Source organism: Ostrea edulis, chromosome 6, assembly GCF_947568905.1.
Source record: "Ostrea edulis chromosome 6, xbOstEdul1.1, whole genome shotgun sequence".
In the NCBI taxonomy this organism is placed as follows: Eukaryota; Metazoa; Mollusca; class Bivalvia; order Ostreida; family Ostreidae; genus Ostrea; species Ostrea edulis.
The window spans coordinates 14,874,520-15,013,627 of record NC_079169.1 but is presented as its reverse complement, the minus strand read 5'-3'; the positions used below and the strand labels follow the sequence as shown (position 1 = coordinate 15,013,627).

At 36.1% G+C, this 139,108-nt stretch overlaps 6 protein-coding genes across 12 annotated transcripts; 2 read left to right on the top strand and 4 right to left on the bottom strand.

Moving 5' to 3' along the window:
• Positions 1-22,836: 22,836 nt before the first annotated feature.
• On the bottom strand, positions 22,837-43,899 carry LOC125648301 (uncharacterized). 2 transcript variants are annotated; one of them, XM_048875279.2, is made up of 6 exons: positions 43,698-43,899; positions 37,388-37,458; positions 36,976-37,068; positions 32,411-32,461; positions 30,700-30,756; positions 22,837-23,307 (listed from the first exon to the last, which is right to left on the bottom strand). In XM_048875279.2, exons 1-6 carry the CDS (start codon positions 43,834-43,836, stop codon positions 23,224-23,226), a joined length of 495 nt encoding a protein of 164 aa, XP_048731236.1. In that variant the 5' UTR covers positions 43,837-43,899; the 3' UTR covers positions 22,837-23,223. The 2 variants fall into 2 exon arrangements, with proteins under 2 accessions (XP_048731236.1, XP_048731237.1); XM_048875280.2 differs by lacking the exon at positions 36,976-37,068 and having other exon boundaries at positions 43,698-43,884.
• Positions 43,900-51,621: 7,722 nt separating this feature from the next.
• On the bottom strand, positions 51,622-58,822 carry LOC125645619 (uncharacterized). Its single transcript, XM_056141658.1, has 2 exons — positions 58,680-58,822; positions 51,622-54,207 (listed from the first exon to the last, which is right to left on the bottom strand). Exon 2 carries the CDS (start codon positions 52,894-52,896, stop codon positions 52,402-52,404), a length of 495 nt encoding a protein of 164 aa, XP_055997633.1. The 5' UTR covers positions 52,897-54,207; positions 58,680-58,822; the 3' UTR covers positions 51,622-52,401.
• Positions 58,823-68,388: 9,566 nt separating this feature from the next.
• LOC125645440 (uncharacterized) lies at positions 68,389-77,653 on the bottom strand. 2 transcript variants are annotated; one of them, XM_048870947.2, is made up of 3 exons: positions 77,510-77,653; positions 75,001-75,748; positions 68,389-72,223 (listed from the first exon to the last, which is right to left on the bottom strand). In XM_048870947.2, exon 3 carries the CDS (start codon positions 72,161-72,163, stop codon positions 69,140-69,142), a length of 3,024 nt encoding a protein of 1,007 aa, XP_048726904.1. In that variant the 5' UTR covers positions 72,164-72,223; positions 75,001-75,748; positions 77,510-77,653; the 3' UTR covers positions 68,389-69,139. The 2 variants fall into 2 exon arrangements, with proteins under 2 accessions (XP_048726904.1, XP_048726903.1); XM_048870946.2 differs by lacking the exons at positions 75,001-75,748; positions 77,510-77,653 and adding an exon at positions 73,705-74,837.
• A 61-nt stretch (positions 77,654-77,714) lies between these two features.
• LOC125645441 (uncharacterized) lies at positions 77,715-80,928 on the top strand. 3 transcript variants are annotated; one of them, XM_048870949.2, is made up of 4 exons: positions 77,715-77,948; positions 78,785-78,855; positions 79,443-79,646; positions 80,364-80,928. In XM_048870949.2, the coding sequence occupies exons 2-4, from the start codon at positions 78,827-78,829 to the stop codon at positions 80,635-80,637; spliced, it is 507 nt and encodes a 168-aa protein (XP_048726906.1). In that variant the 5' UTR covers positions 77,715-77,948; positions 78,785-78,826; the 3' UTR covers positions 80,638-80,928. The 3 variants fall into 3 exon arrangements, with proteins under 3 accessions (XP_048726906.1, XP_055997631.1, XP_048726907.1); XM_056141656.1 differs by lacking the exon at positions 77,715-77,948 and adding an exon at positions 77,969-78,081; XM_048870950.2 differs by lacking the exon at positions 77,715-77,948 and adding an exon at positions 78,359-78,442.
• A 2,676-nt stretch (positions 80,929-83,604) lies between these two features.
• Positions 83,605-87,907, top strand: LOC125648017 (uncharacterized). Of its 2 annotated transcripts, none has more exons than XM_048874905.2 (3): positions 83,605-83,973; positions 85,889-86,092; positions 87,109-87,907. In XM_048874905.2, exons 1-3 carry the CDS (start codon positions 83,954-83,956, stop codon positions 87,335-87,337), a joined length of 453 nt encoding a protein of 150 aa, XP_048730862.1. In that variant the 5' UTR covers positions 83,605-83,953; the 3' UTR covers positions 87,338-87,907. The 2 variants fall into 2 exon arrangements, with proteins under 2 accessions (XP_048730862.1, XP_048730863.1); XM_048874906.2 differs by lacking the exon at positions 83,605-83,973 and adding an exon at positions 84,059-84,154.
• Positions 87,908-93,463: 5,556 nt separating this feature from the next.
• On the bottom strand, positions 93,464-137,402 carry LOC125645854 (YEATS domain-containing protein 2-like). 2 transcript variants are annotated; one of them, XM_048871720.2, is made up of 18 exons: positions 137,298-137,397; positions 135,174-135,283; positions 134,894-134,991; positions 133,946-134,038; positions 130,188-130,340; positions 128,902-129,008; positions 128,625-128,786; positions 125,666-125,777; positions 124,364-124,408; positions 121,830-124,201; positions 118,627-118,703; positions 111,248-111,327; positions 110,206-110,341; positions 104,668-104,838; positions 104,280-104,395; positions 98,334-98,408; positions 98,097-98,161; positions 93,464-95,142 (listed from the first exon to the last, which is right to left on the bottom strand). In XM_048871720.2, exons 2-18 carry the CDS (start codon positions 135,265-135,267, stop codon positions 95,034-95,036), a joined length of 4,065 nt encoding a protein of 1,354 aa, XP_048727677.1. In that variant the 5' UTR covers positions 135,268-135,283; positions 137,298-137,397; the 3' UTR covers positions 93,464-95,033. The 2 variants fall into 2 exon arrangements, with proteins under 2 accessions (XP_048727677.1, XP_055997628.1); XM_056141653.1 differs by lacking the exon at positions 93,464-95,142 and adding an exon at positions 95,149-95,482 and having other exon boundaries at positions 137,298-137,402.
• Positions 137,403-139,108: the final 1,706 nt, after the last annotated feature.

Here is a 139,108-nt window from a genome sequence, read left to right as displayed (position 1 = left end):
TTGAAGCGCGGCCATATTTGGCCAATAACGTCCCTTGTCCTTTATCGTGAGGAATGGTCGTGTATAGTGTTGAAAAGTCATAGGTTTTAATGCTATTGATTTGGGAAAAATTCTGTGATTTCAAGTTTACTAAAAGTTCTTTAGAATCCACATTTGATTAACACCACTTCTGGCATATGTAGTCGCACAGTAAGTTTGAAGTTTCTCCTTCACAGCTGTTAACATTTTCGTGAGGAGCAAAGATAGGGGCTTGGTAGAGCACTTACTGGATCCAGCGATGTATCTTTGTTTGTAAGGGTTTTTCTGTAGTTTAGGAATCCAGTATAGGTACGGTAACTCATATTCATTCGACCCATTGACTGGAATATTAAATGTGTTTAAAATACAGTTGTAATAATGAGCCTTACAAACAAAGACAATGTTATTACTATCTGTTAGATGTAGTTCTGGAAATACCCTTCAGTTTTGCTGATATTCTTCTTTTGGAAAGATTTGCCATTGACCCGCTTAAAAGTTGGTAAACCTTTTTCCAGAATCGATAGACTACTTCAACTTATTGCTCTGATGTTTTTACCTCTGTGTCAAATGATATTTTGAGCAAATAATGCGCCGATGTTTTTTTTATTTTTTTTTTTTATCTTTCTTTCTCAACAAATCTATTTCATATCAATACTCTAATATTCAAATAATATTTTCGTATATGACATTTTTATTGCTTATAGGGGGGTTATGGGATTGATCGCTGTTCGTTATTTTCACCTTTCATAGATACTTAACCTCTTATAGCCCATTCATACGACGAAGATTTACTTCTGTATGTACATTTGCACATGAATAAGTATACTCACATAAGTAAAAGTATATTTGCTACCCGTTCAGACGATTAATTGATTAAATATTGTTTAACGTCCCTCTCGAGAATATTTCACTCATATGGAGACGTCACCATTGCCGGTGAAGGGCTGAAGTTTAAATACCGTAAGTAAATCCTGATAAAATTCATTTGTAAAATAGAGATGAATCGATTCAGACTTTTCATAGAAAACGTACATTTCCATACTATCTAAGCGCAGGATATAATATGTATACGGTGTGACCGTTGGACCGAGCGAAGCATGTAATGGTCGTTGGAGTGTCCCAAGTGGTAATCATAATTCTGTTAAGTACGGTAGATAAAATATATATATTTTAATGAAATTTTCCTTGCGCTAAAAACCCAGTAAGATCTTAATATTAAAGGGGTTTATATGGGGAGAACAGTTTTACAGGATCCGCCTATTCATTGAACGCGGGAAATAAAACGCAAGGCGACGTAAACTGCATTGTGACGTCACATTTAGCCTCGACTTTTTTCTCTTTTTTAAAGCAAACAATTAGGCTATAAAGCACAATAATACATTCCGTATGCAATGAAAAAGGCCGTTATAAAACTAAATAAAATTAACCAATAAATTCAAAATGGTAAAAAGTAATTCGTATATTCAAAGAAAATCATGAACTCGTTCATCTATTTAGTCGTATTATGGTTTTATATACATGTATAATTATTTGCTAAAACCTGTTATGATGATAATTATAATATTCATTTTGAACAAACTGAGTGTTTAAATTACGAATTGTACGCCAGAGTCTTATATTATTGGCATTCAAAATAAAACACGAATAACTGTTGAAGCAGGTAATGAAAAAATAAATGACGGCGCCCATATGGATCACGAAAATTTCAGTGAACGTATATAGAGATTATCTCTTTTTCTTTTGCTGAATTTGACTTTTTTCTTTTACATACGTGTTACCTTTAGAGCCTTGCTTCGCTCGGTATAACAAGCTGTTTCAGAACAAGAGATGTTCGTTGAAAAAATCGTCCTACCGAATGTTACGACAGCACCGCCTTTGATGACAATGACTAGTACGAGAAATATCGTATGAGAGAGGGCACTTTCTTTAAGCTAGCGGACTGTAGAGATCCCGTTGGATGCAAAGAAAATAGTAGCTATTGCCATTTACTGGTTAGCGACCACTGCTGAATATCGAACAATTGGACATTTATTTGGTGTTGCTAAACCTACTGTTCATGATTGTGTACATCAAATGCATACGCAAGGAAATTTACTGTGCGTTCACACGACAAAAAATACACACAGGAGCAGAAAATTTGCTACAACATATGAGCAAACCCTGACTAGGTGCAAATTTAATTAGGTATGCAGGATTTGCATATAAGTAAATGAGTTTATACGACAAGAATTGCACACCTAAGTAAATTTACACATGCAAAAATCAAACAGTTAACATTTTGTTTATTTCGTCCATGGTTTTTTTTGTTTTTTGTTTAAAGCTATATCCCTTGTCATTATTGAACATAAACGCATTCCTAGTTACTATTACCGAGCACGTCAATATATAGTATATATACAAGTCCATACTCAGTAATTGTCACGTTCAAGTCCCTGGCGACCGTCAGGACAGGACAGGAATTCATCGTCACAGCCAGCGTCACTGAGGTGCCCAATGTCCAAGCAATATCCGTCGTTTTAGGTTTCAACACCATACTTGATCTATTAACGGCAATAGCCATGATTAATTTTTCATCCATTTACCTAAACAATTGTTGTCTCTTAATTATATCAGACGATTCTACAGAGAAGGGGGGTCTGGGGGCCCCTAGATCAGAGGACTGAAACCACCCGTCCCAAAATGGATATTTTGACTACAAGAACCTTTTTAGAAAAAGAATTCTGTGAACCAATTTTGAATCATGACTGTGAAGAGACTTACTTTTACAATCGACGGCCGACTTTTACAATTTAAAGGGATCAACTCGAACTACAGTCTGTATATTCATTTCGGTCCAATTTCTGTAGTTCGAGTTGATCCCTTTAAATTGTAAAAGTCGGCCGTCGATTGTAAAAGTAAGTCTCTTCGTAAAACTCTATTACTCGCAGATTTATAAAGCTTAAACCCTCAAAATTGGTTCACATTAGGGGCCCATACCCCCAGCCGTTTTGTATTACTCCTCAAAATCAGTTCAAGGAGTGGTATATCTGCACTCCTGCTGTGATACAGGTCATCGGGTCATGGAGACGTCACCACTGCCGTGAAGGGCTGCAAAATTTAGGTCTATGCTCGGCGCTTACGGCCTTTGAGCAGGGAGGGATCTTGATCGTGCCACACCTGCTGTGACACGGAACCTCGGTGTTTGCGGTCTCATCCGAAAGACGGACCCATTTAGTCGCCTCGTACGACATGCAAGGATGACCTATTCTAACCCGATCCCCACGGGTCCAGCTTCCCGGGGTGCGTGCCACCAAGTAAATGTAGTGTTAGTAAGGGCTACATAAAAAGTATATGCGTAGAACCTTCGCCTAAGACTAGGTTAGGGAACTAATACTTACTATTGGAGTTTTACGAAGTGGCTCAATTTTACACTCGACGGCCGACTTTTACAATTTAAAGGGGCCAACTCCAAAAATTCGTCTAAGGATAAGAGCTATGCGTGAGAGAGATAATCCTTATTTTTGGAATGAATTTCTAATTTTGTAACAGCAATTAAATATACATCCGTATTTTCAAGCTAGTAACGAATTACTTAGCTACTGGGCAGTAGAGACCCTCGGGGACTAACAGTCCACCAGCAGAGGCCATCATACGTTTATATCACTTTACTGTAGAAGGTTGTTCCTAAAGACGGCGGGCTTTGTCAAAAAGTTATTCTTGTCATATACATGTATAATCTTTCGTTTCTTTTTTGATGGCGTCTCCGCCATTGTGCCTGAAGCGCTTGACTGATCCTGATTGGGTCAATATAAATCATAGAAATACTTCATTCACGGAGTGGGGATTTTCGAAATAAGATCGATTTTTTTTTTCACGGTAAAAAAAACTCGGAGAAATTATATTTCTTTATTAAATTATATATATCAATGTTATGTAAGTTCAAATCGGAGAACGGATTTTAAAGTAAAATGCGGAGAAACTCCACCAAAATCGGGGTACATGTAGTTGTCATCACCGTGTGGCACGATCGAGATCCCTCCATACGAGTGAAACATTCTGAAGTGGGACGTTAAACAATATAAAATCAACCAATATTCCAGACGGTACTGAGGAATATTTTAAAAATTGGTTTTACCGATAAGCGTTAGATTTACAGTGCAAGTCAGGTTATTGAAAAATTAGTTATATCAATAATTTACAAAATAAGTAATATACACTTAAAGCAGAATAAATATTATACGCAATTTCCGAGATATCAGCTCCTCTGTGATGGAGGTGCGTTCAAAATTCCATTGAACTCTGGTATGCCCTGGAGTCCGTGTTTGCCCAACTCTCTAAGTATTGCTTATAGCAGTTATGAGATTAATCACTGTTCGTTACCTTCGTCTTTCATGCAGAGTTAATGTTATAAAACTTTTTTGCGGAAAAGTAAAAATGAATCGTTGCTTAGTTATTTTTTTTTTGGCGGAAAAGTAAAAATGAGAGGATTTTTTGATAATGCGGAAATGTAATAGTTATTGAAAGGAAGCTCATGTGCTGTTTTTGTTTAGACCGGCTAATACTGAAGCAAGACACAGAGCTTCCCAAGGCGTTACTCCATGACACCCTATCAGATCACTAAATCCTGAACACAATTTGAATATTCACAAAGTGAATTTGGCAAAATTCATATTCAAGCAGAGAAACACGACGCAGTACAAGTTTATCCTGGAACTGCCGCCCAGCAAGCACAATGGAGTGAATTATTGTATATTGTTTAACGTCCTTCTCGAGAATATTTTCACTCAAGTGAAGACGTCATCATTGCCGGCGAAGGACTGTAAAAATTGGGCCAGTGCTTAGCGCTATGGCCTTTGAGCAGGAAGGGATCTTTATCGTGACACATCTGCTGTGACACGGGGCCTCGGTTTTTGCGGTCTCAACCGAAGGACCGCCCCATTTAGTAGCCTTTTACGACAAGAAAGGGGTTCCGAGGCCCTATTCTAACTCGGATCCCCAGGGACCACACAGGGTTGAAATATATGGAATCATGGTTGAAACATTGAAGAAGCATAAAGGAATGTTGATCCAACGTTCAACAAATACTAGTATCCAACATTGAAAGGTATTTGCTACGTCGACCTATCGCAATTTTTCAATGTTCTAGATTCAACATTTGTCCATCGTTGACCTTTTATTATTGAAAATAGTTTAAGAAGCAATTAAAGTATTTTTCAAATTGTTCTAGCAGCCACGTCCGATGCTGTTTCAATGAATGGTGATATTACTGAATTTTACAACGTTCATTTAAGACGTATCCATGACTATTTCCCGATTCCCATCGTAGTTTTGCATAATTTTTTAAAAATCCATTGATAATTATTTTGTCTCTGTATAGAAGAAAATACTTCACATTTTATTGTAAAGTTGCTGTTTTGTAGTTTTCGATGAAAAAAAAGGACTATATGAAAAACAGAAGGAAATAATACATATATCCAGCACGAATAATGTCACAATATATTTTATGCGCACTAAGACGTGACACTTATAAGATGTACTTGAGGGTAATTAAAGGAGCTAAGATGTGAGACACAGTGATTAAAGGAGTGATTGCATTTTGAATATTGATACGATTTCAATCAACACTTCCAACAAAAATTCCACGTACAACGTTGATTGAACGTTCAATCATTATCAACATTGATTCCACATAAAAATTTCTAGGTAATTTCATTTTTCAGAATCAACCCCCTTTCCACCATTGTTTCAGCACTGTAAGTCTATACCGAATCTACGTAGATTTGTCTGCTAGGCGGATATTTTGCCCCTCCCTCGGTGGACACGCAGACTTTGTAACCCGAACAGAGAAAAATCGTAATCCATATTATTCCCACCAGGTCACTCAGTTTTCAACGTTTTCTGAATCTCCGAAAAATGAGTACAATATTCCTTAATCAGGCACATGGTTACCCGGATATGGTAAAAACCCGCGAGTTCCCGGCGCGAGGCTTCGCGCCCTCCATCAGTTTCCAATATTACTGAAAAATCGTACAAACCTCCCATGAAACATTTGCTAGATCCAGATTCTGAAGTTCCTGAGACCAGTCCCCGGGGCCTCCACTAGGTCACTCAGTATTGAACGTAATTTAATCGCTATTAATGACTGAATGTATCTTTGGCGGGCAAGAAAACATGCAATATACAAGCATGCTAAAACGAATGTGTTCTGGGGCTTCTTCCTTTCGTCCTTCACAAGATCATGCAGTTTTCGTAATCTAGATTGCTAATTAGTAGGTAAGTGAGGGGGAAAATTGAGTTTGCTCAAAGTTTTAATCAGATGGACTTTAAGAATATATTGAAATAAATCCTCCATTTTATCGTGTTGCATGATGGAAACTATTTAATTTGTTGATATATTAAGAGCTATTATACAATAGAAACAGAACCAATCTGCTTTTGAGAGGTTCACTCCCACCACTGGGCCTTCTTGACGGCGGGAGCTTCAGGGAGGTGGGGGCGTTAACCCCCAGCCCTATTCTTATTTTTAATTTGCCTCAATACCTGTACCTTACTTACACATTTGCGTATATTTATCACATCCGGTTATCAAATTAACGTCATCAAATTCTTTAGATAACGAAGTGTCGTGGCTACCTTGCCGTCTGTTTGTGTTTTTGTTTGTCTACAGGATTAAATGCCGAATATATCAAAAATATCGTGTTGTAACTCTATCTTTAGGAAGGCAGACTTTATTTCACGGTCCACTTTTGTGATTTGTAAACATTTTTTTCTATGTTTAACCAGGATACACCCTTTCTGTAAATGATTGTAATTGAGCCATCAAGGTACAGGGAATGCTTGTAATTAGAAAAGTTGAAATATGGAACTCGGTTAGATATTATTCGGAATGTTACATAGACATGTGGAAAAAAAAACCCTACGTGTCATCCTATAGACTGCTGTACACCAGAGAGCAAAATAAACACCGAGTATCGGATAGTGGCCCTCGTGATTAGGAGGGAAGTAATTGCATTCGGAAATTAATTTATTGGTAAGAGATGCGTAACACTTTTGTGAAGACTAAATCATCAATAATTTAGCGGAGGGAATCTGGCGCTCTGATCCTCATTGTGTTACCCGAGACATAGCGCTAAATAGATAGACTATGTCATTCATCCGTAAACCGTATTAATGATACAACCCAGAGAGTAGAGGAATTATTTTTGCTATCAGTTTCTTTTTTTATTTTTGTACGTGTAATTTTGATATCCCTAATATAACATCTCAAAAAACGTAAATGTTTTTTCTTCTTCATTGGCACCTCTGAAAAAAATGCACTCCGCTTATTTTTTTCCCTCTGAAGATTGTTATTTTATTTCAACTTGTGTGTTTATTTTGGTTTAGTTTGTAGACCCATGTCTTGCCCTGGATTATTGTCGACGAGAGCTTTTTTTGTTGTCCTATACAATAGATAATATGAATTTTTAGAAATATTTTTTCCCAGCATTACAGTTTTAGTGACCCCCAAATGCATTTTCTTAATGCTAAAATAGTGAAGTAGTAGATTTGCCTTTTGACTTCTTCTGTGTTATTACAGTAATTATTAATTACAATAATTATTAATTAATGAACCTGCTGAGAACAAGGATTAACGTGATCACTCATTGTGGAAATATAATTATGTCAGATGCCTCCCAGAATCATGAATGGCAGTGAGCACCTTAAAATTATTAACTGCATCTCTCTCTCTCTCTCTCTCTCTCTCTCTCTCTCTCTCTCTCTCTCTCTCTCTTTGTCTATCTATATATCAAAGTTTAATCAAGTGTCGTGGCTTTTATACTCTTTTTAATTAGCCTTGTATCTTTTAAGATCCGGCATTTTAAAGCAGGATGTTGTTGGATTTCATTGATAGATAGTTAGATAAGTTTTCAGGTCGTTTTCCCCCGGGGAAATGAACAGACACATTTTGCAGACAATTAATATACAGCCTTTAGAGTCTTCTCGTTCAAAGTCAATCTACAGATATAGTAAAACATTAAGAACCGGATGCGTACAACGGGGAGACTGTAGAATTGTTCGATTACTTATGCCGTTTTGAGCAAGTTTCCGCATGGAGCGCGTGGGGATGAGTCTAAGAGGCTGCGCTCAAAGAGTTCTCGGTGAACTCACGTCTTAAATACGCGCTTACGCAGCGATTTTCCCCTCCCGAGACAGCTTACAAGTGTGAAAAAGACACAGACAACCATGAGAACTGGAATCTGCCTCGGATTATGGTATGTATTAAAATGACTTGCTGGTCGTGAAATCCCTTCATTTTCCGCAGATATGCGCGAAACCCGGGCTGTTTACAAAGCACAATCCTCAGAATTTATATTACACAATGTATACGTCACATCTAGTCGCAACAAAACAAATCAATTATAAATACCCGTATTTAATGAGTTTTGAATAATCGAAATTCGGTACCCTGTGGTATAATTTAGAAGCCTTTTTCCATTACACATAGGGTACCCAGACGGGTAGATCTAAATTATACCACAGGGTACCGAATTTCGATTATTTAAAACTCAATAAATACGGGTATTTATAATTTATTTGTTTTGTTGCGATTTGCATATGATTCGTCTAGATTGGCACCAACTTCTCAGTATTTCCTGATCAATATTTTCGATGATATTGAAAATTTTATTCGATATTAGCATGTGCCCGCTGAGCATTCCGATACTTCAAATCACTCCTTCAGAGACTGCCAATGAGCTTTCTTTTTAAAAATTATGCCTGTTATAAATATGTGTAAACACAGTCCACATCAGTTTCTGAGAATCTGGACTCTTTCAATAAATTTTCACTGGTTTTTAAAAACAATATTTCCTTTTCCCCCTTTCAATGTAATCATAACGCCTTGCAGAATTTTAACAACCAAAACAACGTGTATAAATGTACCAGAGAGGGAAATAGCAGCGGTACATACAAAGTGTCACACCGGTAAATATTTTCACTGTATATTCTGCGTATGACCAGTTTTTAAATCGAGGCAAGCTGCTAACAAACAAGTTGATGGTACAGGGGTTTCAACATTCAGCATTTCGCAAATTCTATGGTCGTTATAACGATATAGTTCGTCAATACAACCTATCATTGGGGTAAATGCTGTCTGACGTGTTTCATACCGATTGTTAGTCCGTTCTTGGTACACTGATTTTGACTACGGATAACTCCGTTTACCTGATCAGGATATAGGGCTCACGGCGGGTGTGACCGGTCAACAGGGGATGTTTACTCCTCCTAGGCACCTGATCCCACCTCTGGTCCGTGTTTGCCCAACTCTCTATTTTGTGGTGCTTATAGGAGTTATGAGATTGATCACTATTTGTTATCTTCACCTTTCATAGTTATTAAGGGTCATACCAGACTAAAGAACTTGCCATATTGCATTTAAAAGTGATACTGAATATTAAATCAACTGTCTTGGAAATACATGTCGATAGATAATTGCCCATACCATTCACTGGGCGACTCATGGCAGCCAACAGGTAAAATTGGTACATGTAATACTACCGTCATTTTGACTGCGGATTATCATTTACCTGATCAAGATATAAGGCCCACGGCGGGTGTGGCCGGTCGACAATAGATGCTTACTCCTCTTGGGCACCTGATCCCCCCTCTGGTATATCCAGGGGTCCGTGCTTGCCCAACGCTCTATTTTGTATTGCTTATAAGAGTTATGAGATTGATCACTGTTCGTTATCTTCACCTTTATAGGAGTTATGAGATTGATCACTGTTCATTATCTTCGCCGTTCATTTTAACAAGGCAGGTGTGTAATTCGCTTATTTTATTGTAATTATTTAAGTAAAGCGCATCATCGATCAAGGAAAATATACCAACAGAGCAAGTAGAGTTCACAGGAACTTTTTTTTTTATAGTTTTGTATTCCCGTCGATGCCCAATCTATTTGCGGCCTTGACATCAAATATTCAGTATCTCGCAAATTTGATTATAAAACACATCAATGCAGTATGTTTTTGTAGTAACAGTACTTACACTATAATGCCAAGAGCATTCCATATTTACGTTTAGTAGAAGTAGTAGACCTATAGACGATCAAAGCAACAAGTACCCGGATGCGACTTGGGAGTAACATCTGGTATTCTTTTGATTTATTATATGTCGAAAGGCACAATATATTTTAGCCATATTTCATGTACATGCCAAAATTCATGCGGTCACCTGCTGTATAGTACTTTCCATCCATGCGAAAAACAGTTGGAAGAAATATATATATTCTAGGTAAATTCCTTTCAAGTTTTCTAAATAAATATCTTTAAAGACTTGTATACATAGCGATTAAAACTGTCTATATTGGTATCAGTGCTGGTAGCTGTTGATGCCTTCGTTTTGTGATTTGTAGGTTGTGAGTGAAGAGCCTCGCTCGTGCCACGATCGAGTCAAACCGCAAGACGTAAATGTTCGAAAGTGACTTTCGGACACGACCTTAAAAACCATGGCCATGTGTAGTGACAGAAGCCACAGTGAAGCGACATGTACAAGATTTTGAAATCAAAAACTTTAAGATTTACCCTATTCAATGAAAATATGCAGTTCTTGTAGTTAGTGATTTGATTTTTTTAAAACCTGGCCCTGCTAGCTTTGAGATGAAGTATAACCATTATGTCAGTGTGTTACATGTACTGTGTTCACTACATGTTCATTTGTTACAGGGCCCACGGCGGGTGTGACCGGTCGACAGGAGATGTTTACTCCTCCTCGGCACCTGATCCCACCTCTGGTATATCCAGGGCTCCGTGTTTGCCCGACTCTCTATTTTGTATTGCTTATATGAGATTGATCATGGTTTGTAATCTTCACCTTTCATCTATAAAAGGATGTTTAAAAATAATAGCGTGCTTTTTTTGGCTTCATTTAAAGGGACTGGTTCACGATTTTTGAACAAAATATTTTTCATTTTTGATATTAGACATTAAAAACGTAACTCATTTAATTTGGACAGCCAAAATTTGACCTTCTGAATGCAAGAATAAAATCAATAATTTAGCCTTAAAATAATATGTGTTGTGTAAACAAAGACTCGAGTCATTTTATGTATACAAACAAGTGAAGTATTAATTTTGTAATATAAAGTATCTTAATTTTACATAGTCACAAATTTTAACTTTTAGATGACACATTTTACCTCAAAAATGCTTGAAATGTAAAAGATATAATAAACTTAGATCGATATCCATTTCTTTTGAAATATCGTAAACAATAACAAACCACAATCTTTGTTTACAAAACAAATAATGAACTCTCTAAAATGAGCTTCAGTGGTAATGTATAACCTTAATTTTTATGTAAAATCTTTTAAACACATTAGACAGTAGATTTTTATCATAAAAAGTGAAAAACAAAATTTTTGGGAAAATCGTGAATCAGCCCCTTTAATTTCTGTTTCAAAAATCCAATAATGTATGATAACGGTGCTGGCTCCCTTTGGCTAGCATATATTTTTTCTATTTTGTAAATCTCATAAATCACTGTTTGTTATCTTCGTCTTTCATGTACCGTATATACTCGCCTATAAGTCGGTCCGCCTATAAGTCGGTTGTATTTTTTAAGGTTATTTTGTAGGAATTTGTCATTGACCCGCTTATAAGTCGGTACAAATTTTTGTCAGAATAGGTTGACAATTTCAAGTCAATGCTGTAGTGTTTTTACCTATGTTTCAAAAAATATTTTGAGAAATTAATAATTACGAGGTGCTAAATATCCAAGCCATATCCATTTGGGGTTTAAATGCATCCCTTGATCTATTATGGACCATGATCCCTTGATTACCTAAGCAATTATGGTCTCCTAATGACCAGTACCTGACACCGTGTTTACTTAGTGGCACGCGCCTCGCGAAAACTGTTATTGTGGGATTCCGGTATAATTCATTGTATCAACAATAGAGTTTTTAAGAGTCAAGAATGATGATCTAAATTATCTGTTAACAATATTCAATCTTTTAAGAAATATATTTCAGCCAGTATACATATGAATATTTCAATATTAAATTGGGTTCGTAATTCAATTTTATCGATAAACGAATTGAAATTGAATTGAAAGTTTTAGTTACGGGTATGTAAATAATTTTAAACTAGATAAAAATATGTAAATACTTGTACTTTATACATCATTTTAAAATACATAAACAATACGTCTAGATATTTAAAAAAACACTACATTACGCCGCCCTGAAAAATACCAATCTTCTTAGGACGCGCCTATAAGTCGGACATAGAGTTTTGGACCAAAAATTGACTCCCAAAAAACCGACTTATAGGCGAGTATATACGGTATTTCTGGTCTTAAAAGCTTGTACATGTATGGCTGAACAAGCAGTGTTCAACACAGAACTATGTCGAAATGTTTAACATTCAAACATCTATAATTGCAATTAAATGATGGAATTAAGTAAATGATAAGTAGGCCTGCTCAGGGAGTAATCAAATACCTGTACAAGGAGTTCTAATTACATCACGTAATGTCGTTTCTCGTACTTGCCATATCTAGGATATTACTTGCAGATATATACTTGTTTTAGTAGTGTTGCGTATTTCCTACTTTATATTTACATATCTAAACAGAAGTCTCTTGTAATACATTTTATTGTCTTCCTCACTGACTGTGGGTCCACTTTGTTCTAGTTCCACTAAATGCATCTCCCACACAGAAGAACTTTTATCTCGAAACAGGCGTATTCCCTTACACGCATTCAATGATAAATAAGAGAATTAAAAGAAGCAACGAAAACAGTTCAGGTCAGCAAGAGATTCAGTGTACTCAGAAAACTACGGGAAATAGTGTGATTCATGTACAGTTCAATTGATAAAATGTAAAGGTTAAGGTCACTACATACAGCTAATCTTGTTTCAGCGTCATGCGAAGAGATCGTCAGGCTGCTAGGCTATATCAGAATGGATGACGTCACAAGTCGAAAGTCCCCCTCATTTACGTCACCGAGTGGATATATCTAGGTCTGTTGAACGTACTGTATGATTTAACGCTTGTTATCCCTACAGACTTGACTTTAAAATTACCGTTTCCCAAAATAAGGCGCCAAAGTATATGAATAGTGATGTTTATACTCTATTATACGACGTCGATAGCCTTCCTATAAGTGAAAAACAAGGGTTTTGGGGGATATTGTTTTGGTCTAGATTCGTAATCTACAAAGAAATTAATAGTTTAAAACTTTAATGTTGTTTTAAACAGTTTACTTAAAAACAGTAAATTATTTTAAAACGTCAAGTTTACAAAAAAATCTTATCTGCTGTTTTTCAAAATATCGTTGTTACAATCAGACATTAGAGAAAATTCTATATGTAACATATTTTATCTTTGGGTTTACAAGTGTAACCAGGAATTCGTAATTCACGAACTGGTAATTAGTGAGCAAACGATAGCGGACTGGTACAATTACGACAGAGAGGTCTGCGACACTATCTTACCAAAACAATATCATTAGAGGTCCCAGAATACACGTATCAACACTTCGCCGCGAGTTACGTCCCTTTGTGGGGTCAGCCAAAGGTCAATCGGTGAAAAACCAAGTTTTCCTTCTTTACCTTACCAAATGTAAGATGTTATTACTTTGAATTTTAGCCAATTACCAAGTTTTCATACAAATTAATGGGTTGCCCCAATCTGGGGCATTATTGTAGTTGATTGCAATTAATGGAAAAAGAACAGTTGCCAAAGCTACAGGTAGGAAAATTACAAAGGCCAACGTAGGGAAATACGATTTTTATCCGCAAGATGGCGGACAAGGGACGTAACTTTAGCGAAGTGTAGATATGTGTATTGTTGTTGAAATTAACGGAAGCAAGTTCGGAAAATAAAGTTTCATAAAGGTAGGCGTGCTGACGGAGTCTTGGTTTGCGGTGGAATCGAACGCGATTCTAAGTAGTGTTTTTTCACCACTGTTCAGAACAGTAAAGCTGATATCTTGGTTACCATCATAAAACAGCACATCCAACCCAGCACAAGAATAATCAGTGACTGTTGGAACCTCACTGTAAATCACTCTGTAAAATTCGTGATCCAGATTCAGGGGCCCATACCAATACAACAGAATCCACCTGGGGGGTGGGGGTGGGCTGAAGAAATCATTACCCAAACACGGAACTCAGAAACCCTCTATGACAGCTACTTTTCCCAATACTGCATCCGTAAGTTGTACTTGAACGATTCCACCGACCCTTTTATTTGATTTCTGAAGTGCACCACCCAAGCAGAGCTGATTTCGTTTCTGATCCTGCCATTCCACCTTTAAACAAGAGGCCCACAGACCTTATCGGTCACCTGAATACTAGTGAAAAAGTATCCCTACTTCCATGGGCTATGAAATCTAGAAAAAAAAATCCTGTTCTGAATATCTAAGCTAAATTCTAATGTTCAGCAACAGTATAAAACAAGATGTGTTCTTAAAACTTCACTGCCTTCAAAAGTGCATACACTGATGAAAGGCTTTAGATAATAGGTGTATTAACATTAAAACGTCAAAACATATGACTAATTTGGACTCATCCTTAAGTCATAGCCGTGGGTTTTGATTGAAATTCACCATTTTTTGTACATCCTTTTCTGCTATTCCTAAGTATGCATTTAAATTTTATAAATTATCAGAAAACTTACACATAAATACTATATACAAAGTGTTGCACCACCCTGGGGTCAAAACCCTTACTCCGGGGATCATCAAATTTACAATTTTGGTAAAAGATTACCTGCTCTATCCATTTACTTTCAATTTAGTATCAACAGCACTAAAGAAGATGTTATTTAAGTGTTATACACATAAACACTATAGACCAAGTTTGGCCCCACCCTTGGGTCAGAACCCTTACCCCGGGGATCATGAAATTTACTATTTTGGTAGAGGCCTTCCTGCTCTCCATCACCATGCATTTAGTTTTTCTTACACGTGTACGGTTCTTGAGAAGATTTTTGAAAATTGGTCAATTTTGGACAGTTTTTGCCCCGCCCCTAAGGCCCCAGAGGTGCAAGAATGCTGAAATTTACAATTTATGTCCTCCTTGTTCCAAAGATGCTTCGTACCAAATATGAAAAGAATTGGAATGATAGTTATCAAGAAGACGTTAAAAATGTCTATTGTTCACATATTTAATAACTGGCCATTTTGGCCCCACCCAGATACCAAAACCTCTACCCCTGGGATCATCAAATTTACAATTTTGGTAAAAGACTACCTGCTCTTTTTAAATATCTATATAGTTTCAATATAGTATCAACAGCACTAAAGAAGATGTTATTTAAGTGTTTTACACATAAACACTATATAACAAGTTTGGCCCCGCCCTGGGGTCAGAACCCCTACCCCGGGGATCATGAAATTTACAATTTCGGTAGAGGCCTTCCTGCTCTCCATCACCATGCATTTAGTTTTTCTTACATATGTGCGGTTCTTAAGAAGAACATTTTTGAAAAGTGGTCAATTTTGGGCAGTTTTTGCCCCGCCCCTAAGGCCCAAGGGGTGCTGGAGACCTGAAATTTACAATTTATGTTCCCCTTGTCCCAAAAATACTTCATACCAAATTTGAAAAGAATTGGATTGGTAGTTATCAAGAAGTTAAAAATGTTCAATTGTTAACGCACGACGACGGACTACAACCGATTGCAATAGGCCACCTGAGTTTACTCTGGTGACCTAAAAGCACGAACACCCCTATCAGACCTAACGCCGAGCCTCAACAGCAAGCAGTCTTAATGATTTTCAGATCTAAGGTAAAAAAAAATTATCATTCTGTTAATCATTTTGCATACTAAAGCAACGGGAAGATTTAGATAGTTTTACAATGAAAAATAAAAATAAAAAAAGGAATATTGGTTGTGCAGAATTATATATGTATCATACCAATGTGGTGGAGATACAAAGGTTAGAGTAATTTTTATTTCATTTTGATACCTATACTATAGAAGATATGTATATCATGTTTATATCAACTCAATGAAAATCATCTGTAGAAAAATTATGAAGAAATGAATAGCTAAACAGAAGACATTAACTAGAAGATCTACAGAAATCTTCAGTGATGGTAAAGACATTATTACCTCCCGTGACGGAAGAGTATCATTAAAGCTGTATGGTCCGAATTACAATATTTTTCTTCCATCTCGTAAAAACGCTATCAAATCATCGCACGTATGTAGTTATGAGACTGTGCAACATATCATAAATTATTTCACCTGTTTTAACCCAAATAATTTGATTTTTAAATCGATGTTTACAAATAACCACGTCACTCTGCCATTTCAAGTGACGGTCACGTGACCAGTTCAAACTTCCAGATCATCGGTGGTCTTATCTATGTAAAGTTGTGTATTTTGTTATAACAGTACCGTACCATAAGTTTAATAGAAATGAAAATATCAAATATCTCTTACTAATTCGTTGTTTTACGCTCTTTCAGCCTTAAAACTAGACAGTTGCGTATGAGTTAATATATCATGTTGGGATTCCCCTGACGCGCGTGGGTCTATTTATAGACGTCTATTATGGGATGATTTATATATGTAGCCACTATATTTACTTTCTAAATAATATTCGCACTGTTTTCTTTTACATGCAGATGTTTTCAAGCATGTAATTAAGGGAAAGTTAATAACTTTATAAAGTAATTAATCTGCTTTAAAGTAATTATGTACAAAAATAATACATGAACATCGGGTCATACAGCTTTAAATGATGTTACATTTCAATGTTCTCGAAATTTATTAACGTCCCGTTAAACATTATACAACCAATCAACCAACATTGTTTATTCAACTCATCTAAATCCAACTTAACTAAAAAAATATAGAATACATGAACACATATTCAGTTAATGCATTGTTCAACTTTAACGAGAATATAGAACACAAACATCTACTCATTTAAACTTCAGTGCAAAGTTCATAAAGTACAATGTCACCGTTCACACTAACGAACGCTGTGTCTTGATACAACAATGTTATATTCTTGATTTCACACAATCATGATGACTTCAAAGTTCATAATTTTAGCTCACCTGAGCCAAAGGCTCAAGTGTGCTTTTCTGATCAAAATTTGTCCGTTGTCTGTCGTCGTAAACTTTTCACATTTTCATTTTCTTCTCAAGAACCACTAGGCCAATTATAACCAAACTTGGCCAAAAGCATTCTTGGGTAAAGGGCTTTCAGGTTTGTTCAAATAAAGGGCGCCATGCCTCCTTCAAAGGGGAGATAATCACAAAAATGCAAAAATAAAGTGGGGTCATTTAAAAACCTTCTCAAGAACCACTGGGTCAGAGGAGCTGAAATTTTCATGAAAGCTTCCTGGCATAGTGCAGATTCAAGTTTGTTCAAATCACGGCCCCCGGGGTAGGTTGGGGCCACAATAGGGGATCAAAGTTTTACATGAGAATAAGTAGAGAAAATCTTTGAAAATGATCTTCTCAAGAACCAATGAGCCAGAAGAGCTGAGATTAATATGAAAACTTCCTGACATTGTGCAGATTCAAGTTTGAAAAAAAAAATCATGGCCTCCAAGGGTAGGTTGGGGCCACAATACGGACTAAGGTTTTACATGCAAATATATATGGAAAGTCTTCAGATATGTGCCAAGGTAACTCAGGTGAGCGATGTGGCCCATGGGCCTCTTGTTAGAAAGATTCTCCCATAGAATTGGATCGATTTGTTTGTGTCTTGCCATTGCGTTTGTAGGCTCTTCAATGACACAAACAATGTCACTCCGCTTGTACTAGATGCAGTCCATAATTCTTGGCCAGAAGTAACGATTCTTCCCAACACTATGCATGAAAGGCGAATATAACGAACAATGATCAATGTCATAACTCATATAAGCAATACAAAATAGAAAATATGACAAACATGTACCAGAGGTGGGATCAGGTGCCTAGAAGGAGTAAGCATCCCCTGTCGACCGGTCACACCCGCCGTGAGCCCTATATCTTGATCAGGTAAACGGAGTTATCCGTAGTTAAAATCAGTCTACATACAATTTACTTATGAATCACTGTCTAGATCTCGTATTTGTCATCATACTTGACCATACACCACTTTCCGATGAGTTCTGGATCAGGACACACTGGTTTCAGATTATATCCTGCAGGATTTTGTCTGTGCTTATGTGTGACGGGATGGTCACGTGACTGTCCCTCTCACAACGTCCCCAGAGGTGTGTACCGCATTTTCTTGCAATGACGGTAAAAATGATTTCCCTGTTGCTAACAGTTGCAGTCTTGCAGCCACTTACAGAAAAAGCTTAAAGCCTTTGATTTAAAGGTGCCCACTGAATCAAGTCTGCTTATCATCTGATGCAACATTATAGCTTCTTTCGATATGTAAAAAAAGTTTACATTGTTTATACAAGGAGAGACTTCGAGGAAGAAAACTTCTGCGTCAATATCTTGATCATTTGAAACAAGGCGGTCAGCTGGTCTCTTCATGACACCTTCTACGCCGTCTCCTGCACTTTTTGTCATGTAAAATTAAACTTGGAAACAATGAATCCATACGTTTGATGTATCGGAGAACTAAAGAGGAAGAAACACTTCTTCGACCTGTATTGAACCATTGGTCCGTCGTTTACGACGTGGACATGAATTTGACATCTTAGATTATACGTCGTTCAGAATCGGATCCAAGTTTCCCCAAATCGCAGTAGGTCCATTTCATCAGAAATTGTACAATATGACTTTTTAAGAGTCAATTTTACCTTTTACCATAACCTACATAATGAACTTTGAATATTGTTGTGGTACAGTGATTTTTGCGACCGGTAGGGGACTAATTATTACCATGCAATACTCTCAGAATGCGTGTTATTGGTGGAAGAGGAAACCCAGATACAATGTACCTGGGAAGAGACCACCGACCTCCCGAAAGTAAACTGGGGAACTTTCCCACTTACCGGCGCGAGCGGAATAAATAATATACATCACATATGTAGGCCACATGTAGTAGACAGATTGGGATGTTCTTTGTTATCAGTAACATGCAAGGTGAAGATAATGAACAGTGATCAATCTCATAACTCCTATAAGCAATACAAAATAGATGTTAGGCAAACACACCAAATATAAAAATTCGTAAAATGACTGTAGAGTCAGTCGGGTGTGACCGGTCGACAGGGGATGCTTACTCCTCCTAGGCACCTGATCCCACCTCTGGTGTGTCCAGGAGTCCGTGTTTGTCTTGGGGCATGCAACCCCAACCCCACCTTTTTTCTGATCTGTGACCAACACATTTATTTTCTTTTTATTATATTTTGTACATATATATTAAAGAGTTTCGTTTCTGTTACGTATTAGTTAGGGTCTCGTTATCAGTGAATGCTATTTTGTTTTCTACAAATCGCTGAAAACTTGATTTTAAGGCGGGGTTGGGGTTGCATGCCCCAAGACCTGTGATTTAACATGGGTTTATTATAAACATATGACTTTTCAACACCAAAAAATTACTTTGTTAAATACCACTCTGGTACCACACACAAGTACTCTGAAGTTGAAATAAAAAATATACCAGAGTTCCTCATTTACAATATCTTTGTCGTCTTTGGTGATCAGGTCTTCCAACAGTCTATTGGAGTTTTTGAATGCCTGATCACTAAATAATGAATATTTCCGTTTTCCATTTTTGTTGAAGAAACAACTGTCTATGATATCAAAAAGTCTAGTCTTTAAATTATCGTGAGGAATGGTCGTGGATAGTGTTGAAAAGTCATAGGTTTAAATGTTATTGATTTGGGGAAAATTCTGCGATTTCAAATTTACTAAAAGGTCTTTAGAATTTTTTAGAATCCACATTTGATTAACACCACTTCTGACATAGGTAGTCGCACAGTAAGTTTGAAGTTTCTCCTTCACAGCTGTTAATATTTTCGTGAGGAGCAAAGACAGGGGCTTGATAGAGTACTTACTGGATCCAGCAATGTATCTTTGTAAGGGTTTTATGTAGTTTAGGAATCCAGTATAGGTATGGTAACTCATATTCATTCGACCCATTGACTGGGATATTAAATGTGTCTAAAACTGAAGCATGCTTTTGAAGAATTTCATCTTTTGAAAGGGCAGTTGGAGTATAAGTACGATTCCCCAAAGTAGAATTAATGCCAAGTTCGTTTAAAATACAGTTGTAATAATGAACCATACAAAGACAATGTTGTTACAAGCTTTGTCAGCCGGAACCAAAACATATTCCTCATGTAACCTATCTAATTCTTTTATCACTTCTGGTTTACTAAACACAGAAGGATAGATGGTACGTACTTTTGTTTTCATATGTCGAATGTGGGATTTTAATATTCCTCTTATGCTTTTAACCCATTCTGACAATGTATCAAGTTCTTCTTTTTCATATTTAGCCCATCATCTGGAATAATCTTCGACAGACGTCATAATAGAGATGAAGATATATCCCAGTGAACTCGAAATAAAATTGTACTTCGAACTTAAATGAACATAGATGCTAACGACAAACACCTCAACTTTATGACAAACACCGACTTCAGATACTCCACCATCAACTTCCCATAATTATGTAGCAATATTCCATTATGACCTGCATATGGTGTTTATGTCTCTCAGCTTATTCGATACGCAAGAGATTATTTTGCGTATGATCAGGTTCTAAATATAGACAGGCTACTGACAAACAAGTTGAAATCATATGGCTTTCATCGGTCTCGTTTAAAACCAGCATGTTGCAAATTCTATGGTTGATATAACTATCTAGTTTGTCAATACAACCTATCATTGGGTCAAATGCTATCTAATGTGTATCATACCTATTGTCAGGTCGTTCTTTACACATTAAGTTTTACTACAGATTACTCCAGTTACCCAATTAAAAAAAAGGGCTCACGGCGGGTGTGACCGGTCAATATGCGATACTTACTCCTTCTAGGCACCTGATCCCACCTCTGGTATATCTAGGAGTCCGTGTTGATCCAGTTCTTAATTTTGCATTCCTTATAGGAGTTATGAGATTTATCACAATTAGTTATCTTCACCTTTTCAAAACTGCCTTGGTATCTTTATCGGACATTTCACAAACAAGCCTTACCTCTCTTGACATGGTATATATATATATATATATATATATATATATATATATATATATATAAAGCACTGAAGAACCAACAACATTCAGTATCCAAAACTGTCGGATCTATATTAAATAGATACAATGGTCAGGGAAAATAATTATATAAAGCACTAGAATGACCAACGACATGAACAATTGGAATTGTCAAATTTTCGGGACAACCTGTCCCTTCGTCAGGACGTGAAAGGATTACATTATGGAGAAAACACAAATATAATTAACAATAAGCACTAAAGCTACACTACAAAACTAGCTAAACACTTTTCCAGCGGATTACATGTTGCAGGCTTTGTTATTGACTCAAAAAAGAATAACAATCAGGGTGTCTGGTCACCGTAAAGTGTGAAATTAATTTCACACGCCGAAGTCCGTTGGTTTGTAAACGACACAGTGTTTTGACCGTACCAACCGTGTGTTGTTTCACCAAAATATCAGTGCAAAATCCATGCGCAAAACATAAGGATAAGAACTTATTTCGTTGTGTTGTTATTAAACACAAACTATATCCAACGGGAAATCGTATAAAATGTTTTGCACTATAGCACACCCCAAGGAATTTATTACGTGTACGTCACAAGTAATGGATAATAATAAATTAAAGAATGTTTGGGTGAAGTAGAGAGTTCGACAACAAATGTACTTTGCCGTTCTCACTATCCTCAACAGTGTAAACCTTGTCGTTGCTGTTGTTCACGTCAATCTTAATCACCCGTTTCTTCCTCCAATATATCCCGAAAAAGAACCGCAGCAGAAAGAACCTTCGTTGAGGCAAACTGACGTTACACTTCAGTTTTATTTTGAAAGGTGTTAAGAATAACGTCACAATGACGTGAACCACGCACCATCGCACTTTGGCATCCGTAACGTTAACAAATCATTGCACTTTGGCACAGACCATCCGACAGTAGTTTGGCGTGACCATCACACTTTGGAGTGACCATCACGCTTTAGAATATATCTTATACCGGACACTGTGATTTTAAAAAACCAACAATTTGGATATATATATATATATATATATATATATATATATATATATATATATATATACATGTGTGTGTGTGTGTGTGTGTGTGTGTGTCAAATCCATTTGAATCATGTAAATTTTACAATCTTGGTAAAGTAAAATATTGATTAATTGATTGATGTTTTCCGCCACACTTAACAATTTTTCAGTTATCTGGTGGCGCCCAGTTTTTATTGGTGGAAGAGAGAACCCGGATACCCGGATGCCAGTACCTGGGAAGAGGAGACCACCGACCTTCCGAAAGTAAACTGGGTAACTTTCTCAGTTACCGGCGCTAGCGGGATTCGAACTCGTGCCGACAGAGGTGAGAGGCCGTGTGATTTTGAGCGCGATGCTCTAACCACTCGGCCACGGAAAGTAAAATAAGAAACAAGCAAACAGTTTTTTAAATTGAAAATGGTGTTCTATTATCTTAAGAAGTATGATATACAGTCGGGTGTTTTTATCTTTAGATACAGTGCACTATATTCTCCCCCACTATTTTGGATAAAGTTTTGGGAGTCCAATTAGTGGAACTATCAAAACATAAAAAGGAAAAAAAGTTATGCCTCGACAAATCTAACGAGTGCAGTCAATTTTGAATTTCTTGATATTCATGTTGGCTAAGAGCCTAATTTACTTATTATAAGCTGCTGGTTAAAGGCATATTTCTTCGTCAGTTGTATAAAACAAACTTAAGCTTTTAAATCATATTTACCCTATACAATATAATATAAAAACTAATTCTACTGCAAATGTCAATTATACTTTTTTTAAAAGTATAATTAGCAAGAAATTCACAGGCAGGAACAAGAACTTGAAAAAACATATCATTGGTAAGATTCAATGTGATTAAGAACATAGCTCAGTAACGACACTGTCGCAGCCATTTTGTTACTCATAGGAACACACGAAAAACATTTAAAACCCAAAGGTGTCGTGCTCACAATCATGCAATGCACGTCCTGTAAATCAAATGATACACCAATTTATTTTCTGGTGTTCAATGAGATGATCGAGGTAATGTAGGAGAATTGCATTTGAAAGTCCATACTGGTCGTAGTCACACGTAGGCTGATTTCTAATCATACTGTTGTACGCCCTTTCTGTTTTCCTTTTCTGCAGTTCTTTATCCTTTTGCACTTTTTGTTAATACGTCTCACTTTTGCCTACAAATATAGTTTGACAAATTTACAATCGTCACCCTTTGATACAATAGAGAATTTATATTACTATCATTTTTGCAATCTTTAGGACTCCCATTCATAATTTATTAATATTCATTGTATACCAAACCACACATGAAATAGCAATGATACTCGGTTTAAGCCTTGCTTTGTAATAAAAGGGTAACAATCACATGCATTTGACATTTTAGACAAACATAATTCCCAGTATCTGGTCACCAAAACTGAATTCGGAAACCGTTTAAAGCAAAAGGATGTTGCATGCCAATCGTGTACCGCATGGAATTAAAGTGAATATAAATAGCAATAATCATAATTATCAAAGAGATCTGCGCATAGAAAATCTCCATCAAAGCTGTATGCTCTAGCATGTGATTCAATGCCACTAACAGTGACTAATTGCTCGATTTCTTTGGTAGTCATTGTTATTAAGTCTAGTTGAAAGTGTCCCGAAGGGCAAGCCATGCATGTACCACACCTTCCGCTTTCCTAAATGAAGTCGCAATTGCAAACATATCATACAAATGCATCTTAGTTTTCATATTGTAATATATTATTGTTTACATTTCCAATCTTTTTGCTTTTGATATTTTTGACATCTTTACAAATTGTAATGATAACCATTTCTTTATGAACACGCTGCTGATGTCAACCACGCGCGTATGAATCTACATTAATATCATAAGTCTATTTAACTGTTCGAAAATCTCACATTAATATCATTTGTTTGTTTTACGTCTTGTCGAGACTGTTTCATTCATACTGAGACGTCATCAGATGTAGGTGTAGTAGCACTTTAGATCTCTGTTTTGTGCTCAGGGCCGTCTAAATACCGAGTGTTTGGCGATGACGCAAAGACTACCTATGTTTACATCTTAGGCACAAGCGTGGCTCGAACTCGCTATTACGGAAGCAAATGGTGTATCACTGAACTACAGCGACAGGATGTACGAGGGCTGTTCGATATGTAAAGGTATTGAATAGAGCTATTGAAGAGTATCATCATCCACAGAATCGTGCAAAGCATTATCGCGCTGTGGTACAATACACATTACATATCGAACAACCCTCGTATATGAAAGGCGAAGATAACGAACAGTGATCAATCTCATTACTCCTATAAGCAATACAAAATAGATAGTTAGGCAAACACGGACCCCTGGTGTGTCAGGGGTGGGATCAGGTGCCTAGGAGGAGTAAGCATCCCCTGTCGACCGGTCACACCCGCCGTGAGCCCTATATCCTGATCAGGTAAATGGAGTTATCCGTAGTCAAAATCAGTGTGTATATGGACATTAAAAAATGTCTATATACACTTTGTTGTCAACGGTATATTAGCGGTATTCATGATATAGGTATCGGTCGCGGTAGCTTATTTGTTAAAGCCATCGCTTTGTGACTTGAAGGTCGTGAAGTAGAGCCCCGACCGCGTCAAATCGGACGACGTAAATATTGATAGTGACTGCTCTTTCGCCAAATGTTCGAAAGTGACTTTTGGATACGACCACAAACTGGGTATTTTGTCATGCATGCAATACTTGGTCGAATAGTATAAGAAACCATAGGTCATGGATGATGTAAATAAAGACTAGAGGAAATTCATACTACGATCGTGACAATGGACGGTTAACCATTGAAAACTAAAATGAAACAAGACTTGTAACTTCCTAGTCCCTTCAGCACCCACGATAAGTTGAAACAACATTATGACCTTTTTACATAAGCGTCCATTTCTTGGTCATTGTCCATTTCACAACTCCTTGACAGTTCCTGCACATTTCATGTCCTCTGGCATTGCGATAGATCAATCCGGAACGACCGATATCGTTTCAGACGAGTAAAATTGAATAGCCGAGTAAAAAGTTGAAAAACCAATAGAAATGTGGCGCATTTCAGTAGTGGGACCAGTGGTTATGAATGCTTTTATGTTTTTTTTTTATTGAACACGTCTTACTTTTCAACGGACAAACGGCATCGGTTTCATAGGGATATACTTATGGTGGGGAACGGAAGGGGACTAGGTAGTTGCAAGTCTTGTTTCTTTTAGTATCTAGTGGCTACGGGCCCATTTTTTAATAAACGTTAATTAAATTAATTTTTATTGCATACTGGTATATATTAAACAAAATTCATTACAGAAAACTAATATTCCATATCATACAGGGAAAAAATGTCACAATCAATGTTCGAAATTTCTCTACAGTTTTTATTTACATTACACATGTGCCTATGTACGAAGTAGGTCATTCAACATTCGGAACAACATGATACGGTTCAATGGAATTGAAAACAAAATCTGAATTTTGTTTAGATATATCGAGAACAAGTGGCCCAAGGGCCACAACGCTCATTTTGGGTCACCTTGACCCTACTATTCTTCAGAAAATTTCGAAAAGACATTCACCCTCCTTACCCTTTGACAAATTTTGACCCCATATCTTTATCATTATCCCAACGATAGGGTTGGGACTTAACTGAACGTGTATCCATACTTAATGGAGATGTATCAATATCAACATCACTAACATGGCCTTGTTGGTCTGCTGAAGATTTTTTTGTGTGTTTTAAAGTTTATTTATTTCAAGTTTCATATATCGGATTTCAAACATTTCGGTTGAGCATCACTGAGGATACATTATTTGTCGAAATGCGCATCTGGTGCATCAAAATTGGTACCGTATAAGTTTTACATTATGACCCCTGGGTCGAGGCCTCTGCTGGTGGACTGTTAGTCCCCGAGGGTCTCTACAGCCCAGTAGCTAAGTACTTCGTTACTAGCTTGAAAATACGGATGTACTGTATATTTAATTGCTGTTATAAAATTTAGAAATTCATTTCAAAAATTAAGGATTATCTCCCTCACGCATAGCTCTTATCCTTCGACGAATTTGACTCCACTTTCTTAGCACACTGTTTTTCCCTATATGTTTCGGTCCCAGCTGACAAAGCTTGTAACAACATTGTCTGTATTTGTAAGGCTCATTATTACAGCTGTATGTTAAACGAACTTTATATTACTTCCATTTCTGGTAATCATACCTATGCTCAAACTGCCCTTTCAAAAGACGAAATTCTTTAAAATCATGCCTCAGTTTTAGACACATTTAATATCCCAGTCAATGGGTCGGATGAATATAAGTTATCGTACCTATACTGGATTCCTAAACTTCATAAAAACCCTTACAAACAAAGATATATTGCTGGATCCAGTAAATATTCTACCAAGCCCCTATCCTATCTTTGCTCCTCACGAAATTGTTAACAGCTGTGACGGAGAAACTTCAAACGTACTGTGCAACTATGCCAGAAGTGGTGTAAATCAAATTTGGATTCTAAAAACTTCTAAAGAACTTTTAATAAACCTGAAATCACAAAACTTTTCTCAAAACATTATCAAAACGTATGACTTTTCAACTCTTTTGACGACAATTCCTCACGAAAAATTAAAAACCAGACTGCTTCTTCAACAAAAATGGAAAACGGAAATATTCCTATTAGTGATCAGTCATCCAAAAATTACTTTGTTAAACGCCACTCTGATTCCACGCACAAGTACTCTGAAGTTGAAATAAAAGTATATGCTGAAGTTCCTCATCGACAATATATTTGTGATCTTTGGTGATCAGGTCTTCCAACAGTCTGCTGGATTCCCCATGGGCACGAATTGTGAAGCAGAATGTATTCAAACACTTCTACGTGAGACGAAAATTAGATCTCGCCTTGGCCTTCAGGTCGACATTTAGATATTATATCTCGCCTTGGCCTTCAGGTCGACATTTAGATATTATATCTCGCCTTGGCCTTCAGGTCGACATTTAGATATTATATCTCGCCTTGGCCTTCAGGTCGACATTTAGATATAATCGACGATCTATTATCAATGATAATTTTCATTCATATGTCGATTCAGTGAACTTGAAATAAAAGACCCCAAAGAGTCGTTCACTTCTGCTTCATACTTCGATATGTTATTGAAAATAGATATCAACGGCAAACTAACAACTCAACTTTATGACAAACGGAATTATTTCAACTTATTCATCGTCAACTTCCCATATTTATGTAGCAATATTCCATTATCACCTGCATATGGTGTTAACATCCCTCAACTGATTCGATACGCAAGAGCTTGTTCTGCGTATGGTCAGTTTTTAAATCGAGGCAAGCTACTGACAAACTAATTGATGGTACAGGAGTTTAAACAGTCTCGATTGAAGTCAGCATTTCGCAAATTATATGGTCGTTATAACGATCTAGTTCGTCAATCCAACCTATCATTGGGTCAAATGCTGTCTGACGTGTTTCATATCGATTGTTAGGCCGTTCATGGCACACTGATTTTGACTACGGATAACTCCGTTTACCTGATCAGGATATAGGGCTCACGGTCGACAGGGGATGCTTACTCCTCCTATGCACCTGATCCCACCTCTGGTATATCCAGGGGTTCGTATTTACCCAACTCTCTGTTTTGTATTGTTGTAGTAGTTTTGAGATTGATCTCTGTTCGTTATCTTCGCCTTTCATTAGATAATGCATCGTCGATATATCTAAATGTCGCATTGACGGCGACTGCAAGAGATTTTTTATTCTCACACAAAAGTGTTTGATTAAATAATATAAAAACAGGTCAACTAACAAAGGAACACAATTAGTTCCCATTGGGTTTCCAACAGAGTGTTGGAAGACCTGATCACCAAAGACTATGAAAATATTGTCAATGAGGAACTCCAGCATATTTTCAATTCCACCTTCAGAGTATTTGTCCGTGGAATCAGAGTGGTATGTAATTCTTTTATTCTTCTCACAGAGATGCTTAAAGAAATTAAAAAAATAAAATTTACATTCCACTTTCTCGTAATTACAAAAAAAATTCTCAGAATTACGGGAAAAGATCTCGTAATTATAATTTTCTCGAAACGAAAAAGTTTTCGTAATTACAAAAGAGATAATTATCTCGAAATTACAAGAAAATTATTTGGAATTATGAGAAAAATATATAATTATTGGTCACGTGATATCTTTCTTTATAAAAGGTATTCTCGTTTATTTTCATCGTTATTTTTTAAATGTTGCTTTAACTATCAGACATCACTTTCTGATCAAAGCACGCCAAGTAAACCATTAAATAGTTAGAAGAAGTGAAGATAACGAACAGTGATCAATCTCATAACTCATAAGAATTTGACCCCACTTTTTTTGGCACGCTGGGTTTGGCTATACATACTGTAATAGCTGTAAAACTTCATTGTTATTTCGGACTTCAAACATTTCGGTTGAACATCACTGAGGAGACATTATTTGTCGAAATGCACATCTGGTGCATCAAAATTGGTACCGTATAAGTTTTACACTTAAAGGACACATCTCATGTTTTCGAAATATACAACATTACATGCATTTCATCTTCTTTATGCTTATAGTAATTAATTCTAATAGTTCGTTCGCCGAAATTTTGCGATAATTAACCACAATACAGACTTAAATCTAAGCCCCGATTTCAAAAAAGTCTAGTTGATTAGATAGGTAGTCACGTGGTACAGTGACGTCACATGCGCCCTTCGGATTGTGAAAGTACTGCGAGATATTATTAAAAACTCAACTTTTAGGGGCCTAATTTATTTACCATGGGAAACATTTAAATCGATGTTGACAAATTGTCCGAGTTTTATATGTGTTCGCCACCAGTGCACACATATAACGATGTAAATACCCAAATATAGCGAGTAAAGTGTGTATGAAATCGGCAATATTGTGAGTAAATAATGTTTATATGGGTCGCTGTCTACAAACTGTTTGGTGATGTTATTCCTTTATACATCTGAAATTGGCGCTGTTTTTCTAAAATAAACAGTGCAATCATTATTTAATTTTGCATTAGACAAATTATGATACGTTAAATTTTTGACAATTAGGCCCAATGCCAAGCTATTGTCACGAGTGCATTTCGGAAAGAAAGAAAAAGACAACACACACACACATAAACCAATAAAAATATTCAAATTTAAAGTGGTAATCACATTATTTTATTTTGATAAAACAATCTTATTACTATTTTTGAATTGTGACCTGCACGTCTTTAGGAAGTACGAAGTGGAACCACGACGTTGTACTGACGCACTCAAGATGCTACGAGTCCAATAAGGAAATAATTTTATAATTCAATTTAAAGTTAGGAAATACAATATTCTATTTTTCGTAAAATTAAAAGTTCAATTATTTTGTATCTTTAATTATTTTTGTTGTTGTAAATCTACCAGTTGGTAGAAGTTACATTGTATCGTCGATATATGTTGTTACAAGGTGAAGGTTAGTTGATCCGAGTGTGTATTGAATTTGAAGAGTAGAATGTACGCTATAGGCCTACCAGTGCTTACAGCTTCGATATATCCATTTTCTCGCAGTTTATCAGGGTATCTGTCAAAGCGATTTTTGATAAGGTGACTGGGTGTGTTTTTTAACGTAAAGTTCTTGCTCCAACAAAAAATTATTCACGTCTTTTTTCTCGTACCCTCTTTCGAAAAATTGAAAAATCCTTTCTACCGACAACTAGTACACCTGAGCACGGTACAAAACATCTTAATGCGTTATTATTTACAAGCCGTTAACGTGATAATTGGTTTTTTTGTCGATCAAATCTAATCTGTTTATGAAATGGCTAATATATGTTTTCAAACCCGAGGGCGCATATGACGTAACACATAATGGCGCGTAAACTAGCGAAAGAAAATATGCATATCGCAAGATTTGAATTCCATCGCTTTCAAACTCGAAAACTACGCAAAATATTTCATTTAAAACACATTCAAAGTAGTTTTAGGCATAAAAAGAGTTAATTTTGCTGCAAAACGAAAAAGTCTAGAAACATGCGTTGTGTCACTGAGTGAAAGTTTATTCATGCATTTAAAGTGCAAAAGAAAGAAAACAATTTATCATTCGATTATAAGATTCTGCTCCATAAATTAACTTTTACACATTCCACTAAAAACAGGTAATAAATTTAAACTATCATCATGTTTATAATGTGACTGTGTATGAAAGTTCATCACTATTTTATTCCGTCGTTGAATGCACACTAATAAGATCATTTCATTTTGTTGACAAAGCAACACAGAAAAAAATGATAACCTTTTGCGTATATTTTTATCTTAAATAATTGAACATTATCCCAAAATAATGTTTCGATATTCACATTGCACATTTTCCCATGTACCAAATCAAATACTTCCAAGACTATTCATGAGTTGTGCAACTCGGCTTTATATGCATATATTTTTTCTCGTTTTTACGAGAAAATTTTCTTCTTTTCTCTCGTATATTCGAGATAATTATTATATATAGTTTTCTCACAAATTCTAGATGGTAAATTCTTACTTCTAATCTATGTATCCTTTTCTTCACTAATTCCAATAATATATTTGTGTCATTCAGCTGAAATGATAATAAATATAATGATACCAATGATATACTACATTTGAAGCTGTAGAAAATATTCAGACTTTTAAATCACAATTAGATTCCCCAAATAAATGAGTCCTTTAGGTTCTTGGTTCCGTGGATTGTTTCGACTGAATCAACATGAAAGGTGAAGATAACGAACAGTGATCAGTCTCATAACTCATAAAGGTGAAGATAACGAACATTAATTAGTCTCATAACTCCTATAAAGAATACAAAATAGAAAGAAGGGCAAATACGGACCCTTTGATATACCAGAGATGAGGACAGGTGCCTAGGAGGAGTAAGCATCCCCTGTCAACTGGTTACATCCGCTGATATATATATATAAATAGAACGGTCTAACAATCGGTATGAAACACATCAGATAGCATTTGGCCCAATGATAGGTTGTAGATCGTTATAACGACCATAGAATTTCCGAAATGCGGACTATAAACGAGACTGTTGAAACCCCTGTGCCATCCACTTGTTTTTTCAGTTGACTCAATTCAAAAGCTAATCATACACAGAACAAGCTCCTGCGTATCGAATTAGTTGAAAGATATAAACACCATATGCAAGTGATAATGGAATATTGCTATATAAATATGGGAAGTTGACGATTGAGAAGCTGCAATCATCCCGTTTGTCATAAAGTTGAGTTGTTAGTTAGCCGTTAATATCTAATTTCAATAAAATATCTAAGTAGGAAGCAGAAGTGGACAATCCGTGGTGTGTTTTATTTCTAGTTCACAGGGATATATCGAATCGATATATGAATGATAGTCATTATTGTTAATAAATAAAACGTCGTTGATATATCTAAATGTCGAATTGAAAGCCACACGAAGAGAATTTTTCTTCTAACGTAGAATTTTTTTAATAACTTATGCTTCATAGGAATATAAAAACTGGTCAGCTAACAAAGGAGCACAATTGGTGTCCATGGGAATTCCAACAGACTGTTGGAAGACTTGACCACCAAAGACCACGAATATATTGTCAATGAGGAACTCTAGCATATTTGTTTTTATTTCAACTTCAGGGTACTTGTGCGTGGAATGAGAGTTGTGTTTAACAAAATAATTTTTTGGATGACTGATCACTAGATATTAATATTTCCGTTTTTCATTTTGCTGAAGTAACTGTCTATGATGTCAATAGTCTATTCTTTAGTTTATCGTGCGGAATGGCCGTGTAAAGTGTTGAAAAGTCATACGTTTTAATGTTGGTGATTTGAGACAAGTTTTGCGATTTCCAGTTTACTAAAAGGTCTTTAGATTCCACATTTCATTTACACCACCTCTGTCATATGCAGTCGCACAGTAAGTGGATACGTGTCTAAAAATTCTGATAGGCTTTCCCAAGTACCAATGTTCAGCAAATTCAACTGAGATGTTTGATTCGCTCCCATACTCGCTAAACAACTGTCACGATTGTGTTAAACGCTAGAAGGCGATATTGTCGACCACCTATATTTATAACGCGCAATATGTCAAGGGTTTGTGAGAATTGTGGTGGGTTACAAACCCTTGAGTTGAATAGAATGTTGTATTTTCCCCTTCTTATTGGATCTCGTGCCAATCGGAAAGTTTGGAATTATTTAATCATATTATAAAATGTTTTGAAAATATACAGTACTTACTTTAAAGTTTGTCGTCTTATTGTTGTTTTCTAGATGGCTCACAAAACAGCTCTGAAATAGAACATGTGTACTTCCCGTTATGAATTCCCCGTAAAGTGAGGTGAGAATTTCGATGACTTACATGTATGCAAGGTGAAGATAACGATCAGTGATCAATCTCATAACTCCTACAAGCAATACAAAATAGATAGTTGGGCAAACACGGACCCCTGGACACACCAGAGGTGGGATCAGGTGCCTAGGAGGAGTAAGCATCTCCTGTTGACCGGTCACACCCGCCGTGAGCCCATATCCTGATCAGGTAAACGGAGTTATCCGCAGTCAAATCAGTGTGCCAAGAACGGCTTAACAATCGGTATGAAACACGTCAGACAGCATTTGACCCAATGCGAGGTTGACCCAATGCGATGTATGCATTGTCTTTAGGCTAACAAGTAAACCACCTTACCTGGCAGCCAAGAAATTTACCTTTAGACATTTACTTTTGACGTTTACATATACCTTTAAACGTCTGCCTTTAGATATTCATCTTTAGACATTTACCTCTAGATGTCTACCTTTAGACCATTACTTTTAGACGTTCACCTGTAGACATTTACCTGTAGACATTTTTAGACGTTTACCGTTCATCACTTTATTAAGAGAAGTACAATATTCACCAACCGTCTAAAGGGTTGCGTAAATTATAGTTGTTCCGTATTTCACTAAAGTTTATACATGTACGAGAATTTCTTTCGATCGACTGAAGTTTATTTCACGGGTTTTATAGGATCTGTTTACTCCCCAACGATATTTTTTCACTCATACTGAGACGTAATCAGCTGTAGGTGAAAAAATCAGGACGGTAGCAGTGAGGGTTTTTAACGTGGTAACTTCTGTCTGTTACGTAATCACAACGCACAACGGAGGGACTTCTCCATTTATTTTTTTTTAATTTACAGCAGATAGTTCACGTTATCTATCTGAGGAAACGAATACATGTTTAAAGTAATTTTAGAATGAAAGTAAATTTAGTTCGTTATTCTCAAATTACTTCTTGAAGTTGATTACTATTACAAACAGGACTATTCCTGATTTATTTCAAATAAAACTCCGATTTTAGAAATTCTCGGTAAAAGTTTGACGTTAATAGAACTGGATCATTCCCAAATCTCTGTTAAACAGACATTAAGGTTATATACGAAAAACAGTTTTGGGTAATTCCTAACTCTCAGCTTGATAGGTATAGAATATAGATTTATCATTTTGTTCTATAAAAAAACTTGACAATAGAGAAAAGGCTGATTTGTGTAATTTCAAAATTTGTTCATCTTTTCCTTGGTGATTCCAGGGAAATGTGCCCATTATTTTGGTGTTTATAGTAGGCCAGTGTTAGACATTATCGTACTCTCTAGCTTAGTCATTGATAATCAAAGTGATTTAAGTACTGTTAACCCGGCCATTCCAGGTTATAAGTCACGAAGTAAGTCCCTATAATAGGTTGTGTTATATTTTTATGTACTGGGATGAATTCTTGATATATTGTTATAAAATATTGCATGTACTCACCAATAAATCTTAAATATTCCCGTGGTGATCCGGGTTAGAATAGTTCCTCAGTACCCCCCTTGCTTGTCGTAAGAGGCGACTAAATGGGGCGGTCCTTCCGATGAGACCGCAAAAACCGAGGTCCCGTGTCACAGCAGGTGTGGCACGATAAAGATCCCTCCTTGCTCAATGGCCATAAGCGCTGAGCATAGGCCTAAATCTTGCAGCCCTTCACGGGCAGTGGTGACGTCTCCATATGAGTGAAATATTCTCGAGAGGGACGTTAAATAATATTCAATTAATCAATCAATTAAATAACTTTACTGAGAAATTTATTTTATTTACATAATGCAGTAGAATTTGCATGTGTTAAGTATGCATTGTCGATTTATTCCAGTTTCTGCATAATTAAAGTTATTTTCAATCGAATTTTGTACTTTTCAGGTAGCTAAATGAAAGGTGAAGATAACTAACAGTGATCAATCTCATAACTCCTATAAATCATGCTCTTGACGTGGAATATATCAGTAATTGTTTTCATTATAATTCAACACTTACTACTATAGCTTACGAAACGATACCTGGTCGGCCATTTTTGTTTTCAGATAGAGTGCAAGACCTAGTGAAAAGTGACTAGAGAAGCGAGTTTTCATCAGACAATAAAAAAAGTCCACCAATAATATATACTTGGTAATTCCTAATCTATTTTGGCCGATGTTGGAAATATCAAGTTTTATATTCATATTTAAGGTAAGTGGAAACGAATATGACGTGCTGTTTTGTATTGCTTATAGGAGTTATGAGATTGATCACTGTTCGTTATCTTCACCTTTCATTTAGCTATCAATAGTGTTTTGGATCTCAGTAGTAAGAAAGCTCGCAATTATAATTAGTATAGACATTTAACTTTAGATATTAAAATTGTCCGGGATCTAATAATTTCAACCCATAAAAACTTCCGGTAGGATTTGAGCATAATTGTGGAGGAACTTAAAAAATCCAACACCATTCATGTGTTTAGAAAAAAAACCTTTCTATTACAATTTATATGATTATAAAGAATTTAAAAAGGGTCTGTAGGAAATATTTCAAACACTGTGGTTTTATTAAAATTTTACAATAGTTCTATTTCTGATTGATTGATTGATTAATTGAATATTGTTTTACGTCCCACTCCAGAATATTTCACTCAAATGGAGACGTCACCACTGCCCGGCTGTAAAATTTAGGCCTATGCTCGGCGCTTATGGCCATCGAGCAGGAAGGGATCTTTATCGTGCCACACCTGCTTTGACACGGGACCTCGATTTTCGCCCCATTTAATCGCCTCTTACGACAAGCAAAGCGTGTACTGAGGACCTATTCTAACCCGGATATCTGATGATATATCAAATTTGATATCAGGAACTAATAAATGATCAGATGAAGATAACAAACAGTGATCAATCTCATAACTCCTATAAGCAATACAAAATAGATAGTTGGGCAAACACGGACCTCTGGACGCACCAGAGGTGGGATCAGGTGCCTAGGAGGAGTAAGCATCCCCTGTCGACCGGTCACACCCGCCGTGAGCCGTATATCCTGATCAGGCAAATGGAGTTATTCGTAGTCAAAATCAGTGTGCCAAAACCAGCCTAGCAATCGATATGAAACACCTCAGACAGCATTCAACCCAATGATAGGTTGTATTGACGAACTGGATCGTTATAATGACCATAGAATTTACGAAATGCTGACTTCAATCGAGACTGTACTATCAACTTTTTTGTCAGTAGCTTGCCTCGATTTAAAAACTGACCATACGCAGAACAAGCTCTTGCGTATCGAATGAGTTGAGAGATATAAACACCATATGCAGGTGATAATGGATTATTGCTACATAAATATGGGAAGTTGACGATGGAGAAACTGAAATCATCCCGTTTGTCATACAGTTGAGTTGTCAGTTTGCTGTTAATGTCTACTTTCAATAAAATATCTAAACTGAACACACACAAAGAGAGAGAGAGAGAGAGAGCCTCAGAGGGGGGGGGGGGAGAGAAAGATATGTGTAGATAGTGAGAGAGACAAGATAGATATATAGATATCAGACTGGATTCCCCAAGGCAAACGTTTGATTAAAAACAGTTAACGTTGATTATCTTGAATGTGAACGAAAACTGAATCAATATTAAATTTTTATATGTTTCAAATATTCATAAAAAACTATATTAAAATACTATTTTTGTTTTGTTTTAGTATGTCGGGGAGGGGGCAGAGAGTGTAAAATATTGGAACTAGAACATGCTTATAAGAGAATTATTGATAAGTATTATAACAGCATACATTTTAGAGTGATTTTAGAGAATAATTGTAAACTTTCAGAGATACTCTGAATTTTAGATGACTATATGAAATTCTAATAAATTCCAACTTTTATGATGAAAAGTTGAAGATAATGAACAGTGATCAATCTCGTAACTCCTCTAAGGAATACAAAATTAAGAGTTGGGCAAAATACGAACCCCTAGACATACCAGAGGTTGCATCAGGTGCCAAGAAGGAATAAGTATCCCCTGCCGATTGATCACAACCGCCTTGAGTCCTATATTTTGATCAGGTAAATGGAGTAATGCTTAGTCCAATTCAGTGTGTAATGAACGGCCTACGAAATGGTATGAAACACGTCAGACAGGATTTGACCCAATGACAGGTATTCGCAAACTAAAACGTTATAACGACCGTAGAATTTGTGAACTTCTGTCTTTAAATGAGACTGTTGAAACCCCTGTAACATCAACTTGTTTGTAAGTAGGTTGTCTCGATTTTAAAAAAAAATGATCATAGTCATAGCAAGATCTTGCGTATCCAATCAGTGAGCGACATAAACATCATATGCAGGTGATAATGGAATATTGCTACATAAATATGGGAATTCGACGATGGAGAAGTTGAAATCATTACTTTTTTCATAATAATGATTTAATATATCCTTTAAATACCAACATAGCAACACCCCCTAGTCAGTTTTAGATAATAGTTTAATACTATCGTACTTTGCTTGTTCCGGGTCGCATCGTTTTGTTCTTATTACCATCGTGTCTTTCCAGCTCTTTTATTTTATCAGCATTGATCGCGATACGCTCATACTGTAAGAAGAAAAAAATGTTCCACAGAAAAATTTAACACTCCAATACACCCCACAGAGAAGAAGTCCTAAGTACACCATTGGCGTCCATTTCCTTTTCTTATCAATGTAAAGAGTGAATTCATTATTGAATCTCTCTCTTTCTCTCTATTACATAGCTAAACTCCATCTTCGCTACTTCACCTGTAAAATTGAAAGCATGTCTCAATGACATAATGTTATATTTTTGTATTAAGGTGGACGGCAATGATATAGGTTCATACTTCTTCTCGTGGTGCAATGAGTCGATGCTAATTAGGATTTTATATGCAATTACTTACCAGTAGTAGAAAATGCAATGGAATATCATTTAGTGTCGCTATCTTCAGATTGCAGGTCAAATACTGGAGTTCTTTGTTAACAAAAGAAAAATTTATAGTGGTAACGGAAAGCATTGTAAATAAAAAGTAGTTAGAGAAGTTGACAGACATAGCCTACATCCACTTCTCTTTGCAAACCTTCATGTTTTTATCCTGAAAAAGGTTCCTGCATCTGTCATAGTTTAAAAGAGTATACCAAAAGAAAAACGTGTTTGAATAAAAATGAAATGAAAATAGATCCAAAATGCATGCTTTCTAAATTTTTGACTTCGAATGTTAATTATTGTCTACCGCCTTCACGAGAGTTGAAGATGACGAACTGTAATCAATCTCATACTCCTATAAGCAATACAAAATAAAGAGTTGGGCAAACACAGACCCCTGGATATATCAAAGGTGTGATTAGGTGCCAGGGAGGAGTAAGCATCCCCTGTCGACCGGTAACACCCGCCGTGAGCCCTATATCTTGATCAGGTAAACAGAATAATCTTTAGTGTAAATTAGTGTGCAAAGAATGGCCTAACAATCAGTATGAAACAAGTCAGACAGCATTTGACCCAATGATCGGGTGTATTGGCAAACTAACGCATTACAACGACCATAGATTTTACGAAATGCGGACTGTTAAAAGCCCTGTAGCATCAATATGTTTGTCAGTAGCCTGCCTTGATTTAAAAACTGATCATACGCAGAACAAGCCCTTGTCTCTTCCGCATCAAATCAGTTAAAAAATATAAACACCATACACAGGTGATAATGGAATATTGCTGTATGAATATGGGAAGTTGACGATGGAGAAGCTGAAATCATTCCGTTTGTCATAAAGCTGAGTTGTTAGTTTGCCGTTAATATTCATTAAGTACGAAGCAGATGTGGAGGACTCGGTGGTGTCTTTTGATGTAGAGTTCAAATGGATATAACAAATTGACATATGATTGAAAATGATTATTGTTAATAGATAAAACATCATCAATATATCTAAATGTCGAATTGAAGGCCATAACAAAAGATGTTTTTCTTGTCATGTAGAAGGTTTTGAATAAACTCTGCTTTATAAGAATAAAAAATAGGTCAGCTAACAAAGGAGAACAATTCGTGGCCATAGGAGTCCCAATTGTTGGAAGACCTGAACACCAAAGGCTACGAAGATATTGTCAATGAGGAACTCCAGAATATTTTTTATTTCAACTTCAGAGTACTTGTGCGTGGAATTAGAATGGTGTTTAACGAAGTAGTGTTTGGATGACTGATCATTTGACACGAAAAGTGAAGATAACGAACAGTGATCAATCTCATAACTCTTATAAGCAATACAAAATAAAGAGTTGGCAAACACTGATCCTGAATATTTCCTTTTTCCATTTTTGTTGAAGAATCAACTGTCTATGATGTCATAAAGGTCTAGTCTTAAATTTATCGTGAGGAATAGTAGTGTAAAGTGTTGAAAAGTCATACGCTTTGATGTTGATTGAGAAAAGCTTGGCGATTTCAAGTTTACAAAAAGTTCTTTAGAATGTTTTAGAATTGACATTTAATTGAACTTCCGGCAGAAGTAGTTGCACAGTACGTTTGAAGTTTCTCCTTCACAGCTGTTAATATGTTCGTGAGGAGGTAAGATAAGGGCTTGGTAGAACACTTGCTTGATCCAGCAAAGTATCTTTGTAAGGGTTTTTATGAAGTTGAGGAATCCAGTATAGGAACAGTAACTCATATTCATCCGACCCATTGATTTGGATATTAAATGTATCTAAAACTGAAGCATGATTTTGAAGAATTTCATTTTTTGAAAGGGCAGTTGGAGTATAAGTACGATTACCAAATATGGAATTTATACCAAGTTCGTTTAAAATACAGTTGTAATAATGAACCTTACAAAGACAATGTTGTTACTAGCTTTGTCAGCTGGAACCAAAACATATTCATCATGTAACCTATCTAATTCCTTGATCACTTCTGGTTTACTAACCACAGAATAATATATGGTACGGACTTTTGTTTTGATATGTCTAATGCAGGATTTTAATATCCCTCTCATACAGGTACTTTAATCCATTCTGCCAAGGTATCAAGTTCTTTTTTATATTGAGCCCATCGTCTGGCATAATCTTTAACTTGTTTGATGTGTCCAATGCGGGATTCTAATATTCCTCTTATACTTTTAATCATTCTGACAAGGTATCAAGTTCTTTTTCATGTTTAGTCTATCGCCTGGCATAATCGTTGACAGAATTCATAATGGAGATGAAGTTATTTGGCTAGTTAACAGACCAAGGCTCTCTGAATTTAGGACCTTTAAAATAAGGATTCCAGGGTCTTATTTTCAACTATATCAACATCACTAGTAATGACATGCCCAGCTGGAGTATAGTTGAAAGAAGACGAAGAACACGTAGGTGGAATAAATGTAAGTTGGTATATACATGTATCTAGGCACTGTGAAGTTTGCAATTTAAAAAGTTTGGATCCAAGTAGTAGAAGTATATTTGTAGGAAATACAGGGTGTAGACTTGAACTTGATATATGTTCGAATACAAGACTGAACTTTTTATGACGAAGAATGTTGCTTATGTTGACGGCATCTATTCCTTTGTTTGTGAATTTGAGTTTAAGGAACCGGCTTAATGATTCGGAAGGATTATCATCCATAACCCGCGATAGTTTAAAGAGCATTTTATGGACAACACCCATAATCATAAAATTCAATCTATATTCTGGTGTTGAAAAATCTGAGTATGAAATATCTTTGGCTTCTTCAAATAACGTATTCAAAACTCTCAATGGAACAGAATAAAGTTTTGTGCGAATATGATATGGACCCAATCGTCTGTATCTTGGCCTCTCGTATGGAAGATGTCCATGAGTGCGTTTAGGTCTTATATATCTGTGTATTTGGTTGGTTGATTTTATATTGTTTAACGTCCCGCTCGAGCATTTTTCACTAAAAGTCCCATCAACATTCACGTTATTTCCTTGTGGGCTAGTCGACTTCCTACATTGTATACATTATCATTATGTTGACATAAGGAAATACACCTCGTAGTCTACGAAAATGGTTATATAAAGTTGGATTCTTTGTATGATGTTAATGTTTTCTAGAATCCTGACCCTCATGGACAAGATGGAGTTGTCAGAAGAAAGGTGAAGATAACGAACAGGGGAATTAAAATGTTGATAGAGAAGTTGGTTGCCACCATTATTTATATGAAATATGTTTCTCGGTATTCTTTTATCAAGTGAACCCTTAGTTTCCACGACATAGATTAAGCCACAGAGGTTACACTCAATAGCGTAGACAACGTTATAAGATTTACAGGTCAAATTTGCAAAGGTTTTGGTACAGAAACTACGCGAGATTACTAGTAAATGAATTTTTGATGATCAATATATCACAAGTTTGACAATTCTTACTGAACATTTTGAGATTGAGCACATGAGAGTTGCTCGTATAGGCTTTGTGCTTTGGCAGATCACATATATGTACATGTCGGCCCTTTACAGCTAAGCGAGTCCAGGTCCGTATGTCAGCTCTCTTTCAAATATTACTGTCATACTTTAAGGTCCTCATTAGATATACAAACTAATTATTACGAAGATCATCAATCGTTAAGGAAGCACGTGCGTGATGCTTTAAACAAACTGGTACCGAAGTTGGTTGTATATTGTTTAATGTCCAAAACAATTCTCGACCGAATATGGAATAAGGGGCGAATGTCCATGGTTTTTTTTTTAATATTTCATGCATGCACCAATTCAATTTTTAGATTAAATTCATGCAACGTTGTTTGTAGGGCACTATGCTTTTCGCAACAACGTTAAATGTTTCATTCACGAAAAAGTTCATGACTCATGACGAGAAGGAAAACATGAACGCAAATAAAGTTTACCGCTCATCCAAACAAAGTTTACCGCTCATCCAAACAAAGTTTACCGCTCATCCAAACAAAGTTTACCGCTCATCCAAACAAAGTTTACATCTTGTGCAAATCAAATTTACCTCTCGTGCAAATATAGTTTACCTCTCATGCAAATAAAGTTTACCGCTCATCCAAACAAAGTTTACCTCTCGTGGAAATCAAATTTACCTCTCGTGCAAATATAGTTTACCTCTCATGCAAATAAAGTTTACCGCTCATGCAAATAAATTTACCGTTCAAGCAAATAAAGTTTATCTCTCATGCAAATGAAGTTTACCGCTCATGCAAATAAATTTACCGCTCATGCAAATAAAGTTTACCGCTCATGCAAATAAATTTACCGCTCATGCAAATAAATTTACCGTTCAAGCAAATAAAGTTTATCTCTCATGCAAATAAAGTTTACCGCTCATGCAAATAAATTTACCGCTCATGCAAATAAAGTTTACCGCTCATGCAAATAAATTTACCGCTCATGCAAATAAATTTACCGTTCAAGCAAATAAAGTTTATCTCTCATGCAAATAAAGTTTACCGCTCATGCAAATAAATTTACCGCTCATGCAAATAAAGTTTACCGCTCATGCAAATAAATTTACCGCTCATGCAAATAAATTTACCGTTCAAGCAAATAAAGTTTATCTCTCATGCAAATAAAGTTTACCGCTCATGCAAATAAATTTACCGCTCATGCAAATAAAGTTTACCGCTCATGCAAATAAATTTACCGCTCATGCAAATAAAGTTTATCTCTCATGCAAAAAAGGTTTACCGCTCATGCAAATAAAGTTTTCCTCTCACGCAAATAAAGTTTAAAGTTAAAGGACTTAAAATATCATCTTAATAACAAAGCATTCATAACATGCGGGTTTCTTACTAGCGGGTTTCACTGTAAACGTATTGCTCTCTTAACTTGAATAACACACATCATGAATATCTCAAATCACGAATGACATCAGTGAATTAATGCATGGGCGCTGTAATTAAATATATAAACGTAATGATATCATAAAATGAATTATTTAATATATATTGATCAACAACTGAATGGGGAGTAGGTCAATCAATGCGCTCAGGGATAAAAGAAAATATTATTTCAATGAGAGAGCAATAACTCAATCGATTATTTTCAAGTTGTAATAATAACTTGAAATTGAGGTTGGGGTTGGGTTTTTAATTAAAGAAAACAATAACCCTAATCATTCACAATAGTTTAATTTTAAAGTATATGCATTCAGGGAAATTGCGAATTCTAGTAATGTTCTGTTAAAAATAAATGGTCAATATTTTCAACAAAACGAATAGTATTCATATAGTTGTTCATAAATAAGCCTCGCTTTGTTCTTCTTACCCGTATGATAAAAAGATGAGTGTTTTTAAAGAAATTGGTTGAGGTAAAACTGAGTTTTTGCTTTCACTGATGTTTTTTTGTTTGTTTGTTTTTTTAAAGATGACTAATATTCCAGAGTAGTATTAGGGAGCGATATTTGCAGATGTTAATTCTGTATATTCAATAATTAGCACTCCTGGTAAATATACGACTGATTCAAGAATCACGAATTGAAGAAACGAACGGGTATATTTTATTTATTGAACAATTATGAGAACTTCCTTCAACTGTACAATGTAAGATTGAAATAAAACATCGACACACTTAACCACGGAGTTACTTCATGTCGCAATTTTCATTGTCATTTTGAAAAATCGCGCCGGTTTAGATCCGTGTCCACCACTTCACTCTATTTTTTGCTATTTCAGGGTTGTTTATTGAAAATGAAAAAGGGTTTTTAAATTGATTTCACGAAGATTAATATGAAAAATATTAGAGGTGCAAATAGTAACTGGAGCAAGCGTGTCAGAATGTATTGGCAATGAACTATTTGTTATTTTTACATGTATCAAGTGGTTCTGAATTCATACGCATTATTTACAATTGCAGTGCGTTCATAAGGAAATGCATATACATCATAGGCAAAAACATTGGAAATGTAAAAATTACTATATAAAAATGGGATACCCCGAAAATAATAATACTCCACCTTGCCGTCGTTGTTTTTAAGGCCAATAATCAATAAACTGTGAATAAATAAGAAGTTAAACCATTTTGTATGATGAAAAAATGCTCCAGATCCGCGATTAGATTTCACAGGACCGAGGGGAAATCTTGACGGGAAGGGGTCAAAATTCAAAGAATTTGGGGTCATTTCTAACGTTGAGAGATGACCCCCGTATTATTTCTCTACAGGGGTCAAAATTATATGCTGCATCAGTTCACAGAAGAGAATATTGATTTGTACTTTTGCATTATTTTCATTTCATAGGTCTATGCTAGCCAAAGAAAAAATATTATTACTTACCTATATCAGACTCAGGTGATTGGAATTTTCCACAGCCAACAAAATTGATTAAAATAAGAAAGCTGTATATTGCTGAAGCTGCCTTCATTTTTTCAACGGACGAGTTTTGTTCCATTTTTACCCGTTGACATGTATACATATGGAATAACTCGTATAAATACTGTTTTTTAAGACAACACCCACTGTGATAACTCCTACCTTTTATGTTGGAAATTTTAGGAAATTTTCTCTTTAAATTCTTTTCTTAGAAGTTAGTGCTTCACATACCTGCCCCTCCCACATTATTCGTGTACAATTCAAGTCCTGCTCGTAACTCATACTACGTATGATAATAGTATGAATGTCAGGGTGAAAGTAGGAAGTGACTTATTCAGGACACGCTATAGATACGGGGATTCCGAGGAAGCCGTTTTTGTTTTTTAAATAACACGGCATGCAGTTCCGTAATCGTGTATTCATTTAAATTCTGGGATCAAATGTTACAAACTGTGATAAGAATATGATTAGATCAGAATGTAAATAGGATATGAGTTATTTTGGGCAAATAGTTTATACATGTATAACATTTAGTGTGTACATCGTTAGACAATACAACTCCTCTGAGACGGCCGCTTACTGCAGAATATTTACAGGCTTTACTGAAGAACGTAATACGATTCATGTTTATAAAATCAGGGTAATTCTAAATAATCATGAAATTTTTAAGTTGAAATAACCAAATAACCTTGCAGAAAGGTAAAAAAAAAATTCGATATGAATGCCTATTGTACAACGAGTGGCTTATCCACTCGACAAAAAAAAAAAAAAACAACCAACAAAAAAAAAAAAAAAAAAAAAAAAAAAAATTGGCAGCACGCATTCAGCTCAATTCAATCCACTTTATTCATTCAAACTATGTACATGCATACTTAAGACAAATTTAAAATTTGAAAGTACATCTGGGTATAAGCTACAACGCTCCACGAAGCGCGTTTGAGGATGCCAAGAAAAATCTCACTAAATTTGGAGTCAAACTAATTCAACATCTTTGCATAAGGAAAATATTTCTTTTTTAATAAATAATGGGGTGTTCCAGACAAAAACTCATTTTTACAAACAGACTGACAGATTGTTGAAAGCGATTCATTTAGTGTTTTTTAAAAACCAAATTACATACAGTGTATATGTACCTACGTATTGTGAAATTGTATATGAAAATATTTGCTATATCAAAAGTTTAAAATTGTCAATTTAAAGTCATAGATGTTATAGAATTGACAAAGTTTAAACTTTTAATGAAACATATATTGTATGTAAAATACCTGTAAAATTAAAAAATTGTTTTGAGCAATTTCACTTTGAGGGCTCATTTTGTCATTTAAATACAAGTAATTAATCTTTGACCTCATATTATTTCTAATTTTGACCATAGAATTTTCTACGATCTAATGCGATTTATTGCTTGACAATGCACGTGAGCTTTCATACGTACATGTAGTAAGTGATTATGAGAAAATTTATACACATACCACTTGAAGATTTATAATCATATTTACTTATATACATATCATTCAACGAAGGACACACTCCCTCTCGAGACCAAAGTTGTGACACATCATTACATTTTTAAATACGATATTCATCTGATATTTTCGATGTTCTTAATTTTTTCCGTGATTTATATAGAAGTCACTGTTACGACTTTTTGTAATAATTTAATAACAGTTACTGATGTGTACAAACACATGGATAAGCATAAAATAAACATGACACAGATCTTCAAAGTAAGAAGACTGTCCAATATGTCAGATATCGAATGGTCCGAGACTGTTCTTGGGAGTTTGCGCCTTATATCTTTAAAGTTAAAACATTTTACCGAAATTAGGTTGTACACTACTTGACAATGTCCAAGAAATCAGGCCACAATATACCAATTTTTATGTTTGTCAATCATATAGTGCATTATGTTTTCGATTATTGCGTTTGACGAGAAGAAACAACGTGTATTTATAATTTTGCCCTTAAATTATCACACTGGACAAAAACTACCATTTCAAATTTTAAAATTATGAACGACTGATCATTTTGCCTTTAGTCAACTATTATAGTATTCAGCATGACGGATTGTAATTGTATTCGTAAAATCAATATCTAATTTTCAACATGGAGAGAGATCATTTATGTTACATATGGAACACTTGATTTGGAGCTCCAAATGACTTCCTAATGATCAAGTTTTTTAGGTCACCTGAATCATTCAGGTGACCTATTGCTATCTGTTTTTGTCCGTCGTCGTTCGTCGTGCGTTAACATTTGAACATTTTCAGCTTCTTCTCTGAAACCCCTGAACCAGTTTCAACCAATTTTGGCATATAGCATCTGTGGGTGGAGGGGAACAAAAATTGTGAAATTCGTGGTCCCTGCCCCCCTGGGGCCTGAGGGGTGGGGCAAAAACCATCAAAATGAGTGTAATTTTAAAAAATCTTCTTCTTTACTCCTGGACATCAAGAAGCCAAACTGTGAGCATAATTATAATGAGCGTTGAGCCCTCTACCAAAATTGTGAAATTCATGGCCCCTGGGGCAGGGGTTCTTGTGTTAGGGTGGGGCTCTATTGGTCATATAGTGAAAATGTAGAAATTCTTTGAAAATCTTCTCTGTCTCTGGGTATTAAGTAGACAAACTAATAGCATGGTAATGATGAGCAAGGATGTCTCTTTACAAATTGTGAAATTCATGGCCCCTGGATCAGGGGTTCTGGTGTGTTAGGGTGGGGCTCTATTGGTCATATAGTGAAAATGTAGAAATTCTTTGAAAATCTTCTCTGTCTCTGGGTATTAAGTAGACAACCTAATAGCATGGTAATGATGAGCAAGGATGTCTCTTTAAAAATTGTGAAATTCATGGCCCCTGGATCAGGGGTTCTGGTGTGTTAGGGTGGGGCACTATTGGTCATATAGTGAAAATGTAGAAATTCTTTGAAAATCTTCTTCTCTGTCTCTGGGTATTAAGTAGACAAACTAATAGCATGGTAATGATGAGCAAGGATGTCTCTTTAAAAATTGTGAAATTCATGGCCCCTGGATCAGGGGTTCTGGTGTGTTAGGGTGGGGCTCTATTGGTCATATAGTGAAAATGTAGAAATTCTTTGAAAATCTTCTTCTCTGTCTCTGGGTATTAAGTAGACAAACTAATAGCATGGTAATGATGAGCAAGGATGTCTCTTTAAAAATTGTGAAATTCATGGCCCCTGGATCAGGGGTTCTGGTATTAGGGTGGGGCCCTATTGATCATATAGTGAAAATGCATTTTATTTCTTTGAAAATCTTCTCCTCTGCTGCTGGGTATTAAGTAGACAAACTAATAGTATGATAATGATGATCAAGGATGCTTCTTTCAAAACTGAAATTTATGGCCCCTGGGTCAGGGGTTCTGGTGCTAAGGCGGGGCTGATTGATTATATAGTGAAAATGCAATATTTCTTTGAAAATCTTCTGTTTTTGTCCGTCGTCGTTCGTCGTGCGTTAACATTTGAACATTTTCAGCTTCTTCTCTGAAACCCCTGAACCAATTTCAACCAATTTTGGCATATAGCATCTGTGGGTGGAGGGGAACAAAAATTGTGAAATTCGTGGTCCCTGCCCCCCTGGGGCCTGAGGGGTGGGGCAAAAACCATCAAAATGAGTGTAATTTTAAAAAATCTTCTTCTTTACTCCTGGACATCAAGAAGCCAAACTGTGAGCATAATCATAATGAGCGTTGAGCCCTCTACCAAAATTGTGAAATTCATGGCCTCTGGGGCAGGGGTTCTTGTGTTAGGGTGGGGCTCTATTGGTCATATAGTGAAAATGTAGAAATTCTTTGAAAATCTTCTCATATTGGTTTTACCTAAGGAGTAAATAACCCTTTTCTTTATGATGTCTCAGACCTAGGTTTTTTAAAAAGGATTATTTATTGAACATAAAAATGACACATGTACTTCATGACCACATAGCTATTCAATGTTTTTTTCATCCAAAAGTAAAATTCTTATATTTAAACACAAACCTAATTCAAACATTGGAAGGTTGTTACATGATGACCTATAAGGCCCCTGGGCCTCTTGTTAACTGTATATGATATCAATAAATAGAACGTAACTAATAACCACAATTATTCAAAAATTGTTCTTAAATGCATCTATATCAAAGATATCGTTCATTCAATTCATGTGTTCAACAATTCAAACACGCATAAAAAAAAAAAAGGTCCTTCCTATGTGAAATATTATTGAATTGTGATCTAGTAAATCATAAGCATCAACAATCTTTCCTAGTTAGAATAAAAACTTCAGCACTTCTGTGAATACTTTTCGTAATAAGGATTTATATTTGCCCTAGCAGAGTTCCTGGTTCATATTTTTACATTGGAGACAATTCACCCGTTTCTTCTAAATTTGCCATCACCACATCGATTCTTCGCTGTCAAGTCTACCAAAGTACTTTCTACGCCTTTTCCCCTTTAGTACTTTTTCATCTTTAAAGGCAAAAATTATCATTTTTATAATTCAATCATGGGGGTTGTAACACCCCTCCCGCCTACTCTAGATCTGCCGCTGTTTGTCCTTGCAGCTTTGCTCCTTCGCAGGTACAAATATAGGTGGGCGAAATTATAGTGGCAAAGGAGTGAAGATTATTTTCGCTCCTTCGTTCTCATTCCTTCGGTTGTCATTCCAATTTTTGCAGCTTCGAATTTGCTTACACTGTATTTGCCCCGGCAACTTCCCACGCTCATTCCATCAACACAAAGAGGTAAATGGGAGAAAGATATCTTCAATTATTTGAAGATATCATCAATTCAATTATTGCTCTCTTTAATTGAATTAATGCGCGCATTAAATCAATTACTGCTCTCATCAATTGAATAATGCGCGCATCAATTGAATTAATGAGAGCAATAATTGATTTAATGCGCGCATTAATTCAATTATTGCTCTCTTCAATTCAATTGATGCGCGCATTAATTCAATTAATGAGAGCAATAATAGATTTGATGCGCGCATTAATTCAATTATTGTTCTCTTCAATTCATTTGATGAGAGCATCAATACATTCACACACATAGTATAAATATCATATCAAGGTTGACCATGTAAAGAGTGGAAAGACATTAATGGAAAATATTTTCCCATACAGTCCAGATTGTATTGAATTTTTAAATTACATATTTAAAAGTATACCATTAAAATATGCACTTAAACATTGAGTCGGTTAGTTTATCCCACGAGCAGCCGTTTTTCCTTTGATCTTTAGGAAGGTGTATATCGTATATCATTAAAGGTGTGGATTATCAATATTTGTCATTTTTTTCTTAGTGTGTACTACCTGTATGTGATAGTAGATTGTGTACCTCTAGATAAAGCCGAGGCTGATATATTTCAAACAACATTTCGAGACAAAAACACTCGAAGTATATCCTCTCATACCTTTCAAAACAGAAAGACACGATTTTTAAAATATAATATTCACAAAATTCTATCAATTTCTACTCATAGATTTATTTTGTTAAAGCATAGTCTGAAATTTTAACCACGGACCAGAATTAAGACGTTTTAACTTTTAAGTACAGATGTCTGTATTTACATTCCACACAATTTCCTTTAATCTGATAACTTTATAAAAAAAAAACAAAAGGTACTGTGAGCAATGCTCACTAAGAATACCCCCCGCTTACCCCAATCTCCCAAAGGGTGTTCCATACGATGAAAAAAGCCGTTAAAGAATTTAAATGGAAACCATATTGCTACTTCGATGTCCAGTGCTCGTGACCTTTGACCTTTTGACCCCAAAATCGATAGGGAACATCTTCATCCCATGGGTAGTCCATATGTATGATATGGTGACTGTAGGTGGAAAGGATAACGTTTTAGAGCCCGGAAACCATATTGCTACTTCGATGTCCAGTGCGCTTGACCTTTGACCTTTTGACCCCAAAATCGATAGGGAACATCTTCATCCCATGGGTAGCCCATATGTATGATATGGTGACTGTAGGTGGAAAGGATAACGCTTTAAAGCCCGGAAACCATACTGCTACTTCGATGTCCAGTGCGCTTGACCTTTGACCCCAAAATCGATAGGGAACATCTTCATCCCATGGGTAGTCCATATAGATGATATGGTGACGGTAGGTGGAAAGGATAATGCTTTAGAGCCTGGAAACCATTGCGTCTACAGACGGACGGACGGACAGACGGACAACCCGATTCCAGTATACCCCCACAACTTGTTGCGGGGGGTATAAAAAAAAAAGAAGATCAAATCGTGATGTGCAGATTTACTAGAAGGAACTATTTGTATAAAGGACACCTGAAACTCGCCGGTTTGTTTGTTTTTACCATGATCAGTGATACAAGTTGAAGTGCTCAAATTAATGGACATGCGGTATATCCGGAAAATGAAGTACATTTAATAGAAGAAGATTTGGGTTTAGTATGTTTTGTGCTTTTATATTGTGTTAAAACACAATACAATGTTAAAACACAATGTGTTACATTTCACATACAACCTCGATGTGAGTGACAAAATCCTTGAAGGAACATAAAAAGAAAAAATGAATAAGTTCTAAGATTACACAGGGGATATGAAGCATAATTGTCATGCGTGCTCCTTTACGTTTGTCATGCGTGCTCCATTACGTTTGTCATGCGTGCTCCTTTACGTTTGAAAAGCGTGCGATAATCATACGAAAAATCACTCATCTAAATATCATGCAAAATTATTTGCATGATATTCATGCGAAAGTAATGAGATTTTCATGCAGTTGTTTTGTTATGATATTCTCTATGTAATGGCTTCTGGCGATTCTCGTGTAGAATTCACATAAAAATACTTCAATATTTATGTTACATTGTACTGTGAAGATATGATAGAACAGCAATTCTGATATTACTTTATATCTTTTCATGTTTTAAACATAATACTAATAAATAAAATAGTTCATAAAATATCAGTTTCTGTTGACTTCATTTACTACCCTAATCTTGCTTATTATTATCATCTTGAATTATCATCTTCAGCCTTTTAAACTATTGGTGCAGTATGCATTACAATATCGATCGTGCCCAAATGACTTTCCAACAGCATATTTGCATGAAAACCATGTGAATATTTTATGCAGATGTCATTCGTCTTTTCTTCTTGTTCTTATGAGAAATACTCGCATGAAATTCATGTGAATTTAAATGAGAATCATGTGAGCCACTTTTCCCTGTGCACCGCGATGAAATACAACTTGTCAGAAACAAATTTCATATGAATTATTTTAAGGATGTGCTTGCAAACTGCAGCTAGAAAAAAATGACTCGTTGATTATACAAGAATCTCTGTGTACTATCTGGGGTTAAAAAGAATTAGAAGCATAAAGTAAATCAAAATTTATCCCATGCCCCGGTAGTTTTGCTGCATATTTAAGCATTTCGCAAATTCTACGATCTAATTGCAAATACAACCTGTCATTAGATCGTTTTAGACTGTTATTTACATAATGATTTTGACTACAGATTACACCGTTTACTTTATCAGGATATAGGATTCATGGCGGGCATGACCTATCAACAGGGATGCTTACTCCTCTAAGACGTCATGCTGGTGTGTTCAGTGGTCCGTGTTTGCCCAACTCTTAACTTTGTATTGCTTATAAGAGTTATGAGACTAATCACTGTTTGTTATCTTCACTTTTGCATCCTCTTGAATACAAACAAACCCGATTTTGTAAGTAACCGATTTCCTACTAGAAGTATACTGTAGTAGTTTTGTATGTCACTTTAGTGTCATCGGAAACTACAATAAAACACCAAAGGTTTAATGCTGGCAAACAGTCAGAAATGTAAGTATAAAGCGTAAAAGAGATCGCAACAAACACAGCTTTTACTGGTTGTTCCTTACACTGAGCTTTTTCTCATGTTTTTTTTTTATGATTACTGGTATATACACATTATCTCCTCGCATCCAAGAAGTTTCGATATGAGCATGTCTAGCTCAGAGGCGGATCTAGAAATGTTCACCTTCATCTACCATAGGTACATGTAGCTGATCGACTCGTGAAGCGATGAGGGGTAGAGCGCGGACGGAGGCTTGCTCTCCTAATAAAAGGTGGCAATTCCTATAATCTGGAGCCAATTCCGGGAAGAAAATAGTCAAAAATTTACCAATTTCATAAAACTTTATCCTGAAATTGAACGAAGAGATTAAACTCCTAGAGTTAGTTTATCTAGCTTATTTACTGTTCAGAGGTTTTCATGTTGCTTTCAGATTCAATGATCCACAGAATTTCAATAGGAATAGAATGCACTGCATCAGCCCTGTGTCACGTGATTGATATATGATTTATTTCAAATCAATGAGACTGGGGACAATCATTTATTGTTTGTAAATTATTAAACTGAGTACCATTAGAAATGACAGTTTATAGACACGTAAATGACAAAAATACAATTATCATTCAGCATTCGTGTAACTTCATAATCAAGTCATTCCACCTTGGACATGTGTGGATTCGGGGGCGGGGGTGTCAGAAGATTTGTGCAAGTGTTTATCAAATATTCCTTTCGCGAAGAAGCTATCGAAGTTTGCTCCTTCACCCTCGCAGTTCATTCCTTCACCTTCACAGTTCGCTCCTTCATCCTCACAGTTCGCTCCTTCACCCTCGCAGTTCATTCCTTCACCCTCACAGTTCACGTCTTCACCCTAACAGTTCACGCCTTCACCCTCGCAGTTCACGCCTTCACCCTCGCAGTCCACGCCTTTACCCTCACAGTTCGCTCCTGCACCCTCACAGTTCACGCCTTCAACCTCGCAGTTCGCTCCTTCACCCTCACAGTTCATTCCTTCACCTTCACAGTTCACGACTTCACCCTCGCAGTCCACGCCTTTACCCTCACAGTTCGCTCCTGCACCCTCACAGTTCACGCCTTCACCCTCGCAGTTCACTCCTTCACCCTCGCAGTTCACGCCTTCACCCTCACAGTTCACGCTTTCATTCTGACAGTCCACGCCTTCACCCTCACAGTTCGCTCCTTCACCCTCACAGTTCATTCCTTTACCCTCACAGTTCACGCCTTCACCCTCACAGTTCACCCCTTCACCCTCGCAGTTCATGCCTTCACCCTCGCAGTTCACGCCTTCACCCTCGCAGTTCGCTCCTTCACCCTCACAGTTCACGCCTTCACTCTCACAGTCCATGCCTTCACCCTCACAGTTCACGCCTTCACTCTAACAGTTCACTCCTTCACCCTCACAGTTCACGCCTTCACCCTCGCAGTCCACGCCTTCACCCTCACAGTTCACTCCTTCACCTTCGCAGTCCACGCCTTCACCCTCGCAGTTCGTTCCTTCACCCTCACAGTTTACGCCTTCACCCTCACAGTTCACCCCTTCACTCTCACAGTTCACTCCTTCACCCTCACAATTCACGCCTTCACCCTCGCAGTCCACACCTTCACCCTCACAGTTCACACCTTCACCCTCACAGTTCACGCCTTCACCCCCGCAGTTTACGCCTTCACCCTCGCAGTCCTCTCCTTCGTATCTTTGTCCTAAATGCGAAAGAGCGAGTGGTCTGAACAGAACACCATATACTTATCTGAAGATTCTATAAGAGTTGACATTGAATTTGGTTAAATTTTGTGCACAGGTAACATTTATATGCAAGTGTTTTAGGTTGTACAAGGATATATAGTAGATCTACATAGGGATTAAACAATAAACAACATAGAATGCATCAGCAGACATGATTTAGTCGATTAAATGAGTGTCATCTTGTCCATATTTATGGCGAGATGGAATATACGCTTACATAGATGAACTTTTCATTTCTCTGTAAATGTATTAAGGTATCCAAATCATTACCATTTTATTGTCTGTCTAGTTACTAATTGGTAACACCATTAACCAATATTTCCTTCACTGAAGTTACCATATCAGAAGATTCTGTTTTCTTTGATACTGACGTTTTAACATATCTTGCATTCTATACTTTGTACAGGGGTTATTGCATTTTGCGTTGTACAAGTCATAACATACACATCACATTAACGTATTTCGTATAGTCTCACATGAAGGATTTGTCGAAACCTTTCAATGATGGTCCATTGAAAACTAATTTCTTGTGCAAGTCACTTGCACGTTCGACTGATTTTTCATTGAATATACAGAACAATACCCTACTAGACAGATGCAGTGAATACGAAAATGACTGACTTTTAGATCTTAGTCACTGATGAGCGCGGGTGTGTTTTGTAGGTCTCTGTATATACTTGTGCAAACACGTTGTCGTGTCACTGTCTCATTTAAACCTTGATTTCTAAAGAATAGAAGTCAGAATACGCACTGTTTTTCTATCTATTTCTACAGACTACTATTTGCAACACAGTTGGCATCACGGAAGGGAGTTCCTCTGGGTCCCCTCGAATGCTCATGTCATGGTCCCCCGAGAAGAAATTGATGTGTATATTTATTAGTTGTCACTGGCTCCTTGTCCTATCCCTGCTGTTACTATAAATAATAGATGATTAATTGGTCGTTGCTTTATTGTCACGGACACTCTCCGCATGCTTCATCTTTCATTGGCTTTATCATAGGGGCCATATTTATTACTCTAATTGATTATTGTTTCATATCTCTGCACGGCAACAAAGATATAATGCATTGTTTGAGGACGAACATTCCAGCATTTTCCAACAATATATATCATCTGTCATCTCTTCGTTAATGTATCACTTTACTTTATGTAACACAGCGACAGAGGTAAATAAGTACGTCAATTTCAGTTTCTGAGTAATGTCGACTGTAACACGTAGTGATGTTAAGTCTAACACGTTGTGATGTTGACTGAAACACGGAGTGATGTCGACTGTAACACGGAGTGATGTCGATTGTGACACGTAATAATGTTAAGTCTAACACGTAGTAATGTTAAGTCTAACACGTATTGAGGTCGATGTAACACGGAGTAATGTTACTTCTAACACGTAGTGATGTTAACTCTAACACGGAGTGATGTCGACTGTGACACATAGTAATGTTAACAGTAACACGGAGTGATGTCGACTGTGACACGTAGTAATATTAAGTCTAACACGTATTGAGGTCGACTGTGACACGTAGTAATGTTAAGTCTAACACGGAGTGATGTCGACTGTGACACATAATAATATTAACAGTAACACGGAGTGATGTCGACTGTAACACGTAGTAATGTTGACTGTAACATGTAGTAATGTTAAGTCTAACACGGAGTGGTGTCGATCGTGACACATAATAATGTTAACAGTAACACGGAGTGATGTCGACTGTAACACGTAGTAATGTTAACTGTAACACATAGTATTGTTGACTGTTACACGGAGTGATGTCGACTGTAGCACGTAGTAATGTTAACTGTAACACATAGTATTGTTGACTGTGACACGGAGTGATGTCGATTGTAACACGTAGTAATGTTAACTGTAACACATAGTATTGTTGACTGTGACACGGAGTGATGTCGACTGTAACACGTAGTAATGTTAACTGTAACACATAGTATTGTTGACTGTGACACGGAGTGATGTCGACTGTAGCACGTAGTAATGTTAACTGTAACACATAGTATTGTTGACTGTGACACGGAGTGATGTCGACTGTAGCACGTAGTAATGTTAACTGTAACACATAGTATTGTTGACTGTGACACAGAGTGATGTCGACTGTAGCACGTAGTAATGTTAACTTTAACACATAGTATTGTTGACTGTGACACGGAGTGATGTCGACTGTAACACGTAGTAATGTTAACTGTAACACATAGTATTGTTGACTGTGACACGGAGTGATGTCGACTGTAACACGTAGTAATGTTAACTGTAACACATAGTATTGTTGACTGTGACACGGAGTGATGTCGACTGTAGCACGTAGTAATGTTAACTGTAACACATAGTATTGTTGACTGTGACACGGAGTGATGTCGACTGTAACACGTAGTAATGTTAACTGTAACACATAGTATTGTTGACTGTGACACGGAGTGATGTCGACTGTAACACGTAGTAATGTTAACTGTAACACATAGTATTGTTGACTGTGACACAGAGTGATGTCGACTGTAGCACGTAGTAATGTTAACTGTAACACATAGTATTGTTGACTGTGACACGGAGTGATGTCGACTGTAACACGTAGTAATGTTAACTGTAACACATAGTATTGTTGACTGTGACACGGAGTGATGTCGACTGTAGCACGTAGTAATGTTAACTGTAACACATAGTATTGTTGACTGTGACACGGAGTGATGTCGACTGTAACACGTAGTAATGTTAACTGTAACACATAGTATTGTTGACTGTGACACGGAGTGATGTCGACTGTAGCGCGTAGTAATGTTAACTGTAACACATAGTATTGTTGACTGTAACACGGAGTGATGTCGACTGTAACACGTAGTAATTTTAACTCTAATACGTAGTAATATCGACTGTAACATGTAGTAATGTGTGTATATATACGCGGTAGAGTGTTCGCTTCGTAACCGCGTCACCGCCAGGGTGGCCGAGAGGTTAGAGCGTTCGCCCCGCATGCGGAAGGCCGGGGTTCGAATCCCGGCCGCGAGAGACCTAAGTCGTTAGAACAGGTAGTGACGGTTCCATCGTCAAACGCTTGGCATTAGGTGTGAATGTCACGGGTCCTCGGAGATGACCTTAAAAACGGATGACCCGTGTCACAGTAGGTGTGGCACGCTAAAGAACCCTCACTGCTCAATGACCGTAAGCGCCGAGCATAGGCCTAAATTTAAAGTCCTTCACCGGTCTTGGTGACGTCTCCATATGAGTGAAAAATTCTCGAGCGAGACGTTAATCAAGATACAATCAATCAATCGTAACCGCGTCAAACCTATTTAGCGTAATAATAGGTAGTAATTGCTCCTTCGCCAAACTCGCGATCGGCATTAAGATATGACCCGTGTCACGACAGGCGTTGGGACGTTAAAGAATCCTCACTGTTACGGCCGTAAACCCTAAACGTGCGTGCGTGCGTATGTGTGTGTGTGTTGCGATATATCACAACCCAAGTTGCTTTATTTCGTATATACACAAATTGTATCTGCACAAAGAACCCTGTACAAGAAAACTATGATTACTTTTATCACAGATAAATACATGTAGTTGTATACTATAAATTACAATAGAAGACATTTTAGTGCATTCGAGTCAGTTATAATGTCGTCCCATCTCATCACCCAGACATAAGGAGCAGGGTACACTTTCACAGTTTTAAGTAATAGGTGTGAAAAAGTCGAGCTATTTTATAGTAGAATATAGACTGTACGTCATTTATCGTGGAATATACATGAGAAGTATAAGACTGTACGTCAGTACCATGTGAAATTCCCCAGCTTTTATTATTTTTTATTTTGTTTTCTATTTATTTTATTTCTTGGTTTGTTTGCAAACTTAACACGAGATTCGCATTTCCAATGACTGATCATTTTGCTCAAGGATAGGAGTCTCGGATATGATATATATTTAACAATCACGTGATCCGTGTGCTGTCTTAACAGGACTTAATCATCATGAACGGCGTCAACGGACAATTCTAAAGTAAAAAAAAACAAAAACAAAACTTAACATAACGACGACACTGACTAACAAGAACTAAAATGTCGCCTGTGACAAAATATGTTCAAAAAGCCAATAAATTGTTTTGTAATTTGTATACGTACAATTTGTATCGTCATCGTAATCCTGTTGTTCATAATCTTATGATATATATTCGAAGTAAATAATTTCTGAAATCGTACAAATTCGTTATTGAAAAAATTAGTAGGATTGTTTAAGTTTGACGATTTTAAATCAAGAAAATGTACATATGTTCTTAATTAATGAATTCAAAATCTAGATTTTCCTGGTCTAATGCACGCCAATTGAAGAATTTGAATTTTCCATTTAAAAGGATGTTTTCTATACGTTTTTTATGAATTAAGTAATATTGTTTCATAGGTACATGTAAGCATGTTTTGTTTGACAAGTATTAGCTTTAGTGTACTGTGACCTACTGCTAGGCACCGGTTTAGTTCAAGCACCACTTCAATACATCCTCGGAATCTAAGTACTTTTACGTTAACATCCGTCTTTCTAACTATCGTGTTTGCGAGAGCACACACCCTCCTTCAGAATAGCCTTATATCTAACCGTCAAAATATTTTACCACATGCATCAAAATATGTGTTACCAAATACATCTGTTTTACAATGGCTATAATTCATCGTTTTGGACAAATTTCCTTTCTATTATTTTTTTTTTAAAACGGCGTTTTGTTAAGATTGATAAATATTATAGTACATTATGATTATAAAGATTATGTTGCAGGCAATAGGAGAGTAAACCTGTATTTACAATATTTCAATGATAAGGACATTTATTGTAGTTTAATTCATTGAGAGTTGTAACAAATACTTTTTAAAATCGACATTAAGAACATATTTAATTGATGAAATCAAAATTCTAACAACTTACAAGTCCCTCTCCTAAAATGTTACTGTACAATATGTCATGCAAGGTAATAATCGCATTGTTGTTTTGATTATAATAGTCACCAGTACTTGGTTAATGACAAATTATGTTTAAACAATTGGAAGTGGTTTAAGGAATCATAATAAATGAGAAATGTCTATTAACCTAAAAAAAATTCTGCTTATTACCCCTCAATAAACCTGCATGTGACGTTGAATTAGCTGTAGAAATGAGAATTTTTACTTTTCCTTTATATTCAAAAGACAGTAATCAATATTGTAAAATTACATGTATTAACACTGAAGAAAGCATGGGTTCGATTGTTAAATGCCGAGACATTTGAACAGTAATCCCATAAAGAATCCCCGTTAATTCTGATGATTGTACGGGAATTACTCCGCTGAGAACACCCACAATTCCAATTGCTTTTATGGGCCAATATCTATGTATTGATCGACGCCAACCTTTGATTACCTGAGACGGATCATAGGCAGATTTATCAACGTAGATCAAATGCACTAGTTTTTGCAGACGATGGAAATGAGGCTACAATCACACTATGCTCTCTGTAAAGCAACATAAGATGTGGGCAACAAAATAACACACCAAGATGGATCACTTTAGTACAGTACTGTTATATTTATAATTTAAAACCCACTTAAAAACGCGTACCATTAGGTATTTATAATGCAGTGAACTTAACAATGCATTCCTGAACTTTCCGTGATTTTTTTTATAGTGTGTCCGTTGTTTTATTACCAATGTCATATGGTGTAGATTACTGTAACAGTTTTCTTTTCGATAAACATGTTGTTTTTCAGTGTCTACCCGTACGATCCTGACATTTATTATTAAAGAGAAAATAAACACCACTATTCCTCTTGTCTCAAACAATTGTCAAAATGTCATGAAATCATATAGTAGTGTCTTAGAATAAGTAGGACCCTAGAAGTAAATTTATTATACACAGTATATGTAGAAAAGGATTACTCGTGATTCATGACCGCGTCAAAACTAGGTTTGTTGATTGATTGAAGATTGTTTAACGTTCCTCTCGAGAATATTTCACTCACATGGAGAGTCACCACTGCCGGTGAAGGGCTACAAAATTAAGGCCTATGTTCGGCGCTTATGGCCTTTGAGCAGGGAAGGATCTTTATCGTGCCACACCTGCTGTGACACGGGACCTCGGTTTTGGCGGTCTCATCCGAAGGACCGCCCCATTTAGTCACCTTCGCCATCTACGACATGCAATCCCGTGGGGATCCGGGTTAGAATAGGTCCTCAGTACCTCCTTGCTTGTCGTAAGAGGCGAATAAATGGGGCGGTCCTTCGGATGAGACCGCAAAAACCGACGTCCCGTGTCGCAGCAGGTGTGGCACAATAAAGATCCCTCCCTGCTCAATGGCCATAAGCGCCGAGCAAAGGCCTAAATTTTGCAGCCCGTCACCGGCAGTGGTGACGTCTCCAAATGAGTGAAATATTCTCGAGAGGGACGTAAAACAATATTCAATCAATCAATCAATCTACGACAAGCAAGGGGTACTGAGGACCTATTCTAACCCAGATCCCCACAGGGCAACTAGGTTTGTAGAAGGATCCTTAAAAATCGAGGAACCGAGTAGCGGCAGCCGTCGACACGATAAAACCCCTCATACCCCCCCCCCCTTTCTCTCCATTGTAGTGTAGTCATTTTATCTTTTATGATTGGTATCTTATCAATATGAAAACTGGGCTCATACAAACCCAGTCTCTTGTGTAAGAGGTGTGACTTTGTGAATACAATTGTGACTTTTGTTTTATTTCTTTGCTGCAATTAAAGTTGTACATTTCAAGATTCGTTCACATTGTTATATAGATATACATGTTTTAAATATACGTTTTCCTTATTTGCAATTCAATTGTATGTCCACTGATTATACCGGTAGGTGTCGCCTTCATTATTCGGGTTGCTTTCAGGGAGTGGTGAATGAACGCTAATCAGTTTAATGATTAAACTGACGATTTGCGTGAAAATAAAGGACTGTTTTCAGTATCGATGAAGTTTCAGCTTTGATATGACACGATAGGATACTAGTAAGGCAGCCGTCCGGACTAGAATTAACCATGCGATAAAACAAATGTGTGATGTACTGCTAACTCAGAAAGGTATGATGAGCATATACTTGTATCATGCAAGGTGAAGATAACGAACAGTGATCAATCTCATAACTCCTACAAGCAATACAAAATAGATAGTTGGGCAAACACGGACCCCTGGACACACCAGAGGTGGGATCAGGTGCCTAGGAGGAGTAAGCATGAAAATAACCATAATGAATTTGTAGTATAAAGATTTATGGAATTAAGACATATCTGTCACTTAACATTATGACCGATATCTAGATATATACATACATCATATTATATGCGTTAATGTTATTGTCCATGAGTATTGCTAAATTGGCATACATTTGTGCCTGTTGATTAATATACTTATTGCAAATCTTAATACTGGTAAGGTATTACAATGTATGTATACATTTGTCATTTATTACATGTTTGATATTTTTGCCTATAGATTCTACAGAGAGTACTCGAGCTTTCGCTGAGCCATAAAGCCCACACTGAATTCAGTGCACCGACCACAGGGGCTAGACCCGTTGTGGGCCCGAACGTTATAATAACATTTAAAAATATATTTATGGTATGACAGAGATCGGGCCCAAAACAGGCTTAACCTCACCGACTTTGCAGTTAATGCTGGTTTTTCTCAACAACAAATGTTTGACAACAGGGAGGCAATGTTGTGTGTATTAAGTGAACATTGGGTATTATAAAGAAAGCACATACTATAAACATTGCATAACCTTGTACAAAGTACCGACGTGGCATATAATAAGAGAGAAATGTCAGAACTGACAGAAAAATATGTTGTTCCATTAAATCAGACACAACCATAACATGTTATTTGTTCTACATGTGCTTTGATTGCAGACGATAATTATTTATTTTCCTGTGTTAACAAGATGTACGTGAGCAATGCTCACTAAGAATACCTCCCGCTTACCTCAATCTCCCAAAGGGTGTTGTTAATAGGTATAAATTACCTCTTTCCTGAGTGTAAAAATATGGTATGCCTTTGTAGAAGAAAATGGAAGATATAGTCCGAACACAAATCCATGGCATATACCTATAATTTTGACCTTGAGATCAAAGGTCAAGGTCATAAAAAGGTAATGAATGCACATGGCACATAGTATCATGGTGATACACCCATGTCTTACGGTATGACTATGTCAAAACCCTATATTCAATTTTGACCTTGATTTCAAAGTTCAAGGTCATTAAGGTACTCGACACGTCGTCTCATGGTAATTCACTCATGTGTCAAATATGATATGCCTATGTCAAAGAACAAAGAAGTCATGGCCCTGACACGAATACATTGTAAAAACAAAACTTTCATTTTGACCTTGAGGTTAAGGGTCAAGGTCATAAAGGTACTCGACACATCGTCTCATGGTGATCTACCTGTGTGCCAAATATGGTATGCCTAAGTCAAAGAACAAAGAAGTTACGGCCCGGATACGAATCTGCACAGACAGACGGACGGGCAGACAAAATGATTCCTATACCCCCCCCCCCCCGAACTTCATACCCCTCCTTTGCCTATAAAACTTGGGTAAAGTTTGTCCGAGATTTGACCATGACCTGGTTCTATTTGAAGGTAACCTGAATATTTTGAACTAATCGTGTCTAAGTATTGCACACTGGTTGGTTTAAGTTTGTGATCACATATAACGGCAATATCATAATTGACAATGTCCAGAATTTTTTATAAACATATGGACGATGAAATAATGCCACATACATTCCATGTTAGAATAAAAGGTGAAGATAACGAACAGTGATCAATCTCATAACTCTTATAAAGCAATACAAAACAGGGAGTTGGGCAAACATTGACCCTTGGATACACCAGAGGTGGGATCTATCACTTAATATTATGACCGATATCTAGATATATACATGCATCATATTATATGCGTTAATGTTATTGTCCATGATTATTGCTAAATTGGCATACATTTGTGCCTGTTGATTAATATACTTATTGTAAATCTTAATACTGGTAAGGTCTATATACAATGTATGTATACATTTATCATTTATTACATGTTTGATATTTTTCCATGAGCCATTCAACCAAACTGGTTTCAGATTTTGCATTTAATGCTGGCTTTTCTCAACAACAAATGTTTGACAACAGGGAGGCAATGTTGTGTATACTAAGTGAACATTGGGTATTATAGAGAAAGCACATACTATAAACATTGCATAACCTTGTACAAAGTACCGACGTGGCATATAATAAGAGAGAAATGTCAGAAAAATATGTTGTTCCATTAACTCAGACACAACCATAACATGTTATATGTTCTACATGTGCTTTGATTGCAGACGATAAATATATATTTTCTGTGTTAATAAACAGGCAATGAAAACAAATTGATGGGTTTGTTTGCTAAATCCCTTATGATGTAATGTTATATCATAAAAGAGTGTTAATCTAAAATGTCTTATACACAAACAAAAAACACACACTGGAATCCATTGCATAAGGCCTAAATTAAAAGTACAGCCATGCTTGTCCCATTCGACGATTTCCCATGTAGACCCATGGGTATAGAGGTAGCTTACAGAATGAAATTATTGTAGTGCTGGTATCACGTGACATCTATTTATGACGATATCTAAGTCTAACAAGTCGGTGGAGATCTGGGTTAGGATAGGTCCCCAGTACCCCAGGCGACTAATGAGATGAGACCGCAAAAATCGAGGCCCCATGTTACAGCAGGTGTGGCACGATAAAGATCCCTCCCTGCTCAAAGACCGTAAACGCCGAGCATAGGCCTAAATTTTGCAGCCGTTCACCGGCAATGGTGACGTCTCCATATGAGTGAAAATTTCTCGAGTGGGATGTTAAACAATATATATACAACATACATTTCATTTTGTAGTGAACTGCGACCATTTAGTGCCTAATGAAAAGTATGCCGGTGAACAAGAATGATTGGTTTTGGGAACACATTATAAATGGTAAACATGAAAAGATCTCCTATACTTTGTACAACATATTATACAAGTTAGATAGAGGAAAGGTGTATCATTCAAAATGGTTAAACTGTATCAAAGATATCTTAATTAGAACTGGTAATATCCAGATTTGGAACGAGCAGCATGTTGATGTTCACTTTCATTTATCTAAAAAGGTTTAAACAGTCTTTGTATAACTCTTTTGTTGAAACCTGGAAAGATGAAATACATAACTCATCCAAGTGTTCTAATTATAGGATGTACAAGACAACTTTTGATTTTGAAAGTTATTTAACTGCACTACCAGAAAATTTACTATATAATTTTTGTCGCTTTAGATGCAGTAGCCATAAATTGTCAATTGAATCTGGTAGATTTTTAAGTATTGATAGATCTGAACGATTATGTACTCTTTGTAACAAACTAGAACTAGGCGATGAATTCCATTATCTATTCAATTGTACTTATTTTCTTCGTGAAAGATGTAAATGCTTGCCAAAACGCTTAACTGATTGTCGAAATACTATTAGCTATAGTGAATTAATGAACTGTAAAGACAAATATACTATGATAAGACTTGTCAAGTTAGTACTGTCCATATTTTCATTATATTACTTTCCTGTTGTGTTTCATTCATTGTGTTCAACGTTGTTGTTGTTAATCTTACCTTTATTTAAAATCCACCTATGACGTCATTCTTTTGTTCGAACACTCCATTATTTTTCAGGAATGGAGTGTTCGGAAAGTAGGTCAACCTTTATACAAGTAGATATAAATGCATGCAACAAAAGAATGAAAAACGTAAGACATGATTAAAATGCACAAAGTTTAGTTGTAGCAATGGTCCCAGCAAAGGTGGATTTTCAGTGGGTCAGTGTACTCGTATCACTCCATTCCTTAAAAGCAATGGACCTCGGCCCCTTGGGGGCCTCGGTCCATTACTTTTAAGGAATGGGGCGATACTTGTACATTAACCCTTACGTAAAGTTTCGACTAGCATCTTGCCGATATAAAAACGCAATGACAAAAGAGGAATAACTCAAAGTAGCCGTATAATGCAAGGTCTAAATATTTGCCGAAGAGAAAACTATTTTACTCCGTGTAATACCTGTCTTGAACTATATATCTAGTGTCTGGGGTTTAAAAAAATTTCAATCAATAGATTATATTCAAAACAGAGATAGTCGGTATATCATTGGGGACTTGGGGCACATCGTTTTGCACCTACATTGGCTGTTGACGGAGACACTGGATGGATACCCAATCAATACAGACTAAGATCAATGTTATCCGATATTGGAATACAGTTTTGTCCTTTGACAATGAGCATATTACAAGAGATATATTTGAATTTGATTACAATAGATGTAGAAACAATTGGTGCAGTGATTTGAAAGAAATATTTCATAATTTAGAGTTAGACTAATATTTTTAGTCAAAGCTAATGGTAGGTATAAACATGTCAATCAAAAATACACTTTTGTTATCCAAACCTTTGAGGCAATGAAAGTTTCAATATTCCCAAATTGCGTACTTATGTATCTTTCAAAACGATTTTTGGAAGGGAAAATTATGTAATACTGGATATGTCTAAATATCTACGTTCAGTTTTGGTGGAATTTTACCATTACGAATAGAGACTGGTAAATATCATACTCCTCCTAGGCACCTGATTCCACCTCTGGTGTGTCCAGGGGTCCGTGTTTGCCCAACTATCTATTTTGTATTGCTTTTAGGAGTTATGTGATTGATCACTGTTCGTTATCGTCACCTCTCCTCATGGAGAACCTGTTGAAGAACGAATTTGTACCCCTTGTTCCGAAAATAATGTAGAAGACGAATTCATTTTCTATATGTATATCTGTCTACACGCATATGGTTATATACTTTCCTCAATATTTCATAAAAGACCGCTGAACTCGGTACTGCAGGTATTGACTTTAGACATAGATTTCTGATGTGTGTATTTTCATGTATTTTTCTTTTATTTCTTATCGCTGTGTTCCTTTTTTCTTTATGTACTACATTTAAGTTTTGTGTTTAAAGTGGCATATAGGCCTGATAGTGTTTGATTTATTTTTATACTAACTGTTAACATAATGTCTGTGGATATACACATGTCACTATGAATAAATAAACTACTACTACTTGGCGATTGTCATTTAGACCCATGGGTAGCTAGGGAAAATATCATTTACCCTCAGCAAATATCACCTGATACATCCCCCATCAAACAGTGTGGGTGTTTTAAAAATTAGAAACGAGGTTAACCAATCCCAATATTTTATCACACCGGAAGATAATGATAATATCCTATCACTCAGAAAGATACAGATAAGAGCAGTTTGTAAAGGGAATATCTTTTCAAATAAGTTGACTTTAGTCGAACTTGAGATGTGCCTCTGTGCATTTTCATGATTTCTTGTTAGATCTATTTTAAAATTTTACATAGACATTACAGATTGGTCATATTTGCTACGATTTAAATTTCATGTGGGTTTTTTTATCGACTATAATGAAAATCAAAATATTAACCTCACAAATAAAACTACATGAACACATTGAACATAGTGTACTCAGCCCACATCGTTGTTGGATGGAACTCTTTAAATGCGTTGAAGACCAGAAATGTTGATATACCGTGGGTTTTGTAATCCCTGAGGCAACAAGAGGAGTGATGAGCTCGCACATTTCCGTAGGAAAAGTTGATGTATTACGTAGCGTTTTGTTTTTGTTCACCTCGTGTAATTTTTAACATATTAAATGCACGTGATATAATCATAATGCAAAGCAACTACTGTCAGTAAGTGACTTTGTACTGACCATTCTGTGACTTTGTACTGACCATTCTGTGACTTTGTAATGACTATTCGGTGACTGTGTAATGACCATTCTGTGACTTTGTACTGACCATTCCGTGACTTTGTGATGACCATTCTGTGACTTTGTGATGACCATTCTGTGACTGTGTAATGACCATTCGGTGACTGTAATGACCATTCGGTGACTTTGTACTGACCATTCTGTGACTTTGTGAAGACCATTCTGTGACTGTGTACTGACCATTCCGTGACTTTGTACTGACCATTCTGTGACTGTAATGACCATTCTGTGACTGTGTAATGACCATTCTGTGACTTTGTACTGACCATTCTGTGACTTTGTGATGACCATTCTGTGACTTTGTGATGACCATTCGGTGACTGTAATGACCATTCTGTGACTGTGTAATGACCATTCTGTGACTTTGTACTGACCATTCTGTGACTTTGTACTGACCATTCTGTGACTGTAATGACCATTCTGTGACTGTGTAATGACCATTCTGTGACTTTGTACTGACCATTCTGTGACTTTGTACTGACCATTCTGTGACTGTAATGACCATTCTGTGACTGTGTAATGACCATTCTGTGACTTTGTACTGACCATTCCGTGACTTTGTGATGACCATTCTGTGACTTTGTGATGACCATTCTGTGACTGTGTAATGACCATTCGGTGACTGTAATGACCATTCGGTGACTTTGTACTGACCATTCTGTGACTTTGTGAAGACCATTCTGTGACTGTGTACTAACCATTCCGTGACTTTGTACTGACCATTCTGTGACTGTGTAATGACCATTCTGTGACTTTGTAATGACCATTCTGTGACTTTGTACTGACCATTCCGTGATATTGTAATGACCATTCGGTGACTGTAATGACCATTATGTGACTTTGTACTGACCATTCCGTGACTTTGTGATGACCATTCCGTGACTTTGTAATGACCATTATGTGACTTTGTAATGACCATTCCGTGACTGTGTACTGACCATTCCGTGACTTTGTACTGACCATTCTGTGACTTTGTACTGACCATTCTGTGACTTTGTACTGACCATTCTGTGACTTTGTAATGACCATTATGTGACTTTGTACTGACCATTCCGTGATATTGTAATGACCATTCGGTGACTGTAATGACCATTCGGTGACTGTAATGACCATTCTGTGACTTTGTACTGACCATTCTGTGACTTTGTACTGACCATTCGGTGACTTTGTAATGACCATTCTGTGACTTTGTACTGACCATTCGGTGACTTTGTACTGACCATTCGGTGACTTTGTACTGACCATTCGGTGACTGTAATGACCATTATGTGACTGTGTAATGACCATTCTGTGACTTTGTACTGACCATTCTGTGACTTTGTACTGACCATTTTGTGACTGTGTACTGACCAATCTGTGACTTTGTGATGACCATTCTGTGACTGTGTACTGACCATTCCGTGACTTTGTGATGACCATTCCGTGACTGTATAATGACCATTACGTGACTTCAGTCACTGGAAGAACGAGTTTAACAATGTGGTGGACATTAGTATCGAATTTACAACTACAATAATACAACCACCCAGTATAGTAGGAGTACAGCAGGGTCGCTTGGGTACTACCATTTGATAGTGAGTCCAAGAGAGAGAATGAACAGAAAGAAGAGAGAGAGAGAGCACACAAAGAAATAACAAGTGAGAGAGCAGAGAGGGAGAGAACAAGAGAGAGAGAATGAACAGAAAGAAGAGAGATAGCAGAGAGAGAGAGAGAACAAGAGAGAGCATACAGCGAGAACAAGACAGAGAGAATGAACAGAAAGAAAGAAGAGGGATAGAGACAGCAGAGAGAGAGAGAGAGAACAAGAGAGAGCCCATAGGGAGAGAACAAGAGAGAGAGAATAAACATAAAGAAAGAAGATTGATAGAGACAGCAGAGAGAGAGAGAGAGAGAGCCCATAGGGAGAGAACAAGAGAGAGAGAGCGAGCAGAGAGAGAATAAACATAAAGAAAGAAGATGGATAGAGACAGCAGAGAGAGAGAGAGAGCAGATAAAGATAGAGAGAGCAAATAAAGAGAAAGAAAAAAGCAAGAGAGACCAAGGGAGTGAGCAAGACAGAGAATGAACAGAAAGCAGAGGGATAGAGAGAGCAGATAAAGAGAGAGAAACCAAGGGAGGAAGAGGGGGGGGGGGGGGTACAGTGTAGTATTTACTGTATGATCTATACAAATTCTTAACTTTACTTTTAGCAATATTCACCAAAAATGATAAGATATGTCAATCAAGGTTTCTGCTAATTTATTTTCAGTAATATATATTTCAATGAGTTAAACAAATTTGATGTCTTCAGATAACAATCATTTCTTTCCAGAAAATTCGTTGTAATACGCAACTATTGTTTCCTGCGTTGTAATACGCAACTATTGTTTCCTGCGTTGTAATATGCAACTATTGTTTCCTGCGTTGTAATACGCAACTATTGTTTCCTGCTAAATGTCTATTGAAAAACCGATCTAGCATGTTGTCTATAGTGACTCATTTAGCTGTATTCAAACTACTAAGTGTTAATGCTTACCACTCATTTACGTCTGATTGTATGCTAAATCAAAGTATGAGGCTTAGGAAAGGTAGCAATAGCTATGTGTTATTTGGATGTAAAATCTTCCAAAATATAGTATCTTTATGTACAAATCAAACAAACCTAACAAAAATATGCATTGGTAAACTATAGTGACAACTTTGATTTTACAAAATCTTTGAAACTTTTAGTTACAAAAAGCAAAAACTTTGAACATTTAATTTTCAATTATAGCAAAATCTTTGATACCTTATACTTTTATTTACAATAGTAAAGACTTCGATACTTTTATTAACTGTAGTAAAAACTTTAATACTAGGTAGACTATAGCTTACAACAACATTTTTGTTAGGAAAAGCATGAAAATCTAAAGCATGTTAATTTGTTCACACATTCTGCATACTAACTTTATCGCAAATTATTTATCAGAAAAACTGAAATGGTAAAAACAATGCTATGATTTCTTTTCAACTGAAATTCCACTACATCTACTTGGTTTCAAATTAGAATTTTCCGACTCGTCTGCAAGATATTCCATCTGATCTCTCAAGTTCAGTAAATGTGAGTGGATTTCATGCATCTGCCTTCTCGCACTGTTGTATGCTACATCACTAGCATCTCTTGGGTGTTCCATAGGATAATAGTCTGCTCCGAAAGCCACTGGTTCCGAATCACATCTTTCCAAATGTTTTTCATCGATCCACAAAGTCTCGTCGGGGTCTTCATCTTCGTTTTCAACATCGTAATCTTCAACATCATCGTATTCATCATCTGAAAAATCAACTTCATCTTCGCCGTCTTGGAATGTTCCTTGTTGAAATGCAGCGCTATACCCAATATCTCGTCCCTGCCGTTTTTCCGAATACCTTCGGGTATCTGGGTAAGATTTGCTGAAAACTACCTCCCCACTCTCTATTTCGTCTTCGTCATCCGCCTGATTACTGTCCGAACTAATGTCATCTCTCCAGTCATCGCCTGGCTCTGAAATGTCAATATCAGATTCTGTTCTGGTGACAGACTGTCGACCTGCCAACACTCTTCTACTGCGTATCCTCTCATCTAAATCAAACGGGTCGTATGGAAGTGTTCCCTCTGACTGTAATGGTTGATCCATTACATCATCCAAGAAAGACTCTAACGGAAGAAGTTTGTCATACGTATCCTCCTTAACGGGAACTTCAAAAAGCTTTTTCAACGACTGGTCAAGCTTTGATGGCTTCCTATCAAGAGAGGTTGATTTTTTCTTCTTTTCCTGGACGTTAACCGTGCCTTTGCTGATGACAGGTTCGTTCATGATTTTCTCTATGTCGGATTCCTCGGGTTTCACATATGATTGAATTACATCGCATAAAAGATTTGATTGTCTATTTTCGCCAGATGGTTCGTAACTCCTTCGCTTAATTGAAATTGGTACAATACTTTCCTCGATCACTACTTTATCAGAAATTCCATCCGGATCTTCGCGACCTGATGATGCAGTGGCTTCACTGATGAGATTTATTTTCTCCTGTATCCCCCTGCTTGTCTGTTTTTTACTTTGACAATAGTCCTTATAGTTGAATTTGTTTTGGAGTGGAATATTTTGCCTGGTGGAATTCGTACTTGAAAGTAGCGTATTTTTATCCTTTGATAAACAGTCAATAACTTCGTTTTTATTGACAATGTTTTCAATTGCATCATTTCCCTGTTTATTGTTGTTCATGAGATCTAAAGAGAAATCGTCAAAATATTCTGGAGGAGGTGGAACGGTTTCAATTGGTAACACTTTGTTGTCCCTGTCAATCTGATTTTTGTAGCTTGTATTATCTTCCAAATTTTCTTTATAATCTTTCAAATCACTACCGTGCGCCATTTCTTTTGTTTCTAAAAGCTGTGAAAGTCGCTGACACACAATATCATTGAACTCGTCCATCTCTTTACTTTTTCTGTCCTGTTTATCTTCATGCTCATCATCTTCTATATCTTCCTCTTCTTCTAGTATCTCGAGAGAATTCGGACTGGGTGGAGGAACATCGGTTAAAACTGCTCTGGCGGGCGATGGCAAAGTACACTGTTTCACAAGAACTGGGCCTGGAAGTACATTCATTGTGGCCGAGGATTTTCCCGCGTGCTCCCTCAAGTAGTTGCGGAGGTTCTCCTCCTCAATTTCCATTGACAAAGTTTTCTCCTGTCTAACAAGATACCTGGAATCGTCACGGACAACAAGTGAATCATCTGTTTCCTTATCTCGTCTTCTAACAATAGTTCCAGGGGGTGTAATTTCAGTTCGCTTTGGTTTTGAAATTGTAGAGTATAGTGGTCTAGAAGAATCGTTTTCTTTCGAAGGAAGAGGTTGTGTCTCGGCAGCTTCCAAATGTGGAACTTTGGATTGTAGTTCATTATTCTCAATAGCGTTTGGTCTTTCACTGCATTGAATTTCAGATTTCTTCTTATTCGTTTCAATAGTCCGTCTTGTAGGAGGGGGTGTTTCAATTTTGAACACAGGATATGCTCTACGAAGAGAAGGTGAGTCAAGTTGAACTGATTCTTGATTATTTTTAACTTGTGTTTTTCGAGGAGGAGGCGTAGGAGCACGATCATCTTTTCTTATTAATACGGGGGAATTGCAATTTTCACATCTTAGTTGTTTTTCATTATTCTTTAATTCAAACGTATCGGCTTTCTCTTCCTGTGATTTGCTGAAAGGTGTATTTAGGTAATCCTTTTTATTTTCTACTCTTCTCGAAAGACTAGGACTCGAAAGTTTGTTGCTTCCTAGCCTATTTCTTCGCGGAGGTAATTCGGGCGCTGCTTCCAATTCTTTTACTTCTCGCGGAAGTTCCGTTTGAAAGACTTCGTTGTATCGTGGAGGCGGGGAAGGTGGTACCACCTCACTTTGTTTCTTGACACGGCGAAGAACGGGACTCGAAATTTTGCTGGTCTCAGATTCCACAACTCTCCTAGATGGTGGAGGAGTGGCAACCTTAAACACGGGATGCTGGATTCTCCTGACTGGCGGAGTTGATAATGGTGTAACAAAGCCATGGCTACCGGAAGAAGAATCGTCCGCCATCTTGATTCCTTTTGTACTAGGTGGAACATTAGTATTTTCAACAGCATTTCTACTTGGCAGAACCGATTTCAGTTCAGTAATCAGTGGATCATCTCTCCTAAAATTATACAAACCAGTCTCAGTTGTTTCCAGTACTGGTACATCTGTCCGTTTCTTCCACACATCTTCCGTGTCAGCCGTTTCTGGATTTTCTTTGGGTTTTTTCTTTGAAGTGCACGTTCCCATTTTTCTTCGATGTCGTGACCTCTTCTTTACCGGATGTCTTTTATCATTGTTTGCGTTATAAATGCTGCTGTTGCTGCTTGTACTCGTTCGTCGCTCATGGTAACGTTGATGCTTGCGAGTTCTTTTGCTGTGCTTGTTAGTTGGCTTTGAGAAAGCAGAAGCGGGTGATAGCAAGGCTTTGTTGGAAACGACAACGTTCATTCGAGGTCACATGGTTGATTTTTATTCTGCCTCTCAATGGCTTTTTTCCCAAGGTCGAACCTGTAGTAAAGGATTACGAAATGTTGTAATTTGACAAAAATTCGTAATTAAAATAAACATTAGAAATATATAATGGTTATACAATTTCCACCTATCATTATTTGCAAGATCAAAATGCATTATTTCAAAGGCAGGAGGGGGGGGGGGGTAAATAAATGAGTATATTTCATTGGTTCCTTATATTACAAAGTTCAATTTGCATCAAATTGACATCTCCACTACAAGACAAATGAAAAGCACGCGGCAATTTGTGTGGATTTTAAAAACCTAACCCAGCAGCAATCAGTTAAATGTTTGACGGATGACAACTGCAGTGCAAAGATAACAAACGATAGTATGACCCAGTGGAAAGAAAAATAAACTAGCTTTATATGACTTGTATTTATCCCATCTAAGATCTGCTTTGTGTCTATGCCAACTCAAATCTTGGGTTTTTAAAATAATCTGTGTTGACGTAATTCGAACAGCCTATCTTGCATTTTGGATTAGAAAATTTCTTTTTGCTTGAGAAATCGTGTCTGTAATCTGCATGAGAATGTTCAAATGTAGAAGCAAAATGTAATTAAAACACCTGTCTAATTTACTAAAGGATAGAAAGTTGTGGGGAATGATGAGAAATTCATTAACTTAAAATCTATCAATGCAAATCTAAATTTGGCATCATCTGGTAGATTGCCATTTCAATGTGTATACACATTATCAATTGAATTATTATCCAGATTTTCGAAAAGATAAAAGATTCTGACCAAAATAAACAAAACGTTTCATAAAATTGCATGCTCATCGTTAGATGTAAATTAACTGTATAATCACCAGCAATGGGATATCGAGTGTGGGCATCTGCCCCTTTGTTTATTACATACAGATCGACGACCCATCGATGTTCTTCATTAATAACAACCCCAAACATTTGCTGAAGTATTTTCCTCATCTTTATTGAAGTTCAGTTTTTGATTTAATGTAATATAAAGCCAAATATACAAACTTATCACGATTTACTCTATCTTAATGGAATGTCGTAAGGCCGCACGGTTTTCTGATCAAAGAGGCTGGCATGTTTTTGTATGACTAATTGATGTCCCTCAGAGCTTTTGCTGTATATAACATTGTATCTGAAATATACAGCCGCTTTGTACTGTACTCTGAGAGGCTGATGACCTGATTGTGTAAATCAACATTTTTTTTTCTTCGATTAAATATCTTGATCTGTTGTAGTTTAATTATCTTGTAAAAATAGTTTATCATGTCTTCGAAAATGACGTCATGCGTCTTGCGAATATTTTCAACACTAGCGACTGCAAAAAACAAGTTTCCGAATACCAGCAGTGCCAAATTTGATGTCTTTCTCACTAAGCTAACAAAGAGCAAGCGAAAATGGCGGGCCGGAATGCACGACATCAATAGAATCATAAATATGACGGTCATCAAGGTTTTACAAGAAAACCCACCAAAAGTATTATAAATGAAAACGTGGTACCTACCATTCTCAAACACAATTTCAAACTAGATCCAAGCTTTTTTCCTGTCCAAACCAAAGAAAATCCGCAAAACACAACTCACTACTCCTCAGGTTCCCAACACGGAGCAGCTCTTTCACGACGTCAGGCTATTTTTAGCTTTAGCCGAAGATGGGTCATATTTTGTGCAGAATTATTTTGTATTCTCTACACACCTAACAGTTTTCTGATAGCGAAACGCGCGGCTAATAAACGGGATTTGATATTAACGTGTGTTTTAACGCTACTCGTTGCATCTGTTTCTTTCAGTAACTCAGATTTGCAGCGATCATGCGGGGGCTCTTTTGCACAATGTTCAAAATTCGTAGTTAATCAATCTAAATAAATTCCTCGTGTTGGATGTAAACATTGGTCAGTGGCGGATTACGTAATTAACGTCATAATGATTAAGAGATGTTTCGACAGTTGAATCTCCGTGTTGCATGCAGGGATCTGAAAAATCTGTTGAAACTTTGCTTTCTTTTTAAGGAATACGCGAGCTTGGATTCGGATTGGGAATGTTTGAACAGTGCTTGAAAATTTTGTCTGAAAAAAGAAGAAATGCGCTATATTTTAATTTCGTTTTCAAATAACACCCCACTGGTGTATAGATTTCAAAATAACAAACAAGCGATTAAGTTGATATCCACACCCACATTTCTTATCATGTACAAGGTGAGTAGAAAGTCTGTTTGCGCATGCGGCCTTGCCCTTCCTAACAGATTATCTTATTCCGACAGTTCCGCATACAATATACGTATCCGTGTATATCAGGCCACGCCAGGTTTAGGTTTGATTTACACGAAAAAGAAACAAATTCGATCTGATATATACATGTACACCCTTACCGAGAATCGGATATTGTAAACGTCTGACGACAATTATTAAGCGTATGATTAAAAGACTTCTCTACTCCAGTTAACAAAACAAAATTATGATAAGACAACCCCTCCAACCCACCAAGATTTATTATTACTCTCAGATAGAAAAACAATTCATAATCAAGAATTAAATATTCTGGATGCATATTCCCATAAAAATCCTTATAAGAATTCAAACGTTGAAGATACTCATAAAATGAATGAAATGTATTAAACATTTTATTATGCATTAAAAATAAAAATCAATTATCACAACATAAAATTGAATACACAAGCACTGTTTGAATGTAACATGTACATGTACTGTTGTGGTATACAATAATTTCAGCAAGAAGACAAGATGGGGTAGCTATGCTCTCAGCCTTCGACAAATAGATTTACATATAATTTCAAGACTTACCCTTCTTTAAAACTGACAGACAGAAGATATATTTTGTATGTGTAGCTTGTCACCACAGAAACGATCCCTGATGCCATCTTGATTTTCTCTATCCTAAGCAAGTTCCTCCAAGTAATGTCGAGTAAGACCTGAAGTGGATATTTCTGTTGTGTGTGTGGGTTTTTTTTTTTGTTCTTGGAAATGTAAAGAGGTGTCACCAATGGCTAAAGTTTTAAAAGTTCCCAGTTCTCAGAGATAAAGCATCAAAAGCAAACTGCATGGTACATATCTTCCACTTCTGTGATGATCTAGTGATGATCTGGTGATGATCTGGTGATGATCTAGTGATGATCTGGTGATGATCTAGTGATGATCTGATGATGATCTGGTTATCTGGTGATGATCTGGTGATCTAGTGATCTAGTGATGATCTGGTGATGATCTAGTGATGATCTGTTGATGATCTAGTAATGATCTGATGATGATCTGGTAATGATCTAGTGATGATCTAATGATCTGGTGATAATCTAGTGATGATCTGGTGATGATCTAGTGATGATCTGGTTATCTGATGATGATCTGGTTATCTGGTGATGATCTGGTGATGATACAGTGATGATCTAGTGATGATCTGGTTATCTGGTGATGATCTAGTGATGATCTAGTAATGATCTGATGATATGGTGATGATCTAGTGATGATCTGGTGATGATCTAGTGATGATCTGGTTATCTGGTGATGATCTGGTGATTTTGTATCCTTTACAGATCTGGAAACATCAAGGTTACGTTGGAATAACAATGAGATAATTAGATATTTATAAAATAAAGAGTTTTTAAAAATGGGTGGGGTGAAATGAATATATAAAAATAGCACACACACACGCACACCACGATATATATATATATATATATATATATATATATATATATATATAAGCGCACTGAAAAGCCACGACCCTGTTGATTATTTAAAACTCAAATTTTCGACGCAATCCCGCGTCTTTATCAAGAGTTGGGTTTTCGTTCTTATATATATATATATATATATATATATATATATATATATATTACAACTATATTTGGTTCCGCAGGGCGTGAGTACCACTCCGGGCTGGGGCGGATGTGGGTATCCTTTTATACATTTGCATCATCTTTCTCACTCTAGTGACGATGATCTCTAAATGTGGAAATTCAAACCATTGACTCCGTCAGTAGCTTTGTACAATTAATCATTGATATGTTAATACATCATAAAGTTTTGTAAAACAGTTGTTATTCTTACCATGGGATGGGTTTCTATTCACGATTCATTTATTATTTATTGTACCTCATGTACCATTGATTAATGGTGTGAGTGAAAAATAAATGAACTTGAACGGTGGGGAACGGAGTTTCCCGATTTATAACTTACTTAGATATTACTATATAATGTAAAAGGAAATAATTAGAAGAACAGATTGTTTAAAAAGGAAGTAAAGGTTCTAGCGTCCTGGAGGATATGAGTTCCTGTAATGCACCAAAAAAAAAAAAAAATAAATAAAGAGTATATCATTCTGACCATTCAGTCATGAACCTCATATCATGGGTGGAGACAGGAAAACGTCCGTACGGGTGGGATGACGAAATCTATACAAGGGGCCCAACATTTAATGTTTATAACTGAAGCTGCACAGAAATGTATGACTGGAGAAAAAATCTATAGAAATATATGTTTTTAATACTGTTTTTTTCCCTTGAAAACCGGAAAATTCCTGACGAAAATTTTCATATGGAAATGCAATGGAGTCTCCTCCGTTCATTCGCAGAAACTAAATTACAATTTATGATAATTTTTTTTAAATTGAAACTGTGCATATGAAAACAATCACGAACGTTAAATACCCTTGAGCTTTAGTAAATATGTCTCCTAATCTTCATTGGGTTCAAAGCTATTAGGCAATGATTTTAAAATATGTGGTTATTTTACAAAACATGTCTGGTCAACTGTCTATCCTGTAAAACCAGGTGGGTTTTTTTTTTTTTAAATATCTGGTTTTCCTTTGAAAGTTCTTGGGGACTATCATGAATCGAATACGAAAATGAATTGTGAATATATTTGAAACTATATGTGGAGAGAGAGAAAAAAATGATAGGATAGATTTCTTTTATACCATGCACAAGAAGAGGTTTTGTTCATTAGAACAAAATATTAAAGTTAAAAAAAAAAATTTAACTTCAGGAAAATTTTACGCATCTATTCGACACTACCTTAATAAACAATATGTAAACAAACTAGAACACGATCGCCTCTGTATGTCGATATAACAGAGTTGGGGATAAACTTCCTTACTTGAAACAGTACATCAATTACAACCACCCATCTGTAAATAAAGTATAATATATCATTGACAAATGTGAAACATATTTACACTGTACAAATAAATGTAAATATGATATACATTGTTAAGCGACAGATGGTATGAATATATATAAAAGATATACCTTTTTATCCGTACCTAAACAGAAAATATTATGGAGTCGATTCTTACCCCCAATGACTGAATCTTGATACAATAGTACCATGCCATAACTAGTCAATTTTAAATACACAAATTTCAATATCTTTGACAATAAATCCCATCAAAGAATTCCTTTGTTTGGACAGCTGAGTGCATTAAAAAAAAAACACACCACAAAACAGAATCTACGACGACAAATATATATACTACAATTCCAAATCATTTTCCAGCAATTCATTTATCAAGTTGACCCCCACCCCCGTGATTTATCCATAGGGATATGACTCTTCTGCCTTCTATAAATAGAAACCATTCTCGAAAACAAGGAATAAGTCAGCATTGCCTAAGGATGACGAAGAGTTTCCAGAATCTGTAGACACATACGCTGCACCCATACGGCGAGAAGTATATATACACGACAGGAGCGGAAGTCTGGCAAGAAACAAAAGTGTTGTGTAACATTAATCAGGTAAGATTATACAGATATTAATACAACAATACGTGTAGCCATTACCGCGAGGGAGGGAGTTTTCCTGAGGGATTATATCCTTATTTCTAGAATTGCCGGAAAGACATCCATATATTTTTATTTTTACCAGCAGGTTATACCGGTGTAGCATTCATTGTTAATTTATTCAGCACTGTTGATAATTAAAATGAAGGTTTTAATATACAATATATATCATCTCATTGTTGACATGTACGTATTTTTCTTTTTATTCTGTATCATTCAATGTTTTGAAACGTCAAAATCTACAACAAACTGAATCGAAATAATTCTGTATTTAACTACTAACAACTGCATGATTATCTTCATAAGAGGGGGGGGGGGGGGAAGTCTTATCTTTACCGACATTCCTAAGTCAGTTATAGAGGATTCACGCACAACCAATTGCAAAGAATTCATTTTATTATTTCTCATTGCCTTTCTTGTTCTCTTGTCAGAATTCAGAAAGCTTACAAGTAAGTGTTTCACAAAGACTGATGAACCGTTTCATCTATTTCCTCCACTTCTCTATTGCTAATTGAGAATAACGATTATGAATCATTCATCCAACTTGAAAAATCTGAAATCTTGAAATAATTAACCCAGCCCCTCCCGATTTTTGGAAATTTCGGAAATATACGGTCCATTTTGTGTGATTCTAGCCTGCATGATTCATTTTTCAAGTAAGAATGTGATGATCTCATTTTTTCCCGCTCTCTCTCAGAGAGCTATCGTTAGTCTGTGTTATCGGCAGATTCCTGATCATTATAAATTTTGAATTCGTCTGTGGTTTTCATTATATACTTCATTTGTTTCAGCTCAAAGCCAACATTCCAGAGACTCCACACAAAAAAGACGAAATGGCGATGATGAGAAGAGGAAAAATCCCGTAAGTACATGTACCTTCTACCCACTATTGATCAGCTGATCAGATGGTTCCAGTATTAAGTGTATTGGTTATGACAGTAATATACACACACTGTCAGCGCGCACGCACACACACACTTCTCAGAAGTGAACACAGAGCTGGCAAGCTGATATATCTTTTTTAAGAATGTTTGTCTTCTCTGCTTCACCAGGAAGTATCAGTCTTCAGATCAAAACAAAAACACTTTTCTAGTCTAGCGCACAGAATGGGGTGCTGGAGAAAACAGCGCACAGGCATTGTTATCAGGTCATAAAAAGTTCTTGATGTGTTTTCAAATAGAATTGGGATGGTTCGATTTTTATCGACAATGCCAATTCTTCGTATCATTTATGATAATGACCATTTTCCTGATGAATTCAAGAAATGTTAGATAAACTAGATAATTAAGTATTGAGTCCCTGTTTGAACGCTAGAATCTTGCACTACACATAGACCAAGAGCGCCGGACGGTCATCAGACACCAAATTGAGACTGCTTCGGTTTTTATCATACGAAAATTGAACCTTTTGACGACAATATTAACTGTTTCTGATAATTTCTTCTTCCAGAAAAGAAGTTCAATCCATCTTTGAGAAATATGCCCAACAGAATGTTCGAAGCTTGAAGAAGCCGGATGCCATTAATCTTCTGAAGGCCGAGTTCAGTTTGAATGACGCAGAAGCGGAGTGCATGTTTGATACTTTTGATAAAGACCAAAACTCCATCATGAGTATATGGGAATTCCAACAATTCTACGAGACTGTCGGGAACGGGTATGTCCTCGTGTGTGTTCCCTAATCACCAAATATAAGCATGTTTCCAATATTCACGGCTCAAAATTAATAATTCGATTGCAAACTCATGTTTGTTTGCGGTGAAAACATGTATCATCGAGTGATTTATCTTCCTTAGAATATAACCGTGTTGTGTGCGATTCCTACATATAATATATATGCATTTTTCTTGTTCATTTCACAATTTACGTTAACATTTTAGGATAATTCACTAATTCCTTGTGTTTTCTTTTTTTAATTTTTTACAGAGCTGGGTGAGTGTGTTGGAATATTTTCAAATCTAACTCCCTGATAACGTGAATGTGGTGACTGTTGCTTTGATATTTGAAATGAAAAAAACAACAACATATGTTTCTGAAGTATATCAAAACTGTTATCAAGAAGTTATCAGAGGGTTTTGAAATGTGAGGTATAGGCAGTGGGTTTCTAGAAGTTTGCGAAAATCATTATTCCTGCAGATTGTATGTATTAAACACTGGTAGTTCCTCTTCGCCTGCACCGAATCATTGAGTATGCTAAGTATATATATACATAATCAAATATATCACTGAATTTATATTCATCTACTTAAAGACATTAATATCAAGCAATTCTTGTCTTATTTCACAAGGAATGGTATCTATATATACGCTTAATTACAAATTGATTTCTTATTTTAAAAAATGATGTCATTATTTTCATTTTTTTTTTTTACAGCGCCAGTGAAATGTTGGAAAAATTTCATGAATTGGACGTGGACCGCAGCGGGAAACTAGATCAGCTGGAAGCGAAACAAGGGCTCGAACTCATGACAACCGCCACGGGGCGAAAATTAGATCCACGCGAGATCGAATTCTTCCTAAAAACAGCCTCGGACGAGGAAGGCTTTATAGACATAGGAAAATTCGTCAGTCTCTTCAAGCGCCTGAAAGTTTATAACAGTCCCCCACCCCCAAAGAACGCCAAATGCCACGTGCTTGGAAGTGAATGAGTGTAAATTACCATAACGGGGAACTTTTTGACATAATTTTAGATGGTGTTGTTGATTCAGTTCAGATTGTTTTAATATTCAAGAATTTAATTTTTAATAATAATCTGAATATTTCATTGTAACCATACCTACGCTTATCATACAAGTGTTATCTTTCTTGATGTGCATTGTACATCGATCATGTGACATGTTCAGTATATCGATCATGTGACTTTTTAAAATATGTCTATTGTTTTGTTGATCTTTTTCACTTTTTTACCATGACAAAATAAAATTAACTTGAAAAACGAAGATTAATCCTTTTGTGCTTCTTTTCCGTGCAAATGAAATGTGCTAGGTTAAACCTTACAACAATAAACGGAAATCGCATGTTCCATAAAAATTCTGATAAGAACTACACGTCACACTAATGAAAGGTGAAGATCACGAACAGTGATCAATCTCATAACTCCTACAAGCAATATAAAATGGATAGCTGGGCAAACACGGACCCATGGACACAACAGAAGTGGGGTCAGGTGGCTAGGAGGAGTAAGCACCCCCTGTCGACCGGTCACACTCGCCGTGAGCCCCATATCCTGATCAGGTAAACGGAGTTATCTGTAGTCAAAATCAGTGTGACAAGAACGGCCTAACAATCGGTATGAAACACGTCAGACGGCATTTGACCCAATGATAGGTTGTATTGACGAACTAGATCGTTATAACGACCATAGAATTTGCGAAATGCTGACTTCAATCGAGACTTTTGAAACCCCTGTACCATCAACTTGTTTGTCAGTAGCTTGCCTCGACGCAGAACAAGCTCTTGCATATCGAATCAGTTGAGAGATATAAACACCATATGCAGGTGATAATGGAATATTGGTACATAAATATGGGAAGTTGACGATGGAGAAGCTGAAATCATCCCGTTTGTCATAAAGTTGAGTTGTCAGTTTGCCGTTAATGGGTTTTCTCCAGACATGATAGCAGCTATTATCTAATGCCAAAGTTCATATTTTTATGCTAAAAGATATGACCAATTCGATCTAAATAGTAAAGTATTTTCATTACAGTGCAAGGTACATGAAAATCGACAAAAAGGCACGAAAATGAAATCTGACCTAACTATTAAAAGCGCGAAAATGAAATCTGACCTATTGAAAGTACGAAAATGAAATCTCGCCTAACTATTAAAAGCGCGAAAATGAAATCTGACCTTTTGAATGTACGAAAATGAAATCTGACCTAACTATTAAAAGCGCGAAAATGAAATCTGACCTATTAATTGATTGATGCTTTCCGCCACACTTAACAATTTTTCAGTTATCTGGTGGCGCCCAGTTTTTATTGGTGGAAGAGAGAACCCAGATACAATGTACCTGGGAAGAGACCACCGACCTTCCGAAAGCAAACTGGGAAACTTTCTCACTTACCGGCGCGAGAGGGATTCGACAGAGGTGAGAGGCCGTGTGATTTTGAGCGCGATGCTCTAACCACTCGGCCACGGAGGCCCCTCTGACATATTAAAAGCACGAAAATGAAATCTGACGTAACTATTAAAAGCGTAAAAATATATATACCATGAAATATTTACAGAATGTTTGTTGAAATTTTTTGAATTTGTTGAAAGTTTTAGTATAAAGTTTCCCAGTTTGCTTTCGGAAGGTCGGTGGTCTCTTCCCAGGTACATTGTATCTGGGTTCTCTCTTCCAGATCTTGTCTTGCTATCAAAAGCTCGAAAATAAATCTGGCGTTTTCTGTATGGTGCAGTATCAAAAGTGCGAACATGAATTCTGATCTGATTATCAAAAACACGAAAGTTGTCATAAAAATCGCGAGAGAATCCCTACTTATGAAACTGACATATGAATTTCTGGAATTTCCCTGCCAGTATTATCGTAGTTGATGTAGTGGAAGTGTTGCCTTCTGTACTTATTAACATGGAGATCAAACATCAAAGCCATTCAAACACACCCATACAAATCTACAGGAACGTGATCGCAGCTTACTTACTACAGGCATATTAGATGTGTATTTGTTAAGTTTTAGTATAAATTCTGCATTTCTCCTTGAGCAGGAAACATGTTCAGCCTCTGACTGGGAAATAGACAAGGTATATGCAAAATCCATGTAAATGCGCGTTTGTGAAACAGAATCAATCGCGCATTTCATGTGAAAAGTCGCAGTTTCAATGCAAAATAAAAAGTATGATGAATTTAAATAAACAAATATGCATGCATACGTGTGAGAAATGAAGATTAGCCTTTTTTTTTACTCAATAATAAAAAGTGACTTAACAAATTAAAAGGTTATTTATTGATATCAATAAACATTGTAAAATATATGACATTTTAAAGCCCGGTTTAAAGGAACACATATTTCTACCCCTAATCAAAAGGAGTTGAAATTAAGAACAATTAATTAAATTAACATTGGTATTACAGTTGATAATTAATTACTAATGTATTTTACTTTGCATTAAAAAAAATACAAAATTGCAAAGCTGTTTAGAATATACGAGTTAAAAATGAAGGCGGGAATCCAGAGTTAGCGTGCATCGTTCTTCAGTTATATTACTTCTTGAGTGCCATGTTCTTGGATTTAATAAAATTGAGTCCCAGGATGTATTCCATAATAATATCATATCTTGCACACACACACACACACACACACACACACACACACACACATGAAAATATTCGAATTCGATGTATATATAAATTGAAAACGTCACTTTGATAAGACCGGTTTTTCTTTATTCAAAATAAGTTTCCTTTTTTGTCAGTTTACCGAATTACCTGCACTCTGTGTTTAAGAACGTGAGCTTGCTGCACAGTAACACCATAACTGGGGTACAAGTATTTTTAAAATTTTATCTTTTCTCATTCATAAGAGCGCAGATTTTGTTTATGGTACAGAACAATTAAAATTGTTTTGGGTCACTGTCGAAATCCTGAGATAAAATCTTGCCACATTGCTAATGGTGACTGTTTTTATTTATAACGTGGGCGAATACCGAGGTCTTTGTGCGATAATCATCGACCTTAATTTTCCGTCTATTGTGGCAAAAATTCAACATCAAGCAGGCATTGTTAATTTTCATATTTCAATTGTAATATGTCACCATGAACGCGAATCAGCCACTGAAAAAATGCATTGACCACGGTGTGACTCAGTCATCCAAACATGACATCCCTGTTGCAGACGCATGCGCTCTACCGTCTATACCTTTAATGGCAAAAATAAACATTTTGGCCTAAAGAGGTGACGATTAAAACATCGCTGATACATAAATGGGAAACATTTGTCTAGGATTTTAAAAACGAGAAGCATGGCATCAAGAAAACTCCCGTGAGTATAATATTTTTATTCGTATTTTAATTAAAAATCACAAGCTACCTTTAGTGTCTATTTATAATGCTTTAACACTACCGTTCACCTGACATCGTGTGAATTTCGTTGATGACACTAGATTATTTTCTAATGCCTGTATAAACAGGGGAAAATAAGTCCGTCTCAAGCAAGGATTAAGGTGGGATTTGTATTTATCCATTTTAAAATCTAACTAAATATTGACTAGCCATATGATATTGCCAAAAATTAATAATTCTAAGGCGACTCTTCAATGTGCATTCATAAAACACGTGTGGTGTGCAATATGTGCACTTGTCAATATTGATCAGACATTCTATTTATTCACAATTATGTAACAAAGGTAATATTTCTCTTAAAAACGCTGTTAGTTAAAAATCAATATGCAAAGATGGAAGATCAAATAACAATCGATTAAATTTTATGCATGAAGGAATAGTAGTACTGCACGTGCGGTTGTTAAATAAGTCATCATGTACTTATATAGCACGGGAGACGAAGCGCGACTCGATAAGATAAACGCATTACATAAACAGTAGTTACTAACACATTCCTTTCACATTCTTATTATGCCAGTCTCATTTGCATTATTTTCATTTCACCAGAGGGGCGGATTTATTTTCTTTTAAAGAAAATAAAATCCTAATATCTGTACCTTACATAGATTTTGTTCGGATATTTTTTAGCATGATCCTCTATTGAAACCATATCAATTATTTCACTTTTCCTTATTCAATTGATACAATTTTTCGTGTTTAATATAGCATGCAATGCAAAATGTACAATTATAAGGTTTAAATGTCTAAAAACACGCCAAAATGTTGCAAAGGATTCTTTTTAATGAAAAAAAAGGAAAACAGGTAATTCAACTTTTATCTGCTACCCGTCCAGGTGAGGGAAGGGAATTCACATGATTAAGGATGTTTTCATTAAGGTGCCACGCCCCCACACTACTTATCACCCACTAAACGCTGTCAATATTGCCTAAACCCCTGTCGTGTCGACTCGAGCAAGGAGAGAATATAATGAAGGTCTATAACAAAATTGTTTAGTTTGGCGATCATGCCCCAATCTCTGTTTACAAACGAACATATCCAGAATTTAACATCGTAACGCTAACGATGGAATGCGCTGTTTTTCTTATTTTCACTTTCATTTCCATACTGAAGAAATCTACAGTTTTGGGTTACCAATGAACGCATGCTGAATTATGTGAATATGTCAATTAGGGTCACGACTTTCATGTGTTGATTTTTTTTTTTAGAGAATGCAAGAATGCGTTGTCAGATAAATCTGCGTGTGGCAGGATATACACGTACTAAATTTTCACCAGTGTTTCAATTTAATACTTTACGTAACAGGAGCTTTTTTGTGCGATCGGGTGGGTGTGGGGTGTTAAAATCTTATTTATAAATGCACATGAACTTTTGTTTAACCAACTTATTCCGAGCAATTTCTTGAAAGTGTTTTATATATTGCAACATTTATCTTCGGAAACTACAAGTTTCAGATTATGATATCTAGAATAGAATATAATATTCATTCAACCAATTTGGGCCCACAGAGAAGCATTAGGATGCACATTGACAATGACATAGCCGTATTGAGGAAAACGAAAATGCTGGGAGTTTTTGTTTATATCAATATCGTAATTGATGTCAAAACAGATAGTCCTACTAAAATACTGAATAATTAAACAATTCGAGGTAAATTCGTTAGTTCGTATTTTCTTGTCGAATATGATTAGCGATCCTTTGCCGAAGGTATGAAAATATGTACCTCTTAGTTCCTATTCCTTTATTTAAAACATTTTACATTATTCTAAACAGATAACTCGACACTGTCGATGGGATGATATTGCCTCTTTAGTAAATATGTATTTTCTTTTTTACAGGCCAGAGGCACAGAAAATATTTGATAAATATTGTCACAACTTCGTCATGAGGCTGAAACGAGAAGACGCCATAAAAATGTTTACTTCGGACTTCAAGCTGAGCGAAAAGCAGGCCGAACTCATGTTCGAAATTTACGACATTGACAAAAACGGTCAACTTAGCCAATGGGAATTTAAGCAATTCTACACTAACTTGGGAGAATTGTAAGTTTCTAAGATTCAGAAACAATACGATTGATATCCATCCTAAGGTTGGGGGGGGGGGGGGGTCTAAGATTCAGAAATAATACGATTGATATCCATCCTAAGGTGGGTGGGGGGGGGGGGGTTCTACTTCGTTTGTGCATAAAGCGTTACCTGTCGCCGGTTTTCGTTTTAAGATGAACTCAATATCATATTAAAACTCTTTATACGCATAATATTCAATTGCATTGGTTTTTATAACTTTTATATTACATTACCTATACTTAGATGTTATGATAGCGCAGTAATCGTTTTGCTGTGAAGTGATTATAAACGTGAATGGATATTGTGTAAAGTTACCCATGTCACATGAAGTAGGGACGTCCGTGGAATGTGACCTTCAACACGCCTGAAGGACATTTGAATATCTCCAGTCACTGACACCCCTATCTCACGGCTTTGTCGTGGTAAAACTATTATCCAACAAAACTAAACACTGTTGATATTGGCCTACATGTAGTCTGTTTTTAGACCGTATACATGTATAAATTTACTTCCTGCCTTTTTTGTACACGCATATTCTCGTCACTGAAACTTCTTAAAAATGTTTTAATATCAAAATATAAATATTTCAGTTACCAAATTATGGACCGAAAGTACATGATACACTGAAAACATAACTGTGTAACACGGCTATCGTATCCGTCGTGAAAATATTTCAGAAGTTAGTAAATCTAAGACAGTGTAGATAATGTTATGGAAATAGGAATTTAGCTGACAGGCCTAGCCTTTAAATCACCATTAACAAGACAAACACTCGTCATCAGTTCGATCTTAATGGTAAGCTAAATAATCAGATTGAATTTGACTCCCCCCAACCCCCCACTTTCCTATAGATTTTCCTGAAATTTATATATCTCGTGTACGTTTAATTGATTTTGTTCTCCTTTTCTAAATTTCTTTTTCTCCCCCCCCCCCCTGCTAATCAAGATATTTTGTTCTTTATTCTAACTTTTTATCGTTTTTGTATTTTCTAGTGCTCCTGAACTTTTTGAGACATTTGAAAATCTCAAATCAGAAGGAGCTGGTACTTTAGAATTTGATAAAACATGGGATGTCCTAAAGACCGTGAAAAACGCCAATGGACACATCACAGAGGACAGCAACTTAGAAGTCTTAATCAAAGCGGCGGCGGGCGACGAGAAAAAGATGGACTTTGGAAAATTTATGAACGTGTTCTGCAGAATAAAGCAAAGTAGATCGTAATTGTTTGAAAACTGTGATGACTAAAATCCATTTTTTTTTTAAATTTATTTTTATTTCAAATTCATTAATTCGACGTTTTATCAGCATTTCCGAGGATTACATTTTCGCTATTTTTCTAAAGACAATTTATTTATTCATATCATGCAATGGTTTAATTCATTATTTATGTAATATACATGTAGTTGAAAATTTCAAATTTTATATTACCGTGATTTAATAACAAATGGAAACATTGTCTTGCAATAAACACCTGACGCCATTCAGAAAGATCATCAAATATATAGGCACCTGAGCAGAAACGTTAAATGTATATGAGAAGTCTGCTTTGTTTGTGTATGCAATATCGAAATATTACACGCAGCTCCTCTAATCATTAGTTTACTTTCACTTTCCATTCATTACAAAGATATAAATTTTATAATATGTTGACATATTGAATTAAAAAATATTTGTTAATTTTATACACATGTTATGTATATTAAGATACATTTATCTATTTTTTAATAGTTTGAAAATTGAAATGAATTCACTGGTTGGTTGTTTATTTTAAATAAAGTTTATTTATGCATATTTCTCTCAACTCTTTCTTTCGGTGTTAAATTTTCAGTTCAAAGGTTAAAACCCGGATTTATTTACAGAAACAGGAGACATTTCATTGTCAATGTGTAATCATTTTAAAAATATTTTCGGGACATTCAATCGTAAGAGAATTCATTTAGAAATTATATAGGCCTAATAGCTATTATATTTCTTTTTCTCTCATATTTCTTTTCGTCACTTTATTCTACTGTGTTGAAGGAAATTACCCCATTTTATGTGGAACAAATAAAAACGAACTTGCAATGTAACAAGGATACGGTACATGTATATATAAGCAATGAGATTTGTTCTTGTGTATCTTTGCCTAATTTTTTTTTGTATAACTTGATATTCGACATTCCATTACTTTCCCCCAAGGATGCAACTTTTATACGACTTTCAAAAGTTTGATTTAAGACGACTCGTGTTTCTTTCATTCTGACCCTCAAAAGCTTTCACTGTAAGCAGAGGACGCAGCTATGGGAACAAGAGATGCTCCTTGGAGCGTGTCTTATTTGAAACATAACTCTAAAATCTTTGAAAATAAGGAATAAGAGAATCGCCTAAAACATTAACGACCAGAACCAATTTCGAAACAAGTTACGCAATCTCTTCATAATAACGGGAAATAATTACTTTTTTGAGGAGTCCATAGACCTGGGAATTTCCTCTATACATCGTTATAGGGATTTATTATTCCATTCCAGTATGCGCTGCGCTCTTTGATGCTTTAAAATGATAACAACTAATTTCTTTCTGTAGAGCTTAGAAGGCCTCCAAAATATGCACCTCCCACAACTTATGCATTTCCGTAGAAACATAATAGACATGCACGAACACGCCCATTTACAGTGAGATTACCTAGAGAAATGCAAGATTTTCCGATATTCGTTATTCATAAAATTTTAATGTAACAATAACTGTTAGATAAGAGTACAAAATGTTGATTGCTACAAAACTCATCTTTTTACACAAACAGAATAATATTCAGATCTCCTTCAGGAACAGAGCGTTTACAATACTATAATCACAATTGCTTAAAGTCCATTTAAGGAAGTATGCTACATCAGAGAAATTTGGTATGGATGAAAAGTGGAGGATAATATGTACAATATTTTGAAATTGAAAACTTTCAACTTTACTTTATTTGATCAAAAAATACAGTTTTAGTTGAAAGCAATCTGAGAAAATTTAAAACCCCTGCTGGACTCGAACACGCGATCTACAGTTCAGCAGTTGACGTGCTAACCTACTGAACTACTTGGCTAGGCAAGAATGTTTTAAATGAGTAGATAAATATTGCCGATATTTCTATTTTCACCCATATTTTAAAAGGAAATCAGCCATGATGACGATGTAGATTACCTCCTCAACAAATATCATCGAGTTCTTCATTTTCCCAGAAAGTTAAATAACTCGTGTTGTTGTAGCATATTTGGATGTTATACACACGGTGTCAGTTGTATGGGACTATTTTCCTACTGAGTAGCAATATTGGAGTAACTTAATGAGCTGACTGGAGCTTGACGTGGAGTATGCTACATATCTGTTATTGCGCAAGGAAAGTAGTCCTGTAAATATCTGTCACTATGGAAGGAAAATAGTTCCAGAGAAATCAGACACTGTATAGAGTATGTTAGATATCTGTTACTGTAGACAGAAAGTAGTCCCGGAGAAATGACATTGTATGGAGTATGTTATATAATTGTTACTGTAGACAACAAAAATATCTGGAGAATTGACACTGTATGGAGTATGTTAGATATCTGATACTGTGGACAGAAAGTAGTTCTGGAGAATTGACACTGTATGGAGTATGTTAGATATCTGATACTGTAGACAGAAAGTAGTTCTGGAGAATTGACACTGTATGGAGTATGTTAGATATCTGATACTGTAGACAGAAAGTAGTTCTGGAGAATTGACACTGTATGGAGTATGTTATATAATTGTTACTGTAGACAGAAAGTAGTTCTGGAGAATTGACACTGTATGGAGTATGTTAGATATCTGTTACTGCAAAGAATGTGGATTTGCCATTTTGTCAGTGCTGTACAACTCATTTTCAACCACTACATCTGTAGGAACAGTGGCTAGTGTGCATAGGTCTGTCTGTGTGTGATGTATTTGCCCCAGAGTATACTGAGACATTGCCCTGGAGGGGGACTCAAGGAGTAAAAACCCACAACAGAGAAGCTTCATGAAAATAGGATTGTCAGAATCCTGAAGGTAATGTTTGGGACTGTATCATTTCAGTTAGCTTGTTAGGGTAATGAACAAATTTAGAAGTTCCAGCAGTGCAAAAAGCTGCACAGGTGCTCAAAATATAGTTGTTAAAACAAATTATAGACATATATAAAAAAAAGCATTCTAAGAGTATTGCAAAATCAATACATGTCCCCTACCCGTGCCCCCTATTTATTTGAGGGATGTCATTTTATGCAGACCATGTACTTTTGGACAAGTGGGAGGATGTCATATTTTGATAGCAGGAAATACTATAATTTTGATGTAATGTAAATAGATATGGTGAATCTGACAGACTTGATTACAAATTAGTACAGAGAACTATATATAGACATACAAGGATGAATTCAATCAACCATGAGACATAAGGAAAGTGAGAACTTCATGTGTAGCTAATCATTCAATAACCACATCAAAAAATTCATATTCCTCTATGGCATTGTAGAAAAAAGTTCAGAAGAAAACTACATTTGGAACAAAATCACTCATTTAAACTTGACCTGTAAAAATATAGTAGAAAACCACATACCAAATTTCAGTTTTCTAAATAAAATCATGGTAGAAAAGTCTGGAAAACAAAAATTGAAAAATGCTCATTCAACCATGAAACTTAAGTCTTACAATATTTGTTAGAATAGGTCAACCATATCTAAAGTAAAATTCCTTTGTATCTATCAGTAATCATTACCTGCAATTAACCACAAATCAAATTTCAGATTTCTACGTTAAAACATAGTGGAAAGAAGTTTGGAAAACTATATTCGTCGTAAAGTCTCTTAAACCTCGTAAAAATTACTCAACAGTGATGAAACTTAAACTTGATCTGTAAACATTTAGTAGTAAAGCACATACCAAAATTAAGAATGTTTAAAAAAAAAAGGCTGCAAAATTAAATTTGGTACCAAGTCCTATACAAAACTTAAACTTGATCTGTAATCCACATACCAGCTTCTAAAATTAAATCATGATGGAAAAACTGCTAAAACCTAGTGGGACAGACTGACTACCAAATGAAGAGAAAACCTTTAGTTCCCTTCAGTTTCACTGGTGGAGGACTAGTAAAAATATCTCGTTTCACAATAGTAGGTCATATAAAAGATATGTTTGTCCATTGTAAAGTCTCCCAAACAAAGTACTGGCTGTATAAAAGAGGGGTTTTTTTCCCCTGAGTACTACAATTTCCCCCACATCAATTAACCCCCTTGCACAAAATCCATACCCATTTTAATTTCATTTAAAAATTTAGATGAAAAGACCTTGATTTTGAAAATTTTCAAAAAAATCAGTTTCCTTCAGTAAAACTGGCATCCCTTGACCTTGATCCTATTTTGTAGGTCCTAACATCCTTCTATCATTCCTGAAGATCCCAGGTCTCTATCAGTCTGGTTCTAAAGATATACATGCTTTTATGCTCAAGGTCAAAGGAGTCACTTGACCTTGATATTAGTTTGTAGGTCCCAGCATTCTCTCATAATTTCTGAAGATCTCAAATCCCTATCAGGCCTTTATAAAAAAAAAAGAAGTTTTTATGTCCAAAGTAAAGTCAAGGTCACAGGAGTCACTTGTGACCTTGATACTAGTTTGTAAGTCCCAACATCCTTTCATCATTTAATTGTAAAGAGATACGAGATTTGTAATCAAGGTCACTGGAGATACCACTTTATAGATAACAACATCCTTTTATCATTTCTGAAGATTTTCATGTTTCTATCAGTCCTGATTCTAAAGTAATACAAGTTCTTATGATCAAGGTCAAAATCACAGGAGTCATTTGACCTTGATAGTAGTTTGTATCCTCTTATCATTTCTGAAGATTCTATGTCTCTATCAATTCCAGTTCTAAAGTTATACCAGTTTTATGTTCAAGATCAGAGGTCAAGGTCACTGGAGTCCCTTTACATTGATACTAATTTGCAGATCCCATCATCCTTTCTGAAGATCCCATGTCTCTGTCAGACCTAGTTCTGAAATAATACCAATTCTACGTTCCAAGATCAGAGGTCAAGGTCACTTGACATTGATATCAATATGCAAGTCCTATCATCCTCTTATCATTCCTGAAGATCACATGTCGCTATTAGTCCTGATGTTATAGTTATGCCAGTTTTTATGTTGATGTTCAGAGATCAAAATCACTTGACTTGATAGTAGTTTGTAGGCACTGCCATTCTCTTCTCATTTCCAAAGACCCCAGGACTCTTATCTATTATATTTGTCAAGTTATGGAATTATTTCCCCCTATAAGGTTCTATGTTAGACCCCACTCCCATTTGATCCCCATAAAACCTTCAATCTGAAAAAAATTATTCTGCACAACTAAATACATTGGCCGTGAATATCTAATACTAGCATCAAAGGGTTTTGGAAAATGGCTGTGGACATTTTTAGAAGCAAGAAAGAAGAAGAGGCCGGAAAAAAAAGAACCAAGCCAAAACAACATCTCCAAACTTTGTTTGCGCGACTTAAAAATGAAAAATTGAAGTATTCACTATAATATTAAAATATTCTGTAATTAGTAGATTAATATATGTCATGCAACAAATCATAATTTCCTAATATACATGTAGCATAAAATATACATGTACTTTGAAGAGGCTCCATAATTTTTTTTAGTCCAGACATGTTATCCCCCCCCCCCCCCCCCCAAATCAATTTGAATGAATATTGATTGGTCAATGTTATATTGAAATATGATTTAAATCTAAATCTTCAAAAATCTGAGAGACCACATTTTACATTACATTCTATGATAAACTGAAACAAATACACAGCACCTTTTGACATACTCCTTATAAAAATACATGTAAAAAAAATACATCCAAAATTTCCCAACCACATATCAGTGTTTGAGACAAATCTCTACTGAGGAAAAGAATTAGAACTATTACCCTTAATCCTCCTTCTATAGCTTTCTTTCATTTTTCATTTTTCTTTCCCCCCCTTTTTTTTGTAGGCATTGCTCTTCTTAATCCTAAATCTATAAGCCTTCAACTAACACACCAATTAAATTCTCCACCAGACTTACAGATGCCTGGCCATAAACTGAGAATAGACTGGAGTCAAAATTTTGATTACTTATATCTTAAAATTTATCTATCACAGATGTCTTAAAAAACTGCAGGTTTTATAAATAAAATTCAAATGCAAACATATACTGAAAACTTTATTTGCTTATGAAAATTATTTCAAAAGTTAGCTGGATTTGAAATTTAGACTTGAGAATATTATATTCTCAGTTTATGGTCTTGAGGCCAGATTATGCCGATAAAGACACTCTTCTTGCTGTGAAAACTTAAGACATTTAAAATCTATCAGTATTTTTGTTGAAAGATTAAAGTTTTGAGAAACATGCTTCTGAACAATTTTCTCCTTTTCACATTTTCCATCGTTTCCCCTTTTTGCTGTCTTTAGAAAATCCCAAAGTAACAAAACAACACCACACAGGAAATGACTTTACCTGTATCTTGACCACTCTCATCATTTTAACCAACATGTAAATAAGTCAATAAGTCTCACAACACAGGATATGTAAAATAGAAATTCCAGTGCTATTTTCACACTTTAATCAATGTCTGTCAAAATATTACTTTAACTCCATGGAAATGTAACAAGCTCTCAATATGTACTGGAACTATCTCGATGTGCGCGATTCCATATTGTACTTGTATTTCACTGTTTTCAGGAAAGCAATATTTGACCCTGAGAGTTTCCTTACTAAATTTTTTATCGCAAATATTTGCAGAAAAGGGATATAGAAATTGGCAGAGATGACCAAATTGATATTTTGATTTTGTTGTTGTAGAAATGGCTTTTACTGCTGTGTGCAGGGGCCCCCACATCAGCTAGGATATAAGGGGCCCCCACATCAGCTAGGATATAAGAGGCCCCCACATCAGCTAAGAGTCGGCTACTGTAAATCAAATTTTATTCATGAGAACATTATTTACATACTGTACACAGGGTCACTCATGGTCATTTTCGACTTTCTACACTTGCAGACAGTTTCGCCAAGTTTTGAATTCGTCCAGACATTGTTGCGTTAATGAAGAGAGGTATGAGAGAAAACAGTTTCACCCACTCTTAAATTTGCCAAGTGATGACAACGAGGGCAAAAGGAACGAATTGCCAAGTGATGACAACGAGGGCAAAAGGAACGAAAATAAAACAGGGGCGAATGTTTCCCTGTATACAGTACAATTTTGCAAACCTGGTCATATGAAAAAATTTAGTTTAGAAATACAGAAGAATTAAGCGATAAAAGATATTTTGTGAAAGTTATGTCTCGTGAATAAATACATTAATGCATCCTTGCGAAGATGAGGTCTCGAGAAATAAATGTGACCTACAGTACGGACCAGACATCTGACCACCATAGGAGATGGAAATAATGACTTTATATTAGGCAAACGACTCAGAAATATAAAAAATAATTTACATGCATACTCTCGTGAATGAGGTTTTATTTACTATGTGTAAATAACCTCTGTCAAGATTGATCTTTCAGAGCAATATTCATATATTTCTTGTCAGATTGGGAAAAAAACCAAATCGTCATTCTCCCTAATATTCTCTAAAAATTTATACAACAGGTAATATTTCAAATCTTATACATTTTCAAATCTCTGGTGACAAATATTGAATACAAACATTTCACAATACTCAAGCTAAATTCAGAAAGTCTAGCTCAAATATTCCAATAAATAAACTCTCATCATCATGTCTATCAACTTATAAAGTTGAACAATATAAATCAGAAATTCAATGTCTGAGCTAGTGAAGAACTCTGATTGATCATGCTCATTGTACGCGTGATAAACATTGATATGTCTCTGGTATCTGTAGAACACACGGAAGCTCCAGTCTCCCTGTGTCACCTGGTGATGTCCTTTACACCCAGATGTTTGTTCGTCAGGAAGTCAGCTTGTGGGAGTACAGACAGAGCCTTATACACATCCACAACTCCGATACCATCAGGATACCTACAAAGTCAAGCTACGGGTGTCAGATTTATTTATACACATCCACAACTCCGATACCATCAGGATACCTACAAAGTCAAGCTACGGGTGTCAGATTTATTTATACACATCCACAACTCCGATACCATCAGGATACCTACAAAGTCAAGCTACGGGTGTCAGATTTATTTATACACATCCACAACTCCGATACCATCAGGATACCTACAAAGTCAAGCTACAGGTGTCAGATTTATTTATACACATACACAACTCCGATACCATCAGAATACCTACAAAGTCAAGCTACGGGTGTCAGATTTATTTATACACATCCACAACTCCGATACCATCAGGATACCTACAAAGTCAAGCTACGGGTGTCAGATTTATTTATACATATCCACAACTCCGATACCACCAGGATACCTACAAAGTCAAGCTACGGGTGTCAGATTTATTTTTGGCACTAAGATAAATAGTTCCTCCTAAACATATCTAGCACACTAAAACTGTTATCAATGGGCAGTGAAGGATACATGTATGTACAACAATATTTTGAAATTTAAAACAGTTACTTAAAATTTACTTGATTTAGTGGGAAAAAATGCAGTTTTAGTCGATAGTAATTGAAGGGGAGGGGGATGACAACCCCTGCAGGACTGGTTGTAAGATAATATCTAATGTTGTAAGCATGACCTATACACACACACACTTTCAATAACAGGTAGAATGATTGGTTAAAACACATTTTTATAATCTTAAGTACATGTACAGTACCCACAACGTTATTCTTGACATTCCTATCGTGCTCTATCGTGCGTGTATCCTATCGTATCGTGCGTGTATCCTATCGTATCGTGCGTGTATCCTATCCTATCGTGTATCAGGTTTTCCGTTTTCTATCGTGTTTTGCGTTTATCAGGTCTATCGTGTATCGTGTTTTGCGTGTATCAGGTTTTCCGTTTATCTTGAAAATCGTTTATCGTGTAGCTTCGGAAACTATCGGGATCGTATATAAAATCTAATGAAAAAGTACGATACTTTCCGAAACCTTTATTCGTTTTGTTAAAGAAGCTATTTTTAGGAATCGAGGAAAGACGGTATATTTGAAGGAGAACATAAAGTTGTCGATTTTAAGGCAGAAGAAGAGCTATTTGTCTGTCCAGAGAGAGAGTGAAAATTTATCACAATTTAATTCTAAGTAGTCTGGAAAGTAGGACAGTAAACCGAGCACAGTAAATCTGAAAGCTCCTTCTGAAGTTCATAAACATTTGTTTGTCTAGAAACAGTTATTTGTAATTAACACAAACAGAAAAATAGGGAGTTCCGATTTGAAAGGAAAAATCAGTAAATTACATTGTTTATCACATACATGTATATTTTAATAATGGTTCTTTTTCTTCCGATTTTTTTTTTTCACGTGTATGCTACTTATATAGCAACTGCTGAACTTGTGCGCGTCCTTATATCTGATTTTGTGTATCACCCGTGTTTTGACAGCTAACATTCTCAGGGACATTGTATTTCACACATTTAGAAGATTAAGTTTTAAAAGGATGCAAGGGTGTTGCATCCCCCAAAATTCTGCTCAACTGGGCACGATTCCGCTGTCATCGTTGTTTTTTTTTATATACCTTGTACATGTACACATGTACCAATACTCGTACGTGTAGATACTGGAAATTTATGTTGGTTTTGATGATTATTTGAATTTTTTTTACACACTAAGCGTTTCAAAATTGCGAATTTAAAACAAGCTGGGTTTTGTTTATGTTTTTTAAACAGTATATTTATGTTTTGTTAACAAAATATCAATTCAAATAAATATGTTCCAATTACTTATGACTATCAATTATCAATCATAGTGTAAAAATATCTAACAGGTGTAGTGCGGTTGATTTTTTTTAAAGCGGTCGTTATGAAAATAACTTGAGATGTTGAATGAGCCGTGAACTTAGAGCTTGATGCAAAATAACCCCCTCCTCGCTACACGCACAATATTACTTGGTTTTATTTCATACTCAAGGTAATATACATTAGCATAAGAGAGCTACTGAAGCATGATATCACTACATTATATTACATTTAGTTAATTCCCTGTATAATCTATATATTAAACATTAGGTGACAATATAAGTTTTAGAATCATTGGCTGATAAAATTCATATAGATATCAAATAATGAATTCAATGCCGTATATATTTTATTATTTTTTTTAAATTTTAGCTGTGATGGCATTAAAAAAAACAAAAAAACGTACGACCGTGGATTAAAGAAATTATATGGTACAAAACCGATCAATGTTTTAAACAAATGTTACCGCGACGGGGACAGGTAGCTGATAGTCATCCCGCGATGAGAACGCGGTTTTCCTGAGTTACCTATAGATTACCGCGTTAGATTTTTTCCCATCGCGAGAACGCGGGAAACAAGAAATCCGCTTTGTCCGTAATGTAGGTATATAATGAACATTGAAATCCTTCAATATTATTATCAACATAATGTAAACATAATGTAATTATGTTGTAGGTATCAAAATTTCGTTCCGTCTAAACTGTTTCTAAATTTACAACATTTCTATCAGGTTTTCCGTTTATCGTGAAGATCGTTTATCGTGTTTTGCGTTTATGAGGTCTATCGTGAAGATCGTTTATCAGGTTTTGCGTTTATCAGGTTTATCGTGTATCCTATCGTATCGTGCGTGTATCCTATCGTATCGTGCGTGTATCCTATCCTATCGTGCGTGTATCGTGTTCAATCGTTTATCATGTCAAGAATAACGTTGCGGGTACTGTATATTAATGCTGTTTAATAAGCCAATGCTGTACTGGTAAATCAGTGTGATCTGATGAAGATCAATGTATTCTAAATCTACATGTTTGTCCACAACATCTACGTATTGTACATGTAGATATTCACTTTCCTTTAAATATTCCTCTAAATGCAGGAGTTATCTTTCTTGACTAACATACCTGCCCATGTTAACCTTGTAAGAAAAGGTCTCTGTAATGACATCCTCAACAAAACACAGCATTGCCTGGAAAAAAAATCATAAAGTACCCAACAAAACACAGCATTGCCTGTTATGTTAAAAACAATTGAATAAGTAGACACTTTGATTTGCTGATTTATAGAATTTTGAAAAACTTCCATATGTATACATGTATATGTAATTTGTAAACGCAGTAAAAAAAACTTTTGCACACTACCTTAAATACAATATCCTCTGATACGGAGCTATGAACATCATCCAGGACAGGAACTGGCTCAAACATCACCCCAATCTACAACATCAACCGACACACAATCGTAATTCATATACGTTTTCATTGCACTAATAGGTTTTATAAGTCTCGCGTGCCTCTTTTCCAATACATGATGAAAGAATTCGTAATAAACAAGTATTTACTATCATCATGTTAGCTCTATAAATGAGTTTTGCAAAATATTTCAAGTAGCCTTCTAATCAAGTATAAACAGAGCAGATACACATTCATTAAACCGTGATGTCATCATCGAGTTTCTTCTCCACATGGCGGTTCATTTTCTCTTACAACACTGCACATGTGACAATGTTTTATTACCGTATAGCAGGTTTCTTCCGCGGGGAAAAATTTGGCGATTTGCAGACTCAAAGGAATGCTAATAATTTTAGTGGAATAAATTTTGGCGGATAAGGAATTTTCATCTCTCTTATAGCAGTGAGAGTTCTATAGCCTGCCGATGCAGGACTCTGGATTGTAAATTTCATCTAAAAAGCTTGACTCTCGCCAAGCACTGGCAAAGGAGCAGTTAATGTTTATATTTTATGCCCAAGGAGTGATACAGACAAGGTGTGTATCTGTATGTGTGATACAGACAAGGTGTGTACCTGTACGTGTGATACAGACAAGGTGTGTACCTGTACGTGTGATACAGACAAGGTGTGTACCTGTACGTGTGATACAGACAAAGTGTGTACCTGTACGTGTGATACAGACAAGGTGTGTGTACCTGTACGTGTGATACAGACAAGGTGTGTACCTGTATGTGTGATACAGACAAGGTGTGTACCTGTACGTGTGATACAGACAAGGTGTGTATCTGTACGTGTGATACAGACAAGGTGTGTACCTGTACGTGTGATACAGACAAGGTGTGTACCTGTACGAGTGATACAGACAAGGTGTGTGTACCTGTACGAGTGATACAGACAAGGTGTGTACCTGTACGTGTGATACAGACAAGGTGTGTACCTGTATGTGTGATACAGACAAGGTGTGTACCTGTACGAGTGATACACACAAGGTGTGTACCTGTACGTGTGATACAGACAAGGTGTGTATATGTACGAGTGATACAGACAATGTGTGTACATGTACAAGTAAGGAGTGATTCCATGTTCTCCTGGTCACAATGTACATACTCCAAACACTGAACTACCACGATTGGTTTAGATACAAGTGTACAGTGAAGATACACGTGTACAGTGATGACACAAGTGTACAGTGATGATACAAGTGTACAGTGATGATACAAGTGTACAGTGATGACACAAGTGTACAGTGATGACACAAGTGTACAGTGAAGATACAAGTGTACAGTGAAGATACAAGTGTACAGTGATGATACAAGTGTACAGTGATGATACACGTATACAGTGATGATACAAGTGTACAGTGATGACACAAGTGTACAGTGATGATACAAGTGTACAGTGATGATACAAGTGTACAGTGAAGATACAAGTGTACAGTGATGACACAAGTGTACAGTGATGACACAAGTGTACAGTGAAGATACAAATGTACAGTGAAGATACAAGTGTACAGTGATGATACAAGTGTACAGTGATGATACAAGTGTACAGTGATGATACAAGTGGACAGTGATGATACAAGTGTACAGTGATGATACACGTATACAGTGATGATACACATGTACAGTGATGACACAAGTATACAGTGATGATACAAGTGTACAGTGATGATACAAGTGTACAGTGATGATACATGTGTACAGTGAAGATACACGTGTACAGTGATGATACAAGTGTACAGTGATGATACAAGTGTACAGTGATAAAACAAGTGTACAGTGATGATACAAGTGTACAGTGAAGTCACAAGTGTACAGTGATGATACAAGTGTACAGTGATGATACAAGTGTACAGTGATAAAACAAGTGTACAGTGATGATACAAGTGTACAGTGAAGTCACAAGTGTACAGTGATGATACAAGTGTACAGTGATGATACAAGTGTACAGTGATGATACAAGTGTACAGTGAAGATACACGTGTACAGTGATGATACAAGTATACAGTGATGATACAAGTGTACAGTGATGATACAAGTGTACAGTGATGATACACATGTACAGTGAAGTCACAAGTGTACAGTGATGATACAAGTGTACAGTGATGATACACATGTACAGTGATGATACAAGTGTACATTGATGATACAAGTGTACAGTGATGATACACATGTACAGTGAAGTCACAAGTGTACAGTGACGATAGAAGTGGAGAGTGATGATACAAGTGTACAGTGATGATACAAGTGTACAGTGATAAAACAAGTGTACAGTGATGATACAAGTGTACAGTGAAGATACAAGTGTACAGTGATGATACAAGTGTACAGTGAGGACACAAGTGTACAGTGATGATACAAGTGGACAGTGATGATACACATGTACAGTGAAGACACAAGTGTACAGTGATGATACAAGTATACAGTGATGATACACATGTACAGTGATGATACACATGTACAGTGATGACACAAGTGTACAGTGATGATACAAGTGTACAGTGAAGATACAAGTGTACAGTGATGATACAAGTATACAGTGATGATACACATGTACAGTGATGACACAAGTATACAGTGATGATACAAGTGTACAGTGATGATACAAGTGTACAGTGAAGATACACGTGTACAGTGATGATACAAGTATACAGTGATGATACAAGTATACAGTGATGATACAAGTGTATAGTGATGATACAAGTGTACAGTGATGATACACATGTACAGTGATGACACAAGTATACAGTGATGATACAAGTATACAGTGATGATACATGTGTACAGTGATGATACAAGTATACAGTGATGATACACATGTACAGTGATGATACAAGTGTACAGTGATGATACACATGTACAGTGATGACACAAGTGTACAGTGATGACACAAGTGTACAGTGATGACACAAGTGTACAGTGATGACACAAGTGTACAGTGATGATACAAGTGTACAGTGATGATACACATGTACAGTGAAGTCACAAGTGTACAGTGATGATACAAGTGTACAGTGATGATACAAGTGTACAGTGATGATACACATGTACAGTGATGATACACATGTACAGTGATGATACAAGTGTACATTGATGATACAAGTGTACAGTGATGGTACACATGTACAGTGAAGTCACAAGTGTACAGTGACGATACAAGTGGACAGTGATGATACAAGTGTACAGTGATGATACAAGTGTACAGTGATGACACAAGTGTACAGTGAAGTCACAAGTGTACAGTGATGATACAAGTGTACAGTGAAGATACAAGTGTACAGTGATGATACAAGTGTACAGTGATAAAACAAGTGTACAGTGATGATACAAGTGGACAGTGATGATACACATGTACAGTGAAGACACAAGTGTACAGTGATGATACAAGTATACAGTGATGATACACATGTACAGTGATGATACAAGTATACAGTGATGATACACATGTACAGTGATGACACAAGTATACAGTGATGATACAAGTGTACAGTGATGATACAAGTGTACAGTGAAGATACACGTGTACAGTGATGATACAAGTATACAGTGATGATACAAGTGTACAGTGATGATACAAGTGTACAGTGAAGATACAAGTGGACAGTGATGATACACATGTACAGTGATGACACAAGTATACAGTGATGATACAAGTGTACAGTGATGATACAAGTGTACAGTGAAGATACACATGTACAGTGAAGACACAAGTGTACAGTGATGATACAAGTATACAGTGATGATACACATGTACAGTGATGATACAAGTATACAGTGATGATACACATGTACAGTGATGACACAAGTATACAGTGATGATACAAGTGTACAGTGATGATACACGTGTACAGTGATGATACAAGTATACAGTGATGATACAAGTGTACAGTGATGATACAAGTGTACAGTGAAGATACAAGTGTACAGTGATGATACAAGTGTACAGTGATGATACACATGTACAGTGAAGTCACAAGTGTACAGTGATGATACAAGTGTACAGTGATGATACAAGTGTACAGTGATGATACACATGTACAGTGATGATACAAGTGTACAGTGATGATACAAGTGTACAGTGATGGTACACATGTACAGTGAAGTCACAAGTGTACAGTGACGATACAAGTGTACAGTGATGATACACGTGTACAATGATGACACAAGTGTACAGTGAAGTCACAAGTGTACAGTGATGATACAAGTGTACAGTGAAGATACAAGTGTACAGTGATGATACAAGTGTACAGTGATAAAACAAGTGTACAGTGATGATACAAGTATACAGTGATGATACACATGTACAGTGATGATACAAGTATACAGTGATGATACACATGCACAGTGATGATACAAGTGTACAGTGATGATACAAGTATACAGTGATGATACACATGTACAGTGATGATACACATGTACAGTGATGATACAAGTATACAGTGATGATACAAGTGTACAGTGATGATACAAGTGTACAGTGATGATACACATGTACAGTGATGACACAAGTGTACAGTGATGACACAAGTGTACAGTGATGACACAAGTGTACAGTGATGATACAAGTGTACAGTGATGATACAAGTGTACAGTGATGATACACATGTACAGTGAAGTCACAAGTGTACAGTGATGATACAAGTGTACAGTGATGATACAAGTGTACAGTGATGATACAAGTGTACAGTGATGATACACATGTACAGTGATGATACAAGTGTACAGTGATGATACAAGTGTACAGTGATGATACACATGTACAGTGAAGTCACAAGTGTACAGTGATGATACAAGTGTACAGTGATGATACAAGTGTACAGTGAGGACACAAGTGTACAGTGATGATACAAGTGTACAGTGATGATACAAGTGTACAGTGATGATACAAGTGTACAGTGAAGTCACAAGTGTACAGTGATGATACAAGTGTACAGTGATGATACAAGTGTACAGTGATGATACACATGTACAGTGAAGTCACAAGTGTACAGTGATGATACAAGTGTACAGTGAGGACACAAGTGTACAGTGATGACACAAGTGTACAGTGATGATACAAGTATACAGTGATGACACAAGTGTACAGTGATGATACAAGTGTACAGTGAGGACACAAGTGTACAGTGATGATACAAGTGTACAGTGATGATACAAGTGTACAGTGAGGACACAAGTGTACAGTGATGATACAAGTGTACAGTGATGATACAAGTGTACAGTGATGATACAAGTGTACAGTGAAGTCACAAGTGTACAGTGATGATACAAGTGTACAGTGATGATACAAGTGTACAGTGATGATACACATGTACAGTGAAGTCACAAGTGTACAGTGATGACACAAGTGTACAGTGATGATACAAGTGTACAGTGAGGACACAAGTGTACAGTGATGACACAAGTGTACAGTGATGATACAAGTATACAGTGATGACACAAGTGTACAGTGATGATACAAGTGTACAGTGAGGACACAAGTGTACAGTGATGATACAAGTGTACAGTGATGATACAAGTGTACAGTGATGATACACATGTACAGTGAAGTCACAAGTGTACAGTAATGATACAAGTGTACAGTGATGATACAAGTGTACAGTGAGGACACAAGTGTACAGTGATGATACAAGTGTACAGTGATGATACACATGTACAGTGAAGTCACAAGTGTACAGTAATGATACAAGTGTACAGTGATGATACAAGTGTACAGTGAGGACACAAGTGTACAGTGATGATACAAGTGTACAGTGAAGATAGAAGTGTACAGTGATGATACAAGTGTACAGTAATGATACAATAATGTAAAGCACATAGAAAGATTTAAAATTTAACTTCTCATGAACATATTGATTTACCTTTTGAGTCACATCCTGCACAAAGCGGGCATTATCAGATGGTGGCAGAATGAAGGGGTCCTCGAGGTCCTCAGTCTCCTCCTGAGGTTCCACTTTAATTTTCTGCTTTGGTGGCTCTGAAAGAAATGAAAGTTTGATTAATGTGAACCATTTTGTTCTTCACACTGTTAGATGTTCAAACTATTGCATTGTAAACCTTGTCTTACACATATAATAATCCTTTTTAAGAATAGGAGTCTGTTTGTCAGTTGCATCTTTTAATTTTTTATCTTCTATTTTCTAACACCTGAAGCAAGTCATCTTATTTGGTGTGGAATATCTCGTATCACTACAGCGAATCACACCAGTAGTAGAGACTTTGGATTGAAATAACCAAAATGTGTGATACCTGTGGAAATAATATCAACCTCCTCTTCAGAACAGCTCTCCCTGCTTAGTCTATTATTGATCCGGTCAACATCTACTATTGTGGTAAAACTGTCTGTTGCTGAAGAAAACCCACCTCCCATTCTTGCGTTCTTCATGGGGAAATCTACCCCTGTTGGATGCAGAGTTTTCTCTGGAAAATATGAACATACAATACCCATTAATCTCAGGTGCCCATGACCAAAGGTATAGAGAAATATTGTAATTTTATTTAGCTGTTTCACCGATCACCAATATCTGTCCCTACATGTACTATTTATGACTGTTGTGGACATTGCTATATGTAGTGTCATCAAATTTGCTTCTATTTGCAGGGAGCTTATTGTCACCCAATTCAACTGAAGTAGAATCAACATTGTTCATGGATTGATTGATTGATTGTTTTGATGTTTTCTGCCACACTCAACAATTTTTCAGTTATCTGGTGGCACCCTGTTTTTATTGGTGGAAGAGAGAACCCAGATATAATGTACCTGGGAAAAGACCACCGACCTTCTGATAGTAAACTGGGAAACTTTCTCACCGGTGCGAGCGGAATTCGAACTCGCGCTGACCAGAGGAGAGTCCATGTGATATTGAGCACGATGCTCTAACCACTTGGCCAGGGGCTGGGGAGTGGGTGTGTGTTAATTGAAATTAACTGGTTCATGGGGACACAATTACGTGGATAATTTTGACCCTAAAACCAACCCACATTAACTGGTCAATTGACTCTCATGAAAAAATTCCACCGAATTACAGACACTTTCTCTTGCGATGGACTATAATTTGATAGTAATTGTGACTGTGCAATTGTATTTATACATTCTACATATGGAAATAATTAAACTAAGGTCATTATTTGTATTTTTCCAGGAAGAAAAAGTAATGTTAACGACATAAGGTAGTTACGATATTGACAATATCGTATCAATATCAAATCAATATCAAATCATGTGAGTTCTAATAGATGGTCGTTATGATGGATTACTCTAGTATTTAAACAATAATTTTTGACTACAAAGTTTCCCAAGTGCTGTCAATATCGATTCATGATTATTGAGCAGATGGTTGTAATTGCCTGTATTTCTTTTGTGTTTTATACTTGTCATAAACTTTTAACTGAATTAGAGGCTCATGGACCACATGACTCACACGAACCACCTTGGTCCTGCTGGGAGATTAAAAAAAAAGAAGATATTCTGCTATCTTTATTTCCATGAAAATTTGAACTCATATTGTGCCCTCACCTAGCCCCATAGGGTCATGATATAACCATGTTGCACACTGTCATAAAAAATCATGGCATGAAATGGTTTTGCCATAAGGAATCTACATACAAAATATGAAAGTCCTACCTTAAACAATTCAGAGGATATTGTCTAGGTTATTTTTTCTTGAAAGTGGGTCAAAATCCAAGGTCAAGGTTACAAGGTAAAAAAAATTTGGAAACAAAAGAAAGGTCTTGTCGCAAGGAATGCATACATACATGTATGAAAGATGTATCATTCAAAAGTTGTGAGCAAGGTAAAAATTTGGATAATTTAAACTTTGGGTAAAAATTCATGGTCATATGGTAAAAAATCACGGCATCAAATGAAATTTCTTGTCATAAGGAAACTATATACTAAATATGGAAGCCATACTTTAAATACTTTAGAAGATAATACCTAGCTTAGATTTTCTTAAAAGTAGGTCAAACTCAAAGGTCACATCAATTATTGTCGCTCCATCCTACCCCCAGGGGTCACGTCAAACTCAAAGGTCACATCAATTATTGTTGCCCCATCCTACCCCCAGGGGTCAGGTCAAACTCAAAGGTCACATCAATTATTGTCACCCCATCCTACCCCCAGGGGTAAGGTCAAACTCGAAGGTCACATCAATTATTGTAGCCCCATCCTACCCCCAGGGTCTTAATTAGAACAAACTTCAGTACACAATACCTGGGAATGCTTGCATATTAATATGACTGATCATGGACATGTTGTTACAGGGCTCGAAATTAGCGAGAAATACTCGCAAAATGCGTGTACATTTGAAAAATAGTGAGTAAAAATAATGGACACTCGAAAATCTTAGCGAGTGGTGATTTACAAACCATGATCGTATCGTATCCGTTTTATACGGTGATGTGCTATTTGCTTTTCTCAAACTTGCACTCTGAATCATACAAACGCTTACATGAACGACCGATTTCAATAACCGTTTTTATCCGGATTTTTTCTTTTATGATTTTTTAAGAAACTTGGAGTCAAACAAATGCTTTAGAGATCGGACATCGCATATCGACATGTGCCACGAGTCCTGTTCACCTATAGGGGTGATTAAATTGAATAATTCCAAGTATGATGTTTTTGTTATTCATTTATCTACAAAAAATATCGGAGTCTATGTTTTACCAAGTCTTCCGGTAGTTATTTTTATCAGAATCATGAGAATGTCCTATCTAAATTTATTGTCATATTGAGGTCGGGTTGTAGTGACAACAAGGGTGCATTTCTCACCGCGTAAACGATTATCAAAAAAGTCATAGGACTCGTGATCGTGCTGCTTATAAAACCATGAGTCCTGTATTCGCTTTAAAAAATCACTAGTGACAACCCTGATGTGGCATGAAATTGGAAGACTGGATCTAGACCTGTGGTAAACAAGTTGTGGATTAGACTGCTAGAGGTGCGATAATCAAGAGACCTAGACATTGCACCATATGACTTACGTAATTTAGTGTCTTGTCCAAACGCTGCCTGTTGACCCACTAGGCTCAGTAATGATGGGAAAAATCATTGATTGAAAAAAAAATATATATAAAAAGAGCACTGTTTCATTATTTTTATTTTAGCTTGTAGGTTTTCATTTTAGCCTGTGGATTTTTTACCCACAGGCTAAAATTAGCCTGTGGTAGAAAAAGTTAATTTCGACCCCTGTGTTATTGAAAAGATTCCTAAAGGGTTTTTCCTACATACTCCCATGTCCATGTACAACTTTGATACCCCACAAAACATTGATCCCCTATTGTGTCCCCACCCTACCCCTGGGAGGGGGGGGGGGGGGCGCACATGATTTTCACAAACTTAAATCTATGCTTTCATGTAAGTTTCAACTTTTCTGGCCTAGAAGATTTTTAAATGGACCCACCCTATTTTTACATTTTCTTTTTTATCTCCCCTTTGGAGAGAGCATGGCCTTTCATATGAACAAACTTGAATCCCTTTTACACAAGGATGATTTGTGCCAAGTTTGTTTGAAATTGGCCCATTGGTTCTTGAGAAGATATTTAAATGATGCCACAAATTTTTTACTAATTCTTAATTATCTCCACTTCAAACAAGAGGCCCATGGGCCACATCGCTCACCATATCTGAAGACTTTCCATATATATTTGCATGTAAAACCTTAGTCCCTATTATGGTCCAAACTACCCTTTGCAAACTTGAATCTACACTATGTCAGAAAGCTTTCATGTAAATTTCTTTGGCCCAATGGTTCTTGAGAAGAAGATTTTTAAAGCTTTTTCCTATATTTGTATGTAAAACTTTGACCCCCCCCCCCCCCCCACTTGTGGCCCCATCCTACCCCCGGGGGCCATGATTTGAACAAACTTGAATCTGCACTATGTCAGAAAGTTTTCTTGTAAATATCAGATTTTCTGACTCAGTGGTTATTGAGAAAAAGATTTTAACTATATATTTGTATGTAAAACTTTGATCCCCTATTGTGGCCCCATCCAACCCCCCCGGAGCCCATGATTTGAACAAACTTGAATCTGCATAATGTCAGGAAGCTTTCATGTAAATCTCAGCTTTTCTGGCTTAGTGGTTCTTGAGAAGAAGATTTTAAAAGTTTTTCCCTATATATTTGTATGTAAAACTTTGATCCCCCCTTGTGGCCCCCATCCTACCCCCGGGAGCCATGATTTGAACAAACTTGAATCTGCACTATGTCAGAAAGTTTTCATGTAAAAATCAGCTTTTCTGGCTCAGTGGTTCTTGAGAAGAAGATTTTTAAAGATTTTTCCTATATATTTGTATGTAAAACTTTGATCCCCTATTGTGGCCCCATCCAACCCCCGGGGCCCATGATTTGAACAAACTTGAATCTGCATTATGTCAGGAAGTTTTCATGTAAATCTCAGCTTTTCTGGCTTAGTGGTTCTTGAGAAGAAGATTTTTAAAGTTTTTCCCTATATATTTGTATGTAAAACTTTGATCCCCCCTTGTGGCCCCATCCTACCACCGGGGGCCATGATTTGAACATACTTGAATCTGCAATATGTCAGGAAGCTTTCAGGTAAATTTCAGCTCTTCTGGCCCAGTGGTTCTTGAGAAGAAGATTTTTAAATGACCCCACCCTATTTTTGCATTTTTGTGATTATCTCCCCTTTGAAAGGGACATGGCCCTTCATTTGAACAAACTTGAAAGCCCTTCACCCAAGGATGCTTTTGGCCAAGTTAGGTTGAAATTGGCCCAGTGGTTCTGGAGAAGAAGTCGAAAATGTGAAAAGTTTACGGACAGACAGACAGACGGACGCCGGATAAAATGTGATCAGAATAGCTCACTTGAACCTTCGGTTCAGGTGAGCTAAAAAGGCATGGCGGCACTTCATTTGAACAAACTACCCAAGCATGCTTTATGGCAAGTTTGGCTGAAATTAGCCCTGTAGAGTGGTTCTTGAGAAGAAGTCGAAAATGTTCCAAGTTTACAGATGTATGCTGGACAAAAAGTGATCAGAAAAACTCACTTGAGCTTTCAGTTCCTGTGAGTTAACAACAAATTTTACAGATCACTGTTGACACGATGTCATCATCATTTTGTCAATATCAATGTTGTCTTGCATCCATTTACATGTACTTTCATTACATTGTAAATGTACGGTTAATATCAATACAATATTGACATGATATTATCAATATAACCACCAGTCTTGTATAATGATAACATCAATTTACTTCAATTTCAAAGTATAGTCGATATCCATCATCTTGTGCATAAGATATCCATTATTTTACAGATCACACTTGATATCCATAAGATCACATTAAGATGATTCTGGACATATATGGGAATACACAACTCAATTATTGTGCTTATAAAATCAATAGTGTGACAAATAAATACTGATGTCTTCAGATATCTTGTACAATATTGAAGAAGAAACTTAAAACTGTGTATCAATGTTTGTGGAGGGTAAGGCATCTTCACTAGCCAAGGTTGATGATCCGCTCCGCTTCTCTAAAGAAAACCCTTGGGTAGCTAAGATGATGATAAGGGTGACCCACGAAACTTATGAACAATGACCCCCCCCCCCCCCCCCCCACCCCCCCAATGATAATCCCAAAGTATAAACTAACATTTTGTTTCCAAAAAAAATTCTGTTTAATCTAATTCAATTTCAGTCATATTGTAAAAAGTTTTCAATACCTACACAGTAACATCTGGATCTATATGACATCAAGTTCTTCATGAACCACAGAATGGCAAATACAGATAATAATTTCAATTTTTTTTTTAAAAAACTTGCCCATATAATGTGGACTGTAGGTATGCAGACGACACCAGTAAACAATTTGCTTCACGGACCATAGCTGGTTCCCTTTAAACTGGTCTCCTTTCAAAGACTTTTTCAAATACTTTTGACATGCTGCTGCTCTTTGCCACTAAAAAATAATTTTAACTTCCACTGAAATACCACAAGACATGTAAAATAAAACAAATAAGTTTAACTTCCACTGAAATACGACAATACATGTTTAGGCAGTCCTAACATTTTGAAAAAGTATAGATTAAGAGCATATCAAAGAATCTGCTTTGATCACAAGTATACACATAAACAAGAGTTGTTAGACGACAACATAGCTCAATGGGAAGCGCAATTCTACTCATCCTATCCCCCCCTCCCCATATAGCCAAGAAGTTTTTGAAAAGTAGGTTAAATTTCAAGATTAAGGTCACCAGTTCATAATTCTTGGAACCAAATGAAAGGCCTGGCCTGGAGGTTATAAAACTTTTACCGTACTCATACTCAGCCATGTTTGTTTCGAGTACAACTCTGAGCATGCTCCGAAGCATACTTGAAAAATCTTAAGCATTTGAGTATGAGAATGATTTATAAAAGTTTTATAACCTTCACTTTTGAGTACGAGTATGATTTAGAGCACGGAGTTTGAGTTTGATTTTAAAAACGTGCTCAATTTTTTTTTAACTTTCACTTTTGAGTATGAGTACAAATTAGAGCATGGAGTTTGAGTATGAAAATGTGCTCAAAAAAGTTTGAGAACCTTCAGTCCTGGTCATGAGGCATCTCTATGTGAAATATCAAAGCCCTATCCTCTTAATTAATTAAAAAAATATTGCCAAGGTTAAAGTTTTTCTCATAAAGTGTGACACTGAAACAAGGGTCATGACAATAGCTCTCCAGACATTCACGCTGACAAGCTAGATCTTCTGACAGACAGAATGTTCCCTGCTGCTCCAGTGTCACTTCAAAGTCTCTCATCCATTCTAGCACACCTTAGACAAATAAGTTTGAAGAACAGTGTATCTTCAAATTCTTCCCTAATTACCTCTGATGCTCGTCGTCTTCCCACGTTCCATGACAACCACTGCTCCACAGTACTCGCACAGTATGGGTGCTGACAAATGTCTGTAGAGAAAAAAAAAAGCGATTTTACCAGTGTCTTGATGGGGGTGACCGGGGGTGGGGGGTGTTAGAGAATCCACACATGACATCACAGTAAAACACAAACTTTGAGAAAATTACATATAAAATATGCATATCAAATAAAACACTTCTATAAACTAAATATTACTTAAGTCTTATTGAGATTTCTTTTCATAAATGGTGCTTAATGTAAATATTTATAACACTTTGAACACTTTCTATTATGTTCTGACTGCAAGAACTGACTCAAATAGGTAGACTAACAATATATCAAATGATTGCTAGTTGCAGAAAATTTATATGTTGACTCAATTTTCAAGGAATATTTGGGTAAATTCAATGAAAACAAGAGGCCCATGGGCCACACCGCTCACCTGAGTCACCTTGGCCCATATTTAAAGATTTTCCCTTCATATTCGCATGAAAAACTTTAAACCCTATTGTGGCCCCAACCTGCCCCCGGGGGCATGTTCTTTACAAACTTGAATCTGTACTATATCAGAAAACTTTCATGTAAAGGTAAACCTTTCTGGTCCAGTGATTCTTGAAATTTTTAAAAGATTTTCACTACATATTGCATGCAAAACTTTGATCCCCTATTGTGGCCCCACCCTATCCCCAGGGGCCGTGATGTTAACAAACTTGAACCTGCACTATGTCAGGAAGCTTTTGTGTTTTATGTAAACTTCTTTGGCCAAATGGTTCTTGAGAAGAAGATTTTAAAAGATTTTCCTTATATATTTCTATGTAAAACATTGATCCCTTATTGTGGCCCTACCCTGCCCCCAGGGGCTATGATTTTTAGAAACTTGAATCTGTACTATGTCAGAAAGTTTTCATGTAAATATAAACTTTTCTGGCCCAGTGGTTCTTGAGAAGATTTTTAAATATTTCCCCTGTATATTTGTATGTTAAACTTGACCCCCTATAGTGGCCCCACCCTACATCTGGGGGCTGTGGTTTTAACAAACTTGAATCTGCACTATGTCAGGAAGCTTTCATGTAAATATAAACTTTTCTGGTCCAGTGGTTCTTGAGAAGAAGATTTTTAAAATGACCCCACCCTATTTTTGTGCTATCTCCCCTTTGAAGGAGGAACCCTTCATTTGAATAAATGTGAATCCTCTTCACCCAAGGATGTTTCTATTCTAAGTTTGGTTGACATTGGCCCAGTGCTTCAGGAGATGAAGATGAAAATGTGAAAAGTTTACAACAACGACAAACAACGGACAACTTTCAATCAGAAAATCTCACGTGAGTCTTCGTGAGCTAACAAAGATAAATTGTCAATAATACATGTGGAAATACGCTTTAATTACCCATAAAGTAAATCAACAAAAATTTTCTTTTAAGGAAGAATGGAACATTGTTTTAAGTGCTTGTCTCAGAGAAAAACAGGCAAAATCAGAAAAATATTACCAGAAGGGGGGTCAAAACTTCCCAACAATGATGATATTTTTTTGATGTATGGTCTAAAGTGAGTCAATCATGAGACCAAAATATAGGTCAAGTTCATTCTATTTATAGTAACACGAGCAAACTGCATTTCGGTCAATCCCTAGCTTCCCTACATAGAAAATGGTTTAAAATTACCCATTTTTGCGATAAATTGAATTAGTTAATATCAGTTTTATGAATTAAAACTTATTGATATGGTGAAATATACAGTCTAATGTATCATTTGCGACTGTTGGATGATTTTTCATGTTTGACGCATTAAAAGGGGGGTGCGGCAAACATGGCTTACTATTTGAGATGTTCATTGTTAGTCAACTTTGAGCACCTGTATCGTGTAAGGTAGACAACTATTTTAATTGGTAGTATTTCCATATTTTTTAGATACTTAAGATATATTAAGAATTATATTATGGAGCTTGGCAAATAATGAGAAGTAGCTGAAAATTGCCATAAATAGTAGCTATATTCCGACTTATTTGAAGAAAATTAATTTGGTTGTAAAACCGTTTCTTTTAATGATTTCTAAACAATTTTTTTATAATACTCGTTTAAATACATTTATATTATCATTTCTAAGCTCGGAAATAGTGAAAAAGGCCGAAAAAACATGATAAATACACTTCTTCTGTATAAATCGAAATGGGGATTCCCCGTGTAACTCTTCAAAAAAAGAGTCTCAAAAGGTATACGAGAAATGCTGGCATCGTCTGACTTGTAATTTTTGCAAATGTTTTGGAGATCATAGCTTTATTTGTGGAAATTTTGGTAATAATTTCGAAGATTCTGACACTTCATCGTTGATTGATTGTAAGAAAGATACTTCTGCACACCTATGTTCATCAAACGGTTCGAAATACCCTTATTGATTTTGTACCGGACCAGAGTTTTACAGTTTTATGCGTTACCGGACAGTTAAATATGTCAAAAACAACGAGACCATTACGGCATATATTGGAAAAGAACATGGACAATTGCTCTTCCAGAAAGGCGAAGGCGGATTGAGGTGCATCACCAATGTTTTGGTATCGGTCAAGGGAGGCAATTCAGGTTGAAGCTGGTAAGGAAACTTTACATAAATTTGTGTTTATAATGTCCCACTCCCGGCTCCAGCTCCCCGAAAAATATTAGCTGGGTTTTTTAATGTTTTTTATAAAGTGTGATGCCAAATCTGTGGGTTTTGTAGCAGTAATTAGGTGGTGAAAAAATGAATATTTATGTCTATGCTGAGGAAATGTTCATGTAGTGTTATACAGTATTACAGAGACCTTCCATAGGAACTATAAAATCTTCAGAGGCATCAGAGCCAGGGACGTTTTTTGTCTAACACTCAGACAGTAAGAAAAGGAGATTAAAGATCTGTAATTTATTCCAAATTTTAAAAGCCAGTCACATTCCATTTAAATATTTCAATAGTGATTGGGGGTGGGGGGTGGTTGAGAAAGAATAGAGGAAAAAATTCCAACTCCCACAGAAGGTGGAAAAAAATCTGAACAGGAAATATGAGTAATTTGCTTTTGGTCATTGAATAATACATTCATTCAAGGACAAGTGTAGTGTAAACCTTTTTTAATGCACTGCTTTTGTTTTTGCTTTTGTTTGAACAATTAACCCGACATGAAACATGATGCGGAAAGTAGGTACATTCCCTAACTGAAAATATGTCAGGATCAAGGAACAGTACCAATATATCATCTGATCTGAACACCTGATATCAAATTCATACTGCTCCTGCACACTACTGCTGAGGTACAAAATTATTCAAGAGTATGTAGTCAAATCTAAAGGCATAAATTATAATAACATAAACCTACAAACATATATAACTATGTCATATACCAAATTTGCTACAACCTACCATTTATCACAGTACTGTATCCCTTTTTGTTAGAAAATTCTTAATGGAATTTTTTACTTTATTGCAGGGTATAAAGCAAATTGAGGAATTCTTTGGCATGTTTGAAAGTACCTACCAGTATTGAAGATGAAATACAAGTAGGTAAAATAAATGCATATCCTGTACTAATTCTACATTTATAAAATTGATTTTCAATCTGATGCCCAACTGATCAAATAAACACGAACTAGCATATACATGTATGGTCTGAAAATGATAACTTATTTTGCCTTTGTTTGTTGCTTATTAATGAACCTGTTTTCAAATACTTCTTGTGTTTGATAATCTAAATATATTTTTACATTCAGAATGTTGTAAAAATGAATTACATGTGAATTCTAATTATTAATCATAATTATCCAAGAATTTGTTTTTAGCATGTCTGGCTGTCTTTTTGTCCTTATTCTGACAATGAAAGTATTACAGAGTGTTTTGTATGTATTATATATAAGAGCCCCCCCCCCCCCCCCCCCCCCCCCCAAATTTTATCTTTTCAGAGAAAGTTTTCATTAAATGTATGATTTTTACTTATAGTGTAAGAGAATGAACCAAACAAAACAAAGAAACTGTGAATGAGTGTCCAAGGTGTCACGTTAGAAGCAATGGAAAATCTGCACATAGATGAACATTATCTGAAGTATAGTTATGGATCTGATAGCAATGTTCAGTATCAGAAGAGACCTTGTCAACGATGTACATGTACTATAATGCTGTGTACATCAATATTTCTTAATTCTACAATTGTTATAGATTATGGTATAATACATGGGATTACATTATATTTGTCTGTTATATACACATTGCATGTATTTAATTTTATGAATCGATCAGACTAAAAATGTAAATTTTTGTGTTTCTGTTAACATGTAAGTCAAAACTGAAGTAGGCTGGTAGAATATACATTATAATTTTTTTCTCAAACTTTTATTTTCAAAACAACACTAAGAGACAATCTAATCACAATCTATATTTTTAAAGTTACAGGTACATTAACATATTTGATTTGAGGGGCTCAGTTTTTACAGTTAATGGTACTTTTAAATATGCTTGATATTAATTACTTTGAAATTAGTACAAGTGTGAACTTCAAAACAATGTTTATTGAAAAATCTCTTTAACAATATATATTTTATTTTAAATTCTAGGGTAGGAGGTATAATTTCAAAACAGTGGAAACACAGTAATTTTCATTTTAGGCCCCATTGTCATTAAACATAATGCAAGGATTTTGTAAAGAACTGAATTTTTCTCTCAAAATGCTCCATAAGATGGGTTGTTAAAACTTAGTGGATGAAAATTTGGTTTTTTTATTTGATATCATTGTTTTATTTTTTACCTTCAAAACATAAAACTTGTAGTGAAGGACTGAAGCTTAATCAAGATAAATAAAATTTAATGAAAGTAAAGGCCATATTCAAAGTCACTTCTTTATTACAAATAGATCGATAGAAACCCAATGAATGAAAGTCATGTTTAAGGTCGCATTACATGTAAGGTCAAATACATTTCATGCAAATGATGTTTTTATTATGTTACACATGTTAAATCTTGCACAAAAGTCAATCTCATGAAATAATCATTCTGTCCATGTTCAGGGATGAGGTTAAATTTATATATTACTATACTGTATCTATTTCTACTTCAGTAATTCTACAAGATCCCTCAAACATTTAGACAGCTTTGGTTGTTATGGATTTTTAAATCTTATGTACATTGTTAAAAAAATCTCTGTAGATTGTTTCATCTACAAGATATTTAAGGTAGCTCATTACACCAAGGCTCATATCACAAGTTAGCAATTTGAATGTTTTGTGAAATTGTTTTTATCGATTGATTTGGTTGCATGTATATCATTGTGGCTCAGTGAATAAAGCATTCGGCTGGTGAACCTTAGATCTTGAGTTCAAATCCGCCATAGGCTATTTTTTATAGTTAATGATATTAATTTTTAAAATCATGTTATTTTTATCCAAAATTGCATATTGTATGCCTTTTTGACATATATACTTATGATGTATCATATCCTTCATGATGAAATCATTCTTGTGCTGATTTGAAAAACTCTTTAAGTTGTAGTGAGCCACCTTAACTCTCATTGAAAGAAGATTGGTGTATTGCTTTGCACATATTGGTCTATCTCTCAGTTGGTTCATAGACAGACATGGTATTAGAAAAGACTTTTCTGTATAGGTATCCTAAGGCAGGCTGATGTATCTTAGTACATAACCCCTATTCAATTTTAGGACACTTGGTTAAAGGAGTTGGAGTAACATAAATATCTTTAACGATCAGGGGATCAGATTTATGTGGTCAAACATGTGGATTATTTTGAAATTGTGCATAATAATACAGTTTTGGTGTATAATTACTATGATTTGTATAAGATACTTTGAATTACCAATTTCAAAATTAGTATTTATTAAAATTTTCTTAAAATGAGAATGTGTTTTTTCCTTTGGTATTGATATAATTGTTGGTATGGTATGTGAAATTCATTGTGTGGTGGATTTTATCGACTTTGTCAGATTTCCTAATGGTAGTCTCTTCGCATCCCTTGACGAAATGGACAATATTATTTGCCGAGCTCAATATTTTTATGAGTTGGCCATATATGACAGAGCTTTTACTAAATGAACACAAAACCCTCAAACTTGGCCTACCTTGGAAGACTGATGGCTCCGAACATAAGGAAAAAATGCTGAATCAGCTATTTTTTGGGGGTACCCATAATAAAGGCATCGGTACTCGATTATGATAAAATATTTTCACCTCATTTTTAGTATGATTTATAGCATAGAGGAGGTACTTTTTTAAGTCTGTCCAGAATTGAACTGCCTATCTCAGTTATCTATATTTCGGGTATCGAAAATAGCTGAAAAAGCTGTATTTTGGCTTGATGATTGAGACCAATATGCCTGGAATAGGTGGCGCTGTATAAAAAGAACATGCATGGATATTTTACCGAAATATTTTGTAAATGGAGATAGAACCCATAGGTGATTCTCCATGTAAAATATCACAAGGATTGGTAACATGTGCTTCTGGACTGTTTTGCATGGTTTTATCTGAGACAATTAAGCACTTAAAGGGACTGATTCATGATTTCCCCCCAAATTTTCTTTTTCACTTTTAATGATCAAAATCTACTGTCTAATGTGTTTAAAAGAGTTTACATAAAATTAAGGTTATACATTATCAAAGAAGCTCATTTTAGAGAGTTTATTATTTGTTTTGTAAACAAAGATTGCGGTATGTTATTGTTTATGAAATTGTCAAAAGAAATGGATATCGATCTAAGTTTATTATATCTTTCAGATTTCGAGAATGTTTGGGGTAAATGTGTCATCTAAAAGTTAAAATTTGTGACTATACAGAATTAAGATGCTTTATATTACAAAATCAATATTTTACTTGTTTGTTTGTATAATAAAAAGACTCGAGTCTTTGTTTACATAACACAGATTTAAGGCTAAAATATTGCTTTAAAACTTGCATTCAGAAGGTCAAAATTTTGGCTGTCAATATTAAATGAGTTGTAATTTAAATGTTTACCATCAAAAATGAAAAATATTTTTATCAAAAATCGTGAACCAGTCCCTTTAATGCCAAACTTCCTTTGAATGATGAATGGAAAAATAGATATGACTAATATTCTCCTAGTCCTTTTAAATCTTATTGCCTAGCTGATTAGCTCAATGAATTAATGTATGAAGTTGCAGATCATCAGTGAAATGTTTTCCCCCTAAAACTGCAATTATTCACTGAATCCACTACATTTTAAAGTTCTTAATTATGTTATGGTACATACCCTCCATAACAGTATTGGAATGTTATTCCTCCTTAAACCACAAGATTTACTTCCATGAATTTACAAGACACAGTACTAAGAAAAACCCAAATATTCAACAATGTAAATGTTACACACTAACTTGCAGATGGAGAAACAATCGGATGTCTTTTAATGGCTGCCCTGACCAACGACTGCATATCTGGGTAGTTTTCAACACTGGAGTGATAGAAATTGATAAATTAACAATAACAATACCGTATACAGAATTTGTTTGGCCTGTGCTATTTTTGGCCAAACACAACGGATAATGATTTCTTCTGGTTTTAAATTGGTCAAAAACCACCTTCAGGTACTATTGTAAAGTACCGTATATACTCGCCTATAAGTCGGTTTTTTGGGAGTCAATTTTTGGTCCAAAACTCTATGTCCGACTTATAGGCGCGTCCTAAGAAGATTGGTATTTTTCTGGGCGGCGTAATGTAGTGTTTTTTAAACAACTCCGATGATTATCATGGACTACCACACAAATGATTATTGTTCACAAATATTTAGACATATTGTGTTGTTTATGTATTTTAAAATCATGTATAAAGTACAAGTATTTATATATTTTTATCTAGTTTAAAATTATTTACATACCGGTAACTAATACTTTCAATTCAACTAATCTATCATTTATCGGTAAAATTGAATTACGAACCCAATTTAATAATGAAATATTCATATGTATAAAGGCTGAAATATATTTCATAAAAGATCGAATATTGTTAACAGATAATTTAGATCATCATTCTTGACTCTTAAAAAGTACATTGCTCATACAAGGAATTATACCGGAATCCCACAATAACAGTTTTCGCGAGGCGCGTGCCACTAAGTAAACACAGTGTCAGGTACTGGTCATTAGGGGACCATAACTGCTTATATAAACAAGGGATCATGATCCATCATAGATCAAGGGATGCGTTTAAACCCCAAACGGATATGGCTTGAATATTGAACACCTCATAATTATTAATTTCTCAAAATATGTTTTGAAACATAGGTAAAAACACTAGAGCATTGATTTGAAATTGTCAACCTATTCTGACAAACATTTGTACCGACTTATAAGCGGGTCAATGACAAATTCCTACAAAATGACCTTAAAAAATACAACCGACTTATAGGCGGGTATATACGGTACTGAATGACATTAAAATTCACCCAAAGGGCAAAAATAAAACAGGGACAAAATTTCCACTGTTTACAGTAGCAAAATTTGACAGCTTTCAGAAAATCTGCAGACCTACATTGTGGTGGAAACATTAAACATTTCAAGATGCCCAATGGCCTATCGGTCACTTGAATGACATGCATCAACTCTACGATGGGCAATTCAATCAAGTGTCAAGCATTATTAAAAAATGGAAAGTATTAAATTGTTATTAGGTTTCCAGATTCATTTTTATTAAAATCCATGTACTTTTATCTTCTTTATGTGATTGCCGCTCCATGAAGCTTCTATACATGCAACTAACCCAGGGGTCAAGAATTCCAAACGTTTGGTAGAAGTCTTCACATTCTTCATAACCATACATACAATATCTTGTCACAGTTTGTAAAAGTGAAGAAAAGGATGATTTAGTAGACAAAAAGTATTGTCACTCTATCGTCTATTTTAGCTCCGCCTTGCCCGAGTCCCTGATGCAGGGATAGGGAATTTTATCATTCTATTGTCTATTTTAGCTCTGCCTTGCCCGAGTCCCTGATGCAGGGATAGGGAATTTTATCACTCTATTGTCTATTTTAGCTCTGCCTTGCCCGAGTCCCTGATGTAGGGGTAGGGAATTTTATCACTCTATTGTCTATTTTAGCTCTGCCTTGCCCGAGTCCCTGATGTAGGGGTAGGGAATTTTATCACTCTATTGTCTATTTTAGCTCTGCCCTAGAGCCTGACTCCCTGATGCAGGGGTAGGGAATTTTATCACTCTATTGTCTATATTAGCTCTGCCCTAGAGCCTGACTCCCTGATGCAGGGGTAGGGAATTTAACAATATTTGTGGACAACTTCATGCTCTTTATAGCCATGCATTGTTAAGGTTTTGCCCTCTGCCTTAACACCAGATCAAATGACCCAGTGGTCATGAATTTCGTAATTTCAGGAGAAGCTTTTCTCTTCATCATTACTACATACTCAGTTTGGTTGTTTGATGTTCTGGACCCAGTTGCACAATGGTTAGTCAACTTTAACTTTCCATTAACTCTTACATTTATATAGCATTAACTAGACATTAACTGTCAGTTAAACTTAATTCATCTTTGTGCAACTGGGCCCTGGAATCCAGATTTTTTTTAAAAATCGCACATTTTCACTTTTAAGAACCATAAACTCCACCCAAGCTCCTGAAGCCCTAACCCAGGGGCAATAGATTTCACAATTTTGGTAAATGATTTCATAGTCTGATTTCAAAATGTCAAGAATTACTATGACTACTGTTACAACTATTACTCAATTCGGTTGTTGCATGTCTACGTCTGAATGCCCCCCGTGAGGATCCGGGTTAGAATAGGTCCTCAGTATCCCCCCCCCCCCCCCCCCCCCCCCCGGATCCGGGTTAGAATAGGTCCTCAGTACCCCTTGCTTGTCGTAAGAGGCAACTAAATGGGACGGTCCTTCAGATGAGACTGCAAAAACCGAGGCCCCGTATCACAGCAGGTGTGGAACGATAAAGATCGATCTCTGCTCAAAGTCCGTAAGCACGGAGCATAGGCCTAAATTTTGCAGCCCTTCACCGGCAATGGTGACGTCTCCATATGAGTGAAAGATTCTCAAGAGGGACGTTAAACAATATACAACCAATCAATCAAGATAATGCACCGTCACTATGTGAAGCTTAAAACCCACAGCAACACTTGAAACTCCGATGCAGGGACCATGAATTTCACAATTTTTGTAGAGACATCCCTCCTCATCATCCCTACATAGGGCCTATACAATTTGTCTGCTAACCATGCCGGAGTGAAGAGGAAGATTTTCAGAGTTCATAATATTGCATGGATCTGACCCTAACCAAACCCTAGTGTTGCAGTGATCATGAAATTTACAATCTTAGTTTCCCTTACCCCAAAGATGTTCCATACCAAATTTAATTAAAAATACTTTCAGAGAAGAAATTGATTATGTTGAAATATTATCATACTACGGAAGACAGACAACTGGCAATGGAAGATTACGGACAACTTCCAATCGCAACTGATCATCTGAGTGACTCAGGTGATCTAAACATCTCATAAAAACATATTTTTGTGTACCTGTATACTTATGTTATAAAAAACACAAATACACAAAAGAAAACATACCAAAGAGGAACTACATCTTTCACTGGCTCAGTGCTGTCCTGCAGAGACTTCTGGGAAAATTTCAGCAATTTGTCCTCTGGTGATTTCTTCTTCCACTTATGAATTCTCTTTTCTTGTGTGTCTGTTTGTGGGTCAGTACTCACAGGCAATCCAAGTTTTCTCTCCTTGTACGACAACCTTGCTTTTGCTATCAGACTTGCCTCTTTCTCTGCTGCCTGTTTCTTTAGACTTTCTATGAGTGCTGCATTTGATGGAGCTTCTGCTAGCTTGGAGACAACCTTGTTGACCTTTGGCACTTCCACAGGTTTGTTCAGGGTCCCTGATTCTGATACAGGTAACTGCAGCAACAGGGTTTGTGTGCCTATCTTGGCTATCACTGTCTTCAGCTGTTCCTTGCTTCCTGCAACTAACCCCGAAGAAAGATCACTTCTACCAGCAACTTGTTGTTTAGCAAGATTGATAGATGCAGACGTTAATGTTGAGGAAGGTGACCCCCCAGCTATGGTGGTTTTTGTACTTGATGTAAGCATCACAGGTCCACTACACTGAGTAAGGGCACTACTATCAACTGTTTTACAAGGGAGCTGAATGGCAGGCACTTTGTTGGCCTCTTGATTCACGAGGATAACAGAATGCATAGATTTTGGAATTGCTTGAGAAATAACACTAACTGGGGTCTGTTGCAATTTGGTACCTTGGTTTCCAGAAGTGGAGGCATCAGCCATGTTTCTCCCTGCTGTTGGTTTTAACCCCCCATTGGATGAAAATGTATCCTTTTGAGATTCTACAGTTTTTTGAACCAAAACATTCTGTGTGGTGCTTTGACTACTGAGCACCTGAGCAGAGGTTGCATTTACACCAGCCACTAGAGACACCTGCTTCCCTGCGTTTCTGTGAGCTGCTGCTATGTCCCCCCTGAGCAATGAGGCCAGCTGACAAGTCTTGCTGGGGACCTTATTCTCCACATTTGAGTCTGTCTTTTGGATGAGTGTCACAGTTTCAATTTTTTTGCTGACCCTGTTCTTTCCGGACGGCTGCACGGACTTCAGTCCCTGGCTAGTGACTTTGAGCTGGTTGTGAGGAATCTGTCCCTGCAGGTGCAGTTGTAGCTGTGTTGGCTGGGTCACTTCTTTTCCATTTTTGTCCAGTGCTTTGGTAGGCTGGCCAACTGTGAGCACTGGTCTCGCAGGATTAACCTCAGTTTTTATCAGTAACACAGGACTAGGCACGCCAGGTGCTGGAGATATATTGCTTTTTGTTATGGGTGCATGGGACCTGATGAGTAATTGAGAATTTTGCACTACAGGTTTCTGAAAGACAGACTTACATGTAGCTCCTACAGACTGCTGAAAGACTGTTTGATTTTGAGCAGTTACAGTAGAAACCTGAGTTTTCAGAGGACTAGAGAAAACACTAGCTGTGTTCACATCCGCTGCTGCAGAATTCTGTGTTAGAGATACACTGTCCATCTTCTGTGGAGATCCCTTTGAGGGCATTGTTTTGGGACTCGATGTGATCCCTTTATGTGTCGGGCTATTCACTGGCTGGCTTCCTGCAGGTGTACCAGGTACAGTTTTCAACAGATGATGAGGGACGAGAAATATATTTCCCTGGTTGTCTTTGCATCGAATATAAAGCGTCTGTGCCTGAGTCCCGAGAGTCCCTGATGACACTGTTGTTTGATTGGGTGGTTGTGAATTTTGACTGGCTGATTGTGTGCGAATTCCTTGTGATATAACACCATTACCAGACTTTTGTGGAGACTTTCCTTGCTGAGAATTAACAGTGCCTGAAGTGGAGAATTTCACAACACTTGAATTTCCTTTCTGGTCTTCTCTAGAAGACTTGACCGTTTGTACCACTTGGGCATTTCTTGGTGAAATAGATGACCCCTTTCCCACTGATGGAGGCATAGTCTGAAGGAGCATTTTCTGTAATTCTGAAGAATGTTTTGACAAAGCACCCTCTGCCTCTGAAACACTTGCAGAACTGTGGGCAGATTGCTGCTTAAAACCATTGATAGGGGTTCCATTCTGACCCGTTTCTATGGTCCCCGACTTGTTAATGCTACATGAAGTCAAAGATCCAAAAGTTCCCAAAGTTAGGGTCATGTTGGATTGTTTACTGCCTGGAGAAAACTGGGAAACACTTTTAGAGATATTTTGGGATTTGTTGAGATTCTTATTGGGAGTTTTTACGTCAGATAATCTGGGTGAATTATTCTCCTTCTTGATTTCTTTTTTGATCGGGGACAAATGCTCAGGAATCGTGACATTTGTTTCTATGGCGTCCCCCGTTGATGGCGACCCATTACAAGTGACTTTGATGGAAGGTTTTACTTCTATATCCTTTTCCAATTCAACGTCTATCACCTGAAATGAACAAAACAATCCTTAATTCATCAAATGAAAATAAAAACGACTATTAAAGAAAATTCTATATCACATTTGCAACTTCACTCATGAGAAGACAATCAAAAGGAATCTCAAGAAAATCATTAAAATTTGCAAGTAAAATCTCTTTCATTCCATTACCGTCTCTGATCCCAGAGTTTGTAGACCAGTATAAGTCCTGTCAAGCTGAAGAATAAAATTGTAACATAACAATTTAATCAAAATTCAGCTAAAAACACAGTGGCGTCCCCTTACATTGGATGCAACGAAAAGCCACATATCGCAAAATGATGTTTTAGGTCTTTTAACAAAATCACTTAAAATGAAATCAGTTATAAAAAATTCCGCTTACAACGTAGTAAAACTGATTCCCCTAACTCTGACCGAAGTCAATGAAGGAACTACTGTAAAAGTAGTTATTTACGCATGGAGAAATTTACACCAATTTCACGATCACTTAATAAGCACCTAAATCTCCCACACACATATAGTTATAAAGATTTGATATATAGAATATTTAATTACCGTGTATTTTTCCTCCACGCTGGACGTGAATAAACGCGTACTTAACCCTCAGTGTAAATAACTACTTTGACAGTAATTAAACAGAATGGACTGAGACCGAACATAGGGAATATATCCGCATCACCAACACAATTCACTGTGAGCTATAAAACTGGGGCAGTTGATGACGAAGACGCCACTGATTTTGATTGTGACATAAACACTGACCCGATTTCTGCTCCTGTCATGATAAAAGTTGTTTGTACTCTCTGAGAGTTCAAACTTTTTTAATTAGTGATTGATATTTCAATAGCGAAAGGAATTCAAATCATCCGAAAAATCAATTAATCTATTACAGTCTTATATCAATAAATAGATTGATGCCTGATGTACTGAATACTTATAGACTATTGGTTCGCTGGTTAAATTTACGCATTTGTATAAATTTTGAATTGAAAAATCACCCTAGCTTTATATTCTAAACTTCTTTTTAATGATCAAGTTTCCAATAACTAAAATATCACTATCAATTTTAAATGTTAAAGCATCTTCATTTTTCTTCAAATCAATACAACATGCTTGAAAATTCAGCAAGTTAAAATACACTGGCAAACACCTGGTACATGTAAGAGTGGAAGGAACATTGACTCGGAGCCTCAATAGTACACCTCATAAGTGCCGTAGAGAAGATTTTATAAGTATGTGTTTAATTCCCTAAATTCACATTCTAAATTTAGCCTACTGTACAGAGTTCACATTCTAAATTTAGCCTACTGTACAGAATTCACATTCTAAATTTAGCCTACTGTACAGAATTCATTCTAAATTTAGCCTACAGTACAGAATTCACATTCTAAATTTAGCCTACTGTACAGAATTCATTCTAAATTTAGCCTACTGTACAGAACTCACATTCTAAATTTAGCCTACAGAATTTACCTTTAATTGGTGAATGACATCTACTTTTTTATTCCTTGCATCCTGAAAGTACAGCTGCACTCGAACGGGAAACTCCCCCCACCCACGCCGTGTAAGATGGAATGGGGGTTGTCTAAAACAGAAATGCATCAGACTATCTAAATTCACTGAACACATACACTGCATGTACGTATAACTTCTCCTTTTAAAATAATTCAAGTTATTCAACTGAACATAGGAAATATGGCATCTGTATTCACTGCACCATATGCCTCAACACCAAAATGACTTGCATGACCTTGCTGTTCCGGAGGAGGTCAAGGTCATATATTCATACTATGAAATTAAAGGTCTTGCTGTAAGAAATCTTTATATACAAAATATGAAAGTCCTACCTTAGAACGTTCAGGAGACACTGAATAGGCTAGGTTTACTTAAAAGTAGGTAAAATTCTAAAGTCAAGGTCACAAAATTCAACAACATGATACCAAATGAAAGGTCTTGTCATAAAGAACCAATCTACCTTAAATAGTTCAAGAGATATTTAATAGGTATAGTGTAGGTTATCTTAAAAGCAGGTCAAACTCCAAGGTCAAGAGATATTCAATAGGTACAGTGTAGGTTATCTTAAAAGCAGGTCAAATGCCAAGGTCAAGATCACAAAGATTAAAACTTTGGTATTCAAAAAAAAAAAGCTTTGTCACAAGGAATGTATAAACCAAATATGAGAGCCCAATCACTCACTATTTAAAGGTTATGAGCAAGGTTAAAGTTTTGAAATGTGGGTCAATTTCTAAGGTCAAGTTCATAAGGTCAAAGATCAAGTATGAAATGAGATATTAATTTATATAGGTTAGGCTTTCTTAAAAGTAGGATGAACTCTACAGTCAAGGTCACAAGGTTAAAATTACGAGGTCTTGTTACGAGGAATGTGCACATGAAATATAAGAGTCCTATCACTCATCATTCAAAAGTCATGAGTAGGTATAAAGTTTTGGACAGACAGGAAAATACAATATGCCCCTAACATAAATCCATTTGCATTTGGATCTGCTTTAATGTGGCCCTGTTACTCTGACCTATTGTGGCACCATCCTACCCCCCAGGGGCCCCTGAAATTAACAAACTTGAATTGAACTACCACTTGCATATCACTATGACTAATCATGGTCCTGTTATTGATATGAAGATTTTTAAAGATGTTTCCCTCTATATACCCATGTAAGCATTTGATCTTCATCCTATTTCAGTATTTTGAATAAGCATGAATCTGCACTACTTACGGATGTTTACATCATGATCCTAATGCTCTTGAGAAGAAGATTCTGAAATATTTTTCTTAATATATATTTGCATGTAAAACTTTGATCCCTTATTGTGGCCCAACCCTATCTACCCCGGGGGCCATGAACTGAACAAACTTGAACATTCTATGTGTCAGGAAACTTTCATCGTGTAAATTTTAACTTTCTGGCCTAGTGGTTCTTGAGAAAAGGATTTTAAAAGATTTTTTCCATAAATCTGCACGTAAAAACTTTGATCTCCTATTGTGGCCTCACCCTACTCCTAGGGACCACTAGGGATCAATGTTGAGTTCACATATTTTTATGAATTGTGTATTCCTACAGAAAGCCCTTATTTCAGCACTCACTGAAAGGTCAGAGGTTATAACCAATACTAAAGTTTCCTGTCACAAACAGATGGGCAAACAAACAAGAAAAAACAAGATGTCCAGAATTTTCCAATCTGGGACTGAATAGATACTGTATTTTGCCAAATATAATACACAGTTTTTTTACTAGAATTTTTTGTGAGAAGGGGCTACAAATTACATACAGCTAGATGTTTTCGACACATTTTTCTTTCAGGTAAAATTTGACAGCAAAGTTCACTCCAAACCAATATATAGCCTATGTACAGATATTGTATGCTTTTTTGTATTGTTCACCCATTCAAAAGTGAAAATTATCTCTAGAAAATTACCAAATGTGATGCTTCCAATCTTTATCTAATCGAACAGCCAATTAAAATGCATTGGATCTACAATCACGCAAAAGTGCCACGACCATGATCGTGACCAGCACATGTTATTCTAAGCCCTTGTTGTGTACATGTGCTTTGTCACATGATTTTGTCAGACAACCCCTCAAGAGTAGCTGTAAGTGGCAATCTTTCTCTCTCTCTGCATGCTGCATGATTTCCATGGGTCTGGACATATACAATTACTTGTAACTTTTCTTTTGCATTAAACAATAATTTATTGATATGTATTTTACCCATCTTAATGCAACGAAATTTCGGAGGGTTATGTTTGAAGTCTTCTGTCCACTACCGTCTCCAAAGCATTGTTTTTACAGACAGAGCTTCAATTATATGTTGGCTATCTCACAAATTTTAAGTTAAAACATAGACAATATCGAGTCTGTTAAAACTTTTATGCTACAAAATCTCAAGCTTAAATATTTTGCTGCACTGTGTGCAAATTCTTGTGCTTTGTTGAGAACTTAAATTAAATCCACAAAGATTTCTATAGAAATTAACCATGAAGAATAAAATCAAGATTACATCTTGGTCAGAATATTTGCTGTATACACACAAACTGCAATTTTCCTAAGTTTTCAGGAGGAAAAAAAAGTGGGTGCATATAAATACCAAATGTGTATCATATTTGGCAAGATATGGTAATTCTTTATGCTACTTTTCAGTTTTTTCATTAACCACATACTGTAAAATAATACAAAAGAAAATAAGCATGTGAGAAGTAGGCGACACACAGAACCATAATTGCACTGTTACTTACGACACTTCAACAAGGTCATTAGGTCGGACTACTTACGACACTTCAACAAGGTCATTAGGTCCGACTACATACGACACTTCAACAAGGTCATTAGGTCCGACTACTTACGACACTTCAACAAGGTCATTAGGTCCGACTACTTACGACACTTCAACAAGGTCATTAGGTCCGACTACTTACGACACTTCAACAAGGTCATTAGGTCGGTAGCTGGGGTGCAGGAAAAACCAGACTTTCTTCACAAAGTGATCAATGTTGGGTTCCCCCTTTGGGCCCCTGACATACACCATCCACTTATGAGTTGATTGGTCATTTTCATCTCTTCTGTCAACTGGGATGTACCTGCAAAATCAATACTCAATTTACACACATCAGCAAAATGCTTTTCAAAATTTTCAAAAGACGAAATCTGAATTCGGGATTTTTTTCCTAAACATATTACTGCTTTAAAACTTACTTTGAAACATTCCCAATAACAATTCTTCTCAGGACTTTAAATCGATTTGATCTGTTTGTTCTCCCATCGTTTGACACTTCCTGTTTTATCAACACGCCCTCCTTTGTCTGACAATCAAAATAGGTGCATGTTTAATTTCACAATATGTGCAACCCATTTCCTGCCATGAATGAAATTCTAAACATACACCATGGCATGCTGTTTCTCACCTACAATCATACCATAGGAATGACTTATTTCATGATTTACACAGCTAAAGCTGCTATAATTGTCATCTCCATCAAGCAATACAAATGAAAGAAGGTTGTTTAGTTGTTTAAAAAATCTTTCTGCATTTATAATAGATCTGATCTAGTATGGTCATAGTTCAATAATATGAATCTGTCTCAATGCCTGGACTTATATGATTTTGTGTTGATCATTTCGATACGTACTTCACACAGAAAACAAAAATTCTGTCACTTCCAGAGAGACTGACCCAACTACAACAGCTGAAATGTACATGTATGTATACTTCTCAAGTCCTTTAATCTGGTAGTGAGTTTAAGAGGACCAGTATGATCTGATGACAAGACGACGAACATTAAGAGGACCAGTATGATCTGATGACGAGACGACGAACATTAAGAGGACCAGTATGATCTGATGACGAGACGACGAACATTAAGAGGATCAGTAGACGAGACGATGAACATTAAGAGGACCAGTATGATCTGATGACGAGACGATGAACATTAAGAGGACCAGTATGATCTGATGACGAGACGACGAACATTAAGAGGACCAGTATGATCTGATGACGAGACGACGAACATTAAGAGGACCAGTATGATCTGATGACGAACATTAAGAGGACCAGTATGATCTGATGACGAGACAATGAACATTAAGAGAATCAGTAGACGAGACGATGAACATTAAGAGGACCAGTATGATCTGATGACGAGACGACGAACATTAAGAGGGCCAGTTTGATCTGATGACGAGACGACGAACATTAAGAACAACCATCAAGTCTTCCAGTTTAAACAACAATTGGGTATTCAGATCATACGCTATAGCAACTGTTAAGCAAATGATATCAGTACAGAAAAAAAATCCCCGAAATAATTGACAACCTTGGTGACAGATGTAACTCTATCCAGAGCCCATCTCCATAAACAGATGTCAAACTTTGTGGAATTCCTGATCTACACAAGTCTGACAAATGTATCATCCTACCTATTTTATCTCTGGCAGTTCCTGCTTCATGACCAGCCTATCAGATGAGTCATGTATTATTTTACCTCTTTTATCTCTGGCAGTTCCTGCTTCATGACCAGCCTCTCAGTTGAATCGTGTTCTGTTTTGGGTTCCACTTTGATTGTGGTTTGGAGAGGTCGTTTTCCCAGCGTGTCCTTCACAGCTGGGTGTATGGGTACAATCGGCTGAGGATCATTCTGTTCAAACAATAATATACTGCAGTTATTTTCCTTAACCAATTTTTCTAATTGATTAAGATTTCCATGATTCAATAGTCAATCCAAAACTACTTTTCCTTCTTTCTTTTTAATCTATATTGCAAGACTGTTGTAGGCTTTGTATGAAATAGAAAGTCAATGTGTGCAAAAAGATACTTCTGTTTAAGGATGTATGGGACCGACATCAGAGTAATTAAACAAGAGGCCCATGGGCCACATCGCTCACCTGAGTCACCTTGGTTCATATCTAAAGATTTTTCCTATATATTTGCATGTAAAACTTTGATCCCTATTGTGGCCCCAACCTACTCCCGGGGACCATGATTTTTACAAACTTGAATCTGCACTTTGTCAGGAAGTTTTCATGTAAACATAAACTTTTCTTGCCCAGTGATTTTTCAGAAGAAGATTTTTAATGATTTTCCTATATATTTGTATGTAAAATTTTGATCCCCTACTTTGGCCCCATCTTACCCCCGGGGGCCATGATTTTAACAAACTTGAATCTGCACTATGTCAGGAAGCTTTCATGTAAATTTCCGCTTTCCTGGCAAAGTAGTTTTTGAAAAGAAGATTTTTAAAAGATTTTCCCTATATATTTGTATGTAATACTTTGATCCCCTGTTGTGGCTCCATCTACCCCAGGGTGACATGATTTTAACCAATTTGAATCTGCACTATGTCAGGAAGCTTTCATGTAAATTTCAGCTCTTCTGGCATGAGAATAAGATTTTTAAATGACCCCACCCTATTTTTGCATTTTTGTGATTATCTCTCCTTTGAAGGGGGCATGGTCCTTCATTGGGACAAACTTGAAAGCCCTTCACCCAAGGATGCTTTTGGCCAAGTTTGGTTATAATTGGCCCAGTGGTTCTGGAGAAGAAGTCGAAAATGTAAAAAGTTTACAGACAGACGACGGACAACAGGCAATCAGAAAAGCTCACTTGAGCTTTCAGCTCAGGTGAGTTAAAAATTCTGAAAATGAGTGAAATAGATAGCATTGCATTTACTTCAACAGAAGAAGACAATTTTTACATAAGTTTGTGAGTTCATTTCCATGGTAACAAACATCAAACATACCCTTGCTGATGACATCGTAATTTGCTGAAATTGACCACTTGTCTTTAAGAAAGTGTGGGACTGATATCAAAGTAATTAAATGACTGTTTTCTCATTGTCAAGCAAGACGTATAGAATATACTTGTACACAAATTGCTGGTATAAAAAAATCAATGCATTATCTGTATGATATTTGAATAATAGATTAAAACAAGATATCATATTCAAATTAATAGTATACCAAATACTTGTAAATTTCATCCTGTTCGTTTTGAAATACATTTCTCAGTGGAGAGGGGGTATTGTTTGATTCACCTATCACGACAAAAACGTGTTGTATTTTTATCACATGACCTAACACGGACTTGTGGATCGTGATCGGTCACTTGCTTATATATTTCCCTGTGTCAGATTTAATAACAGTGAAAATGTTGCATGCAAGGATAAGTTTTAATGTAGTAAAGGACTTTCATAAATCAAAAGTCAAAAATTATTTGCATTTTCTGATATTTGATGTCTTGTTTTGTGTGGTGTCAAAGACTAAACAATTTCCCGTATTTTCTCAATCTCTGTCGAAGCGACTTCAAAGTCAATCATAAAAGGGTAGCAAAATATGCATTGCATGCATAGCCTACACATATTTTCTGTTTATTAAGTTTGTATCAAATTTCACCTTCAATAACTACATTTACCATTTTGATGAATAGGCTCCGTAGAACTAAAACTGCTGCCTTAACAGCTCAACCCTTCATCATGGCTGCTTCAAGTGAATTGTTGTGCAGTGCAAGTGATTTGTATTTTTCAGTATTTATGTACATTTTGATAAATGAAGATAAGTACTTTTGTCTTTTTGATTTTTTTTACAATCCGCTTCCTGGATTATAAAGCGTAGACTGACCCAAACCAGGTAATATCGCATAATATGCCCAAATATTATTTCATTCCTAAACTAACATTTCTCTAATTCAGTTTAATGCCAAATACTTCTATAATTGATTAATGTTTCAATAATTGATTAATATTTCTATAATTGATAAATATTTCTATAATTGATTAATATTTCTATAATTGATAAATGTTTCAATAATAATTGATAAATGTTTCAATAATAATTGATAAATGTTTCAATAATTGATCAATGTTTCAATAAATGATTAATGTTTAAATGATTGATTCCTATTTCTATAATTGATTAATATTTCTATAATTGATAAATGTTTCAATAATAATTGATAAATGTTTCAATAAATGATTAATGTTTAAATGATTGATTCCTATTTCTATAATATTATGATAAATGTTTCTAAGATTGATTAATATTTCAATAATTGATTAATGTTTCTATAATTGATAAATATTTCTATAATTGATTAATATTTCTATAATTGATTAATATTTCTATAATTGATAAATGTTTCAAAAATTGATTAATATTTCAATAATTAATTAATGTTTCTATAATTGACCGCAAATGTCCACTACAGTGAAACTTTGGTCACATTTAGGGCCGAAACAATACGCCCACTTCGCGATACAATATGGATTGCAATACTTATGCCATGATTCAATATTTTTAATACCATACATTTTACAGAAGAAACCAATAACTTGGAAGAAAAATTGAACTACGAAGATTCACAGTCAAAATTTTAAAGGCAAATTGTTTCCAAAAGGCCAAACGGTGAGATGCCTATTGGCTCTGTAGTTTAAACTGATTAAGTTCATTATTATATTTGTCAGACTCAAGGCTAACAACAGCCTGTCCATTATTCGACGCCATATTGTCCCTTGTGCATGTAAAAATAATTAGTACAGGTTAAGTCCGATGCATTTCATTGTTTTTAAAAAACGTATCAAACCAAAGATCTAAGCAATGAATAGGACAATGAATTAAGCATTAATATTGAACAATATAGATATTTCGGTGAATCGTTTCAGCCCTAGTCACATTTACTTTGAAGGGTCGTCTAAGAAATTAACATTTTACAATTTCAAATATTTACATTCAAACAGGTCTCTCTTCCCTTATCAACTCTTGTTATATAGTTTTGAGTTTGAATGTCCATAATGAATAGAACAGTTGGCAGTGCTTGTCATGATGCCAAACCACAACCTGTACATCGAATACAACAGGTATTAAGGAGGTACTCCACATCGTCATAATGACTGACTTCCTTTCCAAACATAGATGAAAGTATAAATATCAGCAATACTTGTCTATTCATTTAGAAAACCAATGTCTACCTGAGTAGCTCAGTAGGTTAGCACGTCGACTGCTGAACTGTAGATCGCGGGTTCAAGTCCAGTAGGGGTTTTAATATTTTTTTTTTCAGATTGCTTTTTTTTTTGACTAAATAAAGTAAATTTGAAATTGAATACTGTTCCAGTAGACACGTGTATTATTGACCGAAAAATGTGCTATAACATCCATTCTAATTAGTTTCCCCATGATACTGACAACCGACACATCCTCCATAATGATAATAAAACAACATTTCATTGATTAATGGTGTCACACTTTGTACCTTGATGAATCTCTGCTGACTGGCTGATCCATAGTAATTAGCCACAATACAGGCGCGGAGTCTGTCCATCACCACCTGGCAATGTCTTAAACTCTAAAACACACAAGAAAACATAGAAAATCAAAATGCGAACAGGATGCTGTGTGGTTCTCTCCCCTAAGATACACCCAGGGCACTACAAAGCAGACTATCCCTTCTCAATGTAAGTTACGTTACTGAAATAATGGTGTGACCTTTACCTGTAATCCTGCGATACAGAAATCATTCAGGACCTTCACCTTTCCCTATCATCTCTGTATCACGTACAAACTACTTCCAGGGTATACCACATTTTCCAACTTATATATATATGCACACACAGGCATTATATGAATGCATACTCAAGTTACTACAGGATGCATCCATGTGCACGGTATCTTCTCCATATTAGCAATGGGACAATGAAGCCTTTAGAGAATTGATCTCTTATTCTCCATTAATTAGATTTATTTGTCATTCTTAGTTGTAGCAAATGATTGATTGATTGAATATTGTTTAGCGTCCCTCTCGAGAATATTTCACTCATATGGAGACATCGCCATTGCCAGTGAAGGGCTGCAAAATTTAGGCCTAAGTTCGGCGTTTATGACCTTTGAGCAGGGAGGAATCTTTATCGTGCCACATCTGCTGTGTGACACGGGACCTCGGTTTTTGCGGTCTCATCTGAAGGACCGCTCCATTTAGTAACTTTTTACGACAAGCAAGCAGTACTGTCTGAGGAACTATTCTAACCTGGATCCCCACAAGATTGTAGCAAATGAAAGAATAGTTGTAGAAAATAAAAGAATGGTACATACCGTGATTTAATGAATAAACAGTGCATGCATTTCCTAATCTACTAATGCAATGTTTACAAAAGTGTGAAAGAAGAAGTTTGTCAATAAGTGATACTCTTTCTGTCCCCGGTACCTGATCAATGCAGTCCAGTTCTTTCTCTTTATTCTTGAGTTCCTGATGAAACTCATTCCTTACAATCATCTCTATTTTCTTTCTCGTACTCTCTTTAGCTGCAAGAGAATAATAATTTTTTCAAGGGCATTAGATATCGTAATGTAACAATTCATTTAAAGCTGATCAATATTAAGAAGCGATTTGCAATCTTCAAATTGAATTCATTGCTGAGGAATGATGATAAAACAGCAGGATGTATTTTTTTCATTTACTTTTTGAACATAACATTAAAACAAACCATCTTCTTCCAGAACTTTCTGTCTCTTAGTCTGTGCCTGGGTTACATCTTCATAATCTGGATCAATGTCTATGTGACTTCTTTTTGTTGCCATTCTAGACTTACAAAATCTGCAATATCATGAAATAGAGTGATAAGTTTAACAGTTATGTATCACAACAACGATATTACGATTAACAGAAATACTAATTTCAATTCATGGTGATTACGTTCTACTATAATGAGCACAATTTCACGTATGTACTGTTTCGATTTCTGAAATGTTTAAATCATCACAAATCCTAATTATTTATTGCATGTAACAGGGCAAGCATATTTATAGGTTATAGACTTTGTATGGGAAAATATGACGACCGAGTTTTTTGGCGCGCAGACGGACCGAGCTTACGAGGTCCGTTCGCGACAAAAAACGAGGTCGTCATATTTCCCATACAAAGTGTATAACCTTTTTATTATATACTTTCAATTTCATTTAGAAACTAACAATAATTTTATTTTTAACAATAACTTTATCGGTTTAACTGAGTAAAAGATGAAAAACACGAAAAATTTGAAAATTAACGGCGTAGAAATTTGATTGTGACGTAATGTTTGCGGGCCGGAAAGTTTCCGGGCATATATCGTGTGATATATGCCCGCAAACTTTTAAAGAAAAAAGAAGATATGAAATTGAAAGTATATAATAAGTGTTCTTATAGACTACCTCTAAATATATTTTTAAAATGTTGTAAAATTTTCTTGGGAAAATATATCCTAAATAGCCAATACAATAAAATTTTCTTCCTATTTAATGGTTACTGAGCACTTTGTGGGGAAAAAAATTATGACCAATATTTATTATAAACACTTAATTCCATCGAATTTTATAAATTACTAATTCTATCCAACAGGTCATATTTATGAAATTCTTTAATATCACATATCATGGTCTCTGGTGATTTCTAGAGAAGCACACCCTTTTTCATATGTTCCTATATATATTAGAGGGCGAAGCCCTCTCACGGCCCAAAGGCCGTGAGAGCGGAGCTCTCCCTATAGGTAACACGTATATACATGTTTAAAAGGAAAATATAGGAAAACAATGACAAATTAAACTATACCTATGGAACTTGAAAATTTTGGTACTAATGGCGTCGATTCGAATACTATCGCGTGGACATGTATTTCTCCATTTTGAATCTCGTTAACCCTAGTTCACGTCATTCTGAGATGTTACAAAAATTCGTAAAAGCATGTAAATCTTATTTTCTTAATCATATATAATCACTCCACCATTAACGCCATGTTTGTTGTGGTTCAGACGCTATGTTTGTAAATTTGCTAAAATACGACGCTGAATATGACGTCACAATGTACTGTTTACATCAGTTGCATTATATTTCCCCGCGTTCAATATATAGGCGGATCAAATCCTGCTAACTTCGGGTTGTTTTTGGTCTGTTTTGAATATAGATACTAATACCAAAACTTGTTTGCTTCGCCCTCAAACACGGTCACGCCGTAAAACATACTAGGGTGCAATATTTAGCTATATATCAGAATATTCTTAATCTAATTTACAGAAAAAATCAAAGGTTTCAAGAGTGTCAGAATGTCAAAATGTTCATGTGATCTAATAACATATCTTTAACTCTACTCTTGACAAAATGAAAAGTTGAGAACATAATTGTTTTCGGTGTCAAATCACTGTCTTACTTACAGATGCTTGTTTAAACAAAACCTTTTAAAATCATTCTCTATATTTTCAGCAAGAACGGATTCAACATTTTTCTTTGAACAAGAGTCTGTTGATATTCTTACTTCTGGTTTAAATTAATTTCACTCAAATATAGAGGATGCTAAATATGCGGATGTTTAATGATTACTTGCACAAGTCGGACGACTAATTGTGTAAAACTGCATTTAAAAATTCCTCTGACAAAAAAAAAAATAAGCAAATTCCTTCGTCGCTCTTTTTTCATGCACTGAGCTCCCTGTCGATTGGAGTAACAACCGTTCACCGAGTACTGCATGACAAAACTGTGACCAAACGTTAGGAACAAAATCTACAAGAAATGTTCAGTATTTAAGCTCTTCTTTGTTTTCAAAGTATATGTTTCTGATAAGAAAAAGCAAATTTCTCACATTTAACATTTCTGTTTCATGGAGGCCGCCATCTTGTAATATGCAATGAACAAAGTTGTAGTGAGAAACGAAATAGTACGGAGAGCCACTTTCCGGATTGATACATCACACTATTGCGTGTATGATATACTTTGGGTCAATGTTGGGAAAACTAATTCTATTTTGAACGATTTTGTAAATCGAGTTACGATAGATTGTTTCAATTTATTATGGATCCAAAAATATAAAACACACAACAGGAAATTAACACACTTAATTTCACAAAACAATCAGTTGAATAGACTAGTTTCACAAAGAACTTTGAGAAGAAAGCTTTCTCACGCAAAGACACACATGTTTAAATTTTGAAAAATTTGCCTACCCGGGTAAAAATTACATGTAGCCAATGGAATAAACAAGCGCGTAGCTGCCTACATATATACATGTATGCAAGTACGGAATGGCGTACACGTATATATATAGATCATTTACCAAAGAATTTTTAAAGTCCTTTTAGAATTTCAAGTCAGCAGAGTAAATGTCTTGTCTCTATGTCCAACAATCAACAGTGACGGATTTAGGGGGAGGGGGAACCGCTCTTTTTTTTTTTTTTTTTTTTTTTTTTTTACCACACCCAAACCTCTAAAGGATGCGGTGACTATAAATGAAAGGAAGAAGGAACAAGGATTTCAGTCAAAAATGCATTAAAATGCACCATTTTAAATCAATCTTTTAAACATTTTCCCGAGGTAGGCCCCGAACCCCCCCCCCTTCATGTCCTCCCCCCTTCGGCCCTTTGGGCATCACACCCCCCCCCCCCCCACCACCACCACCACCACCACCACCACACACACACACACAGTAAGGTCTAGATCCGTCACTGATCAATACATTCAATTACATTATTCTGTCATAATGATATTTTCTAATTGATTTTATGCAATTTAAATATATTCAATCATGCTGATATACATATGTACATGTACAGTGTAATTACCTGTGTGTCTATATACTCCTTTATTGGTACTTGGTCCAGGACAATAATGTCAAATATCGCTTTATCGTACATCATATACCTACACGTATAAATTTAAATTTTTTTTTATTATCGGTAAAATTTACAATATAATATAACAACGAAAACAGTAGACGGCACGATTCGTAAATACACACGGGAGCTGGCATCCTAAAACATCATAGAATATATCATTTCGTGAATTCATGTGATTCAGTAATTCATTTAGGATTGTAATTAATATCCAGGGTTTTCAATCAAACGGTGCAAGTCTGGAGGTATTAGCGAGTTAGGCTGGAGGTGGGTGAGTTAGGCTGGAGAGCGCTTAGTGGATGCGACACTGCCAGAACCAAAAGAAAAAAATATTAATTAAAAACAGTTATGTTATATCTAAAAAAAAAAAAAAATTCATTTTAATTGATAACAATTCAAATCCCAATCAAATTTCAAGGAGATAAATTTGCACCCCTTATAAAATACAGGGGTCGAGATGAGTTGAAGGTAAAATGAATTAATAATGGGAAGCATGTGACTGAGAGTATTTGTGAAGAAGGAAAATAAATATATAGCCCCAATCAGACACAACCAAAAAACGTTACTACAACCAGACACAACCAAAAACGTCACCACATCCAGACACAGCCAAAAACGTTACCACAACCAGACACAACCGAAAACGTTACCACAACCAGACACAACCGAAAACGTTACCACAACCAGACACAATCAACGTCACCACAACCAGATACACCTCAAAACGTTACCACAACCAGACACAACCAAAAACATAACCACAACCAGACACAACCAAAAACGT

What these genes read in the sequence shown, in the direction of transcription:
- LOC125648301 (XM_048875279.2), bottom strand. Translation starts at nt 43,836, where the DNA reads ATGTATACATGTCAACGGGTAAAAATGGAACAAAACTCGTCCGTTGAA. An exon ending in ATCACCTGAGTCTGATATAG is followed by an intron (nt 37,459 to 43,697) that starts GTAAGTAATAAT and finishes TTGTTAACAAAG; the next exon opens with AACTCCAGTATTTGACCTGC. An exon ending in CATTGCATTTTCTACTACTG is followed by an intron (nt 37,069 to 37,387) that starts GTAAGTAATTGC and finishes TTCTTCTTACAG; the next exon opens with TATGAGCGTATCGCGATCAA.
- LOC125645619 (XM_056141658.1), bottom strand. Translation starts at nt 52,896, where the DNA reads ATGGACTGTGAGAGTGAAGGCGTGAACTGTGAGGGTGAAGGAGCGAAC.
- LOC125645440 (XM_048870947.2), bottom strand. Translation starts at nt 72,163, where the DNA reads ATGAACGTTGTCGTTTCCAACAAAGCCTTGCTATCACCCGCTTCTGCT.
- LOC125645441 (XM_048870949.2), top strand. Translation starts at nt 78,827, where the DNA reads ATGGCGATGATGAGAAGAGGAAAAATCCC. An exon ending in ATGAGAAGAGGAAAAATCCC is followed by an intron (nt 78,856 to 79,442) that starts GTAAGTACATGT and finishes TTCTTCTTCCAG; the next exon opens with AAAAGAAGTTCAATCCATCT. An exon ending in TACGAGACTGTCGGGAACGG is followed by an intron (nt 79,647 to 80,363) that starts GTATGTCCTCGT and finishes TTTTTTTTACAG; the next exon opens with CGCCAGTGAAATGTTGGAAA.
- LOC125648017 (XM_048874905.2), top strand. Translation starts at nt 83,954, where the DNA reads ATGGCATCAAGAAAACTCCC. An exon ending in ATGGCATCAAGAAAACTCCC is followed by an intron (nt 83,974 to 85,888) that starts GTGAGTATAATA and finishes TCTTTTTTACAG; the next exon opens with GCCAGAGGCACAGAAAATAT. An exon ending in TACACTAACTTGGGAGAATT is followed by an intron (nt 86,093 to 87,108) that starts GTAAGTTTCTAA and finishes TGTATTTTCTAG; the next exon opens with TGCTCCTGAACTTTTTGAGA.
- LOC125645854 (XM_048871720.2), bottom strand. Translation starts at nt 135,267, where the DNA reads ATGGCAACAAAAAGAAGTCACATAGACATTGATCCAGATTATGAAGAT. An exon ending in GTCAGCAGAGATTCATCAAG is followed by an intron (nt 130,341 to 133,945) that starts GTACAAAGTGTG and finishes TTGTTTGAACAG; the next exon opens with AATGATCCTCAGCCGATTGT. An exon ending in GAAGACGACGAGCATCAGAG is followed by an intron (nt 110,342 to 111,247) that starts GTAATTAGGGAA and finishes ATTATTTTTTAG; the next exon opens with TGGCAAAGAGCAGCAGCATG.